This window comes from Pleurodeles waltl, chromosome 2_1 (genome assembly GCF_031143425.1).
Source record: "Pleurodeles waltl isolate 20211129_DDA chromosome 2_1, aPleWal1.hap1.20221129, whole genome shotgun sequence".
Classification (NCBI taxonomy): domain Eukaryota; kingdom Metazoa; phylum Chordata; class Amphibia; order Caudata; family Salamandridae; genus Pleurodeles; species Pleurodeles waltl.
In genome coordinates this window covers 781,434,845-781,579,023 of record NC_090438.1, presented here as the reverse complement: position 1 = coordinate 781,579,023, position 144,179 = coordinate 781,434,845, and the positions used below count along the sequence as shown (strand labels likewise).

At 43.5% G+C, this 144,179-nt stretch overlaps 1 protein-coding gene across 1 annotated transcript; it reads left to right on the top strand.

The window, feature by feature from the left end:
• The first annotated feature begins 60,269 nt into the window (after positions 1-60,269).
• STMND1 (stathmin domain containing 1) lies at positions 60,270-133,957 on the top strand. The gene is made up of 5 exons (XM_069218451.1): positions 60,270-60,451; positions 82,967-83,147; positions 124,057-124,208; positions 131,840-131,974; positions 133,427-133,957. The coding sequence occupies exons 1-5, from the start codon at positions 60,362-60,364 to the stop codon at positions 133,754-133,756; spliced, it is 888 nt and encodes a 295-aa protein (XP_069074552.1). The 5' UTR covers positions 60,270-60,361; the 3' UTR covers positions 133,757-133,957.
• Positions 133,958-144,179: the final 10,222 nt, after the last annotated feature.

Sequence of the window (144,179 nt, the reverse complement as noted above, 5' to 3'; positions counted from 1 at the left end):
ATGTCACTCCATTCTGAATTCCTCTATGTGTGTAGTTTCCAAAAATGTATAGGTTTGCTGCATTTCCCTAGGTGCTGGCAAAGCTAGAAGTCAAAATACCCAGCTAGGCACTTTGCAAAAGTTTCAATGTTTCATTGGGGAAATGTGATGTGTCCATGTTGTGTTTTGGGGCATTTCCTGTTGCGGGCACTAGACCTACCCACACAAGTGAGGTACCATTTTTATTGGGAGACATGGGGAAATGCTGGGTGGAAGAAATTTGTGGCTCCCCTCAGATTCCAGAACTTTGCATTGCTGAAAAGTAACGTAAGTGTGTTTTTTAGACACTTTTTGAGGTTTGCAAAGATGTCTGAATGACAGAACCTGGTGAGAGCCCCACAAGTCAACCCACTCTGGATTTCCCTAGGTGTTTAGTTTTAAGAAATGTATAGATTTGTTAGGTTTCCCTATGTGCCAGCTGAGCTAGAGGTCAAAATACACAGCTAGGCACTGTTTTGATTAGAAAACCGTGATGTGTCCATGTAGTGTTTTGGGGTGTTTCCTGTCGCTAGCAGTAGACCTGCCCACACAAGTGAGGTACCATTTTTATCAGAAGAATTGTGGGAATTCTAGGTGGAAGGAATTTTGTGGCCCCCCTCAGATTCTAGAACTTTGCATCTCTGCAATGTGAGGAAAATGTGTTTTTTAGACAAATGTTGAAGTTTGCAAAAGATTCAGGATGACCAAACCTAGTGAGAGCCCCACAAGTCACCCCATTATGGATTGCCCTAGGTGTCTAGTTTTGAAAAATGTATAGGTTTGGTAGGTTTCCCTTGGTACTGGCTGAGCTAGAGACCAACATCTACAGCTAGGCACTTTGTAGAAAAAATGTCAATTTTCATTGGAAAAATGTGATGTGTCCATTCTGTGTTGTGGGGGGTTTCCTGTCACGGGAACTAGGCTTACCCACACGACTCACGTACCAGTGTTTATCGAGCAACTTAGGAGAATGCTAGGTGGAAGGAAGTTTGTGGCTACCCTCAGATTCCAGAACTTTGCATCACTGAAATGTGAGGAAAATGTGTTTTTCTAGACACATTGGCGGTCATTACAACATTGGCGGTAAAAGCCGCTTACTACCGTGCAGAAGACCGCCAACACACCACCATGGCCGCGGAATTCCGCCACAGCTACTATGACCCACATTTCGGAATCCGCCAAAATTCAGACACCCACACAAGTCCGCCACACCAAAGGTCAGTGATAAACTGGTGAAAACAAAACCTCCACCGTCACGCCAACAGAAATACACCCACACTATCATGACACACGAATCCATGCGGCGGTCTTTCAACCGCGGTATTCCATTGGCGGTACACACCGCCGCACTCAAAATACACACACATCTACAAAACACTAACACATTGGACAATTCAAAATACACACACCTGATACACATACACACACCACTCCCACACACCAAATACAATATAAAACACACACCCACAACACCCACAAACCCCCACGACAAAAAATTCCGAAAGAAGGCCAGAGAGAGAGCACCAGCAAGAACAACAGCATCCACAGGCACACAACACCATCACCCACAGAACTTCCACGCACCTCACAGAACACACCACTACATATCAGCACACATATCACCACACACTCCACCCCACACATCACCTACACCACCCCATGGCACGGCAAAGACACCCCAGGTTCTCGGAGGAGGAGCTCAGGGTCATGGTGGAGGATATTGTCTGGGTAGAGCCACAGCTATTCGGAGCACAGGTGCAGCACACCTCCATTGCAAGGAAGATGGAGCTATGGCGAAGAATAGTGGACAGGGTCAACGCAGTGGGACAGCACCCAAGAAATCGGGATGACATCAGGAAAAGGTGGAACGACCTACGGGGGAAGGTGCGTTCCATGGTCTCAAGACACCACCTGGCGGTTCAGAGGACTGGCGGCGGACCCCCACCTCCTCCCCCACAACTAACAACATGGGAGGAGCAGGTCTTGGAGATTCTGCATCCTGAGGGCCTCGCAGGAGTAGGTGGAGGAATGGACTCTGGTAAGTCAAATCTTAACTATTACACCCCTCACCCTACCTGCATGCTATCACATACCCCCACCCTCACCCTCTTCCCCAGCACCCCAACTCCTCACATATATCCCAACATCACAAACCACCCATCCCAACACCAAGCCCTGCATGCAACAACAAAGCATGGACACCCATCACTAAAGCATGCCCACTGCACATACCCATACAACCCCCTAAACCATCCTCACAGAAGGTCTCACACAGGAATGCAAACACTGGGGTACACGGTCACCCACCCATTGCACACCATGACACACACAGATGTAATAACCATCCTTTTATACCCCTGCAGGACCCCTACCCAACGTCACCGGACAGGAGGGTCCACACATGTCCACACCACCAACAGAAGAGGCCCACAGTGATGACAGCGCCTCTATCCAACTAGATCTAGATGACCAGCCCGGCCCATCGGGGACCTCAGGACAGTCGGTTCCCATCACCCAGTCTCAGGCCACTACAGACCTTCCACCCTCTGGAAACACCAGCACAGCACCCACCCAGCGGGCCCATACCCCCGTCCCCAGGACACGTCAATCAGCAGTGTGTCCACCACTACAGGGAACCCAGGATAACTCACCACTCCAACAACAACAGGGACCTGGGGGCAGTGGTAGTGGGCACACGGTCCAGGGGACGGAGGCCCAGGAACACAGGGGAACTGGGAGGGCTGCTGTGTGACAGGGGGCGGACAGGCCAAGGGAACCCACTCCCCACGAGGCCCTCTCCTCCATCTTGGGAGCCTACCACCACTCCCAGGAGACGATGGCAACGGTACTGGCCAAGTTTCAGGAGACCCAGCGCCTGCAGGAGGAACAGTATATGGGCTTCAGGGAGGAACTCAGAACGATCAGCTCCACCCTGGGCACCATCGTAGGGGTGCTGAAGGAACTTGTGCACACCAGGAGGGACACAGTGGCACTACAAGGGGCCCCTGACACTAGCATGGACGATGAACTGCCCACCACCTCCGCCGGCGCTAGTGGACAGGACACCCTGCCACAGGACCACCACACCAGCACCCCACCCCCTGCAGAGGGAGAACCACCCCGCAAACGGTCCCTGAGATCCAGGACAAAGACAGAGCACAATGCCAAGACCCCCGCCAAGAAATGAGACCACCCTGATTGTCATCCTACTGTCCCACTTTGTCACCCTGACCATCCTGAAACTGCCCCAGCTCCACTTCCTATGCCCATATGGGCAATGCACCTGTGAGACTAATTGACTGGACTCTGCCATGGACATTCCTCCGCCATCACCCCTCACCATTTCACTACCCCCTCCAATATTGAGCACTTAAATAAACACACTTAAAGCACAAAACAATCTGGAGTCTGTCTGTGATCTCGAAATAGTGTATTAACAATTAAAGTGACAAAATGCTCTTTCAAGTTTAATGTCAACATACCTATGTCACACAGCTCTAGTCCATGAGGAATCTAAGCAGATGTCACACAGTGGGACCCACATCTGTGAAATCGTAAGGGAAGGTGACAACTCAGTGACCATACACTGGGTGAAAACGACACACAGTAGAGAGGTTGTAGTGTTAAAGTACATGTAGTAGGCAGGTTTTTATTCTTACCTGTGTCTCACTGGAAATATTGCTGGATCACTGAGTCCCTGTTGTGCAGGTCTTCTTCCCCTGCTTCCTCGTCTTCACTGTCCGCAGGCTCCACAGCTGCAACAACAACGCCATCTGGACCATCATCCTGCAGAAAAGGCACCTGTCGTCGCAAAGCCAAGTTATGAAGCATACAGCAGGCCACGATGATCTGGCACACCTTCTTTGGTGAGTAGAATAGGGATCCACCTGTCATATGGAGGCACCTGAACCTGGCCTTCAGGAGGCCGAAGGTCCGCTCGATCACCCTCCTAGTTCGCCCATGGGCCTCATTGTAGCGTTCCTCTGCCCTTGTCCTGGGATTCCTCACTGGGGTCAGTAGCTATGACAGGTTGGGGTAACCAGAGTCACCTGCAAATGGTGAGGGACAACTGTTAGACACGCACTAACCTGGAGGGATATTCCCAGACCCAGACAACTATTCCCACTGACTTGCTTCCAGGTGCTCACCTAATAGCCACACACAGTGCCTCTGGAGTTGACCCATCACATAAGGGATGCTGCTATTCCGCAGGATGTAGGCGTCATGCACTGAGCCAGAGAACTTGGCATTCACATGGGAGATGTACTGGTCTGCCAAACACACCATCTGTACATTCATCGAATGATAACTCTTCTGGTTTCTGTACACCTGTTCACTCCTGTGGGGGGGTACCAAAGCCACATGTGTCCCATCAATGGCACCTATGATGTTGGGGATGTTTCCCAGGGCATAGAAATCCCCTTTCACTGTAGGCAAATCCTCCACCTGAGGGAAAACGATGTAGCTCCGCATGTGTTTCAGAAGGGCAGACAACACTCTGGACAATGCATTGGAAAACATAGGCTGGGACATCCCTGATGCCATGGCCACTGTTGTTTGAAAGGAACCACTTGCAAGGAAATGGAGCACTGACAGCACCTGCACCCGAGGGGGGATTCCTGTGGGATGGCGGATTGCTGACATCAGGTCTGGCTCCAACTGGGTACACAGTTCCGGGATTGTGGCACGGTCCAGCCTGTATGTGATAATCAAATGTCGCTCCTCCATTGTCGACAGGTCCACCAACGGTCGGTACACCGGAGGATGCCGCCATCTCCTCACATGTTCCAGTGGACGGTGCCTATGAACGACAACAGCGAGCACAGAGTCAAACAACTCAGAGGTACGTACCCACAATTTACACAGAACACCTATCATACACAAAAGGTGGCCTGTATGTGTGTTGAGTCTAGGCCTACGTATGAGTGACGCAGTTGGAAATGAAGCGATGTGGGCCGCTGAAATGGCGGCTGCCTGACCTGTAAAGTGGGACAATGGGATGTGAGGTAACTGCGCTGGCTTTGTACACCGTCGCGGTAGGCTGGTGAAGACGGCAGCACAATGCTGCATTGGTCAACATTGGACCCTATGGGTCCCAGGAGCCAATGGCAATGTACGCCGGCAGTGACGGTACGCACCGCCGCGGATGTGACCGCCATTTTCTATCATTTCAATCACTCGATACCTGATCTTCGACAGGAGAGGACCTACACTGCAAGTGCTGCTGTGACCTTGGTCTGGAAGAGACAATGGCTCGAGTGTCTGGGGAAAGGGCCCCTGCCTTCACATCGGAGGAGTTGGAGAAACTCTTGGATAGGGTCCTCCCCCAGTACACGCTACTCTACGGTCCTCCAGACAAACAGATAGGTACACAGGGAGCATGTTGTGTGGGCTATGCCTGTGTGGAGAGGGAAGGGGGGAGAGTGCTGCGTGCATGAAAGACGGTGAATGCATGTGCCACATGGCAAGGGTAGGGATGGGGCCAATCACTTTGACGGTGCAGTTGGTAATAACTTCTCTTTTTCCCCTGTACATTTCATGTAGGTCAGCGCCCACCAGAAGAAAGATATTTGGCGTGCAATCTCCAAGGACGTCCGGACCCTGGGGGTCTACCACAGACGGAGCACCCACTCCCGGAAAAGCTGGGAGGACATTCGCCGCTGCAGCAAGAAGACGGCGGAGGCTCAACTGGGGATGGCCTCCCAATGTGGGAGGGGTGCCCGTCGCACTATGACCCCCCTGATGTTCAGGATCCTGGCGGTGGCCTACCCGGAGTTGGATGGGCGCTTGAGGGCATAACAGCAGCCACAAGGGGGTGAGTACACTCTCATTCTGCTGACTTTGCCTGCAGTGGAGGTGTCTGGGTGGGGGAGGTGGGCTGTGGGTTTACCTAGGCCAGGGCGAGTTCCGTAGGCAAGGCCCCTCCGTATGTCAGGCCATGTGGCACCCCAGCCCACCTCTGTAGAGTGCCAAGTACAGCTAGTCATGCCCCTGTGTCATCTATGAGTGCAGATGTTGTCCATAGCCTTGGTGGCCATTTCCCAGAAATTGAACAGTGGAGCCCAAGAGCGCGGCGTAGTGCAGGGCGCTTCTGTGTCTGTCGTGTCCGCCAACGGTAGCGGTAATGCATGCACTCAACATGTCTTTCTTCTGTCTTCCCCCCCTTTTTGTGGTCTCCCTGTTCTTGTGTGCATTAGCATCATCATGCGGAGGAGCAGTGGCAACGGAGCACGAGGGAGCTGCATCCTACATGGCCCTGGAGGGCGACACTACGGAGTCTGAATTCACCAGTGGGACGGAGGGCGAGGAGAGCTCCACGGCGGGGACAGGAGCTGACACCAGCGACACGGACTCGTCCTCTGATGGGAGCTCTCTTGTGGTGGCGGCAACATCTGTGCCCCCTGCATCTACAGGTACAGCCGCCCCCCCCTACCAGCACCGCCCTCCCAGCAGCCCCTCAGCCTTTGCCCCGTGCCCGCTCACCCAGGAGGGTGGGCAGCACCTTCGCCCCAGGCACCTCAGGCCCTGCCCCAGTCACCCCTGCTGCCCTCAGTGTGGAGGACATTGACCTCCTCAGGTTCCTCACTGTTGGGCAGTCTTCCATTTTGAATGCCATCCAGAGTGTAGAGAGGCAGTTGCAACAAACCAATGCATTCCTGGAGGGCATTCATTCTGGTCATGCTGCCCTTCACCAAGCTTTACAGACTCTGGCCTCAGCACTGATGGCAGCCATTGTCCCTGTCTCTAGCCTCCCCCCTCCAACTTCCTCAACCCGACCCAATCCCCTGTACCTCAGCCTATCCCAAGCACACCTACAGACCAACATGCACGCACGTCAACACCCAAGGGAAGCTCAGGCAAACATAAGCACCACACATCCCACAGGCACTTACGCAAGCATCACACACATGCAGACACACCAACATCCACTGCCTCCACTGCGTCACCCTCCTCCTCGTCTCCCTCCTCCCTTCCAGTCTCGTCTACACTCACACCTTCATGCACTACCTCTACAGCCACTACGTCCCTCTCCAGCACACCCACCACCACACCCCGCTCACGTGCAGTCACCACCCCCACTACTATTCACATGTCCCCTGTGTCCTCTCCCAGTGTGTCTGTGATGCTCCCTCCCAAGATACACAAACGCAGGCACACACCCACCCAACAGTCATCCACCTCACGACAGCCTCCAGCGCATGCACCTTCACCCAAAGTCACCAAACGTACACCTCCTACAACCACCACCTCTTCCTCCACTCCCAAACCCCCTCCAGCTACCCGTCCCAGTGTGTCCCAAAAACTTTTCCTGTCCAACCTTGACCTCTTTCCCACACCTCCCCCACCCCGTCCGTCTCATAGGTCCCGAACTAGCACCTCAGCCACAACATCTCCGGGACCAGTGGTGCCTGTAGTCACCGGAATGTGGAGTGCACCGGCCACCAGGGCAGCCAGTGTGGCACGGAGCCACAGCACAGACAGTCCCCCACCTGTGAAGCATCAGAAGTTGGCCAGTGCCTGTTGGGAGTGTGGAGTCAGCTGTGACACCTTCCAAGGTGGGGAAGGGCCACAAGAAACCTGGCAAGTCTGGGAAGAGCAGCACGGCGGAGAAGACCGCCATCATCCCCGCTGCCCAGGAGGCCACAGCCAGCAACAGCCCAGCTGCCCAGGAGGCCACCACCAGCACCAGCCCAGCTGCCCTGGAGGCCACTGCCAGCACCAGCCCAGCTGCCCAGGAGGCCACCGTCAGCACCAGCCCAGCTGCCCATGAGGCCACCGCCAGCACCAGCCCAGCTGCTCAGGAGGCCACTGCCAGCACCAGCCCAGCTGCCCACCAGCCCAGCTGCCCAGGAGGCCACTGTCAGCACCAGCCCACCTGCCCAGGATGCCACCGCCAGCACCAGCCCAGCTGCCCAGGAGGCCAGCGCCAGCACAAGCCCAGCAGTCCAGGAGGCCACTGCCAGCACAAGCCCAGCTGGACCATGAAGGACCGCCAGCAAAAGGCCCACTGGGCCATGAAGGACCGCAAGCAAAAGGCCCGTTGGGCCATGAAGGAACGCCAGCGCCAGCCCCGCTGGTCCATGAAGGACTGCCAGCAGCTGAGAACCTGCAATGGAGACTGCCATCTGAAGCACCGCTGAACAGGGCACTGCCATCTCAAGCACCGCTGAACAGGGCACCGCCATCTGAAGCACCGCTGAACAGGGCACCGCCATCTCAAGCACCGCTGAACAGGGCACCGCCATCTCAAGCACCGCTGAACAGGGCAGGGCACCGCCATCTCAAGCACCGCTGAACAGGGCACCGCCATCTCAAGCACCGCTGAACAGGGCACTGCCATCTCAAGCACCGCTAGCCCATGAGCGGCAGGGGCACAGACGCAACTGAATCCATCACGGGGTGAATGATGCTCTCTGGGCACCATGCCCCCTCCAGAACCAGTGGAGACTGTCATCCACTACCTCTGTCCTCAACAGGATGAAGCACTCTGGGCACCATGCCCCCTCCAGAACCAGTGGAGACTGTCATCCACTTGTGAGACTATGGCTTTGCACTCCCCAGGATTGAACAGTGGGCAGACCACCCACTGTAGAGACTTGAGAGACTGTGGCTTTGCACTCCCCAGGATTTAACAGTGGGCTGACCACCCACTGTAGAGACTTGAGAGACTGTGGCTTTGCTCTCCCCAGGTTTGAACAGTGGACAGACCACCCACTGTAGAGACTTGTGAGACTGTGGCTTTGCATTCCCCAGGATGGAACAGTGGGCATGTGGCCCCCTCGTGGATTTGGCGTCGTGCACTCAAGCGCCTGAGGTGCCCCCCCTTTCCCTCCCCCTGAGGTTCCTGTTTTCTTGGTATCTGATGCCCCTGCAGTGTTCTCTCCGTCATGGTCGGGGATCTTGTGTGGGCCTCGCCCATACCGTGTGGTCCCAGTGTTCCACGGACTATCTTAGTGCACTACCTGGACTACTATGCTTGGTATTTATTTTGTATATGGTGTATATATATATTTCTGCCTACTTGTTTTTAATATATTACAATGGTTACACTAATTTTCTATTGTCTTTGCATTCTTCTGGGGGGTTTGGGGGGTGTAGCTGTGATGTATTGATATGCATGTGTGGGTGAGGGTGGGGGTGGGGGTGTTGTGTGTGTGTGTCCCTGTTTTTCCCTTCCCTGTGTCGTAGGTGCAGTACTCACCGTGGGCTTCGCCGCCGGCATTCGTGCTCCTGGTAGAGGAACAGGAAGACTATCGCAGGGAGAATTTGGAGTTCTGGGTCCATGGTGTCCTCGTTCCTCGTGGGGTGTGAAGAGGTGAGCGTTTTCCCTTCGAAATTCCTGTTTCCGCCGTGTTTTTATCTGTGGTAAATCCGCCCCGGAAAAGGTGGCGGATTGGCCTGTCATAATAGTGTGGGCGGTACATTGTATCCCGCCTGTCTGTTGGCGGTGACCGCCGCGCTGTTTGTTTGTACTGCCATGGCGGTCGGAGTGTTAAAGTGGCTGTCTTTGTTGGCGGTTTTCACCACGGTCGTAATTGCTATTTCTTTACCGCCGGCCTGTTGGTGGTTTTACCGCCGCTTTAACACCGTCCGCCAGGGTTGTAATTACCACCATTGTGAGGTTTGCAAAGGATTCTGGGTGACAGAACCTAGTGAGAACCCCTCACGTCTCCCCATCCTGGATCCGCCTGGGTGTCTAGTTTTCAAAAATGTATATGTTTGCTAGGTTTCCTTAGGTGCCGGGTAAGCTAAAGGCCAAAATCCACTGCTAGGCTCTTTGCCAAAATCAAGTTTGTTTTCAGTGGAAAAATGTAATGTGTCCATGTTGTGTTTTGGAGCTTTTCCTGTTGCGGCCTACCCACACAAGTAAGGTACCATTTTTATTGGGCGACTTCAACAGAAGAACAAGTGTAATTGCCAATTGGCTTTCTCTACATTTGTGTCTTCCAAATGTAAGACCATGTGAAATAAAGAAGTCATTTTTAAAAATGCCCTGTGTTGGAATTTTTCTTTTTGCAGGGTCATCCCCAGACATTTTGCCTCCTTCCTCCTATTTTTTCTGACCTGTTTTTCTTGGCTTTAGAACTCTGAGCACTGTACCACTGCTAATCAGTGCTAAAGCACATGTGCTCTCTGTGTAAATTGTAAAGTTGATCGGTTTATCCATGATTGGCATATTTGGTTTACTAGTAAGTCCCTAGTAAAGTGCAATAGAGTTGCCCAGGGCCTGTAAATCAAATGCTACTAGTGGGCCTGCAGCACTGGTTGTGCCACCCACATAAGTAGCTCTGTAATCATGTCTCAGACCTGCCACTTCAGTGTCTGTGTGTGCAGTTTTTAACTGTAAACTCGACTTGGCAAATGTACCCCCTTGCCAGGCCTAAACCTTCCCTTTTCTTTACAATGTAAGACACCCCTAAGGTAGGCCCTAGGTATCCCCAAGGGCAGGGTGCAGTGTCTGGTTAAGGTAGGACATATGGTAATGTGTTCTATATGTCCTAACAGTGAAATACTGCTAAATTTGTTTTTCACTGTTGCAAGGCCTGTCCCTCTCATAGGTTAACATGGGGGCTACCTTTAAATATGATTAAAGTGTAGATTCTCTTTGGGAGCGGATAGACACATGGAGTTTGGGGTCTCTGAGCCCACAATTTAAAAATACATCTTTTAGTAAAGTTGATTTTAAGATTGTGTGTTTGAAAACGCCACTTTTTGAAAGTGGACATTGTCTTGCTTAAACCATTTCTGTGACTATACCTGTTTCTGGATTCCCTGTCTGGGACAGTTGGACAGTTGGGCTGGTTGTACCTCTCACTAGACAGTTACACAAAGGGAGCTGGGGTGTAGTCTGCATTTCCTGATGAGCCATCTGTGCTAGGAGGGAGGGGTAAGTGGTCACTCACACTTGAAAGGGCTGTGCCTTCCCTCACACATCAGTCTCCAACCCCCTGGTGTGGGCCTGGGGCCTGGTCTGGACAAGGCAGGATTTCACAAACAAGAGAGACTTTTCTTTGAAGTAAGCCTACTTCAAAGGGCAAAATGGGTATAAGAAGGGCACCCAAAACCACAGACTTTAGAACACTTATGGAAACCAAGAGGAACCTCTGCCTGGAGAAGAACTGAAGCGCTGAAGAAGAAGAGCTGCCCTGCCAGTGATTGTGCTTTGTGGAGCTATCCTGCAGTTTCTGTTTCTGCCTGTTCTAGAAGACAAAGACTGGAGTTTGTGTGCTTTCTTTCTTGTGAAGATCTCTCCAAGGGCTTGATTTAGAGCTTGCTTCCTGTTGTTTGAAGTCTCAGGGACAGCAAAGACTTCTCTCTGCCAGCACCTCGACCCTCTGCTGAGACTCCTACTCTGCCAAGTGGTGCCCATCCAGTTCCTGGGACCGTGAAAGGAGAAGCTGGCAGCCCAAGAGTGAGAAATCCACTCACCGACTGCCGTGCGGGGAAAAGATCGACGCGACTTCGATTTGCGGCTGAAATATTGAGGCACTGCCGGCTTTGCGGCTGAAAATCGACGCTCGCCTGCAACGCAACCAGAAGATCGATGCCTGTGACTGGAAAAATTGTGCGCAGCATCACTGATGGAGGCTGGTGAGATCGCAACCCGCGCTGCGGGGTTTTCAGTTAATCGTGCAGCAGGATTTCCGACGCAAACATCGCTGGCCGTGCAAAAAACACACAAGGCCTGCCCAGACCCGAGAGCGCGGTTCGAATCGACTCATTGCTCTCCTGCGGAGAGAAGAAACAATGCACGCTGACTCGACTGAAGGAGAAACAACATAAGGTCTCGCTTGTGAGTGATATCGACTCATCGGAAGCCCTTTTTGACGCACAGTCACCTGTGCAGGGTTATTTTTTACGCACCCAGATACATTTTCACGCTAACAGCATTAGCATTGTGTTTAAAATTATATGAAGACTCTTTTTGCTTTTTACTTGATAACTTGACTTGTGTATTGTGGATTTTTGTCGTTTTGGTCTTGTTTTGTTTAGATAAATATTTTCTATTTGTCTAAAGCTGTGTTGTATCATTTTGTAGTGTTTTCATTATGTTATTGGTTGTGTTGGTACAAATACTTTACACCTAGCACTCTGAAGTTAAGCCTACTGCTCGATGCCAAGCTACCAAGGGGGTAAGCAGGGGTTAGCTGAGGGTGGTTCTCTTTTACCCTGATTAGAATGAGGGTCCTTGCTTGGACAGGGGTAACCTGTCTGCCAACCAAAGACCCCATTTCTAACACTCTGTAATTCAAGTGCTAGTATGGGTACCCCCGAATTCAGAGATGTGCAAATAACCACTGCTTCTAAACTACATATCTTGTCCCAATTTCAGAAATATATAGGTTTCTTTGATACTTATTTTTCACTCTTTATATTTTACCAAATGAATTGCTGTATACCCAGTATACAACGAAAACCCACTGCAAGGTACAGCACATTTATTGGCTCTGGGTACCTTGGGTTCTTGATTAATCTACAAGCCATCTATATCCCCGCAACCAGAAGGGTCCAGCAGATGTAACGGTATAGTGCTTTTAAAAATCTGCCACACATGGAAAAAGTTACAGAAGAAAACATTGACGGAAATTGCTATTTTTTTAAACTCAATTTCAATATTTTTTTATTTCAACTGTTACTTTCTATAGGAAAACCATGAAGGATCTACACAAATGACCCCTTGCTGAATTCAGAATTTTGTTTAGCTGTGCTGAATCCACCATTGGTTTCAAACCCGTTTCTGTCACTCATTGGAAGGAGGCTGAAAGCACAAACAATAGTAACATTGGGGTATGTCCCAGTAAAATGCAAAACTGAGTTGAAAAATGTGGTTTTCTGATTCACGTCTGAACGTTCATGAAAGGTGGGAAGATGGTGATTTTAGCAATGCAAACCCTTCATGGATCCCATTTGCAGGGAAAAAATGGATACTTTCTTCTGCAGCATTTGTTCCCATTTCCCCCTCCCCCAAAAATAAATTGTAGCTGTATTTTGGAAATTTTTTTGGTCTCCTCCCCAAGAACCCACAAACTCTGGGTACTTTTAGAATCCCCAGGATTTTGGGAGAAAAGAACGCAAATTTGGTGTGGATAGCGTATGTGGACAAAACGTTATGGGGGCCTAAGCACAAACTACCCCAAATAGTCAAAAAAGGGCTCAGCACTGGGGTTGGGGGAGCAGCAGCTAAGGGATTAAATAACTGCACCAGTCACAATATTTTTTACTGCACATTGTGCCTTTCACGTCATTTTTGTTTACCATAACTGGTGCATAATTACAGAAAGTGATGTAATTTATGATGGCATAATTTAAATTTCATCTAGTTTTATATGGAACCAGATCTTTCTGGATAAGGAAATTTCTCCTGCTTTACTGTGGCATGCTTTATCAAAGGTAAATTTACTCCTTTCTGGAAAGATAATACTGCCAGGAAGGACTCAACCTCCTCATAGAGAGGATTCTTAATACATTAATACTGGAAAGAAGAGTGATCTAGAGCTATAAAATTGCCTCAGGGTAAACCCAAATATTTTTATTTTATTATTGTGGGTACATAATGCAAAAAAAAAAATTAAATAAAAGGAATGCCTGATGAGTACTATGATTCATACATCGTCAATGCTTACATGTTTCAGCCAGTAGTACTGCCCTAATGGTCAGAGTCCTTCATCAGGGCTAAGTTAGATCCCTACATAGCTGCTACATGTACTCCTACACACAGGGCCCAATTCGGGAACACATTTAGTTTTATCATACCTCAGTTGATTGTAAGACAGCAAAGGATGCAACCGAAAGAGGTATATAAATTTAGTGAAATAAAAAGCTGTAAACTATACAAGTGCCACTTGCATGCACAAAATACCATGACTGTGGTGTTTTCAAAGTGATACAAGATGCAAACACTGCAGATCAACACGCTACAGAAGGATAAAGGTGAATACAAGCACTCTGTCATACAACTTACCCTAAACTAATGGATGTCATGTTGTCAGTGTCTTAATTGTGGAGGCACTCTCTGTAGTCAAACCTGTGTATGGCTAAAAATGCTGTTAGTCCTTTCTCAATAATCAGGCTTTACTGAGTGTAATATGATGCCAATAATCCTTCTAGCCATGGTTACTACCATATTCTTAGCTTCACCCATTGCCTCTGATAATTAGGTAATTATCATAATTTGTACCCTTAATCAGAATTGTATTATTTTCAAACAGCATTTTTTCTCCTTCCTTGTGCCATTTATTTAGCATGTAGAAAGCCATGCAACACCTTTCATTGTGTGGCGTGTAACTTTTCTTAATTGCAGTTGCAGTACCGAGACCACTGTGGAATTTGTAACAACATTCAGACCAGTTACTTCATCAAGAGGCTATGCCCATCTTTTTGTGCCTAATGCTTGTCAGCCATCTGCCTTAACGGTGCCTAATAGTCTGATGGACTGGGCATTTCATATGGTTAGCAAACTGGAGTCTCCAGTGAGTTGCACGTGTCACTCTATGTATTGGCTCTAAAGTCATTGTAGTGTAGCTGGCGCAGTGCAAATAGTGAAAACTAGCTCCCCAAGTTTACATCTGTCCAAGTCCTCTCTGTCTGTGGAAATGGACTGAGAGGTTTGAGACAAAAAATAATATATTCTGAAACCAGTAGGCAAAACAAGTGGTATTATGCCTTGCCTACTGGTCTCTGCATGCATATGTTTTTGCATCCAGTCTGTCAGTCTATCTTTCCATGATGGGAGAAGGTTGCCTGAGAAGAAGCATGCAACAATAAAGTGGCTGTGGTTTGCTTATCTAGAAATATCTGATTCTAGTCGGACTCCATGAGTCTGTCACTGATACAGGTTGTTGCACTCATTGAGAGATGCTGCATTAATAGGGAAGTCATGCAACAGTTAGCAGTGAGTGTAACTCATATAACTTTCTGTTGTGTCACTATGCAAATTTAGAGCAACATTACGTGAGATTACTCGGAATTACACTTTTAGCGCAAAGTGAATCCTTGCATCCAAAACTGATCAGAGGATGCATTTCCCCAAAGAAATACCGCTAACTGCAGCAGAACATGAATAGCAGGACTCAAACTCTGTTCCTGTGCTTTTGTGGTGAGTATTTTTGCCCCAAATAACACAAAATAACATGAACAGATATAAGCATGATTATGTCATTTTGCTTCATGAGTAACACAAGATTATGGACATTTTTTTGAATACTCCAGTGTAATTAAAATTTCACCCAGGCATGGCGACAATTTCTTCTTTTCCTCTCACTCTCCTTTGGATGGATCAAGATTTTTACATTCACACTAATATCCTCAGCAATTCTTTGGAAAACACCCTGATTCACTAAAAATGCCTTAAAATTCTATTCGGTTTCGCAACATGTTTAAAAACTTTACTTATTACTAGTGGTGTGCGGGGAGCTCCGCTTCACTTGTGGAGCTAACAGAGTTTTTGGAACTCTGCCCTCTGCTTGGAACACAGAGTTATCCCAAAAACTCAGCTAGCCTCGGCAGCGGAGTGGAGCTCCTCGGTGTGCGCTGCAGACTAGTATGGGCTGCACAGCACAAGCGCACTCTGCGTTTGCACAGAGCAGCCCATAACTGGGCTGAAAGTGAACCAAATCATCAGGTAAGTCCTCGTCACTTTTGTTGTTGTTGTTTGTGCACACTGGTGCAAAAACAAGGACTGAAACTTCATCTTTCACTGTCTATGGCCCTGGCCTCAATTCAGGCCAGTGCCGTGGGCAGCAAAAGAAAGCTGCTGTTTCAGGCGTCTTGTGCACCAGCCTACCCCAAGTGCACTACACACAAGACAGGCTAGTGCACAAGAGGCCTGAAGTGGCAGCTTTCACTGCCTATGGCTCACCTGAATGCACCCACCGCAGAAGCCCTGCTTAGCGCTTCCGAGATGGGCGCATTCAGGAGGACTCCGTGGGGCACAGAACTCCGGCTTTGGGAATTTCCACAGAGTTTTTCAACTCTGTGGAATTCCGCGAAGCCGGACTACATTCACTACGCCCAGGCCTACACACACACATATCCCAGTCATTGCTCTTGGCTACAGCCCTGCCTTCACTTGATCAAGAACGGTATTTTGAATTGAAATAGGTTTCAATCAATTCTATTTTGCTCATTATACAAATTTGTTTCTCTCAGATATAGAAATGCCTTCATTCTACAATGTCACATCAAAGCATATTCACCTCCAGTAATTTGGTCCTGAAAGGAAGACATTTTCCATTTCATTAAACTTTAAGCGAAATTGATCTAGACCGCTCAGGGTCAGGCTAAATTTAGCTTTTAATAAAATCTGTAATGCAGAGGAAAGAATTCATCGAATTACAATGATCCAGTACTCGCTATAAAACCTGTTGTGATGGAAAGGACGGGTTTCAATTATTCAAAAGCGCTTTCGAGGCAGCGTCTGCCTTCCGATATGTCATTGCACTTTTCATGCATGGATTGGTTTAACAGTGGTTCTGTTCATTTCCTTTTTGCATTATTTTTTTAAAAAGCCATTGGCAAGTGTAATCTTCTTACACCGTCAGAAAGAACATGCTAGCTGCCAAAACGAAACGTTGTTCCCAGTGAATCTGTTGATTCGTGCACTACATGACATATTTTAACTAAATAGCTAGTCATTTTTATAAAACCGCAGGGATGTTACTGACTACAATTCCTCAGAGAGAATAATGAAACTGCCTTATGAAATATAAACACAACCAGGACAGCTATGGATTCCCTTTAACGTTATTATTTCGAAGAAAGATGAACAGGGTGCATAAAGTGACATTCTTTGGTGTGTGTAATTCACGCTCACTTTAAAGAAATATGTTCTGTCACAGAAATAAGTATGTGTTTCTCGCTGAGCACATCTCATCATGGACCACTAACACTTTTTCAAAGACATGATTTTGAACCAAACCATAAAATTACACGTATTCTGTACTCCATTATATTATTGTATTGGAGAACGCTGGATGGAAACTTAGGGACCAATTTATGAAGAAGAAATTCAGACCTGAGCCCATAACCTACTTTTGTTCCTAATTTTTGCATTTCACAGAGGCTTACACTATTATTTGAAGTGTCTCGAAAATACATATGCTACGCATTTGTGATCATAAATCTATACAATACAAATTATTTCATTATAAAACCTTCAATATGAAAATGATGCAAATATAAGTAACCAAACATGACTTGTGGGTTGTGTAAAATACATTATTTGGTCAGTGTCTCCATCTGGGGCCTTCTTCAAGCCCAAAACACATGAAAAATTAACTTCCCAAGGATGAATGTTAATCATTTGGAAGGACACAAAGGCATCAACATACACTACAGAAGACATGCTAATCAGTTGTCCCAAAGCACTGCCCACACACGTACCCTCCAGAAAAAAATGAAAAGTCTGACACCAGTGTTGGTTACACTATGTATCTTACGTGTGTGAGTACACACCTGAAATATTCCTACTCTAAGCTTAAGATGCAAACGGTATTATTTTGGAATCGTTTTGGTAAATTTATGTGATTACAAAACTGCATCATTTTGCAGGAGGAAAGGAGAACGCAGTGAATTAGAGCGAGCAGAGAGGATAAAAAGTGATTGGTTAAAATTGCAAAACAGCTTTTCAAACTACTCTAGCGTCGCAATTTTTAAGGCTATCCAATTTAGAATTGTGTTTAAGGGTTGTAATGGCCTCTATGGAAGAGCAATATATAATTATTTAAGTATCAAACAATTCGACAGGTTTAAAAAACTAATTTCAAATAGTTATAAAACTGTACATATCACTATTGTTAGTAACAGTAGGGACCAATTAAGTTGTCATCAAAGGTCCACGAGGTAGACAGGGTTCAGCCACCACCATCCCTTACATGGATACAACCAAATGACCACTCACAACTTCATTTACGGAAAAAAACCTCCGCCCTCAATAAATACCAATCAGAGCAGTTATCAGGTAATAAATGTAGCCTGAACAATTTTTCTGCAAAAAGAAAAATTGTTCAGACTACAATACATTTCAAATACAAATGAATTTCCAATAAAATATTAGTCTAATTGCTACATGGAATACTCTTGCAAGCTGTTCAATACTGGACTGATTTCTGTCTATGTTTCTTCATTAAGCACATATCATATGACTGATCTGCTTGATATTTTATATATATATATATATATAGATATATATTCTATTTGTGTAGCGCTTACTACCCCTGATGAGGCATTGAATCGGTTTACGGTGAGTAGCATGCTACCCAGAGCCTAGTTAGCGGTCAGTCAATTGGTTATTGGGGTTAGTTTGCATGCTGTGTGGGGGCTTGTTTCGTTTGATGTGATTATTAGAGGGGGCTACATGAGGCACAATTACTAGCTGGAATTAATATTGCTATGGTTTAAAAAGAGCTCTAAGGCAGATAGGCATGATATTTTTACAGTAACTTGTATACAGATGATGGAGACAGAAGGTAGAAAAAAGCAGAGGTTGATTAAAAAGAAAAGTGATTGGAAGGTCAGTTTTTCATGCAGGATTTGAAGGGTTACAACAGGTTGAGAATTTTTCTGTGCAATTTGTGGATGTAAACTTGTTGAAAGAAACAGTTACATATAAAGATAGTCCTCACAGTAAAAAAGAAAGTACAGTGTAACAAATAAGAGCATCTTTTTACCCACTACTCTGTATTAAATACTATACTATAAAGTATTGGAGTTTATGCAAATGATATGCACCATAAACAATATATTAAAAAAAATGTTTGTAAACATCCATCAACTTGAAAATATAACCAGGCAATTAATATAGGCATATTTTAGTAACCATTAATATATTCGGTGCTAGGTTTGTCACCCATTCAATGCCTGGTTTGGAAGGCGCCTGAACCTGAAGAGCACCCCAACAGAACAGACACCATGTCCAACTGAGTGGATGTGTCTGTGGTCACTTTCTCCTTCTAGGATACCCCTTTCTCAACCCTGAAATAGGATGTTATTTTAAAATTTAGAATTGGATTCAATCCCTTTTACAACTAGCCTGTGATGTCGCCTAAGCCTGAAATGCTCTAGTGCACAAGTAACATTTGGTTTAGTATTTATGTGGGATCTTAGAAGTATATTCATGAACAGCATGAATAAGATTACAAAAAATAAATGGCAGATGAAAAACTCCTGGCATGCAAATTAAAAAGAATATAAAATTTCACAAAAACAGGTTTTTATGGATTTTGACATTGTTTCTCGTTTTCGTTACAGGAATTTTCTATGAGCTGTTTAATTTGTAGATATTATTTATGTAGTGGAAAGATGTTTCTAACCGTTAAAAAGCTGTGCAGTGTATGGATTTTAACTGATTTTATTGATGTGCTAGCATGTGCAGAATGATTGATGTTTTAGGGGTATATTTATGTATTGTGAAGCGATGGACTATGGTGTTCAATAAACTTATTTTTGACTGACTGAGGGAGCACAACCTCATTTAATCTGCTTTGTCAAGATTAAATGAGGAAGAACAACAGGAGCGTCCTGTTATGGAGAAGGATCTCAAATTTGAACACCAACTCTTCATGGGGAGTACCGGGCGGGATTAAGGTTATGTGATGGGAGGGGACAGTTGGTGTTGTTTCAAACTTGGAACACAAACCCAAGCTCTTTAAGGAAATTCACACATCTTTTACAACACATATCTGGTTACCTAAGTCAGTACTAAGTTAAAAGTGTACATTGAGCAAGTGTGGATTAATTTAATCAGCCCCCATTTTCATACGTTGGATTGCTGAAGACAAGGTGTGATGTGGAAAAATATTTTGAGACCAGAATGTTTACTCCTTTTTTATCTTTTTCAGTATCATGATTATTCATTATTACAACTTGAAATGGGAATAAATTACATTTGTGTAAGTCTCACCATATTCACATTTTTTTTAAAAAAATGGTCCAAGCCTATGAAAAAAGAGTGACTAACCTACTCACATGTGCTTCATTTACCCATTGTTAGGCCCATATGTATGGGGAATTGGCATAGCGCATCACCGCAGGTCTTCTTTTTGCACTGCCCTACGACAATGTGAAAGAGCAGGAATACACCGTATTTATGAAATACTTTGCATTCCTGCCGTCTTCTCCTGCCCTGGCGCACAAATGGCTGCCCAGTGCATGCAGGATTGTTTTTTTGTGCAGGAAGGGGCACCTTCCTGAACAAAAATAATCCCAAGAGGCGTTTACCTCTTTTTATGTGTGCTTCAGAATGCAGCACACATGGAAAATGGAAACAACAAAGAGAAATCAAAGTATTTCTTCTTGTTATGCCTTCTATGGGGAGGCGTAAGGTTTTGGCATTGCCCCAGATTTACTTGATTTTGTAAATCTGGGGCATTGTCAAAATCCCTGGGTATTGCATGGGAAATGCCACTGCAATGCCCATGGAATGGCTCTCCCTGGCACGCAGTAAAGTAATGCAGCAACGTGCGCTGCTTTGTCTTACTCCATATCTATGAGGCCATGCAAAGTGGCTTTACATGGCCTCATAGGTATGGTTGAGACTTGCGCTGACGGAGCTTAAAACAAAATGACACTCCAGAGGCGCAGGCCTCTCATAAATATGTCCCTTCGTTTTTCTACCGTGTGTTATTTGTTGACATCCTCATTCGTTTGTAAGGAGAGTGACTATTCAAATCCCCTTGAAATGCTGTGCAAATCCGTTTAGGTGTCACCTTTTTTTATACCAGTAGCATCTGGTAATATGCCATTCTCATAGAGTCAGGTATGTAATCTATAGCTAAGGCCACTGGAATTAGGTGATTTTGTGGCTGTGGCTTTTTTGCATGATTATGAATTTGCCGCATTTGCCACACAATCCATAATCTGCTGCATAATCTGCAGATTTTACCGAGAAAAAAATTGTTTCCAGCTCAGACAGATCAAAAGTTACTAAAGACGTGGACGTGTGCTGGCACCCAGTTGAAAGGATCTTTACAAGGGTAAACTGGTAATCTTTCATTTGCTTCTTTCGGTATTTTCGTGTTAAACTGGAACGAATGAAGTGAAGTATTTACCAAGACATTAGTACTGTGTGTAAAATGGCAACATAAAGAAGTAATAATATTTAAAAAATGCTGCATTATGCCGAAACAAGTGCCTTTGCTTGCTGCATTACTTTGTCGACGCTGCCGCATAATTTGATGTTTCCCTGCCGCATAATTCTAGTGACCCTGTGTATAGCTAAGACCTTTTTGCCCATCTGAAAGGTTACGAAGCCTCAATCCTCGACATTCAGTATGTCGTTAATTTGTGTCCAAGTATTCAAAATTATGGTTTGGGAATAAGTAATTGCCAATTCAGCAGGTAAGAGAAATTTCAGGAAATACATATAATGCAACAAAAGTTCTGGGTATGAAACAAGCCTAATATGGGTGCTTCTGACTGTGAATAAGTCCAGCAATTGCAGTTTCCCGTATTATTACTGAAACCTGACGTGGTTTTACTTACGTGTCGGCCTCCCATGCATTGCAGGTCTCACAAAGGACCGACTTCCATTTTAACTTGGCATATGAAACTTTCCAGTCAGCGTATTGAATGGGAACCCAAAGATGACTCTGCCTTGCACCTAGCGCCAAGTCTCGACTCTCTTTACTGTCAACGGTCTCAGACACACATACACCACTGTCTCAACATTACATATGTAGTATTCAGTCAGAGCACCTCTCTCTGAAACCGCTCTTCTTCCAGTCACCTGGCCAACGTAGATTGTTTCATATCAAAATGAATACAGCCTTCCACTGCATACCTCAAGCAACCGCATCTTCTCATTGTTTGCATGTAGTATTACCAGAATCTTCTCTAGTTTATTTGCTAAACCATAAACTGCTCAATAAGTTCTTCAGTAGACATTATATACCACGTTCAGAGGTTGAATTGGCGCTTGCAGTGTGACCTCACATCATTTTGAAAGGGGTCCCTTCATCATGATGGAGAATGCGCATACGTTGATGGGTGGAAATAACACCATTAAGAGGAAGACAGAGGGAATCAGATTAGTTGTTGGAAATAGCTCATCCCGGAATCATCAGTGACGTGTCAAGAAAGGAAATACATTTCGCTAAAACACCCTGCTTACTCATAAGTAATGTGGTATTAACACTGAGATCTGTTCCTTCCTCCCCTTTTCGGCCAAACCAGGGCCCCAGCACAAGCCCCTGAATCCACTCCCGCACAAGGAGTCATCACTCCCCGCACCCCCCCTTTCATGTGCCCTCCCCACAACTCTTGTGGCTCCCTAATGTCAGGCCAAGGTCTGAGATAAGGGAGATTCAGGAGCTCCTCATCATATTCTGCAGGGGAGCTCCATCATTTTGGTGCAAAGCTCTCCAAGGGAGGCCAGCTGTCTATGCACATGGACTTCAGCAATGGGCAGTGGGGGTTGGCTGCAGGCTGTCAGTCCCTGCACCCAAACCCCGGTGTCAGGTCAGTCGCAGCTGCTCAATGTTTTTGGTTGTCCACAGAAGAGGACGGCAGTAGAACAAAATCTCACCACGGGCACCAGGAAAGGCCAGCCCCACCTACACATGGCCCTTTGCAATGTACAATGGGGGTTGACAGCAGGGACTGGACTGTGGAGAGGATTTGCTCCCAACCTCCATGTGTGGCCAACTCCAGCATGTGGCCATTGGCCAAGCACAGTGATAGCATACTGAGGGGCTTACTTACAAAGAAGTGACGCAGCCTGGCACTGCAAGCCAGCTTGATGTCATGCTGCACATTTTGCAAGTGCAGGGATGCATCGTATTTACAGAAATACAATGCATCCCTGTTCTTTCCTCTGCGCTGGTGCACAAACCGCTGCCTAGAGACAGCACAGGCACCCTCATGCCATGGTACAGAGCGTCTGCATTGCAGAGATGAGTGTTTATGTGCCAGAAGGGACACCTTCCGGCACATAATCAATCATTAATGGTGTTTTCCTCTTTTTTTTGTGAGCTGCAGAATGCAGCATACATAGAAAGAGGAAAAACAGGAAGAAATAATGTTATTTCTCCCTCTTTCACCACTTCAGTGTCACCTCTGAGGTAGCGTAGGAACCTGACGCATTCCCAGCTTAGTAATGCTTCAGATTCCATGTGTGTTGCGTGGGAACACCCACAGCAACACCCATGGAAAGCCTCTTTCACACAGCGTTATGCATTAAAGGGGGACATATTTTAAAGGCCATGAAAAGCCGCACAAGGTGGCTTTGTGTGGCCTTGTAAATATGTATGGGCACGCTCTGCCACCAAAGAGTAGAAAAATGACACTATGGTGGCACAGTGTGCCGCTAGGGGCTTTTAAATGAGGCCCTGACTGTTTAAAAAAAAATAGGGTTTTGTTTTAGGATTTGTGAATACTTTGCTGAATTCACAAATCCTGAAGTTTCAGTGATTTCATCAGTGATGTCACCAATAATGTCATTTCAGATATCACCAATGATGTCTTTGAACATGTCAAAAGTGATATGAGATGTGAGGCCATAAGTAGTTCATAGCGTGGGAACAAGTCATAACTACTTCACTAAGCTAGAGCAGTCGAATTTCAGTCCTTTTTCAGGTAAAATATTAATCTTTGTCCTTTTTTATATTTAAGTATAATGCTATTTCACTGTTTTTTACAGTGAATATAAATATACATATAAACCTAAAAAAGCAAGGGTTAAAGTGTAATTCTCTCTCTTCAACGCCTAACTATAAGGCCAATTTAACCCCTGTTTTCTCTGTGACTTTTGGAAGTTTTTTTTTACAGTTAAGCTAAGATGTTCTTACCATACCTAAGTTTAACATAATTTTAGTCTTTACTTTTTCAGTGGATTTCTGTGATTTTTTCTCATATTCAAAGTTGGTCATAACCCTAACCCCCTTGGGCAAGCCCCTTGCTGACACTTAACCCCACCACTGCATATGGCCTTAAGACATGTGGAATGTTGGTTTTGCCTGGCACCCAAACCACTCCAGTCAGTTAACACCCACTGCACCCAAACCCCTCAGGCAACTTTCTCCAAACCACCCACTGTAGAGACTTGAGAGACTGTGGCTTTGCACTCCCCAGGATGGAACAGTGGCCATGGAGGCCCCTTGTGGATCTGGCGTCGTGGACTCTTCTGGCTGAGGTGCCCCCCTTTCCCTTCCCCCTGAGGTGACTGTAGTTTTGCTATCTGATGCCCCTGCAGTGTTCTCTCCGTTGGTGTCAGGTATCCTGTGTGGGCTTTGCCCATGTGATTTGGGCCCAGTGGTCCACGGACAATGCCTGCAAAAATTATCGGACTTTTATTATTTATGTATATAATAATTTTAGATGTGTGATATATTTATAAGCCAGTGATACAATATATTCGACTGTTTGTGATCATTTCCTTTTGTCTTTGCATTCTTCCGGGGGGTTTGGGCGGTGTAACTGTGATGTATTGCTATGCATTGATGTGTGTGCTGTAGTGGGTGAGGGTGGGGGTGGGTGTGTCGCGTATGTGTGTCCCCGTAATTTTTTGCCTCCCCCCTCCCCTGTGTCGTAGGTGCAGTACTCACCGTTGTCTTCTGCGCCGGCGTTCGTGCTCCTGGTAGAGGAGCAGGAAGACAATAGCTGGGAGGATGTGGAGTTCGGGTTCCATGCTGTCCAGATTCCTCGTGGGGTGTATGGAGGTGAGCGTTTTCCGTTCGAAATGGCTGTTTCCGCCGTGTTTTTATCGGCGGGGCTACCGCCCCGGAAAAGGTGGCGGATTGGTGGGTTGTGATAGGGTGGGTGGTACATTTTCTCCCGCCTGTCTGTTGACGGTGACCGCCGTGCTGTTTGTTTGTCCCGCCGTGGCGGTCGGAGTGTTGAAGTGGCGGTCTCTGTTGGCGGTTGCCGCCAGGGTCGGAATTCAATTTTTTTAACCGCCAGCCTGTTGGCGGGTTAGCCGCCGCTTTAACACCGACCGCCAGGGTTGGAATGACCCCCTATGTCTTAAACGGCAAGCCTTAAGAGTTGATCCAGATGTAAGTCTGTTAGCTTATTTCTGAGTTTATTCTTCAACAGTCTCTTTGTGGAAAACAAACTTTCACAAACATATGTTGAACCAAACATACAAATTATTTTCTGGGCCACTGTAAAAAGAACAGTAAATTTGTCAGAAGGCACAATGTTCCAGAATTCTCGTGCCTGCCCCCAAAAATATGCTTTGAGAGCTGAATTGTGCTGCATGTTTATCAGCTCCATTTGTGGTTGCCCCCTTTTCATGTCAATAAGTTCAACAACATCAAGATTTCGTGTGCTCACCATCCAGGAGTTTTCAACCAGCCAGTATAGAGGGGTGAGGGCTCTGAATTGAGAAAATTGCCTTTTTATTTCCTCAGAAATTTCTGCAAGATATGCACCAGGGTTTAGTGTTGGCAGCATTTCTTGTGCATTTGGAAACCTGTGAGTCACAGCCAACAGTTGTGGGAAGTGGGTGAAGTCAGCAACATCCAGTTATTCTTTGAAGACCACAAGCTTACTTTCAAGTGAGTAAATACCATTCATCATGGGCCACACAAGCTGTTATGTGCCTTGCAGCATCAAATTGAGAGCATTAAAGTGTGCAAATAGATCTGAGAAAACAGAGCAATAAAAGCCATTTTACATCCGTTAGTTCTGGTAATGATTGACATCTACTGTTTACAATGTGTCGAATTTCAAGAAGCAAAGCAATAAACCACTCCAGAACTTTCCCTTTGCTTAGCCATCGCACTTCAGTGTGCATCAGGAAGTATGTATATTCAGCTTCAGAATCCTGCAGCATAGCTTTGAAAAGTCTGTGGTTAAGGGCTTTGGCACGAATAAAATTAGCAATTTTCTCTGCAAGTTTGAGGATGTTATTCAGGTCTCCATGCTTTAATTTTGCACACAAAACCTCCTGATGAATAATGCACTGGTAGTCTATCACAGTCTGTCCAGTAAGTTTTTTTTTTAAGCAGGGAAACAAAGCCTCTGTCATGGCCTACCATGACAGAATCCCCATCTATTGTGATGCTGACAAGAGTGTCCAGTGGTATGTGATATGTTTCAAAGTAGTTGTAAATGCTGTCCGGTATATCTTTCAAATGAACCTCCCCTTATAGCCATCCTCCACATTCCTCCTCTCTCTGAACAGAACCTACTCTAAGCCACATGCATGTTCACCGTAATCCTAATTGGTGTATCTTTGCAAATTGCCAACACCCTATCTCAAAGATCACAACTTTTTCCTTAAAAGTCACACCCCTACAATCTAGCAGGAGCTAATCTCCTATAGCTCATAGATTAATATAACAAACCATTTGCATGAATTCATATACCCTGCACCTCCAAAGATTGCACCTAAGTCCTATTAATTTAATCTTCATGCATGAAATGATTTCCTTAGGAGCACAACACTAACACTAATCCCAACACGGCTCCCAACGTACACAACAACACTAATCCCAATAACCAACAATAAGCACCAAAAAACAACCCATACGTCTTGGGTTCTTGAGCAGTGTGCTTCCTGGCATAAAGCACTTCAGTGCCCTGTCAGGAGTAGTAAGAAATCTCTAATTGCTATTCCAACACAATACAATATATAATGCTCTTGCCCCACACTAATTATAATACTATAACACTCAGCTGTAAGGCACTTGATTGTGGTTTATAAAGAAAGTAAGTAAATTAAATAGCCAATCATGGATTAACCAATCAATAGTACCATTTACACAGAGAGCATATGCACTTTAGCACTGGTTAGCAGTGGCAAAGTGCCCAGAGGTCAAAAGCCAACAACAACAGGTCAGAAAAAATAGGAGGAAGGAGGCAAAAAGTTTGGGGATGACCCTGTCAAAAAGCCAGGTCCAACATGTGTGAATTGTTGTCTGGGTCTGTGGATATCCCTACAGGTTAGTGTGTGTCTAACAGTTGTCCCTTGCCATTTGCAGGTGACTCTGGTTACCCAAACCTGTCATGGCTACTGACCCCAGTGAGGAATCCCAGGACAAGGGCAGAGGAACCCTACAATGAGGCCCATGGGCGATCTAGAAGGATTATAGAGCGGACCTTCGGCCTCCTGAAGGCCAGGTTCAGGTGCCTTCATATGACAGGTGGTTCTCTATTCTACTCACCAAAGAGGGTGTGCCAAATCATCGTGGCCTGCTGTATGCTTCACAACTTAGCTTTGCGACGACAGGTGCCTTTTCTGCAGGAGGATGGTCCAGATGGATGTGTTGTGGCAGCTGTGGAGTCTGTGGACAGTGAAGACGAGGAATCAGAAGAAGAGGACATCGACAACAGGAACTCGGTTATCCTGCAATACTTCCAGTGAGACACAGGTAAAAAGACAAACCTGCCTACTACATGTAATTTAACACTAATACCTCTCTACTGTCTGTCCTTTTCACCCAGTGTATGGTCACTGAGTTTTCACTTTACCTTACGATTTCACAGATGTGGGTCCCACTGTGTGACATCTGCTTTGTTTCCTCATGGACCAGAGCTGTGTGACATAGGTATGTTGACATTACAATTGTAAGAGCATTTTGTCACTGTAATTGCTAATACACTGATTTGAAATCACAGACAAACTCCAGATTGTTTTGTGCCTTAAGGGTGTTTATTTCAGTGCTCAATATTGGAGGGTGCTGTAAAATGGGGAGGGGTGATGGTGGAGGAATGTCCATGGCAGAGTCCAGTCTATCAGTCTCACATGTGCATTGTCCAAAGGGGCATAGGAAGTTGAGCTGGGGCAATTTGAGGATGGAGAGGGTGACAAGGTGGGACAAAAGGATGACATTCAGGGCAGTCTCATTTCATGGCAGAGGTCTTGGCATCGTTCTCTGTCTTTGTCCTGGATCTCAGGGACCGTTTGCGGGGTGGTTCTCCATCTGCAGGGGGTGGGGTGCTGGTATGGTGGTCCTGCGGCAGTGCCTCCTGTCCACTAGCGCCGGCGGAGGTGGTGGACAGTTCATCGTCCAGGCTAGTGTCAGGGGCCCCTTGTTGTGCCACAGTGTCCCTCCTGGTGTTGAGGACTTTCTTCAGCACCCCTACGATGGTGCCCAGGGTGGAGTTGATGGATCTGAGTTCCTCCCTGAAGCCCAAATACTGTAGCCTGCAGCCGCTGGGTCTCCTGAAACTTGGCCAGTACCGTTGCCATCATCTCCTGAACAGTGTGCCCACTGCCACTGCTCCCATGTCCCTGTTGTTGTTGGGGTGGTGGGTTAGCCTGGGCTCCCTGTAGTGGTGGAAACACTGCTGATTGATGTGTCCTGGGGACAGAGGCGTGGGCCCGCTGGGTGGGTGCTGTGCTAGTGTTTCCAGAGGGGGGAAGCTCTGTGGTGGCCTGTGACTGTGTGAGGGTAACGACTGTCCCAAGATCCCGGATGGGCCGGGCTGGTCGTCTAGATCCAGTTGGACAGAGCTGCTGTCATCACTGTGGGCCTCTTCTGTTGGTGGTGTGGACATGTGTGGACCCTCCTGTGCGGTGATGTATGGTAGGGGTCCTGCAGGGGTGTAAAAGCATGATTATTGCATCTGTGTGTACCATGGTGTGCAATGGGTGGGTGACCGTGTACCCCAGTGCTTGCATTCCTGTGTGGGACCTTGTGCGATAATGGTTTAGGGGGGTGTATGGGTATGTGCAGTGGCCATGCTTTGGTGATGGGTGTCCATGCTTTGGTGTTGCATGCAGGGCTTGGGTTTGGGATGTGTGGTTAGTGATATTGGGACATGTGTGAGGAGTTGGAGTGATGGGGTTGAGGGCGAGGGTGGGGGTATGTGATAGCATGCAGGTAGGGTGGGGGATAAGGTAGTTAAGGTTTGACTTACCATAGTCCATTCCTCCAGCTACTCCTTCAAGGACCTCAGGATGCAGAATCGCCAAGACCTGCTCCTCCCATGTTGTTAGTTGTGGGGGAGGAGGTGGGGGTCCGCCGCCAGCCCTCTGTACCGCAAGGTGGTGTCTGGATACCACGGAACGCACCTTCCCCCATAGGTCGTTCCTCCTCTTCCTGATGTCATCCCTATTTCTTGGGTGCTGTCCCACTGCTTTGACCCTGTCCACTATTCTGCACCATAGCTCCATCTTCCTAGCTGTGGAGGTGTGCTGCACCTGTGATCCGAATAGCTGTGGCTCTACCCGGATGATTTCCTCCACCATGACCCTGAGCTCCTCCTCAGAGAACCTGGGGTGTCTTTGCCGTGCCATGGGGTGGTGTGGGTGATGTATGGAGTGGTGTGTGTTATGATATGTGGGGTGATATTTAGTGGTGTGTTGTGTGGCGTGCGTGGATGTTATGTGGGTGATGGTGTTGTGTGCATTTGTATGCCTGGTTATAGATTGTGGTGTCTCTCTCTGGCCTTCTATCGCAATTGTGGTCGTAAGTTTTGTGGGTGATGTGGATGTGTGTTTTATATTGTATTGGGTGTGTGGGAGTGGTGTGTGTATGTGTATCAGGTGTGTGTATTTCGAATTGTCCAATGTGGCTGTGTTTTGCATATGTGTGTGTATTTTGAGCACAGCGGTGTGTACCGCCAATGGAATACCGCAGTTGAACGACCGCTGCGTGGATTCGTGGGTGGTGATAGTGTGGGCGTATTTCTGTTGGCGTGACGGTGGAGGTTTTGTTTTCACCAGTTTATCACTGACCTTTGGTGTGGCGGACTTGTGTGGGTGTCTGAATTTTGGCGGATTCCGAGCTGTGGGTCATAATAGCTGAAGTGGAATTCCGAGGCCGCGGCGGTGTGTTGGCGGTCTTCTGCACAGCGGTAAGCGGCTTTTACCGCCAATGTTGTAATGAGGGCCCTAATGTCCAATTATTTATTATTTTTCACATGGAAGGTTGCTGCATGATGCCAGCATAGCCCTAGCCCTTCACTCACATCAGATTCCATTGCATGTTACAAATGATGAGGCCTAAAGAGTCCATCCTCTTACATGCCACAGAAAGTACTTTATGGTTTACCTTGTGCCACCCCCTCTTCAAACTCTGGCCTTTTTGGAGTGTGTTAACAGGTGTCAGCACCAACCAAAATGTTCATTTGTTGTTGTGGTCAAGTGGGAATAGTTATGCAGAAACAGCAGATACATCCACACCAATGCAGTTATACTTTCATGTAACTGATAGTAACATGACTTTACTTAATTAATAGCAGTATTTCTATGACAGAATTGGTGATATTCCGCAGCGGTGCATTTACATATCACATATATTAAAAAATGAAATAGTTTTATAGGACTGAGCATATAACGAAAATCAAATCTGTTATATCCCCGGAAACAATGCCAACGAAGACTTCTTCATGGTTTGAATAACAAACCGTAGCATGAGGGACAGTTCTTGGGCTAAGCCCATCCATAACACTATTCCATAATTAACTTTCACTGAATGTCAAAAGTAAATCTTATATACCTAATATACTGTCAGTCATTCTCATTGGCCCAATGTGTAAACTTTTACAGGATCGTTCTGTTTGAGTCCAAAGTCCGCTGCTATGGCTGTATCGCTGCTTGAACGTGGTATCCAATCTCAATTCATGTCTAAACAGTATGATAGGTTTTCTCCTTTCATCCTTTACACAGTATGCCGATCAAGTTTTGGCCAGGTTGCTCCCTACCAGTAGATGATCTCTGGTAGATCGTCTGAGAGAAAGGGTACTCCAGCATTGTTTTTCTCACTTACAATACCTTTGACAATGAACATCTGAAAATATTTGCTATTATTTGTCTGCTGAAAAAAAATTATCTAAATATATAATTATTGTAAACAAATGCATCCTTTTGCACGATCACTGTAAAGGTTTGTTGGTTTTTCAACTCTTAAAGTGTGCTGAGTCATACAAAACAGAACTCAGTGCCTATGCTTTGATCCTCTAAAAGGTATATGTTGTACTGGCTCAGCCACAATTGGCATAAGTTAACTCACTTATAGGCCACTAGTATATGATACCAAGGGTACCCAGGGCCTGTAAGTTAAAGTGCCCCCCATGGACTGCAGCACTTGTTGTGCCACCACAAGTGTGATAAAGCGAAGCATAACTTTCAGCCCACCATTGTCTGCTCGCAGAGCACTTTAAAACTGCTAACTCAACTTTGCATTTAAAGTAATGGCAAAGTCCAAACCTTCCTTTTTAATATTTTTAAGTCACCCGTAAGGCAGGCCTGCTGAACCCTAAAGGTAGGGTACATTATATAAAAAATATGCACCTGTGTTTTAGTCACTTTACATGTTTTAGCAGTAAAACCCCTTCATTGTCATTTTTACTGTGGAAAGGCTACTAGCCCCATTGGCGAGTACAGAGTTACACGCTGAAAACTCAGCAGTACAAACTTGTAAATCGGACTACTAAAAGGAGAACTTCCAGATATTAAATGAATTGCTGCATTAAACCTGACTTGTTGCTCAAGTCGAATATAATGTAACTTTTGCACAAATGGCAACTTTAGAAAACTGTCACTTTGCTGCCCAACGTTTCTTGTGATCTTTTATGGTTGCACAAAAGCTGCTGTCCTTGAAACAGCCTTCTGCCCTACTGGGGAGAGGTGTGAGTAAATCTCAGGAAGAAACACAAAGTACCTGCAGAGAGAATCAGTGTGTTGTGCTTCTGGCAGGATGACCAAACAGGGTGTGAGCCCAAAAGGGGAGCTTCAAAGTGAAAATCAGATTTCAAGGGCATATCGTAGTCATTCACAAGATGGGCTGCTGTCTTGTTTTAGAGGCAGTCTGGCATCTCAGACAGAGAGGGAGAAGCCGTTGCCAAACCATCTTCCTGTGGGCATGAGCCCCCAGGTAGCCACATCTCTGGGTTGGGTTAGGGAGCTCCACACACTAGGAGAAAGTTTCTGCCATGCTGGGAATGGGACACATAGTGTATTCTGGACTAGCTAGATGCTACACTTAACAGAAAGTCATCACTAGGGTGGAGGCCACGCAGTAACCCATCGGTGGGTCATCGCCATAATCCCACTGCCGGCAAGAAACTGGTAAAAAAGTGGCACCTGTGGCACCCAGACCTCAGTTCACACTGGGATTGGAGAAAAGACTGAAGAAGGACTGCCATGCTGCACCAAAGACTGGACTGCACCTGCTGCTTCTTGAGTTAGCAAAGAAAGGATTGTGCCTGTGGTGTACCATTCAAGGAAAACTCATCCCTGAGCCACAAACAGAGAAGGTGACTCCACGAGTCACTTGACAGACTCCATGTTACAGCCACAGGGAGATAAAAGCTAAGAAGCCTGCTTCTTTGAGAGTCCAGCACCACTGGAAACCAAGTTGCAGAACTTAAATACCGAGAACCAACCTTCAAACATTGCACCTGAGTCTTCTGGGCTCGGGAGAGTTGTCAAAGTGCAATTTGGCCACCAATCAGTGAAGTTGCTACAAATTTAAGGGAACCACTGTTTTTGCTGTAACTGGAGACCAATGGACCAGTGGCAACTGTTTAATGCTGGGGTTTACCAGGACTTCAGGGTACATTGACCCCTCAGGCCAAAGTCACCTCTCAGTGTTTGTGGCCCAAGGCATGGTCACAGAAAACCCCCCACACCAGTTCAGCATCCTCATCATCCTAAACCATTTTCAGCACCCTGCATCCCTTGTATCAAGACCACTCTGTTGATTCCTATGGTGGTTCGCCCACACGCCCTGCAACTGGACTTGAGACTGTTTTGCTTGCAATGAAACTGTTCAACTGGGCCTTATTGGTTCCTCTGACTGCCTTCCTGTCAGAGCTGGTCCCCACAACAGTGCCATATAGCTGTTTTAAATGAATTGTTGTGGCTAACCCTAAACCACGAGTCACAGTAGATTACAATGATTTATTGCATTAAGTGAAAAACTGCAATTTATTGTTAATTTAAAAACTCATATAAGCCTTTGAAACATAGAATGCAACACACATGCAAATAGGGAAAAATGGGGAGAAATGAAAACATTTTTTCTAGTTATACCTGCCTCAGGGAGGCACTGGATTTTGGCATTCACCCCTGTGTACAATTCTTTGTATATATGGATTTGCATCGTATGGAAACTCACATGCACAGCCCACGGAACGCCATCTTGATGCAAAGTAACACAAGGCACCATGCTGCACATTTTTGCATTTCTTTTGTTTAAAATCTACTACAAATCTTGAATTGCCTTTGATTGTAAATTCCAACCTAACACTTTGCATCAGGTTTGCTTTAAAACGTAATGCATACCCAGTACAAAGTGTTTGTAAATCTGGGACCTAATCTAGTGCCTCTCAATGTGATGCCAGTCTATTGTTTAACTGAAACACTGCCTGAACCATACTGAGCACCACTTTCTCAATATGTGTAAAGATTAAAGGATTTTTTATAGTGGCTGTAATGGCTCCTTATGTAAGGGCTAACTGCTCTTCATACACTCTCATTTCTACTAGTAGATCACTTAAATCTAGCTTTCACAAAGTGGGGTTCTGCTTGGTAATTTTACAGGGCATATAGGAGTTTGCCATCATCATTTCTATAATCTTCTCCCCCCTTTGTTCTCATATCTCCTTTTCCACTTACAGACAGCTACTGTAGTTTAGCTGTCACCTTGGCTGTTACAAAATCTTCTCGTCTACCTAGACCATATAATTCCTTCTGTAATGTTTTTTTTCTGATGGCATTGCAAAACAAACACTTTTAGCCTGCCTGTTTTATTTAACCTGTGAATACCAGTTTTCATTTCTGTTATGCCCAGACATCAATGCTTACTAGACGACATAGCCCCAGCCCAATAGTCCATGATCAGAAGCATCACTTTTTTCTCTCTAGTTGCGGTCTGCTTGTTCATCGCCATCCTCTGGCATTTTACCAAGTTGACCGAACTCTACCTATTCATTTGTCAACAGCACTGCCTCATACTCTGGTTTTCCTTCCCTAGTCTTCTGCCCTGGCTGCACTCTGTAGTTCAACTTGTGACACATTCAGCTGCAGCTGCCCTTCTCCTGAACTCTGTTCCAAAGACAAATCTATTTTGTGCAAAAGGGGGACCAACATGCTAATTTCTTGTGGCAACACCTCAGCTCCTATAATATTCTTATTGCTTTCAAGTTCACCACCCTCAACGTATCAACTTGCAAGGTGGAGATACCCTTAGGTCAGGTCTTTAAACTATACTGTCAGTACTACTTCACAATAGTATTATCTGACATATTCCTTAATCTAGAGCCTATCCTCCTCCTTCCTGCACCCACTATGGCAGATGAATTGCTGTCCCCAGAGATGCTGACTAATCCTAAGTACTTCTCTCAATTTCTGCAAGTACCACATGTCCTCTGTTACTTCTTTATCTAAAAGGGAATAACTAAACATCAAGGTATTAGTTTTCCCAACAAACAGGATCCTTACTTCGGCAATCCTTTCTCACCTCAATTATTGTCTTGAGTCACTACCATCTACACAAACCTGTACTTTTCCCCATTGACATACCACATCAGTTTAAATACCAACTTCACAGGTAAATAGCACCACTCTAAGAGTAAACAACCTTTACATATCTGCATTTCAATATTTGCCTTGCAAATATTTATCTGCAGTGCTGGAGCAATAACATTTAAGTGGGTTTTCCAGACTGATTCTGTAAATACAAAAAAGTCATGGATGCAATGTATAAATTAGCCTCTGAAAATTACTCAGTGCATCATTTTTGCCCACCATGTCTCCTCACATTAAACCCAACCATATGCAAATAAGTCTTGGTCCTGCTCCAAAAGGAACATTCCTGCAAACTGCCAAGCCAGGTCCTCTCTGAACCAGAACATATGCAATCCAATACAGTTTTTAACTTATTTCGGCCTCTTCAGTCCAGGGCAGTTTGGTACCAGTGGCACAGTGAGCAAAGGGCATACATCTGATCATTCCAGCTGTGATGAGTAATACACAAAAGTGATGGATGTAGTGCTTGAATTATTCTCAGACATTGGTAATTACCTGAGCTGCATCCTAGTCCGTTGCTTTTTTACCACCATGCTACCTCAGATGAGACCCAGACATATGCAAATCAGCCTTGGGCCTGCTGTAATAGGAACAGGAAAGCCTGAACTGCCAAGCCAGGTCCTCTCTGAACCAGAACATCCAACGCAAGACTGGTTTGGCCTATTTGGGTCTCCTCAGTTGGTTGCAGCTAGGTTCTAGTGGCATAGTGAGCACGAGACCCAAGTCTGGGCATGCTTATTGCACATAAGGCATAGCACTCAGGAATACAAAACTGTGATGGGAAGAATGTTTGAAATAATATGAGCCTCTATTAATCACTCAGGGATGCACCCCAGTCCATCTTTGTTTGCCCACCATGTCACCTCAGATTAGAACGAGCCATTATGCAATTAAGCCTTTATTCTGCTTCAGCAGTAAAATTACAGCCTGAAATGCCAAACCAGAAACCAGATACACTTTGGACTGGAACACAATCAACCCAAGACTGGTTTCAGGCTATTTGGGTTTCTTCAGTCAGGTGCAACTGGGTCCAGTAACACAGTGAACATAGGGTCCATATCTGGGCAGATTCGTAACAATAAGGGCATCACACCAAGAAATATAAAAAAGTGATGAAGGGAATGCTTAAATTAATTAGAGTCACCTGTAATGACACGGGCCATTCCAGTCCATTGTCTTATTGCTCACCATGCCACCTCAGATTAGACCCAGAAAATATGCAAAGTCAGCCTTTGTCTTGCTCCAGTAGGAAAGGTACTGAGCTTGGCTTTCTCTGAATCAAAACTGTGCAAGGCTTTCTCTGAATCAGAACCCAAGACTGATGTTGGCCTACTTGGGCCTCTTTACTCAGGTGCAGGTTGGTTCCAGTGCACAGTGAGGACAACACTCATGTCTAGGCATACCTGTTGCACTTAGGGTGTTGCATTGATGAATACAAAAAAGTGATGGATGGAACACTGGAATTTAATGTCAGTCAGTGGTAATTACTCAGGGACGATTCCTAGTTAATAATTTTTGTCCACCATGCCACCTCCTGTTAGACCCAGCCATTGTTAAATCCACCTTGGTCCTGCTCCAATAGGAACAGTCCAGTCCAAACTGCCAAACTAGAACCCTCTCTGAACCAGAACACAAGTAACCCAAAACCAGTTTTGGCTTATTTGGCCTCTTCAGTTCAGTGCAGCTTGGTTCCAGTTGCATAGTGAGCAGGGACCCCACATGTGGGCATATTCATTGCATTGAGAGTGTTGCTCTGAGGAATACAAAGAAGTGGTGGATAGAATGCTTAAATTAATCTGAGCCACTGGTAATTACTCAGGGACGCATCTCAGTCCATCCCTTTTTTCGTCCATCATACCTGATAGAGTGGTGTAAAGATCCACTCTGACACAGAAGTATAAATCAGATGTCTTTTGTTTTCAAGAGAAATCTAATAACAAAGCTCTATCCCAGCCAGCAAATTACATACATCCTTTCCAGGCAATGTCAGCACCCCAACTGACTCACCGTACATTCTAGTGATGATGTGTTGGTATTCTACCAACACATCATCACATAGAGACACTGCTCCCTAGATACAGAATTCTCTAAGCGGTTACAACACCACCTAGTTACCACATCACCTCCCTCACCCAACATAACAACAACATTACATATAAGCTAAGAAATGTTCAAGACAGGCTCTAAGAGAAAAATATACTAGAAAATTATACTACAGTTTGACTTACAATTGTCTGATTACAACAAACTATCACAAACAATTTATACATAGTCTTGTAGACGTACTGGCCTCTTTATCTTTTGCTTTGGTCTCAAGTTGACATTATAGTCAAAATCCATTTCTGAATGTCCCTCACCCCTTGGTTCAACGGGGTTACATTTTGCCTCACTAGTAAGGTTCCAAATCATGTGGTCACTCGTTTTTACTGTGTTTTTAAATAACTTTATGATCTTATAAGGTCCCTTGTACTTTGACAACTTTCCCTCTTTTCTATAGAGATTTGATTTTAATCCAGTCACCCACCTCTACTGAGGTTTCTTTCACTGCCTTACGTACATCATAATTTATCTTCCCTTTCACCTTCTGTTCTTTTTCTCTCTCTCTCCAGCCTACTATGTCATCCACTCGATCATTTATTTATTTTCTTTTCTCTTGTACCCATCTAGTAGCAGCTTCATAATTGAGTAGTCTGCCTCTGAACAACTGAAAGGGCAATATACCAGTAGTAGAATGCAGTGTCAACCGATATTCCCAAGCCTTTTTCTTCATCTTCCCATCCTATACCTTGCACTTGACACAATTGTAGGTATTCCCTGAGTACTTTGATAAAGCACTCAACCACACCATTGGATTCAGAATGATATAATGCTGCCTTTTTGTGCTTGAGGACTCTATCCCTCGAAAAAACAGCTCCACAGACTCCAAGGATAATTGGACTCCATTATCAGTGAGAATAGAAGATTGAAAACTCTCGCTCTCAAACAATTCCTCCAGAAAGCAAATAATATCTTTAGATTCCACAGAATTCACCACTTTGATCTCAGACCACCCCGAATGTATATCAGTGCAGACAATTACATACTGCTCATGCGATTTCAATCTAACTGGACCAAGTATATCCAAGGCTGTGTCTACCCACTGCCCTGAGGTTTCGTCTCTTATGACCATCTGTTGAGTCCTACACTTTAATGCCTTGTCAGAGTGTGCACACTTGTGACAGCTTCTAACCTCCCTCTCTATCATCACATCCATTGTTAGCTCTAACCCTCTCCTTTGTTTTAGAAATACCCATGTGACTAGATTGGGCATGGTAAACTAATGTATTTCTTAAGGCAAATGGAGGGATTAGCTTACTGCCCCTTACCAATACTCCATCTACTACAGCGAATTCATTCATCACTTGCCAGTAAGCTTACAAATTGTCATCACACTCCCATTTTGTACACCACTCACTCTGTATCATTCTCATTACTTTTTGCAAATTTCATTTTTAGCCAGATGCTAATTTTCCATTCCGATTCCTGGGCTGCCGTGCTTGTTACCAAACATACTTTTACTTCTTCATCAAAGTCTTCGCCAGCAAAGTAATCTCCATCTTCTATATCCCTTTCTTTTTGTTCATCACATAATCTCAGGAGATAATAAGCCTGCACATTCAATACACCTGGCATATAGGATACCTCATATTCAAACTCTTGTAGAGCTACTACCCATATCCGGATCCTATTCAACACCATATCAATGTCTTTCTTCATACATACTTCCTTGAGAGGCTTGTGGTCATTTATTATTTTAAACGTGTGCCCCCACAGGTATTTCCTTAATTTTCTTACAGACTAGTAGATACGTAGAGCTTCTCTCTCTCTCTACTAGTGAATAATTGCACTCTGCTCCTCTTAGACCTCTCGAAATACAGAGTATTGTTCTACTCTTCCCATTCGACTTTTGTACTAATGCCACCCCTAGACCTTTTGAGCTTGCATCAGTCATTATCGCAGTCTCATCTTTCGAATTATAACTGCCTAAGTCTGATGCCTTCTCCAGGCTTTCTTTGATGTCTTAAAATTAATTCTCACACTCAACACACCAGTTAAATTCCTTTCCCTTGCTTAATAACTTCCTCGTTTTCTTTCGGCAAACTTGGCACAAACTTATTATAGAAGTCTGCAGTTCCTAAAAATGTTACCAGCTCCTCTTTGTTCTGAGGAACTGGAAGGTTTTTGATAGTACACACTAACCCAGCTCTTAGCTGAATGCCCTTTTCCTGAGATCTCATGGCCCAAGTACTCAATCTTATGTACATCAATCTTACACCTTTCTAATTTTAAAGTAAATCCACTCCTTTGCAATCTCTCCAAAACTTCCATCAATCTTTGATCATGTTCTTTCAAATCAGCCCCAAACACCAGAAGATCATCTTGGTGCACCTTCATCCCTTTTTTTCCTCTCAATACTTTCTCCATTTCTCTCTGAAATACAGAAGCAGCAGATATCAAGCCGAAATGCATCCTGAGGAATTTGAATGTGCTAAAAGGTGTGACAAATATTGTGAGTTCCTGAAATGAGGGTTCAACATAACCTGATGGTGTGCTGACGTCAGGTTGAGTGTCAAGAAATGTTTGGCACCATCAAGGGATCATAACCTTTCAATAATATTTGGAAGGGGATAATGGTCTACAATCACGGATTTATTAAGTTCCCCTAGGTCAACGCACAGTCTGGCCTCTCCATTGGCTTTATGTGCCATTGTTACTGGTGCTGCCCATTCAGGGGCCTCAACTTATTTAATTATGCCATTCCTATCTAGTTTATCAATCTCTTCCTTCATTTTCTCCTTTACTACCATTTGGACCATTATCAGTTTTGCAACTTTGGGTTGGACATTTGGCTTAAGCTTGATCTCATGCATGTAATTTTTTAGACAACCTAAGTCTTTCCTAAACACTTCAGGGGATTTCTTCACCCAGTCACTGTCATTTTCTGTTACTTTCTCAACCTTGGGAATTTCTCTGAGTCTGACTGCTGAACTCTCATTTGGATCAAGAAACACATATAAATCATGTTGGTGAAACCAACTAATCAACAAGTCTCCTTTTACTGAAATGTAAATCTTTGCAGGTATCAGTTGTTCTTTGAATTTAATAGTTCTCCAGAAGTAACTTAGCAATTTGATAGGTTCTCCCCCATAACCCTTGGGCTTCACATCTGGTTTAATTAGTTTAACTTTCCCTTTCAGGTGTTGGTCATAAAATGTTTGGGGTATCAATGCTAGTTTTGCCCCAGAATCAAACAGAATTTTGACCCCTTCACCATTCACTAATATCGTTTCACTCTGACCACCAGTGAAGCCATAATTAGTTTGTAGAATCTTAACTTTGCTCACAGACTCTACATCACATCCTTCTTCTTCACATTCAACTTCCCTCATCTTTTCTGTATCACTTCTTGATCTACAGAAAATGGCAAGATGACCTCTTTTCTCACAGTCATTCCAAACTACCTTCCAACCTGGGCATTTTTTACTGTTGGCCTTATGCCCAGCATTCCCGCACCTAAAACATTTTCCTGTAAACATTTTGCTAGATTGGATACCTATTTTGTTTTTCGTTGTATTGCTTTCCTTAGTACCACTCAATAATCTTTTCACTTCTACATTTTCATCTTTAGTATTCTTCTCAGCAATTGTGCTGTCGCTGTGGAAAACTTTTACACACTTTCTTGACATTTTCACTCATTTTCGCAATTACTAGCATTTCATCTAAGGAAGGATTGTCTTTTTGCCACATATTTTCCATAGCTTTCTCAAGTGAACACCCCAACATGAATTGATCTCGTAAGCATTCCTTGTAAGAATTACCGAACACATAAGTTGAGGCCAGACTTTGCAACTCGGTTATATACTGCTCCACTGATTCACATTGATGTTGCATTATTTTCCCAAATTGATTCCGCTCTAAAACTGTGCTGACTTTAGGCAGATAATGTAAGTCCAATTTTTTTATACAAATCTTTTATTCATTAAGATCTGCTGCATCATTATCAGACAGATCAGGGAGGTTTTCAAACACTTCCTGTCCTTCGGTACCTAGGCAGGGCATAAGTAGAGACATCTTTCTTTCTGCACTGAGCAATGTCTCACATACCTTGTCATAATGGTTGAAACATTTCTTCCATTTCTGTCAATGCACTAGTGGGTCACTGAGTGAAACCAGAATGAAAGGTGCTGCCGGTAAATTCAGCATCACACTAGCAATTCTACACAAACTGATTTAGGTACTCAAGCCTCCAGGAATGTAGCTAAATGAACAACAACCTCACATCCAGTTATGCTTTTGACACATCGTAGTACTATTAATTGCCAGTTTTAGTTTCGTGTTGTTGGTATATGGTGTATGTGTCACCGCGTGACATGCTTCAAAAGAGATAAGTTTAATGAAATTACTTAGTATATGTGGGCAAAAAAGGTAGGCAAAGTTATTTATAATGAGGTACCTTAGGCGCGTATGTCACCATACCATGCTCCAGACTACAACCATGCTGCTGTTCACATCCCAGTGAGCGTGTCCCTACTGATGTGTGTGTGAGACCACACTACACACTGCCTCCTACTGGCAGCTGTGCACATCCGCGATGAACACTTGTACCGGTGTGCCACAACTGGTGTGCGCGTCAACGTACTACACTACGCGCACACTCCTTCAGGCCGCTGTGCGCATCAGCGATGAGCACTTCTGCAGGAGAGTTACCACTGGTGTGTGTGTCACCATATCACACCCTCTTTCCCTTTGGTAACTTTCTGTCTCTGTGCATGTCTCCTTTTGGCACTGTTCAGGACGCTTTCTTCCTTCATCCTCTGAAGCCACTATGACACACATTTTGTGTCTCTTCCTGCATCGTACAAGAGACTTGCAGTTGCTAGGCAAGAAATCGTTGTCGCAAAGCATAGTTACACACACTCAGTCAGAATCCTGGTGACATTGGCCATTAACTTCCTTCACTGAGCAGGAGCACGGTGACGCAGAAGCACAGTGATGTGAGCGTTCCGTGCTGTAGTCAGTGAGCTCTTCGTTGTCAATTGAAGCTTCGATTAGCTCACCACTAGGAACTCAGCAGCCTCTGAGTCCTCACGAGCCAGCTACACTCGAGCTAAGTAAAATCCATTGATGTAATGATGGCATGTCCCAAAGAGGTACAGTTAGCCATTGTTCACAAAAAACTAAATGGTAACCACCTTACTGTCCATGCATCTGATGTTAGGCTGCTGTGCTAGCTTGTGCAGCTGGCGTATTTGAATATGAATGTTTACAATTTCCAGTTTTCACAATGTCCCATTCGAGTAGTTCGTAGCTCATAGCCAAAGTGTAAATATCCACTCTGACGGAGAAGTATAAATCAGGTGTCTTTTATTTTCGAGTAAATCCAGTAACAAAGCTCTACCCAGCCAGCAGATTAAATACATCCTTTCCAGTCGATGGCACCTTTTCAACTGACTCACCGTACATTCTATTGATGATGTGTCGGTGTTCCACCAACACAACATCTCATAGAGACACTGCTCCATAGATACATAATTCTGTAAGTGGTTACCACACCACCTAGTTACCACAAGTGGACTCCGAAGAATTTGCTTTCCAGAAATAGCAGAAGCTAGAAACCATTCATATGTCCTAATGGGTAGTGAGGTAAATTCTGCCATCTTAGAAGCTGAATGTTAACCTTTGAAAATACCAGAATTCTATCACATCATTAGTTGATGAGATCTCTCTAAAGATGAACACTGAAGCTAACGTGGTGTGCCCACCTGCTGGTTCAGAAAAAGGGAGATGAGTGCTCCCCCTAAATTTATCATATTGACCAGTCCAGGGGTGAACCTTTGGCTCCCATTGGCACAGTGAGTGTCCAAGACTCTGCTCCTGTGAACATGCAGCAATGCCAAGAAAGGGATTTTTTTCACTGCAATGAATGTGGCAGTGTTTTCCCTTACCCAATAATGGCAACGGTGCTTCGTTTTCTGTGATAACACCTGTATCAGCTGTTCAGTGTGCACTGGAAAACACATTTTTACAAAGAACTCATTCAACATAGGGTAATAATTAAAGTTGCTGCACTGCCCTTCATTGCTTAAATGGGAGAGAGCAGAATAGCACCATATATACTAAGCGTGGCTGTTTTATGTTCTCTCCTTGCACTGGTGCACTTCAAGCTGCCATTGGCCAGCTCGGACACCCTTGTGCCATAGAGCAAGGGTGCCTGTGTTGTGATAAGCATTGTTTTTTTGAGTAGGAAGGGGACTCTCCCTCTACAACATCTATGTTTTAAGGCATTTCCTTCTTGACATGTGTTCTGTGGAATGCAGCACACATGCAAAGAGGGCAAAATGAGGAGCAATGGAAACATTTCTCCTCATTGTGCCTGCCTTCAGGATGCACGGGATTTTGTCTCAAATCCCGTATTTGATTCTTTGTAGATATGGATTTGCATCAAAAGCCATGCACCACCCATACAATGCCCTTGTTAGAGTGGAGCCTTTAGATAAATCATTTAAAATCTCCTCTTACTATTGGACCCTAGGTAATGAACCTTTGTGTCAAGTAAGTAGGGAGAAGCTGCAAATCAAACATCAAATATCTTCAGTCTATCAATGGCATTTATTTTTATGAGTACATGATGAGAGTTGGAAGAAGGTTTAGTATATTTATCATCGGTTTTTAGTATCTCACTTTTATTAATGGGAAACTAATTTTATAATCAAAGTTTTATAGAACCAATGATAAACAGAACAATACATAAGGCACATTCCATACAATTAGGTTTCCTAGTTTAATCCAAAGGATGGTTTTGTAAAGAGATTAATCAATTAATTAGAAAAACACCTAAAGAGTTCATAAATTAGAAATGTAAAAGAGGTAAGAAACTCAGTAGAAATTCCAGGCAAAAGTCTCATAATGAATCTAGGTGTCAAGTTTAAAGGAGCTCAAACTGAGTCTGAGAAATATCTCATAGAGTGTCCGCGATAGGTCTAGACAGAGGTCTGAAGTCAGAAATCCTAAATCCTATTCTAGGAACACACACTTTATAACAATCCAGTATCGCAACTTGTGACTTCCTTGTATCCACCACTGGGTCAGCCAATCAAACATCTATGTCTTCATGGGAACAGGGCAGCTTAAGTGGACTAATCTATCCTAACAAACAGCTATGAAACATTTCATTCATCACTTCTATCCAGTTTACTTACAAAGAAACAGATTTTGTAATTTGAAAATAAAATGTTATTCATTCAATGGACTTAGCAACCTGTGAAGGTTAAAAGAATATACTTTTCTACGTGGACTTTTGTTAAATGTTTCAAGCAAATTTAATGGTTATTCATAAAACATTGCTGACCTAGGTCACTTTTGACAACTGTGTAAAATATGTGCTCAATAATGCATTTCTCACTTAAAGCCTACAGATATTGTTGGCTTGTGCATTTTCGACTGCTACGAAAGCACAGAAATAAAAAAGAAATGTATTTTTTTCACATTTTCAGGCCTACAGGTTATTTCAACACATTTAATTTTGCACCCAAACTTTTATTATCTAAAAATGCCTTCCCATCCCCTTGATGTAAAGTAACACAAGGCAGTGCACTGTGCAGCTTTTCACATTATTTGGTTACAATCCAACACAAATCATGATTTGCATTGTACTGTAATTTCTGACACACTTTGTGTCAGGTTTGCATTATAAATGAGTGAATTATTAATCAGAATTACCATGAAAGTATTATTCTTAATAAGAAGAGAAATCATAGAAATAGAGCATATTATTACGTTAATTAATTGTAGTTCTTTTGAATTAAATGGATTTTATTAAAGTGAATTACGTGTGTGCAGAAAAATAAATGCACATTTAAACTGTTTTAACATGTCATATGAATGCTTGCAATAAAATAATTTGCTTTGCATATATGATTGATTGTAAGGTGTGCAATAGGTTTTATAAATGTATAATTTTATTAACCTGTAATTAGGCTTTCTTAGCGTAACTAGACCGGAAAGATTAATTTTGGAGCAGTAGAGGAAAATTACTTGTTTATTCTGTTCCCTCTGGGCTGAATTCTTTTTCCTACGCTGCTAATCTTATGATGAATGTTTGATTGTTTGGTAGGTGAGGAAACATGTTTCAGAAATAATTATGTTGCAGTATTTGTTCTAGCTATAGAACAAGACAGGAAACTTGTAGTTCTCATGTGAAAGAATATTAGTATAGTGTATTGTGTGTTGTGAGAGAGGATTTTAATGTTGCAGACTATTAGAAAATGTAATATTTTGGTGGAACTGTGTGAAATCATCGAGATGACAACATACTTTGGCTGAGAAAATCTGCAAAAGTTGCAAACTTGGTGGAAACACCAACAGCCCTTGGACACTGAAATTGATGCACGATAGTGTCCCAACCTGAAGAACCAATCACAAGTATTGTGCATATTTTAATTAGTGAAGAACTGGGAAACCGTGAGTCAGTTAGTCTCTTTCCCTCTTGCCTCAAAGCTGTTCAGAGCTCTGTTATTAAGTCTGCTGTCGCACTCTCTTCTCTAAGTTCCCTAATGAGTCTTCTCATCATAGTCTTAATTGCCCCATTTGTTATGCTGTTCAGTACTAATATGCCCAACTAATTCTGAATTGCTGAATTGTCCTGTGTGCAGCTCATGTTCTGCACCACCCTGATGCTGCTATCAACTGATGGTAGACGAGGCAACCATGCCTGCTGAATTAATTATCCTGTATGCTGCCCTATAAGGAGTGGTATAACTAAACGTGGTTCTCCGTTTCCTCTAGCTTAATCACTTACACCAGAACATTTGTAAGTGAGTTATCCTAGTTTGGATGATTTTTCCAAATTACTTTTGTCTGTCTTTTGCTTTGCCCGAATGTGTTGGTCTGTTCCCATGCATGCAAGTCCCAATGAGTGTTAGAGATAAGGATGGCCAAGCCCTGAAAAATTATTGTTAAAATTGTATTTTGATGATTTGTTGAGGTCACCATCTGAAATTAACATACATATTGTGGTTTTGCTGATGTATGTCATTCTTTTGGAGTTTTTAACCGAATTGATGTTTAGCAGACTGAATCTCTTCAGACACTTTATGTATGTTTGTAGCTGAGTTTTGCGTACCATTTACGTGACATTGATGTTGGGATTGTAATAAAGCTTTGAAACTTCTTCAGATTGGAGTTTTCATTGGAGTCTTAATTGTTCATGGAGTTTAAAATTATTGTTTATGGTTAATGTCAATAATTTGTGATTGTATGAATCTGACTCCTACATCTTTCACCAAGTCCAAAGATTTAATCAACCTCTGAGGGTAAGAATAGTGATGTTGTCTCACCCGAGTGCTTGTGGTTTCTGAACCTGAGGGGGGAAGAAGACCTCCACAAGCACGTTAGCACAGGGTAAATTGCTATTTGTGAAACAGTTGGATAATATCATCACCAAGGCACTTGAGGCTGGAATAAAAGAGCTACAACTTCCTTTCTGTGGGAATTTAAGCCTTAGAGTGTCCATAGGCAAATATTTCAGCCTAGAAATATTTCTGCTAGGAAGGAGGTGGGGAAGAAAGGACTAGCAAAGAAGAGATCCTGACAATTACGGTTCTCTCATCCAGACAATAGTGGAGTGTTGACTCCATCAGTTTCTCGAGGTCTGCGAGACCTTCAGTGTTGCACATGATGAAGAGGTTTATGCAATAGACTTTCTACAGATGGCTACCAAAGTGACTCATCTTCCTGTTTCACAGAGGCTCTATTGAAGGGAGTAGACACATTGCTCAGAAAAGCAGGCAATTGTAAAGGTTACCAAGGAAGAAAGGAGAAATGGTTCCTACTCAATTTGTGTTTGGTACAAAAGCCATCAGGGGATTTCAGACTGCTTCTTGGCCTGAATTTGTTCAACTCCTGGATCAAAAAATTCCACTTTTGGATGGTAACAATGCAAGCTATTCTTCTTCTCATAAACCCAGGAAATTGGTTAACATCAAATGATTTAGAGAATGTGTATCTTCATGTACCCATAAGGAGATCATCCCAGAAATGTCACAATTTGCTCTGCCATCTCGTCTCAAGTCCTCTGCAAGAGTCTTCACTAAGGTTCTGGCACCTCTGGCACCCTCCTTCATTCAGAGGGAATCTTCGTCTATACATACATCAAAAATTGACTGCTTCAGGCTGCTTCAAAAGATTGTCTGGTGTCATAAACACAAATGGAGTGCTGGAGATTTTGCTGAAGCACGAGTTTCTTATACACTGGCAAAAACCCATTCTAAAACCTGTTCAAGATTTGACATTCATAGGAGCTCAATTCTTGACTCTTAATGGAGTGGCTTGATGGCCTCCTCAGATGATTGTTGAAATTCAGAAACATATTTTGGAAGAGTGCAAACACAGACACATGGAGGTGGTGTTGTGGCTCAGGGAGATCTAGCTTCTACCATCTTTCTGGTTCAGTGGGCACGGTTCCATCTCCACAAATTGGTGTCATGGGTATTGGTTAATTTGGTCCAAGGTTTCCAAAATCTAAAGCACAAGATTCCAATGACTCAGTGGGTAAAAAACAATCTGACTTGGTGGCTGGGCGAGGACAATTTGTACAAAGGGATGTAACTTTGCCAACCAGAACTTCCTGTTGTGACAACAAATGCCAGTCTGTCCAGTAGGGAGGAATGGGGAGAGCTGATGCAGGTTCAAGAGCTCTGGTCTCACTCAGAGGCAATGGTATCCATGAACTGGAGGGAATTCGAGGAAGTGAGGCAGGCTCTGATTGCTTTTGAGAGTCAGGTGACGGGGCAGACAATATTGATGTGGACCAACAGTGTTACCACCAAAACTTACATAAACAAACAGGAGGAGTACAAGATCTAAGACCCTGAAGAAAATTGTGAAAAGTCTCTTCTCATGAGCTCAATCTACTCTTTTTTCTCTAAAAGTGATTCACATTCAGGGGTGTCTAATGTGCTGGCAGATGTTCTCAGCAGGGACATTCCATCTTCCATGGACTTTTCTCTAGCCCCAGCAGTGTTCTCTCATGTGGGTCATTGTGAGGGTGCCAGTAGTAGATCTTTTTGCATCCAAGAGCAATGCCAAAGTTCAAACATTCTGTGCGAGAGTAAGAGAAGAGAAGGCATGGGCAGTGGATGCCCTAGCTGGCAGGTGGCCTAAGGGTCTGCTATATGCATTTCCCCCATTTCTCATGATCAGATGGTTTCTGGTGAGAGTGAGGCACAAACAGGCCAGTGTCATTCTGATTGCTCCCAGGTGGTCTCGGGCCAAAAGACTTTCTCCGATAACGCTTATGATGGTGGCCCGAGGCTGGTTAATTCCTTTGAACTCATATCCTCTCAACCTCCTGATTCTAAAAAGAGAGATGTTGAGGAAGCTCCATCTGACTTTGGAGGTTGAGAGGAGAGGTTTGAATGGTCAGATTTTCCCAGACGACTTAGTAGTTATGTTGCAGGAATCCAGAAGATCTTCAACCCAGAGTTCGTATAACAGGCAGTGGGGGATGTTTTCTCGTTGTTGTGATGCCAGAGGTTCCAACCCTCAGTTTCAACCTAGTGATTATGGAATTTTTGAAGGAAGGTGCAAGATTATGTTTGTCCATAGCTCCCCTCAGGGCATTTTGACCTCCCTGGAAAAATGTAAGCAACAATAAAGGTTTAATGACTAGACTGTTAAAGGGTTTGTCCAGTACTTGTCTTGTTCTAGGACATTACTTTCCTTTCCCACTTGGGATTTGACACTGGTTTTGACACCTTTAACTAAGTCTCCATTCAAACTTTTACAGGTGGTGGATTTGCACTATCTAATCCTCAAGACATTCATTCTTGTGGCTATCACCTCCACTAGGAGGATGACTGAATTGGGAGCCTGGTCTTGCAGGTTTCCTTTTTGTAAAGTGTTTCAGGACAGGGTGGTATTAGTTCTGCTGCCTTCCAAAAGTAAATTAGGTGTCAGGAAGTGATTTTATTAGACTTTGATCTATCCCCTACTTCGGAGGAAGAGTTGAGGCTACATTTGCTAGATGTAAGCAGGGCACTGCTGGTATATCATAAAATGATTCCGGCCTTTATGAAAGACGAGTCCTTACTTGTAAATTTTGGGCCAGGTAGGCAAGGTGAAAAGCCGGCTAGAGTAGAGTGATCAAAACCTTAGCCTGGACCAAAAGTTTTCCCTTTACAGATACAAGGCAGATCAACCCGTAGCTTGGCTTCTATGGTTGCAGAGTTGCAAGGTGTTTCCTTCAGGAAATTTGTAGAGCAGTTACATGGTCTGACTTCTCTACCTTTGCAAAACACTATAGGTTGGGGAAGAATTACAATATTGATGGTGTTTTTGGTAATGTGGTCTTCTGTTTCAAATAAAGATTGTTTGTGTGGTATCAATGAAAGATGGTCTTTCTCTTTTGTGAGCTTGGAGCATTTCATGTGTGAAGAAGGAAAGCAAGGGAGGGACGATAGGAGAAAGCCTAAATCACTTACCAGTAATGGCATTACTTTCAGTCTGACTCCCTTGCTTTCATTCTTAATCTCTCCTGTCCCCCCGCCCCCAGTGTGCACAACTGACATATTGGTTGGTTATGATGCTTGATTACTGACAGTAGGGATGGAGAGAGAAGGGAGGTTTTATTTGCAAAGTGTGATTGATCTAACGAGGCAGTGATCCTCATGTGATGAACAAGAGCAAAGGAGTAGGACTCAAAATAATGCCATTACTGGTAAGTAATTTAAGCATTATGCTGTAACCAGCCTGGATACAAGCTAAGGAGGTAAAGAGAGGATATCCAATTGAAACAAAAGAGAAGGAAAGCCTTTGGTGATATCCCCTCTCATGGCCCACGATAAGAGTGAGCAAGACGAACACTAATGTTCAGTCTGTACAATCCATATGGTTTAGGGCCCCCCAAACTATAGCCAAAAAAACTATACAAATGTATATTCAATGACAAAAGAAAAAAGGTCATGATAATACAACTCTACAGAGTGATGAGGATTCTCATCCTTAAACCATTTTATGTTGCATATGGTTCGCGACCCTATATGTTTGCTGCCATTTAAGCATCACACTACACAGTTGATGGTACCTGGAAAGGAAGGGGACAATATCTCAAGGTTTGTGTATGTATTACAGGCACCATTGAGGAATACCAATGGGATGCAAGCCAAAAAGCACACAGGACTTACAATAGACTATAATGGAGTCTCGCTGTAGGTAAACAACTGGGTGCTGGACAACCGCACACAAAATGGTGAAGTGAAGAAAGCAATAAAAGCTTTTACAGAAAGCAAAGTGCTCCCCAGGTAGAGTCATCTCTCAACTGTGCTTGCAGCAGTTATTCTCTCAGGAAAACTACTTCTTGGGAAGGCTCTGGTAACACTCTGTGATTTTTGTAATCATCTGTAGTTTGTTGAGGTTGCTTTGTCAGTAGCCTCTCTCTGGTTTCGCGGTGAGATGTTGTAAGACTTAAAGGTACTAGGCACCACTAACTGGTCTACTTGGGCTGGTTGTCATCTACCACACCCAATAAGAGAATCAGCACTATGACAGTCCCACAGAGCCAGGTTCACTGGAGGGACAAATTATGCAGCAGGTTTAAATAAATTATGTAGCAAGAAAAGGAAAATTATGCGGAATAATGAAACACATTTCGTAACAATATTATTTCATTAGTTCGTCATTTATAAGCTTGGTAACATGGTCTTTTCACCGGTTGCACCTCATTAGTACCAAATTGACGCCCAAATAGAGCAATAAGCAACGGAAAGGTGACCAGTCCATCTTTAGAAAGGGACTTCCACTGCACAGTAACATGTGTTGCAGCCTTTTTTAGTAAATTTGAAACTTTTTGAGCTACAAACATTTTTTGTTAAAATCTGAAGATTATATAGCAGATGATGGATTATGCGGCAAATGAGGCAAATCCGTAAATATGGGGAAATCTCTGTGGCCACACAATCTCATAATACCTGTGGCCCTGCATAGAGCTTCAGCCGAACATTCACTCTTTGTCTAATCAAGATGAAGTGAGGAGCACATGGCTCCACACACTCTGAAAAGCACCTTCAGCAACCGGGTCCTTGCAGGCCTGAATTTAGATGATGTTCAGTGAGCTGCACTGTGGCTGAAACTCACATTCATAAAGCCCGGCTGGGCATAGAAAAAAGAGCACAGAACCAGAAGTAGGGGGAAACTGAAATGGATGGAATTGTCCTGTGTAGGCAGCGCTCCTCCCTAGCCTTTCACTCTCAATTCTTATAGAAACATTTGTGAGTTGCTAACCCTAAAAACAGGTACACTGGTAGTGTTGGGCGGCATAGCATATCCAAGAACAACCGACGACTTGCTAGTGTGGAAATTCTGATTTATTGAAACGAGTGCACAAAGTACATCATCAAACCTTGGCCTCTACACCTTACATACTAATCAAGAACTCGACCTTACTATACATCTTAATAACTTTGCAAAAGCCCCCGCTCCCCCCAAATAGCCACATTACAAACCAAGTGCCCAGTCACAAATCTCAGCATCCAAACATCATGCATATACCACGTTTGCCATTGTCTTCCAATGCAGAAAGTTACCCCAAATCCTTGACTGGGTCTTAAACATGACCAAAATTTCTTGCCGTAACTTTCAACTTGTGTAAATCATCGCTAACACGCCTGCTCATCTACAGCGACAATCGTTATCCAAAACTCTATTCTTTGCATACTGGTTCCACAAAAATGTGCTATAACCACCATCCAACTCTTAACCATTATCCCCCAAAGTCTGAACTTCCCAATCAACTAGGAATAACCCATGAATGCCCCTTACTGCACACCCAGGAGGGCGAGTGGGGAAAAACCTCTATAAACTGTCGCTGCCAGCCAGTGCTTAGTACAAAATGGCACCTTGGCCAGATGTAGTTGTGACCTTAAACATATAAATCCCGCCCCCGCCCTCTACAACCAATCCTGTTGTCACCATTCCCCAGACCTTACCACACACCCAAAGATCTCAGGGTGGTATGGCATTGTTCCCACCCCTCCAAAATCCCCATCTGGTGGGAGGGCATATCCAAGAATTACTGACCACTTGTTAGTGTGAAAAAGGTCACTTTAATGAAACAGGTGCACAAAGTATAACTTCAAACCTAGTCTTCTATGCCTTACATATTAATCAGCACCCAAGCCTCACTATACATTTTAATAATTATCCACAAATCCTCACTCAAGTAACCCCATTAAAAACCAAGTAGCCATTCACAAATCTCTGCACGGAAACTCACCGCATTTAAACATCATGCATGCACTACTGTTGAGATCGTCTTCCAATACATATTGCTACTTCCAAATCCTTTCCTGGGTCTCATACATTATCAACATTTCTTTCTGTAACTTTCAACTTGAGTAAATCACTGCCACCAGAAAAACCACCAGTTTTTCTGTTCCCCCTCTGTCCCGACCCCTTTCCTTAAACACTGTCTACATACCCACAGGATAATTCAACATTTCAGCCAAAGCATTTCTCATCTGCATCAAGAATAATTTAATACCATAGACTGATAAATGCACTCCTTCATCAGAAAAAATCCCTGTTTCACATCTAGTATAACTGTGCTCAAGAATAACTAGCCCTTCTGCCTTATATAACTTTCAAAGTTCCCTATTCCCTTTCCTAATTTCTCTGTCTATTGTTCCAGGTTTCTGTGCTCCCTCCAGGCTCTCCTTTGCATGAACTCTGTTCAAACTACACTGGCACCCAACCAAGGGTGTTTTATTTCCAACAAATCCTCGTTAATGCATTTTACCAGTGCCAGTTCTTTCATTTACACCAAATCATTTTCTCCTAACTGCAAGAGTAACACATCAGGACATGCAAATCCTTGTCACATCATATCACATTTTTGTAGCAACTCATGCCACCGCATGCCTCCTTTCCCAAACCATTTCAGCTGTATTATAGTGCCCTAGAATCCCAGCTGTGTTCCTTCATGCCTTGTTTGGCATGACGAGCTGTCTACTTCACAAAAGAATGCTCACATTTACAAACTTCAGTTTGACCTCTCCCGGGGCCCGCAACACTACCTAGAATGAAATAACAGAATTAATTCAAGCTGTGGGAAATCCAACCAGATCATAAATAGCACTGATATCAGTCAGATCAACATCTCCCCACACTCCTGATTTCCGCCACTTATCACCTCTGTGCTCTGCTTCAGTGGCCATACCAATCCGCCAAGAATGTGTACAAAGATTTCCTCAGCACTCCCAGTACCTGCAGTGCAGTGATCCTTCCCCCATCCGCATACAGGAAAACCTCCCAAACTCCTATCCATGATGACTCAAAGCCAGCTAACATACATACGGGCAAACAAGCGTATTCGGATAAGCCCTCTTCAATGCAAGTACCTCTGTCTGATTGATCTGTCTTAGATCTCGGCAGCCATACTTATACCTCCTTAGGTAACAGCTAAACCTCATGCCAATGAACCCCTGACCTCAGTTTGGAACCCACTACATCCGTCACCCTGAAAGTCCCAAAATCAACCACACCATGATCACAGAAACAAAATGATCTCAAATTCACCCCTACAAATTGCCGGTAAATCATCTATAACCTGCTTCAATGTGTCCAAATTGATAGGGTGTCTCACTGCCACAGCTCAACCCCTCTTTGGAGCCCAACCTTTCAGGATTGCCTCCCAATTTCCCCACCGAAGGCTCGTAGCCCCACAACATCCTTCCGTACAATGCCACACCAGCCAACATACCCTCGATAGTGACTGCCGACAAACCATTCCCAAGCAAGGGCAATATAAATCATACCATATCCTCCCTTTGGGCCTGTGCCCAACAAGTGCCTCACCTTTTCAACACTCCTGACTGAAGAAAGTTCTCCCATGCAAGCTCATACACCCTGCGAGTGGAGACTGACGAGGAGACAAGGATGAACTGCATCATGCGCTCTCGCCCACGAGCCGCAAATTTACCAGCATCACCTTCTTTTCTTCGTCTGCCCATGGTGCAAGGCCACAGAACCTCCTCCACTGAAAACGAGAAAGAGCATCTGCAATTCCATTGTCTACTTCAGCGATGTACCGCACCTTATAAGTCATGTTAGAGCGCAGGGCACGCCAAGACAAAAACATGCAACAACCTCCACACCTTTGGGTCGCAGTCCGATTGCCAATTGACCCTACTCACTAGAGCCATGTTAACCAAATCAAACATGACCGTCTTGTTCACGAAATGACACCCCACAAACCAACTGCAACAACTGATGGGAAAAACTCAAAAAGTGCGATACTCCGTCCGCATTGATTCTACTCCTCTGGTTGTTCCTCCGCATACCAATGTCCCTTCCAGAATTCACAGAAACTTTGGCCATCAGCTCTGTCAGAAAAATGCTTGTTGGACCACTTAACCTGCTCACTCATGGCAACCATGGGAGTGCATTTGCATTCATTCAGGAAAACTCCTCAAACTCTCAAATCCTCCTTTGCCCCAACCTTGAGATGAACCCTGTGGATGTGGGAGCGATGACCCTGCGAAAGCCCAACCTAAACATCTGCAAAAAGTCCTACCAGCCCTAACTGCCCTAAATGCAAAACTCAAATGCCCCAAGAGCACATGAATGTCTTTCACCTGCCCCTTACTTGGCTCCAACATCTTATCCAACAACTCAATACACTTCTGTCTCTTGTCTTCCAAAACCAGAAACTCCATAAGAGAAGAATCCAACTTAATCCCAAAAAAGTGATCACCTGAGTCAGCCTCACTGTTATTTTTGGTGCCAGGAGAAGTTGCATGCCCTTCATCAACTTCTGAAACAGCAACAGATAAGCCTGACACTCCAACGACTACCATGGAGAAATCATCCAAATAATGTGTCATCTCGTCTTTCCCTGCCACTTGCGTAAACATCTTCTGAAAAAATTAGCAGAAAGCCTCAAATAAAGAATAGGAAATTGAACACCCTATAGGTAACACTATATCTACAATAAACTTCCCACCAAAATGCATCCCCAACAACTCATAGTCCTCTGGGAAACAAACAAAAGGCTGACTTGACATCACACTTTTCCATCAAAGCACCTGGGCCACACTTATTCACCAATTGTATAGCCATATCCACTAAGGCACAATGCACTCTATTGAACACTTCTGGAATTAAATTGTTGACTGGCTGACGCTCGGGCCATGACAAATCGATCAATCGAAACTCACCAGGCTCCTTCTTTGGGACCACCCCAATCGGTGATACCCTCAGAGTCTCCAATGGGCAGTCATCAAACGACCTCTCCACCCTCCCTTCTCACACCTCTTTCAACAATTTACTCCACACCAATTCCCTATGCCTTTTCACAGACTGAAAGTTGTCCACCCATCATCTCACTCTGGGGTCCTCATAACATAAGGGAAACGTGTTTCAAAACCTTGTAACAACAAATTCCTATCGCTGACTGTCCCCAACAGTTGTAGCCAGTATCTCAATCGACCCACAAAGTGTGCGCCTTTACCCAGAGGTTTCTGTCCCTCTCTACCGGTTACCCACTGACTATTTGCACCCACCCTGTATCTCCCCTCTGCCCCCCTGAGGTCTGCACTGAGTAAGCATGTGTTTCCCTTCACATTTGGAGCATTCATGTTTGTAATTGCAAGAGAGATTAGCCACTAATATAGGGTCATCAAGCATCACTGCTTCCCCCTTGTCCCCTCCCTGTGGCTCCCACCCATGCTTGGATGGACCGCCCCCAAAACAACTTGTATGTCACTGGCCTCCCACTCGTTGTGAGTGTTGTGGGGGGCAGCCTCTCTGGGGTCATTGTCTGCAAGAAGAGTTCATTATCAAATTGACCCCAAATGCCATCCACATCCTCCGCTAGTCACAGAATTCCTTTTCATATTGTTCCCACTGCCAGTACCTAAATGGTACCTGAGCCTTCCTCACTACATCCAGGTATTTGAACCGTGCCACACACCATTCTGAATACTTCTCGCAATAGACATTGGAGTAGATAAGGAAGGCAACTGTCCAATTTTCAATGTTTGCAGGAAACTTATGCCTACGGAACAGCTCATATTGTTCCTCTTTTGATCCATCCTTCGCTCTAATCTCCTGATGCAAGAGCTTATACATTTCAAAATAGTCCCCTTTCCAAATGAGCTCCATAGTTGCCAATGTCAAATGAGCCCCCAATGGCTTGGTAATCCCCATGTACGGTAGCTTCTTGTGCCTCAGCTCCTTACTCTCTTTCTTCTCCCCCTCCTTGTACCCTTCCATCTGAATCTCAGAATCCATCCCCTTCTTGTGCCTCCCATCTTTGCCTTTCCTACACTCCTCTGCTGGCTCTTTTGTTGCCACTTCCATACATGTACCTTGCTCCTGCACATACTTACCATTTACTAGATGAAAGTCAAACTCTCCTATATCAGTCTCCCCACCACCTGCACCTTGAACCCCGACCTCAACTCCCCCAGCAGCACCCACTGTGCAAGGCCTCTTACCCGGCCTCAAGGTCAGGACATGCACCAAAGCCGTCCATCCCGACACCGGCTTCGCCTCTGTTTGAGTGGACACTGCTCTGGCTGTCGCCAAAATTGGTGCTTGACGCTGCAAAACACCAATAATCTTCCTCCTGTTAAACGTTGAACACCTGTGACGTAAATCATGAGCCACCTCCCAATAAGCATTCTTATTCACCCCCTTGATCATAATCCAATTCCACCTCAAGCTCCACTTCACCACCTTGATGCCCATTTTCCCCAGCCACCTCACCATCACCAATCTGTGCATCGTAGAGGTCCTGATGATTGATCCTGTTTTTGCAAGGTGAGCATAGATAGCATTCTTTGCTGCTCCTTACAACAGTCCAGCATCGTCCCACAGCTGGCTGTACAGACGTGAGTTCTGCCTTTGGACTGGCTTCCTACCCTGCCCATACTCAAATGAAGTCAGGGCCATCCTCCACAGATGGGACAAGCCCAAAGACAGACCCTGGGCATTTCCTGCAGGCAGTGTGTCTCCTGTGCGGCAAGGGGGTGTCATCGTGCTCCCTGCTACACTGTCCTCATGGCCCATGATGCCACCTACCTGATCCAGCGTATCCACTGCTCTCGGCCACATGGGAGCCACTTTTCCCTTTCCCTACCTACTTAAGGCTGGACAAGGGCCCCATCTATTGAAGCCAGTGACGGCTGCCGCGAATCAAAGGTGACAGCGCAAGGGGAAAGGGAGGTGGACTTTTGTGGGGGTGGGAGGGTTAAAAATATATATATATATTTTATATATATATATATATATATATATATATATATATATATATATATATATATATATATATATATATATATATATATATTTATATATATATATATTAAAAGGTACCTGCCTGCCTCTCCCACTACTGGCTGCCTCTGTGACACTCCTCTCTTCCCAGCACTGGGGCCCAAAGCACAAGCTCCCAATCCACACACAGCTCTCATGCTATACCAAGCATGTTAGCAGCTCTGGGATTGGCCTGAGCAGGCTGGTTTGATGCTCGCTCAGGCACAGGGAGCCTGAGCCATTTCTTCAACCCCGCCGTGTAACACAGCTGAGTTGGAGAAAGGTAAGTGCACGTCAGTTTGGCCATCCCAAGACAGCCGGCCAAACTGACATGCGCACTTACAAGTGCCCACCACTCCTCTACCTGCCATTGTCCCGCCCTAGGCTTCCATGGCTCAGTCAGACAGTGACAAATAATTATTTGTCACCGCCTGACTGAGCAGGGGGTGACACTCCTCCGCCGTTACGGAGGAGCCGCCCCTGATTGGAGACCCCGTTGTGGCCCACCCCAAATCTAAGTCAGCCTCTCAGCCATATCAGCCACGTTGGCACCCCGCAAAACGCTGGCTGTGCAGGGGCTAACCACACTGGCCTGTTTCTTGCCTCCTCCTGACACAGCGCAGCAAGGCATTTTGGCCTGAGGTGGCCGCCCCATCTTGCTTCCTATCGCCCTCCCCAAACCACTTGTTAGGCGGTGCACCTTACCGGTGGGGGGTAAATAGGCCAGTATTGCAGCCGCTGCCCTCCTCCTGGGTCCCCCTTATTGGGCATCCCTGCGTGATGCAGGGCCTGCTGCCAATAAACCGGCCTTGCCCCCTTCCCGAAGTGCGAGCACAGCCTACCGTACATTCTCGGGCAATTCCGCCATCACCAATACAACACAAAACAAGCATTTGCAATGCACTAGGGTCTCGCATTTCTCCGAGTTACAGCTATTAGCAGTTGTAATCTCCCACCTACCTGATCCAACGTATCCACTGCTCTCGGCCACATGGGAGCCACTTTTCCCTTTCCCTACCTACTTAAGACTGGAGAAGGGCCCCATCTATTGAAGCCAGTGACCGCTGCCGCGAATCAAAGTTGACAGGGCGAGGAGAAAGGGAGGTGGACTTTTGTGGGGGTGGGAGGGTTAAAAATATATATTTTTTAAAAAGTACCTGCCTGCCTCTCCCACTACTGGCTGCCTCTGTGACACTCCTCTCTTCCCAGCACTGGGGCCCAAAGCACAAGCTCCCAATCCACACACAGCTCTCATGCTATACCAAGCATGTTAGCAGCTCTGGGATTGGCCTGAGCAGGCTGGTTTGATGCTCGCTCAGGCACAGGGAGCCTGAGCCATTTCTTCAACCCTGCCGTGTAACACAGCTGAGTTGGAGAAAGGTAAGTGCACATGTCAGTTTGGCCATCCCAAGACAGCCGGCCAAACTGACATGCGCACTTACAAGTGCCCACCACTCCTCTACCTGCCATAGCCACGCCCTAGGCTCCCATGGCTCAGTCAGACAGTGACAAATAATTATTTGTCACCGCCTGACTGAGCAGGGGGTGAAACTCCTCCGCTGTTACGGAGGAGCCGCCCCTGATTGGAGACCCCGTTGTGGCCCACCCCAAATCTAAGTCAGCCTCTCAGCCATATCAGCCACGTTGGCACCCAGCGAAGCGCCGGCTGTGCAGGGGCTGACCACACTGGCCTGTTTCTTGCCTCCTCCTGACACAGCACAGCAAGGCATTTCGGCCTGAGGTGGCCGGCCCATCTTGCTTCCTATCGCCCTCCCCAAACCACTTGTTAGGCGGTGCACCTTACCGGTGGGGGGTAAATAGGTCAGTATTGCAGCCGCTGCCCTCCTCCTGGGTCCCCCTTATTGGGCATCCCTGCGTGATGCAGGGCCTGCTGCCAATAAACCGGCCCTGCCCCCTTCCTGAAGTGCGAGCACAGCCTACTGTACATTCTCGGGCAATTCCGCAATCACCAATACAACACAAAACAAGCATTTGCAATGCACTAGGGTCTCGCATTTCTCCGAGTTACAGCTATTAGCAGTTGTAAACTCCCAACCGGAATTTTCTTTCCACATTGAAAGAAAAAAAACAGCGTGATCGTGCTGCTACAGTTCACTCGTAATGAAACCTATTGACAAAAGTGCAATTAACTTTAACTTTAAAGGCACTTTTGCTGATAGGTTTCATTACGAGTGAACTGTAACAGGGTTGATGTTATGCAAAGCGCTCGACTTCTGCCAAGCGAGATCGCGCTGTAAAACAAAAGATAAAAAGTAGTCCACAAACCTGACGGGAAACAGCGAGCATCGCATGTTTCCAGTACATGGTCACTGCGCTCGAGGATGGCTAACCACCGGAAAAGGCATGACATATGTGTGCCTTCCACTAATGAAAGCAAGCAGATATTAACAGGCAAGCCCACGAACCAATGAAAGACAACTGACATGACGTCAACGGGGCTCCGAGCCCTTTTCTAATTCCTAAAGCGTCTCGCAAGCGAAACGCATGCGAAAGCGCATGCGACGCAGGCTCGACCCTAAAAACCTCTAAACTGATCCGACTAGCCAGTCCTTAATACAAAATGACAATTGGCCACATGTAATCTCAAACTTAAACCTATAAACCATGACCCTACGCTCTACAGCCAATCCTGTTGTTGCCTGTCGCCGGACCCTACCTCCTCCCTGAAGATCCCGGGTCGGTAAGAGCATTGTGCCCACCCTTCCTTAACCTCCATTAGTAAATGATTTCTGTACACAGAGGGCACAGGCCTGTCCCATTCCTCTGGTACTCATCAATATACAACTCCTATGAGAAGCATAAGACCTGCAGGTTCTGGGCTCCTTAGAACTTAGAAGCACCACAAACCCCTGCCAAAAAGAAAAAAAAACAGGAAAAAATAAGTGAGCAAAGGAAAAAAAATAAGAGCTATGACAAAGCTACTTTGCTCGCCCTGGACATTCCTTCCTGCAGAGAGAAATAGGTTATGAGGCAGAGATTGGAGGACGATTGAGCGATAAAACTATTCCAAATTTGCTGCATCACCCAGAGCTGTAAAGGTTCGGCCGAAGTGCAGCAGATGTCATTTTAAAGCATGCTTGCAATTTTGGAATTCATAACAACATACAGTGTACCCTCGAAAATATTTTTTTCACCGTGAGAACTTAGCGCCATAACTTCTAGCTCTCCAGACATCACTATGTACTACTCTCTGATTGCCCACCCTCCAGCCACGGCCCCCTACCCCATGGAAAGGGGCAGCCTAGGTTCTCGGTAGATTGTTCACATAACTCTCGCAAACTTAGCACTTTGGGACTGTTTGTTAGTGACCAGAGCCTTCCTGGTGCTTGCTGTGTTGTTACATCCCATTCACTTCCGGTGACCATCACGCCGTGTGGGGTAAGTCTTTTATTGTAGCAACGGCCCCTGGCAACGTCGAGTCCCTGGAGACGCCTCGTCCCTCCCTCCCGGTATAAGAGTGTGCATGGGTGGGGGTCGGCCAGTCCAAGCCGGGGGAGTAGCAGCACAGGCTGCCCGCACACTCCCACGTGCAGACCCGCACAATCACAAGCCATGGGCTGTTCCGGTTCCAAAGTGCAGGTGGTGGAGCAGCCCAAAGACACCCATCAGAGCGGCTGGGAAGAGGAAGGCGCGGAGCGGAAGGTAACGGGAGTGAGGCTGCCCCACGCGGGGGCTCACGGGAGGCTGGGCAAGCTATGGGACTGATTGTGACCTGGTGGCAGGGGCCGGGACGGGCTGATCATTAACTTCTGTGACTGGAGGGGCGCTGGCAGCGAGTTATGGCACGAGACGGCATGGCCTGTGACTGGGAATCTGACAGGCATGGATGAGGTGGAGTGTGGTTTAGGCGTGTGATCCTGTGAAGGCATTTCAAAGTAAAGACGTTTTGATTGTCAGGCACTGACAGCATATTAAAAGTATGAAACACATATATGAATATACACACACGCTGTGCACAAGACAACACGTCTAAACCGAAACACGCTCCTCCCCAGATATGAAGTAATGCGTGCACTATGCGCACGTACACGCGAAAGTGAACTGAAAATAAACAGTTGAATCCAGTTACTGGTATCTGTTTGACAATGGGCACCCCTGCGAACATGAGCAGGAGCTTAGCAAGTGTCTCTTGGGCCCCAGTGCAAAGAAGGAAATGGCCACCTGGCTGATGTTTGAACTGTGAAATATAGCAATAATCAGGTCTCATATGATAGCTCAGGCCTCTGGCCCACGGTGCCACTGCGCCTGCTGCACCAATGGAAGCCACACCCCTGAACGTGAGCTGCAAGGGTTGTGACTGGTTATGCGCTGGGGGTGGGCATGCATTCGACTGGGTATGACTGGTAGCTGTACACGGATAATTATGAGCATGACATGTAACTGGCGTTGGACAGCAATATTGCTCGCTTTGCATGGATGGAATTGGGCGCGAGCTGTGGTGGGCACTGGCTATGAGCTGGCACTGATCCCAATCACGTACGCACATGGGGCCTTTAATGCGTACGCATTTACAGTGTGAAATGTACATGTTGTGATGTGACCACGATGCACGCTCTCAGGGAGTCCGGAACAGATTCATTCGATATGGGGTCTCACTCTCCACATAGATCTGTGACTGATCCCCTGGTAATGAGCCTAGTACCCAGTGCAATTCGAGGAGTTATGCCGAGTTCACTACAAGGTTAATGATTTACCAGTGGCGATCATCGCTGTCGGCTGTCCCTTTCGGCTCAAAGTGTTTATGTTTTTCAAAACGTTTATGTCTGTTGCCGGATTAAAATCGTATCTATATGGGGAAGACGGACCCGGGGCTGGTTTGCCCAATTTGCCATTTGGATTCTAATCCTGACTTTAACCCTTAACAGAAAACCCGTGATTCCTTGCAAATGGCTTTTCTCTTGAAAGTGTAAGTTGTGAATCTGTTTATTGTGAAACAAAACCTGAACATTGGTATGTTTAAGTAGTGCCGTCCTGTTATGACTCTGAAAGGGAAGCTATTACAATAATCATTCATATTCTACTCGCACTTTCTTTCACACCATTTCCTGAGGCGCTCACTCCAGGCACAACTCCTGCTATTGGCCAGTCCAGGCGTGGGGACTTTGAGAAAAGAAAATATAGGATGACAGGGCAACTACGTTCTTACTAAATTCTTTTCGTTTGCGATGTGGTTACATTGCTGCCAGGTAATTGGTTTTCGGTGACCTGTAGTGTATCACTCAGTGTGAATTCTGGTGCAAAATGTACACAATGTGGCCTCTCTGCTCTACCCACTGATTCCACACTGAGACGGTGTGACCCTGGGCTAATCACCATCTCGGTGGTCTTTATAGTCCAAAACTGGGGCTACTTGTTTCCGGTGCTTCACTCGAATGCCCCTAATCTCAGCTTCTAGATTTAGACTGTGTGACCCTGGCCAAATCAGCATTCCTCTATACTTTATACTAAAAACTGGCACTACGTAGACCCTTAATTTTAGTCTCCTTGTCCAGTGGTAGGGGGTTAAACAACTGACCGTTTGTATATACTGCAAGAATTGACAGGCAAGTATTACTTTCTGCATGGGCGAGAGAGGTACTCGACTCTTATTTCTTCCCCAGAAAGCAGCGTCGGCTCCATAACCTTATGATGCTCCTTAATTGGATTTACATTGTATTTAGTTTTTAATCATTGATTAAAGTGACCAAGTTCTCTTCGAGTCGCAGACCCGGTAGTAAATAACATCGGACAGTGAAACGGATTTCTACCTATCCCTGTATGTACAGGCTATACCACTGTTCGAGGTCTGAACTATGAATGTTAAAACGTTAAGGTACTTCATGTCAGCGATTTAGCTCCTGTTTATACTCCACGTGTTTTACTTAATCTTGCATTCTCTAAGAGTTTTTGCTATTTCCAGGATGTTGCGTTCTTTATTTTTTTCGTATAATACTCTTGTATAGTGTATACTTTGAACTGAGTCTCCTCCAGGTGTTCATAGGGGGCTCTGGAGTTGAGGCTGAATAAAGTGCAAGTTTCTCACAGTGACTGTCAGCGGGTCAGAAAGGTGTTTAGAACACATGGCCATACATTCCTTGGCCTCTCTGCAGAGCACACACACCATTCGTCACATATTCCAGTTGTAGTTGTGGCTCACTGCAAACGTATGTGAAGGAGGTGCACAGTGCAGTTGTCACAATATTGACAAGGTGAAAGTGAAAGAAAACGCTGTGCTTACAGGGAAGCTCGTCTACTGTGTTTGGAGGGTTTTGAAGTTCAGAAGATGCGAGGAAGCTCATTCAGGAAACAGTGAAAAGAGGAAGCTGAAGAGATAAAAAGATAAGGTGCAAGATATGTAGAGGAGATGTGAAGTGAAAAAGGGCGTACATGGATAACACAGTGTAAATCTCCATACATGACTAACAAGGACGGAGTGTACATCTGCATACATAACTAACACGGCGTGTGCATCTGCATACGTGAATAACATGGAATGTACATAACAGGAGTGATTGAGACACTCAGAAGGCCACAGCCCCTTCCACACGCCTCATTTTCAATAATAATTATTTACAACAAAACCATTGCTGTTACTCATTTAGCTTAAGGAGCTAACAACCATTGGCAAAGCCAATAACTGTGCCTGGTTTAGGTTCCCTGGTTTTAGGTGTATGTCTGTTGTGTTATATATCTGGATGGAGCGAACAGAACATTCAGAGAGGCCTTCAAATACCAGTCAGGTGGCACAGTACGGACATCACCGAATTTGTGTTTACATGTTTAAGCCGCGGTCTTAGTTACATAGGCCACGTCTCTTTCAGACACCCTCTCCACACGCCCAAGTTTTTTATACCACTTAAAGACCTGTTTATTAAAAACAATATATGATTCATAAACTTAAATAGGATGGTCAACGACATACGTGTGAGAAGAACCATACAAAACAAGCTATCATTAAAAGAATTGGTTTAGATATTCCATAACACCGCAGTTGCTTCCGATTCTAAGCACTGTAAATAGGCGTTCGTTTTGCCCAGTTGAAAATAATTCAGTTGTGTCGACCACGTAAGGTTGAAAAGCGCAGGTGTCCTTTTCATGGTTTCAGCACGTGACCTCAGAATCTCATCAATCGAAAATAACACAATATAAGACAGATGCAGAAGGTGAGCCACTGGTCAGTATCCGCACCAATAAAATCATATGACAGACGAACGGAGATAGGCTTGTGTGACGTAAGCAGTGTTGGGCCGTCTTACGTCACGCCTATGTGTAGCACATCGGGTTTCATCACTTCTGTTTTACTTCTGCTGATTGGCGTCTTCCATTATGGGTTTTGCACCTGGGCACAAACAGAGAAAATAGAGTGTGTGCTTTATTTTCTGCTCCGTGAGTATCGAGCACTCACAAAGGAAGCTGAATTTAGCTCCTTTGTAGATGTCCAAGGCATTTGAAAACTGGTGCCAAATATGTTTGCTATGATCCCTGTAAAACCAGTAGGAATTATCACTTATCTCTATTCTTTGCTCTGGTGTAAAATCGACTGCAACGGTTCCCAGCGTTTTAACCCATGTTGCTCTATTCCTTAGTATTCAGGTTGCACAAATGGTGCACATTAAGCTCGCAGCAGCGCCAAACCGACAATCGTTAGAAAGTATTGAATTTGAGGGTACACCAGGGTTGGCCCAGGCTACTGTACCCATGTTCACAGGAGCGGGCACTAGGTGTGCTTAAATTGCTTGAGAGCGGAATTCTAGTTCCCAGTCTGTCTGTAGTTCAGAATTTCGGTTTTACGGCCCACCTCCTCCCTCCTTCCCTACCTCGCCCATCCCCACACACATCCACCGCGAAAATGGTTCCTGCTCCAATGCCCGTCATTATGCAATACACAAGTGCGCCATGTCCCTCACTGTGTCGCGGTCACCCCTCCACCACCACACCCCTGCCCCTGTCGACGGGAGATGAAGCCAGGATGAGGAGGAGGGCAAAGCCGTGGGAGGTGAGGAGAAGCGCGGCGGGGATCACGGCTGGGAAGCTCGAGCAGCGGGCCTCTTCCCTGTGATATGTTTATCTTCACACCTCTCCAGGTAGGCGGAATGAGGACTAGCACTATTTGTGGGTGTGGATTGGTCAGAGGGATCTACCATGTGCGTGGCAGGGGGTGAGCTAAGCCTCAGACCTCCCACCGCCACCCCGAGCCGGTTCAAGGATAGCATGTAGCACTGTAGGTGCAGAAAGGCGGACTCTGTATCTTCTAACCTCCGTTTCTGGAAGGTTTATCCATGCTTGTAACCTATCCCTTCATTGTGTTCTTTTAAAGGCCGTGACACGGGTCATAGCTGGTCTAAAAGGGCGCTGTTAATAATGTAGGCCAAGTCCCTGACTCGGGCCATCACATAATTATGGGATTTAGTTACATATCCGTTTCACAACTATTAAAACGAGGGCATCTAATGCTAAAGCTGTCGAAGCAGTCAGACAGGATTCTTTCAGAGAGGTGTAAAATAGCCATCCAAACTGTATCCCAAGTTTACCATCAACTGGTGATATAGTTCTGTGGGTTAGGCACCTGCTTCCGGTTTCTGTGTTGAATCTGCTCTAACCCTCTTGTTCTAAACCCGGACTGAAAGCCTGCTGCTGAGATCAGTCAGTCTACGCATCACGTGCATCACGTGTTTCAGTACTTGTGTGTTGTAGTGCATACTGCATAGATCTCTGTCTGTGCTGCTGGACGTTACAGGTCACTCAGTAAGGCAGGTCAGTGGGTCTAGTGCCTGCTGCGGAAACCACCGAGACGCCAACATTGCTCTACTTGTAGGATAGCTCAGTGTGTTAATAAGACTCCATCAGGGAATTTATGTGCAGTCTGAAAAAAAACTAGATTCAGTCCTGACAGGACCTCTTAGCCTTTCATGCTTCTGGTGACGACAAAATAAATCAACTTTGGGTTGGCTCAAGGAACTAGAGCACACAAGGTGTGATATGTGTGTTGGGGGTGGATGTGGAACTCCATCTTGTTTCTAGTGCTCGGAAGTGTCAACGTCAATACCTTTCTTTCTGGTTCCCGCCTCTTGCACATGTGACGCGTTCTCTTTTTCGATTCCGAGTTCGCAAATTAAGAACCTTTCTGAAGTGTTTGTTTTGGAATGATCCCAAGATATACATACATATTATTATCAATTTAAGCATGCCTAAATCCATCAGTGCGTCGAAGCCCTTTGTGAACAGAAGCTGCCTTTACCAAACAGTGAAGATTTTATCAGCGTGGAAGGATGGCCGTTAGAGTCAGCTCTGCCAAGAATAAAACTTGTGATCTATAAACTAAATGCTGGTTACCTTGCATTGTGCAACCGAGCTACCGTACTAAATTCAAAGTAATGGCACAGAAGACGTCAACGAATAAGTGCAGTGTTTTATGACACCAGCTATTGTGAGCTTAATAAGCTTCTAAATATTTAGAGACAAACTAACATTTCATACCACGAGTTGCCACTCCAGAGCTTTCCACTCTCACAAACCACCGGAGGTGACAACTGTTGATATTAGCTAAAAAGCTTAAACTTAGTTTTCGAGGTTTTGTTAATTCCTTCTTGTTAAGATTTAACCTCTTCCCTACACTCACATACACATTCCAGTTTCTTAAATGTTTGAACCAATGTAATATTTTTTCAATTAAACGTGTCGGGCGTGCATTCCTTGTACAGCTCCGTGTTTTGCTCATCACGCCCTACTCCCCTGAGATCACAGTCCACGTGCTTAAGGCGCATTCATGTGTAGATGCTTAAAGTTTCTGCTTGGGCACCAATCATTTCAGGAAGAACTGCGAGGTACTGCTGTGCAAAATAGGGAGGGACATAACGAAATTCATGTGATTTTTAATATTGCAATGTCTATTTTTTCTTAATTATTTGAGGACCAAGATCCGCCCGACACGGACCACATAACCTTGTAAAATGTTGAACGTTGGTAGGCAACTGCAGGTTGATGTTGTTAATAAGCTTTACTACACATTTTTAGTCGCGAAGTTACCTGAAATTTCGCAAACTGAACTTGCCAGTATCATGGAAAACAAGGTCATGCCGACAGGAAATACTGGCAGAATTCTAGTTCTAAGAGAAAATATCTCTCAGTTGCGATTTTACAGTTCCTGCGATGTATTGCCTACTCAAATATGTCTGCAGCAAGTGACAATGACATGAAATTTCATACCATGGCACAGGGTAGAGGGCAATAGCGTCATTTTTCATGACGCTATTGATGGACTCTGCAGGAGTTATGCCAAAATATTGGTGCTACTCCTGAGTCCATAGGGGCCCATTTTAGATAATGGAAGCCCCCTTTTAACGCCTGCTCTGAGTAGGCGTTAAAAGTGCCGTAAAAAATGACGCAAGAAAATCTTATGGATTTCCTTGCGACCCTTTTTTCGGCCCCCCCAACGGGAGACCACCCCCCTTTGCATACATTATGGCTGGCGCAGGCATAATGTAGCGCAAAGGGTTATAGAGTGGCGCAATGCATGAATTGCGCCACTCTGTAAATACAGCACAGGGATTTCGGGCTCGTTGGGCCACATTAACGTCAATTATATATTGGCGCTAATGTGGCACAAGGTGGCAATAGGGGATTATAAATATGCCCCTAAGTGTGACACAAACTTTACAACATTTGTCCTGGGTAAAAAAAAAACACTTTGTCGTGGCCTAACTAAAAGACACCCTAACATATTTTCCGCCTTACTTGATGTAGACGTTTTAGTTTAGTTTATGTACATTTTTACCAGCACCTCAAACCCAAAATAAATGTTGTCTCTTAAATGATGGTGGTGTCTTAAGTTATAAGTATGAGCTCTAGATCAGTCACATTCATGTCCTGTTTAGTACTGCAGGAGTTTAACTGATGGCATGTGCAATATGCTGCTCACTTAGGGGCATATTTAAACTTTTTGCTGCAAAACTGCGCTAATGCAGTTTTGCGGCAAAAAATATTAGCGCCGGCTTGCACCTTCCACAGCGCCAGTCAGGTGCTATATTTAAGGAATGGCGCGAGCTGGCACTAAGATTGGGCTAGCGTCATAAAAAATGACGCTAGTCAGGTGGGGGTGGCGGTATGGGGTGAGGTGGTTGTGTGGTACAAAATGACGTTAGGCTAGTTAGTGGCAAAAAAATGCCGCTAACCAGCCTTGCGTCATATCCAGGCACACAACCATCCTAAAACATGACTCCTGTCTTAGAAAAGGCTGGAGTTATACCCACCACCCCAATGACCGGCACAGGGGACCAGTGTCCCCTGGGCATGGCCATTGCCCCCAGTGCCATGCAGGGGGGCCCTTGTTAGGGATTCCAATGTCACTAAAAAAAAATCCCCTAATTCTTACCTTTACTTACCTGGCATACTTACCTGGCATGGGGTCCCTCATCCTGTGGTGTCCCTCTGGTGTGGGTGTTTCTGGGGCTTGGGGTGGGCACCTGTGGACCCATTCCATGGTGTTTGACCATGGAAATGGGTCCACGGGTCCCCTAACGTCTGGTCTGACCCGGCCTTAAGTAATAGCGCTAAGCAAGCTTAGCTCCATTAGTTGGGACCGCATCCCACCCGTGCGTGATTTATGCACGGGGGTATAAATATGGCATTATGGGGATAGCCTACCTTGCACCTCATGACGCATGGTAGGTTCATGAATCCATAAAATGGTGCAAACTCCTATATTTTGACGCTATGTGTGCCTAGCATCAAAATATAGATATGGAGCTGTTTGCACCCAATTTGCTTAAAAAATGACGCAAATTTGGCACAAACAGAGTATAAATATGCCCCTTAAAGCCATCAGGGGTCATTGTCTCCAAGTTGGTTATGTTTTTACATTCATACATAATAAACTACTTTTCTCGAAATAGGCTTCGCGTAACTTCTGCAGTGTACATAGGAGATAGAGAGTCAGTTCCCCCTTAGTATGTACCTTAGTGTTCAGCCTTTCAGCAATAGTGGATGTGGGCTTTGATAACTTTATTTATTCTCTCATTTTTTTAGATCAGACATTAACACCAAATAGTGCTGACACTCTGTGCACTGTAGCAAAAATAAAACCTTCATGATCAAAAAGTAAACTACAGATACAAGAAAAAAACAATACAATAAAATCAAGTAGAAGACAAAATAAAAATTAAATAAATCGAAAATAACAAGACTTTTCATCAAAGCAGCAACAGCCTAAAGTGACATTAAAGTTCTGTTTCAGCTCACACACAACATCACCACCCATCTGAATGTTAGCTGTGTCAGTATTTGTAAGATTGAAGGAGTCCCTAACATCTTACAAGGGTTAGAATTGACAAGGAAAGAAATATCATGTTCTGACCATTTTTATTGTAAAAATAATCCAGTGGTGAAGCAACGGTTTCTCAGGTCCTCAGGATCCATAGGTGGAGTTTTCTTTTGTATAGATGGGTGAAAAATACCTAACAATAAAAACAGTCCATCAATAACAAACTAGTTCTGAAAAAATGGTCTTTAACAAAGAAGCAGGGAACACGTCTTTTACAAATGCTGTTGGTTTCATACAAGGGCTTAGAAGGTTTTTTTGTACCAGCTATTTTAAAGTTAATAAGAACCTATTCCTTAGACATGGTTAAAGCCACTTACCCATCAGGTATGCTCCAGTCCTAGCGATGAGAAAGGCTGGAAATTCATAAGAAGAGTAGTGCCCGAGGTAAACTAGTGCTTAAACTTGAATCTAAAAGAATCAAAGCATGAGCCGACCCAATAAAAGGTCATGTAGACGACACAGCAAACGTCCTGTAAACCATGATGAAACTAATTCACATTAGGATATTTCTGGAATTCTTTTGTTCCACTCTAGTACATTAGATTATGTCACAATAATGTCATCTTTTAAAAGGGAAATTATTTAAATGTATTATTTACTCACCTCGAATGTCCTGACAAGACTGTTACGGGTGAACCATCAGTTGCCTGTTTGTCATGGACACTGTGTACACGGCCAATATAATTGCAGTTTGTGGAACAATGTTTTATCCTGCAGACATTCTTAGCTGAATTTCTTCACGGCGGTATCAGAAATTTGATGCTCAATTAGAATGAGGCAGAGTTAAATAAATTGACTTGCAGAGGATCACACAATTTGGTCAACAGGGGTGTTAAGACACATCTATTTGGAAGAATTTGTGAAAAACACATAAAACCAAACTAATTTGCCATATCCTGACTGCTAAGGAACCGAAACTCTGTGTACACAGTTAATAACTCTCTATGAGACCATTGGCTGAATGAAGAGAAACTTGATTACTCGAATGCATGAAAGCATAACTGATGATCAAATAAGAAATTATATAGTCTTTAGAGATGCCACTTCCCCAAATCTGATAAATAGAGTATGAGTGGGAACCATGCCTGGAGAGTGTTTGGATTGTTTTTATATTTTTATGTTAAACAATTTCTCTATGGATCTGGTATGTAATGATCTTTTGCATTTTTCAAATTCTCTAATGCTGAATAAATTATTGTTTAACTTTGATATTCAATTGTAAAATAAATATTTAATAGTTATTAGTGAATCTCTTGCCCTAATCCAATTAAAACAAATATAAAAAGAAAATGATTTAAAAATGAGATCAGTTTTGATGTAGAGAAGTCTGCACAGCGCGCAAGGTTCTACAACAGGATTGAGAACAGTCCTGAGATTGTGCTGGGCCTCTTGGATGAAGGGTTTGTACCTTCTAGGGTGAGAATATCCTGTTTATTTAGATTGGGACCCATTTTTTGGGGGCATATCAAATTAGCATTTTCTGGTGAATGTCTAAATCGTAAACTTCCTTGTGATGTAGAGTAACGGTGCTCACTTTTAGAAGTAGCTTGTTTTTTTTCGGAGCACATTGATTTGGAAAGACATCCTCCTGATCAAGCTTTCTACCAGTGGCCCAACAAAGTCTGCGTTTGTTACTAAATTGACTGGTGTCAGGACCTCACCAATAAACTAACCATACTAAATGTTTCTTTTTTATTTACTCTGTTTTTGATCCATTTGGGAAGAAGAAACTCCCCGTCATTCATCAGAAGATGTGAATGAGGTTTTCTGACATATTTACATAGTTGCCCTGACATCCACGGATGGTCCTCAGCTGGAGGATGATCTTCATGTCATCTGTGTACATTCCGAACAGAAGATGATGAAGGCCAATTAGTTAGGACAGGGGTTGTACATAGGTGTTGAAAAGTCTACTGCAATGGCATTCCGTAGGCTACCTTCCTGGTTGTTGAGATGGGAAAGTTGGTAAATATCTTTTGGGTGTGGTTAAAGATAAATGAGTGAATCCATTCCAAGACTATACCTGACATCCCAGCGCACATCCACACACAGCTCAGTAGCATTGCAAAATCAACCTTCTCTTATGCTGCTGAGAGCCCACAAAGATCAAGCCTTCTGATGATCCCTAATTAAGTGTTGACAGAAAGCCCTCTTCGGTACTCACTAGTGGCACCTCACGCTTAATCCAAAAGTGACAGCCAGGTAAAAGACTCAGTTTCTCTGTTTTTGTAACTGTTCTGCGGATTCCCCATCGGATTTTTCTAAGGTTTTAGATTGGTCTTTAATCTCAAATTTAAATTGACTGGAGTTGTTTTGCGGAAGGGGGTGTAATTAACATGTGTTTGAGAGGATAGGGTATGGAATCATGTCTGAGGAACATCTTTCGAAGCTCAGCCCAGACAAGGACTATGACTTTCTCTAAGTTGCTGTGAGGGATTATGATGGGATGGTAAATGCCTTGGGTTTACCTGCTATCCTCAAGATTTAGCCTATGTCCAGAAGCTAGTAAGTATGATAATGGTTTTATGCTGTTGGTAATCGGTGCTGTGAATCTGGTATATTGTATATGAGGAAGTTTTCACATGGCTGCTGAACAGCATCTCTGGATTTGGGTTGATGATCTTGCATTAGATCTTGCAATGCTTACTTGTTTGTTTAGGCATTTCACTGATGCAGGAGGAGGGTCTTGCGCCTTGTAATCACCCATGATTTCTTCTTGTGAAAACCATCCATTGAATCCTGTCTCGCTCATTCTGACTGACTCTTACCAAACCAGCAATCTTGCTTTCAGATCATTACCTTTTTGCTAGCTAGAACTCCCTGAAGCTGTTTGTTGGTGGCTGTGATCTTTGATTTTAGTTTCTTTATCTGGATTGTCAGCATTCGTCTGAGTGCAAATTGATATCCCTAATATTTCTGAACCATGCCTGAGTTTCCTCTGACAGCATTGACAACCTGCTTCATGTTCTTGTAGAACCTCTCATGACTCTATAATATGTTTATCTCCTGCAAAAAAACTGGTAGAACCCGATTAATTGGAAGGGAAACAAAGTGAATAGAGGTAGGATAAGGTTAATTTCCAAAAACAAAGACCGGGTTTCTTCACTCAACTTTCAGCCTACAGTAGTTCTGTCACTCCCCTGTGAAATGTAAACCGTGCCACCATAATGAATCCCTATACCTTTATGGGACACACTATGCAGCAAGACCTCTTATAAAGTAGCATGCACATGTATAGAAAATATTGCACACGGGCAGTAAGAAAGCTGATTGAGTTGCGCGCCCACAGCACTGCAGAGTTCCTAGTGACAATAGCAGTCCATATATTTGAATGTATTGATATGTGGACAGGAGTTTAAAGCCAATATTCATACTGTTATTGTAAACATACAATATAAATGTATAGCAAAGAAAAATTTAATCTAGAACACAATATACCATCTTTTCAATCATTTGGCAATTACTTTATTATTCATTAAGATTCTTAGTAACTTGTTTTCATGTAAGGTGAGATTTGGATCCATCCTGGGTATTCTCTGCTCACTTCATTTATTTATTTAGACGGTCTATAAAACACCACATGTGCCTTATAGCCACTAACACGAGAGAGGAGATGCTCACAACCATTTATGAATGCAAAGTTCCTTGATGCTGTTTTAGCTTTGCGAAGCTTGAACTTGCATCCTCATGCACCCTCTGGTGCTGAACAAGATTTGGTGCTTCGTACAATGTACATAAACACAAAAAACTACACCAAACTACAGTGTGAACCAAGCTAACATCACCATATAATATTCATCACCAGATGAGAGAACGGTTTCTATGCTTGAACATAACCAAATCTCCAATCCTAATGCTAGGGTGAGAGTCAGCCTCTACCATTCCTTCGTTCTGTTAGCCCCCAGCCTAGGTCCTGCACCGAGCATTTCTCATAAAGTCAATAATCTAGACTTAATTTTTTACACTGGCCCTTTATTCTTCCATGATACCAATGTTGTGCAAAGGGTGTCAACCTGCATCTCTCTATGTTCTGAAAATAAATCCCACTCCTACAAAGTGCTTAATGGATTGAGGTGTTGAGATGCCTGTTTATGGCACCTAAATTACTAAAATGGACCCACATGAGCCTATGAAAGAAAGTGTGTGTTTTCATATTTTTTTAATTTTAGTGTTTTGCTGGACTTCGCCAAACATATAATCTTTGCATAACTTGAGACAAGATGTCATCGATGGTGGCAAGGTACCAAATCATCAGTCATCGCTTGTCCACAACTACATTGACTTAATTATCTCATATCTGTCCAGCCATTACTTTATGGTTCTAGACCTCAAGCTGATCTGCTGTTCTTTCAGAAGTAGTGGCCTAGCAGCAGCTTTTCAGGGGCTAGACCATTCACCTGATTCTAGTGTTTATCAAAGTACCTTATATACAGCAGTATCATACATGAAAATAATGTTGTCCTTTCTAGTTTTGCATCCTAATATTCCATTCAATCTAAAAAAAGCCTTCTCTTTAATTCCATGAAAATTGACTTTGATATAAAACTTTAGATTGTTTCCTCTCTTTTTTCTTTCAAATGAACCTCCCCTTATAGCCATCCTCCACATTCCTCCTCTCTCTGAACAGAGCCTAATCTAAGCCACATGCATGTTCACCGTAATCCTAATTGGTGTATCTTTGCAAATTGCCAACACCCTATCTCAAAGATCACAACTTTTTCCTTAAAAGTCACACCCCTACAATCTAGCAGGAGCTAATCTCCTATAGCTCATAGATTAATATAACAAACCATTTGCATGAATTCACTTACCCTGCACCTCCAAAGATTGCACCTAAGTCCTATTAATTTAATCTTCATGCATGAAATGATTTCCTTAGGAGCACAACACTAATTCCAATAACCAACAATAAGCACCAAAAAACAACCCATACGTCTTGGGTTCTTGAGCAGTGTGCTTCCTGGCATAAAGCACTTCAGTGCCCTGTCAGGAGTAGTAAGAAATCTCTAATTGCTGTTACAACACAATACAATATATAATGCTCTTGCCCCACACTAATTATAATACTATAACACTCAGCTGTAAGGCACTTGATTGTGGTGTATAAAGACTGCAAAATAAGTCCCCTATGCTTGCTTGACACTCTCACATAAGACAAAACTGGGACTGTGCCAGTCCCCATCAACAAACAACCCATGAAAACTGATGAAGCATGGAATAACTATAGAGATCTGCCACATTCCGCTGGCCAATGGAGGATTTTAATTTAGTCCACCACTGCAGCTCCCACCAAGGTACATGCTATGACTACTTCCTGACATCCCACAATCACAGTCAGAATTGGGATGTTATCATCAAAGTTCACCCCAGCAGATATCTCTACTATGACTTCTTCCAACCTATTCCTGCTCAGGACCATAAACTTTAAATATAATATCTCAGAATGTACATCCCATTACAGTACCAACCTAACTGGACTACACACTTAAGGACTACTATTAAGGGACCTGCAGAACTGATCAAAACTGCCAGATTACTTAATGTCATAAACTGCATGATTCTCTTACACTTCTTCATCCATAACACTGCTAAGTGATGTGTCCCATAATTAAATTGCAACTATGTGATCATCACTGTAGCAAGGTGGCAGTATTATGCGTTATGCCTGGGGACTATTACTATGTAATACTAGAATGTTACCAAGAAGTGGACCTCGGGTTCACACCAGTAAACCTTAGCTCAGTCCTGGTAGGGTGAAAAAGAGCAGTCAGGCTACTTAGAGAAACATGTGTAAAGCATTTCACAACACGCACATGGACGGTAAGTAAATGACACAACTCGAAAGAAATCCGACATCAATTAAAAAAAAGAAAGCAGTTTTTAATCTTAATTTGGACACCAAAATTAACTTTTTATCCTACATACAACCAGAGTTGTGTTTTTTTAGAAGCGTTGAAAAATAGATGCACTTTTAGTTGTCACACAGTTCCATTGAAGTCAAAGGGGGGAAATCACATAGTGCAATCGCACACTTGTGGGGTTAATTCAGTGGAACCCACCTGGGGTTAAGGCTTGGCAGGTCCCTAGACCAAGACTGAACAGGCAGTACTTTGTTACCTTGCCCAGGTAGTCCAGGTGCACAGGTGCTGTGGCTGTTGTTTGTACTGATGGGATCCACGGGCACTGTCAAAATTGCAGCACTTGACACACACTTGGGGGTCGAACTACTCTCTAACCTTGGAGACTAGAGGCCTTTTGGGTTCAAGGACCTAGATTCCACAGCAGGATCTTTACTACCAGGGCTTCGGGTGCAGTGGTAGCCTTTCGGCTGTCAATCACGAGAGGGTCACGCCAAAGATGCTTTGACACTTCTCTCAAAGTCGCCTTTTTCAGGATACAGGGTCTCAGGAGTGGGGTTGTTGCTGATGTTGGTCACTTTACTGGGAGCTACTCTGGACTTGGTGATGTCCGAGATGGGGTTGGTTACTGGGCTGGTGACTGATGAGTCTTGGCAGCGGCAAAAGTAGTCTGTCATCACTTTGTTGGCTGGAGGTTGTCCAGGATGGAGTAGCAGCTCAAAACTTGGTGAGAACCCCACTATCTCTCCCGGGGTGCAGGACACTTACTCTATTTGGGCTCGTGCACAAGGGGCCCGATGGGTTGCAATTCTTGTGACCCAGCACAACAATTGTTCTGCAGGTTACAGGTAACTGGTACCAAGAGTCAGGGGAGTCTGCTTTACTTTCTGGCTTCCACTGGGCTCCCTCATGCTGGAAGCAATGAGTTTACACCACAGGCACATGTCAATCATGCAGTTCCAGTATATGGTCTACTCAGGGCATTTAAGTGTCCTCTCTTTGTACTGTGAGGGAGTTCCCAGTCCTGTTGTCAGTGATAGTGTCTTCTCTGTGCCACTTCTTGAATTCAAAGTCAGAACTGAGGTTCTGGTGCCAGGGGAGCCCCTTAAATCCTAGTTCAGGGGGTGTTAAGGGTGTGAGGGATGCAGCCAATAGGCTATTGGTCTCTACGGCTAGTCTGCCCCTTAAGTGACATCTTCCCGTGGGGATATGTCACTTTTCTACCCAGAGCCCACTATTTCTAAGGTTTGCCAACACAGCAGAACCTTTCCTCAGCTGTACAGACCTCCTAGCCCACCCTGTAGGGGTGGCTAACTTTTGGAGGTGTACACCTCCTACATAACTAATTTCCCTGCCTGCCAATCTGGACAGGACAGGAAGGGCTTTGTCCTTGAGAGAGATACAAAGATTAGCTATCAAGGGTGGTGAGAGGCTTTGAGGCCACTAGCCATCCGGGAGGGCGGAGGTGTGTCCTCCTTCCTACCCAGGTCCTTTGTCTCCATCTTGGGGGAAGTGTTAGCAGGACCAGTAGGAAGGCAGACTCGGGTCTTGGTGGCAAGTGGCTCAGAAGAGCCTGCTAAGTTAGGGAAAAGCTGGTATCTTGGTAGGCATCCTCTAAGGAGGCCACCAGGGTACACGCTTGTTAATCCTGGGCATAAGAATCCTGCTCAGGGTTAGAAAACACTGTGTTTGACACCAAACACTGGGGAACTTGGTTGGGGCATCAGGCTCCTGGGCTATAAGAGGCCTGCCTTACTGGAGACTGACCGGTGCTATGGCAGTGAATGGACTCTGCCTGCACTTGGTGTGGACAGAGTTGAACTCGAGCAGGCAGTCTGCTTGAGCAGGCTGACATGGCAGCTCTGCAGGTTTACCTTTACTCTGGTCAAACAGGGTGGCACAATCAGTACTGCAACCCTGCTGACCCCTTTACCAACTCTGCCCTGGTACCACTAGTACCATTTACTTGGGCCTTACAGGGGTGGTAAAGTCCTTGCCAATTGTGTTTGTGAAATCTCAGTACAATTCAAGGGAAAACGCACTGGGGTCTGGTTAGCAGGCCTCATTACACTTTCAGGTCAATAGCAACAGCATCCAGCAGCAAAAAGCGGGGGTGACCATCCAAAAAGGGGACTTCACAACACCCACGCAATCATGGAAACACTTGCTTATATAATGAAAACAAAGACAACACATTTTCAAACACACGCCCTACATGATGTAGCATACTACCCATGTAGGCAAGCACTACAGCACACCTAGATGTGGTAAGTACTATGTAAATGTTGCTATACAGTACAATACGTCAGTATCACTGTGCCTGAATGTGTGCTGGCTTTTTTCCACTACTACCTCTGTACCAAAGACACTGCACCTACACAAACTTCAAAATCAGGCTGCCAGGTTGTGTTTGAACCAAAAGAACCATAACCATGTGAAACCAATTCTGAAAGTACTTCATTGTTCCCACTAGAGTCCAAGATAAATTTCAACGTGCTTTGTATTGTTCATAAAGCTGACTGGAACAAAGACTCAGGATAGTTGCAAAGTTTGATTTGCATTACAGCCCCACCAAGAGCCTTCATGCAACTTCTTCTCAAAAATACAATGATCAAGGAATGGGAGTGTAGGGTCCCAGACCCTGGTACGTCCTGAACCTTAGCCTAAGAGAAATATCAAAATGATCTCCATTTCAGAAAGCCGTTCAGAACTGAACTGTTCAGATGCTCATGGAGCTGACAGTTTCCCTTTGGGTCGTCTATTAAAGAAGGCAGATAGGGGACTGACTCTCATCTGACTGAACTCATATTGCTTGTTTCTGTAACACTTCTGTTTTGTGGATCTGCTCCAAAGTGACTACAGGGTGATACACAGGGCTGTACAAATCAACTACATAAATTAATTAAAAACACCCTATAGTACGGTATTATAGCACCAAGAGAAACTTCAGCTTTTTATATCTACTATGTACAAACTTACTATTATTATCAACCAGTTTAGACATTTCATTAAATTGTGGCCCCTTTAATTATATGACATGTAATATGATGTATTTCAGTTGTGAATGTTAGTTTACTACGAGAAAGTATAGATTTACTATAACTAACTCCACATCTAGGTACTATGCAAATATGTACATATCTAGATATATACTTGCTGAGTTCAGAACAATAGGTCAGTACTTTCCCATATCTATTTATCTTCATGCTGTTTCGGTAGTAGATATTCTGGCTAAAATTATTTTATAGTACAATATTTTTGTGCTCAATAGTCGGTTATACAGATGTTATTTTGAAATGTGTTGCTAGCCCTGACCATGAGCCATGATCTGTAAGAGGATGACAGATCCCCTTGCAGGAGGGTGCAGTGAGTGACTGCACCAGCCTGCAAAGGGATGTCTGGGGGCATCCATGGGATTGCCTTTCCCACCTGTAGAGGGCTGCCATCAGGGTGCACACTGACAGTGTGCCACCTTTTAGATGGCACACTATGAGTGTGCTTCCTGACAGCTTCTTTTCCTTTGAGCCCACATCTAAAATATATGGTGCGGGTGCAGGGGCAAATGAGGGAACACCCTCTGGTGATACCGTTGGCCCTATACGTGTGCCAGCGCTATCAGTATTACAAAAGGGGCCGCACAAGTGTCTGCGGACCCTACTGTAATACCAAAAGGCCCCCGAGATGTGCAAATTGGGTGCACATGCCCGTTGCCCCCAAGGGGGCACTTCTGTGATATGGCCATTTCTGTGTAGGCCTGCCAATACTGGAAGCCTAAGCCCCTCCCACTTCTTCTGAAGTCAATTCAAGATTACTTCTTGTTTTATAAAGGGTAAGAAACGTCTTTTTACTTTAGTGTAATGATGAACTCTACTACAGCCTTTGCTATTCTTGCAGTTCAGTCTTTCAGCCCGAAGGAACCGTTGTAATGACAATTCATATGCTTTACAAAAGAGCAACTAATATATCATAACAAACTAGGGCTCTAAGAAATTGAAATTCAGTCAATAGAGTTCTGTATTTCCCAGGAGGCTAAATGTCCTGCAAAAAAATGTTCTAGCAGCAGAATTTTTCCTCTAAAATATTTTTCTTTTCCAAAACAGAATTTTTAAGCTTTTTTTCTGCATTTTTAAAAACCCTCAGGAACACTGTGAAGCTCACAAAATTATCAAAAACATTTGCAACATAGGTGTCTGAAATATTTAAATTAAATTGTAAATGTTTAAATATAAATATTTAAATCACATTCCAACATCCCAAAAGCTAGTCTCTAATATCCCGAGATCAACAAGATAAAGCAGCCTTTATCTTTGCCAGATACTAGTCAATCATATTTTATTTCAAGTTCCCCGTCCACCAATGAAGAGCAAGAAATACTAAGGACGGAAAGTGTGGTTTATGATAGACCTTCATATTCCACCTTAGCTTAGCAGCTCTGAAAGAAAGATGCTGTGTTTAATTTCATGCATCGAATTATAACATATAGGCCCATTTTTATACTTTTTTAGTGCCACATTTGCGCCACTTTTTAACGCAAAAGCGGCGCAAACTTACAAAACACAAACACAAACACAAAACACAATTGTATTTTGCAAGTTTGCGCCGCTTTTGCGTTAAAAAGCGGCGCAAATGCGGCGCTAAAAAAGTATAAATATGGGCCATAGTTTCTTCACCTCTTCACGATTTACCCCATGTTGTTGGTTTTCAGCTCCCGATCCCCTCCATCAGCTATGGATTTATATTTTTTAATATTTAATTGTTTCTTTTCATGATTGTGCTTATACTCACTATGCTGCAGAGATAGTTTCAGAATAAGTACATATAAGAAAAAGGTTCAAAATGCATGTAAATTTTCAGAATAGGCATAAAAAAGCATAGATGTCAAATACAGATCTTCGTCTTTGCAGCACACACGTTTTTAGGGCCGAGCCTGCGTTGCATGCGCTCGCGCATGCGTATTGCAGCGAGACGCTTTAGTGTTTAGAAAAGGGCTTGGAGCCCTGTCAACGTCACGTCAGTGTTTTTTATTGGTTCGTGGGCTTGCCTAATAAAATCTGCTTGCTTTCATTAGTCGAAGGCACGCATACGTCATGCCTTTTCCGGCGGCTAGCCCTCCTCGAGCGCAGTGACCAAGTACAGAAAACATGCGGGGCTCGCTGTTTTTCATCGGGCTCGTGGACTTCTTTTTCTCTAATTTACGAGCGCGATCTGGCTTGGCAGAAGTCGAGCGCTTTACATAGTTAATTTAACTTTTTCGGGTTATGTACATAAATGCACTTTTGCCCGATAGGTGAAAAGTCGGGTTAGGAGTTTACAACGCGATCAGCTCTAACATGAGCAAATGCAAGACCCCTTGCATTGCAAATGCTTTTTTGACACTGCCTTCGTGAGGATTTTTGAAGCCATGGGCAAGACATATTTAGAAGCCCACCCTATCCAGTTTTACTGCCGATTCTCGGATAATTGAAGCCCGCCTGATGCCAAACTAACTCTCAGAAACGGGAATCACACAAACACCTCTGAAATATGTTTTTCCAGGGCCCCATTTAAATTACATTTTCTCTAGTATTTATATGAAGTAAGTAGAATGACAATTGAAAAGTGCCATTTAACGAGGTATTGATAGAGCTCAAGAGAAGGGTTTGGTTTGACATAAGAACTCCCTTAATTCCCTACATAGGCAGTTTGAAATATGCAATACTGGTAGGGAGAACATTTATAATGTGGTATTGAAGGTTTGTAGTACCAATAATGTGTCATGAGCAGGGTCAAAGGACATTCTTGCATCAATTGAGAACTCGTAGAGCAACCAACTAGTTCAATTAATTGGTGATAATTACACTCAGCGCCTGCATCACACATCCATGCAGCATCCCATGCTGACTGTCCGGAATAATGGCTCCATCTCATGGAAACTACAATTATGAATGTTGGTGCTTCAACTTAGCATCTTAGTCAATGCCCCATGCTGGTGCACAGGGTAAGCACCCCCTTCTTACTTGGACCATCATTGCCGGTATCGCCCAATGACTGTCAGTAAGCATTCCCACTCACTCCTGTTTGATGGTGCCTCCCACTTGAATAATGCTTAGTATTTGTAAGGAATTTCAGTTTAAGCTACAGTAACAAACAAGATAATCATTTAATTCATATTGCACACAGGCCTCGAGAAATCTACTCACAACTCCCTATGGCGAGTTACATTTTACCAGGGTGAGTTATTTTTAGGGCCTGCTGGCCTGTTCTGGTGAAACAATTAAGAACAGGTGTTCTGTTCACTCCAAACGTGAATGAGCATTAACAATACCTTAAAATCTTGTTTTTATCTTGTCACAGTTGCTGTGGTTCAAAGGCAAAGGTTAAATGTCAGCTTACATCTTGTACAGTTTGCTGCTTATTTTATCCTGGAAGTTGGTGTTTACTTTTCTTTCTCTCACTTCAGAGTTAGAGAATTTTCTAAAGTGAACAGGCTGACAATTGTGCTGTACAAAAAAAGTGTGAAATGGGAGGATGTAGGATGCCTGGGTTTATTTTCTAGCACTCGACACTTACTTAGTTTCTAAATGAACTATATAATATTTCCACAGTTGTGAAAGCACGTTTCTAATAGGATCAAAACACATCTGAACACTTTACTTAGTGATGTGCAAATGATGAATTTGTTTGCTAAAACACAATTTCGACACATTATTGTTTTTACACTGTAGGTTTTATCTGTATAACTGCACATTAATGTGAAAGTCTGCAGCTATTTCAATGGAGAAAGTGATGCCTGTAAATGACTGTGTGCTGCCACATCATGTTTTAGTTATATAATTATTAAAATTGAGATTTTTTAAACTTGAACTGAAAAACATTCCTGCCCCCAACCTAATGACAATGCAAGTAGTGAAGTAAGAGACAAGTCAGGAAGCCTGTGTACCCTACGTGTAGGCTAGATTATGATTAGATAGTCTATTTAAGTCTATTATCTTGAGCAAAATATTTCTTCTGTACAGCAGAAATGCAGAACTCACATATTTGAAGGTGCCCTCATATGTGATGATGAAGGAAAAGGATCACACAATTTGAGACAAGTTTACTGTTCAAGCGAAATATAGTTAGGTCAATTCGATTAATCGAGTCGCTAGACCTGCAGGTCTCGTAACATTTTAATGATTTTTCAAGGACGGTTATGTGTAACATTTGACATGTATTTCGCTTTCAATAATGCAGTTAGTAGTGGGGAACTAAATACCTATCCCTTCTGCTGCAATGCAGGAACTGCTTCTCTCTTGACTTTCCTGACTCCCTTATAGTCAAGTCCAAGAGAAAGTCTAAAACGGATAGCTGATTTAGTTGCCAAAATATTCACATCTTTGCTGTGCTGTGAAGCTTCAACTGGCTTCAGGTAGAGGCCCACAGGATCCATTTGTTATACTTTTTCTATTGCTTGTCACAGTTTCCGTTGCATTACCCTTTCTTTACTAATTATCACCCCAGACACCACATTACTAATTATCACCCCAGACACTCTGTGAGACCTGCTGCTCATACCAGTGTACCCAAGATAACTTCTGTGCATCAGGTCCAAAAAGGCAGCACATAGTTTTCCTAACTACCAGGTTCACTCGGATACTACCAGATGCAACCAGAGCAATTCCCGGCTAATAACCTTCCGCCTTCCTCTTGTTACATCTTGAAGAAAGGATCCTGATGCTTTGCTCTTGGAATGAGTGAGCAATGCAAACATTACTTATTCAAATCCATAGTTCTGGCATTGTACCAAATTTGCAAATCTTCTCTTGGAAATTTAAGAAGCAGGTAAAAAGCGGTAATTGGGACAACAACAATAATTACAACAAAGATGACATTCATGAAAGTGAAGTATTGTATTTAGACTCCTGGAGAGGCAATAAAATGGCATAGTCCCCACCCTTGGCTATGAAGGAGAAAGATCTCTATCAGTCGTTACTACTTTGTGTTGTTTATAAAACATTTGTATCCATTTTTTCTTATTTTCAGGGTAAAAATGTCAACTCTGAGAAAAATGTTGTTCGCACCCCAAGAGATGGATCAGCCTTATCCAAAGGCACCCTGGACAGTGGAGTTGGGTTTGAGGATGAGCCAATACCGGGAAGTGTGCCAGAAACAGTAGTAGAGAGATTACCATCTCCTCGAGACAGACAAAATGGACTCCTCACAGGTAAAATGAAAAGAATGTTGAATTCCTCTGTTGCAAAATATGAAATTATCAATCGTGGTGGTTCTACGCAATCATTTTCCTGCTGGAGGTGATGTTCCACTTCATTACACTCCAGCGTTCACTTAATTCCACAAGAGTGATCATGCCTTCTCCACGTCTGCAAAGGTGTACACCCCTCGCAGCAGGTATTTCAAATTGTTAAGTAATGTTATCATCCACACCTACATTATGATGCATATTTTCAGTACATCCTCCTAACATCCTGAGGACAGTTCATGGTGTCACCAAAAAAACTAGTACCCACCCTCCAAACAGTGTTTTACTACACTACGCACGATTCTTTCTGTCAACAGACAGCATGGGTGATCTGTCCTACACAACGTTAATCCTTCAGAGTACTCTTGCACTACTCAGAAAAGGACTCCACCAAGTGGGGGAGACACACAGATTGAAGAAACTCACTTCAACTCACCTTCCTGTAACATTCAGAATAAAAGACAAAACCTCATGTTTCTCAAGCTTGTTACCACCAGTAACTGTAACCGAAATTCACTGCTAAAAATATTGAGAATCCTCAAAATTAAACATCATACTTTACAGGCAAAACTACCAAAATGTGGTGCACATGCAGATTGCTTTTTAGTCCTAGTTCTGATTGATCAGGGATACATTGAACACTCTAAACTGTGCTAGCCTGACTCCTCCACCACATACTGCACTACCCCCTTATATTTTACCACCTTCACATGATCTAAGGACATCGATTTTCCTGCCTAAAATCCTTCTGTGAAGGGCATGCCATTCAACTGAAGCTCATCAAGGACATCCTCATCCATCTCTCGTCCATGATCTTGCTAAAATTAACCCTTTTTCCAAACGAACTGTCCCAGACTGACCCAAGAACGCATGGAATTGTCTGCTCATTAAATCCCCTCATTTATTTCTATTGGCATAGTCAACTCCACGTCATTGTACAATATAACCTTCCTCTCTAAAAACCTGTTGAATATACGTGCTACCCAACGGAAACCCCATTTGAATTCACACTACCTTTTCTACCCATCCCTGTCCCGATCCCAAACAAAATCAGAAAGACTGACTGCAAACAAGTTACATGCATCAGTACTTTCTCTATAATCCTTCACTTCAAAAAAGTACCTGCTCTCGACACCCGAGGGCCACCTGTGTTTCCAGACATCCATGCTTCTAATACCAGAGGCTTGGATGCTATTGTGTTCCAAGGCTTTCTCCACAAGTTATCCTCACGAAGCACCCACGTAAACAGCTGTTCCTAGTGGTCTTTTCTATCACTTGCCCTCTCCAGTGAAGGTCTTAGCCTCAGCCCACTGCCCAAGACCCCCATTAAAAGTTGGGTGAAGGGCAATTCCTCTGAGAAATTCTACTTCACACAATAATTTGGCCGATTTTCTACACCTATATTTCCCACTCATGGGAACACAGGACCAATATTTATGACCGGAAAATCTGGATGGAACAACTGTATTGAGAAAGGACTGAAATGCAACACCATCCCAGTCCCAATCCCTCTTGATCCTCTGACAAATCCACCTTGCAGGGCAACATTCTCCCCTTCCCCGTTACTCCCCACCCCCCCAGAAGCCCACCCCATACTTCCCTTCTAGCACATATTTACTATCTGCTCATCATAGAAAGTACTAAATGTGTATGAGAAAACTCAAAGAATCTGTGAATTGCATGCAAAATATCCCCTATTTCATGGGGTTTCACTCCGAATAGGAGGAATCCGATGCATAAGTACCAGATGGTAATGGAAGTTTCACCACCTGGAATTTCTGCACATATTTTCTCCTCACTTATATTCAGGGACGGAGTAGTATTTATGTCCAACTCCCCGTGTGCGTAAATAACAGCTACAAACTTGAGTAATTAGCATCATGACTTTCTTGAGACACATTTCTCAATTGATAGAACATTCTTTTAAAGTTTGATAGCTGCAGGACGTGCGCCAAGAATTAGCAGATATCCTATCTACCCTAGCTAGACATATGTTTGCTAGGGAGGATATCCCACCCTCCCTATTTAGAATGCACACCAATCTGCCACTTTTTGGCACGTTCCCGTGTCACGCATCTGCCAAACTTCAAGTACCCACCAGAGTGTGGAATCAGCACCTCTAGATAAATAAGTTACCCATGCACTTTCTAGACAAAGCAGACTTGGCATACATATTCCGGGCCTGTTCTCTAAGAGTATAGGGTGCTGCTGCTGCAGCATCCTGACAAGTTTACCCAAGTCACTGATCTGCTAAGTTCAAGTCCTGCACAACATGACTGACAGTTTAGCTGTAAGATTCTGGAAATGACAACACATAACCACCATCCGGAATAGCACATCATTCAAGACACTTACGGGCCAATTCACAAAGGTAAACTTAGATTTCAGTTTAAGTTTACTACTTTTGGGTGCTCACAAAGGTAAAGTTACGAGTAGTAACTTTACAAGAGCAGAGTTTCCACACCCAGGTTGGGGTAACCCACTTGGGGAAGAGCCTCCTCCCTGGGTGCGGATACATGGAAATAACGCATCTGCCACTCAAGAAAATGGCATGCCAACCAATAAACAGATTCCAGGATTTACCCTTTGAACCCAGGATCTAACCCCTGACTTTGTCCCCAGCAAACTATCACCTGAGCACCTATAGAACCTTAACGCCCTGGTTTGCTTCACTTTATATGTTAACTATACACTTACAGAACACAGAAAGTGCAAATCTGCTGATCAATCCAGCTTTCAATCAAGGAATAACCCTTCTGGGACCCCATTAATCTCAAGGCCTTTTGAAATCTGAAGGATATCAAAGTCTAAGGGCCACCTCACAATATTCTGCAGTAGGGGAGGGCATCATCTTGTCTTACGCCACTAATCAGTGGCATTACGTAAATAGATGTCCCTTGTGTAGAACGTGAAGAGGGGCATCCGATAGTCCCATATCTCATTAATATTAATAGGATTTAGACTAAATGTGGGTTCCCTGAAGGGTGGGGGCCACCTGCGCTGCAGGGCTTCAGCGGCCTGCGTTACACCCCTAAAACTGAAGTAATGTGTGCGCTGTAGCAGCAAGTTGTTCACTTATTTATTATGATGGACAAGTTACTTTTCCAAGTGACATTTAATGTAATGACTGCATAACATAATTCAGTACACATCAATGTGCCACTGAGATGCCATGAAAAGTGAATGAGCTGATCTTTGGATAAGAACAAAAACATGCTCACAAATCACTTACTATATAGTTCGTACCTATTGAAGATTTTTGTAATTAGTAATAATTCACCACACTGAAACAGAAGCAGGCTGAATTAAACAGACATGACTTTTAATCATCAATGATGAATATAGTTTGCGAGAACACAAGTTAATATCTTTTTAATTTTTCAACTCCAAATTTGATAGCTCAGTGATTCGAAGCAAAATGTCCAGGAAGATACATGGAAAATTTATTTCAGAAGAAAAACGACAAACACATGTCCTGACTAGGCCTGGGTGGAGTTCCGCTACACAGAGCTCTGCGAAGTGCCCCAAAAACTCTGCCGCGCTGCGTGGAGTTCCGCAAGCGGTGGGGTGCGTTAGGTCATGCTATTTGCGCTGATTTTTAGCTCCAGGTGTTTGTCCCGTGCTGAAAAATCAGTGTGAACAGCTCCCTGGGCAGCACAAGAGGAAGCTGCTTCTTTTCTGCTGCTCGAGATTATTTTCTTCTCGAGCGGCGCTACCTCAATGTGAACGGAAGGTTTTTCAATGCGCGTGGTTGCAACCATGCTGCAACCACTCGCGTTGAGAAATCTCGCCAGGAGGTGGTCCTGAGTAAGATTTTCCTTGCTCGCGCTCGCCAACTCACCTTTGATGAGCACAAGCGAGGAAAAAACTCTGCTCCGCTCCACAACGCGGAGTTTTTGGGAACTCCACGCTCTACGCAGAGTGCGGAGTGGGAAAACCTTCACAAACTCAGTGAGCGGAGCGGAGTTCACCACCTATCCCTAGTCCTGACCGTACTAGATGTACTCATGAAGGCCTATTAACCAGTCTGACCTTAGCTGCCTTTTGCCATTCCTAGCCGTGGCAGTTTCTGCAGTGTATAGTTTTGCTGTGGTCGACTTCATACGTGTATAGCACTTTGATCATTCACCAACAGAGTTTTCAAATATGGTACGTCGTATTAAATTAGAGTGAGTTGGCATTTGTTATTTATCTGTCAATTTAACAGCTATTTTGGAGGTAGGGCAAAAGTGCTTCTTCAAGACGCCTTTATCACAGCCCAAAAGCACACAAGCAGTAGGTCACACCTTTGGGTGTGTATGCACAATGCCAAGATTTCAGAAGTAAACCGGTCGTACACTGGTCCATATGCGATGGCAGAAGGCTGGTTTCACTGTAGCAGTGCATGGCTACAGCTGCCTCTATCACCAGCCAGAATCCCTACTGCCATCTCCTCTCGCCAACCCCATCCTAGGCAGGACCACACATCTTCCAGCACAAGAGCTTCCCATAGACTCAGGCCACACGGTACTAACACTTACCACTGATTACTGTCGACCAAGTAGAGAGTTTAGGGTACATATTGAGACATCGCGCAATTAAGCACCCAATTAAAATGATTGCCATAAAAACGGAGCACTACGGGCAGATTTTAGTGCTCACTTCACAAAATCGACATGACCTGGTAGTTGCCAGGGTAAAATTGCAGGGGGTGCTTAGCAGACGAATCATAAACATATTTGCGATATATACTGTAAACAGGAGTTAGCGCACATAGTTTAGTTAATCTAATGGCCCGTAATTGGGGCTGCGCTGTTGATTACACAGAGCACATTGCCGCACAAAAGAGAAAAACCTAGCAAAAGGGAAAACCACACATCTAAATGTCGGCATCCTCCAGGTTTCAGTCTGCATCATCGCCGTCAGAGACTGAGGCCTCCTTACCTCTGCTGTCACTGTAAAACCAAGGATCTGGAATGTTGACATATATAGTAATACTCGAATCTGCCCGATTGAAAAGAGTCTGCCTCATAGGAACCCGCAACTCAATCTGAGAACGATCATGGTGATGATTGATGAAGAAGTTAATAAAATCAATAGTACAATACACTGTAATTAAATTAAATACTGATATATTTTAACTATTTTACGTAAGCACCCTGACACCCCTCGGATCTTGTTCACACTATATAAAACTCAAGTGAAATATGTGACTTAAAAAAAAAATTGGTGTGATAACTAGGCGTGAATACCACCCTTTACACCAGAGTTTATAAAGCTAGGCCTGTGCGGTAGCCATTTAAATACATCCCGCAGCAGTGGGAGTTCAAGGAACTGATGATGAACTTTCAAACGATCGCACTGCATGGGTAAAATCAACGCATGAGTCACCGACTACTTCAAAAACATCCTTGTTGTTTTCATTTAAAATAGCAAACCTTGCAAGATAATGCGCCGGCACCGGTTGCAAGCTGTGTTTAATCACCACACCACATTTCATTTTAGGCATTAACTGTGTCTGTTTAATATTTAAACCGACCCCTTGCACCAGCTGACCACCAAGTACATAAAGGAACATGGTCTGTGGTGTGTGACCGAGAACGACAACTCCTCGTTCCCTTTGTATTCTATTGCAGCCAGCATATAGCGCTTATTACCACCATGTGGGGCTCTGAAACCTGCACATGAGGTAACAGTGTGCTTAGATAATGTCCACTCGCTTTGTGCATGGAACAATGGAATGCTATGCCTGGTGCGCATGGAGAAAAAGTACAGATAGGAAAGAACAAGATCATATACCAAAGAAGCAGAAACCGCACAGATCTGTTCCTGGCTGCCTCTGGAGAGAGCTGGCGTGGGAAGAATGTGGGCCCACTCATGCAAGTTCTAGGACCATGTATGCTCGATCCCTGATCCGGATATCTGCCAGTGGTGGGGTAGCACTGTCGCCGACAGTCTGATAAAGACAATGGTGAATGAAAAATCCACCACAAAGTGGATTGCTGATTAGCACTTACAACGTTGCAGCATAGCTTTTAAGTCAGGCTCTGCTCATAAAATGACAATAACACACATACAAGCCAAATGGGCCTCGGTAGAATTTTAACTATGCCGGTGAAATTTCCGAAATTCCTGAATTATGAAGTAACTTTTGAAACATGCCGTTTTCTATACATTTTTAAGTGAGATGAGAAAGCACTTTGTATTGAAAGGTTTCGCGAGATACCAAAGGAGAGTGGTTCGCACATAATTTGTCTAATCGACAGACCTTTTCTGCTCAAACTGGACTGCTCTTGTTAGCCCTTGAGACTTTTTTTTATGTGAGGTGCACTTAAAACAACGCCATGCCAGTTGCCAGCAAACCGCATTTCACTTTGGAAACATGTTTCTCTTAATTTCAGGAAATCTTCATATAATTTCACAACATTTTATTGAAAGGAATTTTGCAGTTTCCCACATACCTAGCAAAGAAACACAGGAAAGCAGCATATTACCCGGTTCCCCACTATTGGTTATCCAAATAAAACATTTAAAAAAAGGAAAGTCTGCCGTGGCATCCTCAACATGAGGGTGTGATGGCACCCGAAATCTGACAGCACTGCACAGCCCCACTAATGGCAGTGAATGATATAAACATCAATAACAGGACTTGACATGAAGAGTACTCCAGGTGGATTGAGGTTAACTCCACCAATGTATCTGTTGTTATGTGGTAGAGTTCACTCCTTGAAGACTGGTCATGGAAATGTTGACAGAGATTTATATAACATTAAGTATACAGGGCAGCTCACAGCATTTTAGGGTGTGCGGGTATGTCACACTGTTAATGGAACAAATATTTGGTGGTGGAAGCTTTACTAGGAGATGTCATCATTGTTGGATTTTCGACTATATGTATTCTCCCTAAAACATGCCGTTCCATGACAAAATCATTTTTTTTTCGGTGTGGAAGCATTTGCCACTTTTGCAAAACACTCAGCCATGGCAGAGGCAAGATTTCTGACTTATTGGCATGTGGAAAATCCACAAATAGATACTAATACGTACAATTGCATAAAAATACATAGAAATACCTAAATATTTTAAATTAGGCCACAAAATAGCTAACACGTCGGCTTTGCCACTTTTCAAACCGTCTGAGGCCTATAAGAGTAGACAGCGGGGCTAGGAAATGTACAGGGAGTGCAGAATTATTAGGCAAATGAGTATTTTGACCACATCATCCTCTTTATGCATGTTGTCTTACTCCAAGCTGTATAGGCTCAAAAGCCTACTACCAATTAAGCATATTAGGTGATGTGCATCTCTGTAATGAGAAGGGGTGTGGTCTAATGACATCAACACCCTATATTAGGTGTGCATAATTATTAGGCAACTTCCTTTCCTTTGGCAAAATGGGTCAAAAGAAGGACTTGACAGGCTCAGAAAAGTCAAAAATAGTGAGATATCTTGCAGAGGGATGCAGCACTCTTAAAATTGCAAAGCTTCTGAAGCGTGATCATCGAACAATCAAGCGTTTCATTCAAAATAGTCAACAGGGTCGCAAGAAGCGTGTGGAAAAACCAAGGCGCAAAATAACTGCCCATGAACTGAGAAAAGTCAAGCGTGCAGCTGCCACGATGCCACTTGCCACCAGTTTGGCCATATTTCAGAGCTGCAACATCACTGGAGTGCCCAAAAGCACAAGGTGTGCAATACTCAGAGACATGGCCAAGGTAAGAAAGGCTGAAAGACGACCACCACTGAACAAGACACACAAGCTGAAATGTCAAGACTGGGCCAAGAAATATCTCAAGACTTTTTCTAAGGTTTTATGGACTGATGAAATGAGAGTGAGTCTTGATGGGCCAGATGGATGGGCCCGTGGCTGGATTGGTAAAGGGCAGAGAGCTCCAGTCCGACTCAGACGCCAGCAAGGTGGAGGTGGAGTACTGGTTTGGGCTGGTATCATCAAAGATGAGCTTGTGGGGCCTTTTCGGGTTGAGGATGGAGTCAAGCTCAACTCCCAGTCCTACTGCCAGTTCCTGGAAGACACCTTCTTCAAGCAGTGGTACAGGAAGAAGTCTGCATCCTTCAAGAAAAACATGATTCTCATGCAGGACAATGCTCCATCACACGCGTCCAAGTACTCCACAGCGTGGCTGGCAAGAAAGGGTATAAAAGAAGGAAATCTAATGACATGGCCTCCTTGTTCACCTGATCTGAACCCCATTGAGAACCTGTGGTCCATCATCAAATGTGAGATTTACAAGGAGGGAAAACAGTACACCTCTCTGAACAGTGTCTGGGAGGCTGTGGTTGCTGCTGCACGCAATGTTGATGGTGAACAGATCAAAACACTGACAGAATCCATGGATGGCAGGCTTTTGAGTGTCCTTGCAAAGAAAGGTGGCTATATTGGTCACTGATTTGTTTTTGTTTTGTTTTTGAATGTCAGAAATGTATATTTGTGAATGTTGAGATGTTATATTGGTTTCACTGGTAATAATAAATAATTGAAATGGGTATATATTTTTTTTTGTTAAGTTGCCTAATAATTATGCACAGTAATAGTCACCTGCACACACAGATATCCCCCTAACATAGCTAAAACTAAAAACAAACTAAAAACTACTTCCAAAAATATTCAGCTTTGATATTAATGAGTTTTTTGGGTTCATTGAGAACATGGTTGTTGTTCAATAATAAAATTAATCCTCAAAAATACAACTTGCCTAATAATTCTGCACTCCCTGTATTATGAGATGGAAACACTGAATAATGTTAAGGAGTAATATGAGACTCTAGACAGAACAAATGGTCTGCAGATATCAGGACATGCTGAAGTCTGAAAGGTCCGAGCAGTTCCTTACAAGGAGTTTCAAAGCTTGAGGCAAAAATATATTTTATTGTTGGAGCGCTCTATTTCCTTTAGCATCAATGCCATTTTAGCCCATTTGTTGTAATTCGTAAACCTGTAGCCATTTTGCGGTCACTTTGAGATTGCTACCTACAGTTGCCTTAACGTAGCACCTCTCATTGAGAAAATGTGTACGTGTAACATGCTGGCGAATCTGTGCTGTAAATGGTGAAAATAAGGGAGGTGCTCCCCTAAATGAGCCATGCAGTTTGGGTGGGGCTAAATGGAAACATTTAATGGGCTCAAGCATTGCGCCACTTTGTAAAAATGGTGCAGGGAAACGGCCTCCTTAACGCCACAATAGTGTAAAACAAATGCCGCTGGTGTGGCGCAAGGGCCTTGTAAATCCGGCCCTTGGTGTGATTAACTGTGCAAGGCATAATTACACCCAGCAGTGATAATCACAGAGTGATGCGGGCCCTCTCCAACCTCGGACATTCTGGGAAATTTCAGGCTGCTGGAGTCTTTACCAGCAATGCCACATATGGCTAGAAAGAGGCTTGGTGTGCTGACCACCTCATCAGCAGCACCACTCCTGCGCTGATAGACTACCCACCCTGAGCCTGCCATGCCGTCCATCAGAGTCCCGGTACTCTCCCTGGCTAAAGAGAAGCTCTGGTACTGATGAGTGGAAAATTCGGAAGTGCCCGCACTAGGGCCAGTTCGTACCGGCCCACTTAAGGCACTTTCATACTGGCCCACTTAAGGCACTTTCATACCTACCGGCCCACTTAAGGCACTTTCATACCGGCCCACTTAAGGCACTTCTCGGTGACCACGAACATCTTATGTAGCTCAGCCCCAAGTACTAGTTGCATCCTCACTCGAGCCTAAGTAATTAACAGAAATTTGCATTTATTGCCTGAAGTCATAATAGAATATTTCTAGTTCTCTTTAGTATTCACTGAAGCATTCCAGAAGCATCACAGACGCTCACTAGTCCTACCTTTTTCGCTCTTGTCATAAAAGGTCAAAGGAGGAAAGCAAATGGCCTAGCAATAAAGTGGGCCGTGTTCAGACTTCTTGTTTCGCATTGGGGTCACAGTCTGGTGGTTAATGCAGCTGTTTATATGCAGACTCCATACTCCGGACACCTCAGGTGGCCGAGAAAGCATCGTTTCCCCAATGAAAGGGCACTGGGGCGTCGTGCTACGCACACATAGTTGCATATTTTTACACGTGTTTATGCAGCTTCATCTTTTTTGCTGAGGAATTGTCTGTCAAAAACGAATACACTGTTTATGTGAAGTTCGCACCAGGTTAAAAAAAGGTGCATATAGCTTTGCGCCGTTTGAATGTTTTCAAATGCATAAAAGCAAATAGGTTTTGCGGGTATGCAGTGTGACATAAAAATGTCGCACCAGGCCTAAATTGGACGACAATAATTTAGCTTTTTGCTTGGTGCCCACAAAAGGATCAACAGAAACCGCTTATATCTCACTCTTAGTCCCGTTATTCACATTTGAATACTGGAGGAAAATGAAGTGTAAACTCAGGTACCACTAATTCTTTCTGTGGTGCAAAACGTTGATTATGGTGTCCGAGATAAGCACAGCTTAGAACCTGGTCACATCATCAGCGTTTCCGCATTTCAAGAAAATGTTACAGAATGGATTTTATGTCACGCTGGAATGATATTGTATGATATAAACCTGTAATCTGCATTATTAAAATTACCGTCTGAATTAAAGTGTTATGGCAGAGGTTTAATTGTTCCTACGTTTTTGGCCGCGTTCTTAAGAACAAGAATGTGCGGTGTGTCCCTGTTTGAACCAGCAGTACGGCAGCTCCGTGCTAAGCAACGTTTTTAACCTAGTGGAGAAATGCACAATTTACGTCGAAAGAAATGCCAGCTCAGTATTGATTACCCGCGGAGTCACCTCACTCTGCAAAGAAGTGACGACTCAACTGGCACTTCTCCCAGCGTGCTGTGTGTCTGGCTGTCAGTTGGCAGAGAGGGGCGGAGCCTCGCTCACTTGACCGCTGACTTTTTGGCGGCAAGGTAGTGAGTGGCAGGTGACGGGGCTTACAGCGGCCAGGGGCGTGCAGAGGAAGTTGCACCGTGGTGCTGGGAACCGCCTTGTGACATTAGTGAGAACATCAAATTGATCAAAGCCTGCTGGCACCTCACCCATCACTGTGGGTGTGCGACACCCACGTTTGAAGGAAGACTAGCTCGAGAAGGCCACATTCATAAAACTAATTTACACTTGCAAAACGGGCACAGCTAATTTCGCGTCAAAGCAACAACTTCACAATGTACACGTGTGTTGCACTTTGCCTTTCCAAATCGCAAGGTGAAGATTTTGAGTTCAGAAATAATGAGGTGGTTGGAAGGTGTTTTCCCTCTCTTGCAACTTCCAATTGAAAGATATAATGCACAACTTTGCATTAATTCCTAGCACATTGTGAGCAGCAGCAACAAAGCATAAAACGGATGCTCTCAGCATGCTTTAGATGAAGCTGCAGGTTCCAAGATCTCTCCTTCATAAGAAAAGGCCCAGGGGCCATTAATTGGCCCTGACATCACCAGTGTCTTGCGGTCACCAACCGTGGAATGGTTACAGAAGGCCGAGGGAAACCGGTAATTTTTTTCAGAGTGTAAGAAGTGAATTTCTGAAAACGCACACTCTGTATGTACAAGTTAGGGGCGTCAAGTGGTGTAACAAAGGCCCCCGTGGTCCCCGCAGAGCACGATGGCCCGAGCTCCAAGGGGCTCCCTCAGTGCAGTACACTGTGCATGGACGGCAGGCTTCTGACTGGGTCTGAGGGGAGCCCCCCTCAAGGGACTTTGCAGGGGGACCCCTCAAGTTTAGTTACTCCACTGGGGACATTGAAGTAGCAGACAGTGGCCTACTGGACTGCTGCATGCTCTCTGTGATGCCTATTTTCCTATGTTACATTTTATGTGGTATTTTGGTCCCAGAGACAGAGGTCGAAATGCCAACATTTTGCAAATAATGCTGGGATGGAGGTGTGCTGTCTTATGTAAGTCCTGTTGAGTTGAGTATTTGCAGTGTTGCACAATGATGTGGAAAGCCATTGTCTGCCTTTTTCATACTAATGAGACAGGAGTTTGCACCTTACTACGCGCCGCCCCCTTTTACACCAATGGATTCATGAATCTTAGGATGTGCAATGCTGATGTTGCTCACAGAAAAATGCAAAGGATTGCTGTGAAAGTACCATAGATCACTTTGAAATCTAATAGTACAACAATTTGCATCAGAGATGACCTTTAATGAAGACCATCCCGCAGATCTCTCTTTCTCACTAGTCCGCTACACGATTTGCCTTTAACGGTGGCACCATACTCAGTAAGTGGATTGATGGTTCGACAGTTACGCAAAATAACCTATTAGAGTCCGGGCAGAGTAACTCACAGCAGTTAATGCAAACTGCCCACTTGCTATTTCTCACTCTTTTCCCATCACCACATCTTTCAAGCTGCAACCTGAGAATGGATCATTGTGGCATGCTGGTTACTCTTTCACAACACCTACCCTTTCACAACTTCCGGCCTATCTCCCTGCACCCCTTCCCAGAAAAAGCCATTGAGAAGGCCATCAACAGACAACTAACCCGCTTCCTAGAGGAGAACCGCACCCTGGACCCTTCCCAATCCGGAATCCACAGCAACCACAGCACCAAAACCACCCTCATTGCCACCAATGACATCAGAACCATACTGGACAGCGGCGAAACCGCCGCCCTCATCCTGGACCTCTCGGCCGCGTTCGATACCGTCTGCCACCACACCCTACGCTCACGCCTCAGCAATGCTGGAATACGCGACAGAGCCCTGGACTGGGTCGCCTCCTTTCTCACCGGCAGAACCCAGAGAGTCCGCCTCCCCCCATTCCACTCAGAGGCCACCAAAATCATCCCAGGGTACGTCCCTCAGCCCGACCATCTTCAACATCTACATGGCCCCACTCGCTAATATCGCCCGATCCCACAACCTCAACATCATCTCACACACCGACTACACCCAGCTGATCCTCTCCCTCACCAAGGACTCCGCCAAGACCTTCCGCCACGAAGGAATGAAGGCCATCACCGAATGGATGAAGAGCAGCTGCCTCAAACTCAATTTGGACATGACGGAAGCCTTATCCTCAACACTACCCCCTCCGCATAGGATGACTCCTGGTGGCCTGCCACTCTCGAAACCGCTCAGACTCCCACCGACCTCACACACAACCTAGGATTCATCTTGGACCGCTCACTATCCATGACCCAGCAAGTCAACGCCATCTCCTCCTCCTTCTTCAACACCCTCCGCATTCTCCGAAAGATCTACAAATGGATACCCACTGAAACCAGAAGAACAGTCATCCGAGCCCTCGTAAGCAGCAAACTGGACTAGGGCAATGCTCTCTACTCAGGAACCACGGCCAAAGTCCAGAAGAGGCTGCAACACATCCAGAACGTCTCCGCACGCCTTTTCCTGGAAATCCCCCGCCACTACCACATCACAGACCACCTGAAAAACCTGCATTGGCTCCCAGTCAACAAGAGAATCACCTTCAAACTCCTCACCCGCGCTCACAAAGCACTGCACAACACTGGACCAGAATACCTCAACAAACGACTCTCCTTCTACACCCCGACCTGGCATTTCCGCTCCGCTGACCTCACCCTTGCAACCGTCCCACGCGTCCACAGAACTACAACCGACGGTAGAACATTTTCACTCCTTGCCGCCAAAGCGTGGAACACTCTTCCCACCCACCTGCGCCAGACCAAAGACCTCCTTACCTTCAGGTAACTTCTCAAGACCTGGCTGTTCGAGCAGTAGCAGCACCTCTGCCCCCTGCCTTCTCCCCATCCCCTCCTCAGCGCCCTGAGACCCTCACGGGTGAGTAGTGCGTTGTACAAATCCTGATGGATTGATTGATTGATTGAACACCAAAATGCTTCCCACACTAGACACACTGCTTCCAACCAAACAAACCCTCACATTTTAGCATGCCAACCTTCAGATAGTAATTTTCAGCACCTCATCAAGGGTAGGAACCACTGTACAAATACAATTAAAGGGACAGTTACCTCACAGGAAAACACATCTCTTTGGAGGAACTCAAAGCAGTAATCTTCCCTTAACCATTTTTGTGCCATTGTCTCACGGAGCAACACATCTTTTACAAGCTACAGTGCCACCTGTCTGTCATCGTGATAAGGGGCTCACTATAACACTACACAACATATTTTCTATGAGGAGGTGATCACATTCCACCTTGCTTCTTGCATTGGTCCTCACTATGACTTGGGGCGGGGCACCTCATAATGCACAAAGCTGGAGCAGATACATAGGTCCAGGCTCTTTGTATTCTGGCACACTTTGTCATGTGTGAGCGAAATGTCTTTAATGGTTTTCACCAAGTTCTTCTCATTTCCCACTTGTTAGTATTGGCACAGTCTTAGTATCATCATATAGGTCTGAATATATTCTGGTATCTGTGAACCTTATGTTTCTTTGTACTTTTATCAGAATTTATGAATAAACGTTGTTTGTAATGAATTTTTTATTGCACTCCCACCTTAATTTTATGTCTAGTTTTTCACACCTTACACCCCTTCCAGCCTGGCTCCAGCTTGTTTCCTCCTTTCATGACAAGTAATTGGTCTTGAGGTTCAGTAAGCTTTGAATGGACCAAATTTATATTGTTTGCTTGGAGGATCATTTTTTTCGGGGGGGGGGCATTTATCAAGAAGTGTGTATTAAACAAGGTTTCTTTTGGGATACAGGATAACCCCATATTTGCTATGTGTATTATTTAGCAGTGAAATCACTTTTTATGTTCAAAATGCCACCGATGTGTAGGATGGCAGCCACAAAACTTCCTTGCAGCGCCACTGGTCCAGAAAGCAATAGATTTTAGAGGACAAATGTTTTACAGGCTTACATGGTTACAATCACAGTTCAAGGAGCTTGTCAATGTCCTGTCCAGTTTAAAGTCCATCTAAAGCATTTTGCAATGGGAATACATGGGGATTGTGGCTGCTGATTTCCCCCTTCCCCCAGTGTGTGAGTTGTTTGAGCATTGATGTAGTCAGCAACAGCCACCATGTAAACGGTCAGGAGTACTCTGGAGGGGGGATGGGTGGAGTTTTCATAACGGGGCCCCCTTTGTCTTTTTCTGCCGAGTTCCACCCTCCTCCTTTTCTCTTGGCGATTGTGAGACCTTTTTAACATTGGAGAGTGTACCTTTTGTTCTTCCCTTCTATCTGTTTTGAGGGATTTTGTGTAGCAAAGGGTCTGCCTAATGGGCTACATGATTTTATGTTTATGTTAAAATCTTTGCTGCTGATCTGATTAGTTATGCATATTTCTCACACAGGTTGGGGTAGGTGAAGTTGTTACTGGGTTTGTTGGGGTTGCTATTGTAGACTCTTTGAGAATGATTGTTGAGTAGGAGGAGTAGAGATAGATTTATCTTGATCACTGAGAGGACAAGACAGCTCTGTGGTTTTGTGGCATGCTGAGCCAGTAAGCATGGAAGTCTCCTAGGTCCAAAGAGTTGCGTAGAGACAAGTATTTCAAAGATGACACGGGAAGGTATGTTTTCTCAGGGAAGTATGCAAGGACCAGTAGGTCTAAGAGTTTTAAAATCAAAATGGTTGCTCCTGAAGAGGGTGAGGAAAAGATGGGAAGTACAGGAAGAAGGAATGAACCCATGGGCACCAGCTTGAGAGACCAGGGCCAACAAGGGGTTAAGGACTAATGGGCTGGGTTTGCTCAATTTCAGTGAAGGCAAGACTTTCAGATCTTCAGTGGGAAGTGGAGTGTTTGTTCTAAACATAGTTATTTTGAAGGGTTTGGGATAATATTAGTGAGTTGTTTAGGGTATTGTTGTAAGGTTATCAAGTCAAGTGAAGCTGTTATTTTTTGCAACTGCAGACCTATCAACTGAGGGTGACCTGTTCACAATACATACTGTCAATGATTTAGAGGTCCTGCCCAAAATGACTATGGTGCTCATTACGACTTTGGCAGTCTTTTAGAAAGATCGCCGAAGCCGTGGGCGCCAAAAGACCGTCAGTGCTGGAGGTCTGAAGACTGCCCTATTACGACATTGTTCCAATTTCTGCCCGATTTTGGGTGGAAACCCGACACAGTCAGCCTGACTGACGTCATAATAGAGGTGCGTTCTACCATTGGCACCACCATGCCAACAGGATGCTGCCCCCCATATTATGATCCAGAATACGGCATGACGGTTTCCTGCACGGCGGTGCGGTGCCAGCGGTGGAAAGGGCCAGGAGCCGTCCCGGATGGCCACCTCGCCGTAGCAGGTAAGTTGATCGTCCAAGGGGGGGGTTCGTGTGAATGTGTGTGGTGCCTGTGCGTTTGTGAGTGCATGTATGCTGAGGGAGGGGACGGGGGAGTTGTATGTGTGTGTGTGTGTGAGTGCGTGTATGTTTGTGTGAATGCAGACGGGGAAAGCGGTGTCAGTTTGAGTGCGTGCATGCAAGTGTATGTGTCTGAGTGCATGCATGTGAGTGTATGTATCTGAGTGCGTGTGTGCACATGAATGGGTGTATCTGAGTGCGTGTTTGTGTGCGAGTGTGTGGGGGTGTATGTAATCAAATGCATGGGTGAGTGGGGGTGCATGAATGTAGGTGTGTGGTCGTGTGGGGGTGTGTCAGCTGGTGACAGGAATGGAGATTCCTGTTGCCGGATGCATGACCTCCAGCATGCACCGCCACAAAAATGTTGGCAGCCTGCTGAGTCATAATACCGATGAGGGTATTAAGGCTACTGCCGAGCCGGAGTTGCTCACCTCTGGCCCGGCGGTCTGACTGCCCTGGAGGTACAGGCGGCACTTTGGTGGTTTGGCTTCAGCCAAAGTCAGTCTTTACCACTGGTCTGGTGGCGGTAAGACAGGCCACCGCGAGTCTGGCGGTCCAAGGATCGCCAGACTCATAACGAGGGCCTAAGTCGGCAAGTGCAGAATCAAATTATTCTTCTAGGTCTGGCCGAGGGTCAGTGTTAGCTGTCTCAATATATATTTGGGGTTAGGCCTCTTCATCCATTGGTCTGTGATTCAGATTTTACTTCTGCCCACCAGATTATAAAGTATGGGGCAGTGGGTCAGCCCATTTCAACTATCGGCCCTAATGCCCAGTGAATGACATGTTTTTGCTTAATCACACATGCAAATCTATAAAAAAAAAGCGTCTTTCAGTGCCAGGCCTGGTGGGCAAATACTTTACTTAACCAGTGTTTTTTATTTGTTATCTTTTTTATTTTTAGTCATCTTTAAATATTTAAATGTTGTCTACAGTTGATAGCAATTCGAAACCCTAGAAAGAGTGCATTTTTACTCCAGTAATTATCATATTTTTCTGCTCTGTTCATTAAAACTAAAAAGGTTCTCTATGCGTTGTTTAAGTACATCTGTCTGCTAGAAAGCACACATATGTTTCAAGTAACCAATGCACAAGCTTGCCAAACCCAGACATAATAGCCTTACAATACATAATCACATTTATTGTTCAGTTAATTAAACCATTACAAAAATATTAAATACAATGTTTGATAAAACACAGTTCGAGAGATAGAAGCAAATTTTGTGCAAAAGTGCTTATATGAACAATCGTTGGCTAACGAAGGCAGGTCTCAAATACAGTTCTACACTTTAGAAGATCTCAGCTCTATGGATTACCAAAAAATGGTCATGAGAAATCAATGACCATTTGAACCAGCCCTCAATACAAAAGTATGCTTAAAAAAATCTCTAATTAAGGGTCTGTCCCCTCACATGTATCATATTTATTATTGACTAATTGAACCTTTACAAACACCGTTGTCATCCAATGGTCAGTTATCCTTCCTTTATGTAGAATCATGGTTTGTTCAGTCATATCTCTAAGCAACGATTTAGTGTGGGCGGTCAAGTTGTTGAATTGATGACTGTTGCTTCAATGTCAGAAATATAAAGACTAAAATGGAGATGTACAAGGACACAAAAATGTATGATCCCTTTGTTTATAGTAACTTTTTTCAGCAAGAGAGGTGTTGTCCCCTAGATTGACTTCGATCCAGTTGTTTCAATATAGGTTCCTGATGGCATTAAGTGGTTTATCCTGTATTCCTCATTTGTTACGTTTGGCGCAAAGTAGATCTCTATTGATGGGGTTCAATGCCTTTTGAAGCCTACAAAACAAACATGTAGTTGACTGTGAGTTTTAGCTGCTTTGCTTACTAACATACTAATTGCTTTGATATTGTCTAGTGTTCTACATTTTGTTCGAAAACACGTTTGAAACCATGGAAGTATGTTATTTTCTTCTGCTCAGATTTTCAGGTCACGTAGCAATAGGGATGCATACAACTGTGCATCCTACAATGCAGTTAGTCTATAATTGGCTGAATATTTTTATTATTTTTATCATTTTTGGAAGGTGCTTATAAAAGTGAGCCTTGCGAAGACTGTAGAACAATCACTGTACTATAGCATCTCTCAAACTGATTTTTCAGGGTTTCAGGCCAGTACTCAGATGTTTACTCTTGTTTATTATTTTAGATATCAGATCTCTAGTCACCCATTCAATTAAAAAAAAAACCACAAGATTTCTTGACTGAATAAATCAGTATGAGGTAAATTAAGTTCTACTTCATGGGTAATATGATTGAACTTAAGGCCTGATTCACAAACGTAACTTAAACTTTTGAGTATGTTTACACTCTTTTTTGCATTTACTACTTTTCAGAATTCACAAACTGTACTTTTATAGCAACTTACACTTTTAAATTTAAGTTATTGCAAAAGCGCACTTTGTGAATTGAACTATGTAGTAAGATTTGTAGTACTACTGTAGTACTACAAAGCTTACTACAAAGTGCAGTTTGTGAATCAAGCCCTTATTAAGTTTTGGTAGTATAATGCTTGTTCTTCGTTTTGATTGCCTTGAACATATAGATAACTGACAAACCAGATCCATAGAGTGACCATGATACTATTGCTCTTAGGAGTTATACTTATATCTGATGTTTTGTTGACATGGATCCAAAAGTCCCTGGGGTGCCTGGATTTGCATGCCTTGAATAGATCTAGCCATTGCTGATCCTTTTGCGAATGCTTCACATCCAAATACGTTTTTTATACTGTTGCCAGAGGAGTCTTAATTCCAGAACTAAATTAACACAGCTATACTTGTTTAACCTTTCTCGCTTTGCCAATACCTCTCCGCCATCTGTACAGACGACTATCTGTTTTTTGCAATATTTGGAAGACAGAGTCATAACTAAGGGACCACTGCAAAGCTTTAGTTGAAAAAACATATAAAATCTCACTAATCCTGGACTTGAGAGAGTCGCAGTTTGGGAAACGTTTGTCTTCAAATCTTGCATGTGCTTACATAAACGTGGTCACACAGCCTAGTACAAACAGAGGAAAGTAAGCAAATATAATGTATGTTACATTTGAAAATATGACTAGTAGTTCCCATGTGTTTAACAAGTATGGATAATGTAACATAAAGCATCAAACCTTGGCTGGAGTCCAGTATGAAAGAACAAATGTCTGTGTTAGAGTAGACTTTATTAGTAGAAGCTCAAGTAACCTTAGATTAGTCCTTCATTGAAGAATCAACGTTGAAGTGAGGAAATTAGAACACAGCTATTCCTCCTGCCGAACCTTGAATTGTGCACATATGTGCATTTATGAGGCATTATTTTTATATCACTGAAGTCATCAGGATTGTGAAAGATCCAAGCATTATACAAAAAGTGTTGCAAATGTGCCATGCCCATTCAGCAGAGAGTGGTAAGGGTGTGGTATATTTCTGGTGGTGTATTTTAGAGCAATGGTGAGATTGCGCACTGTCATTTACAGACAGCACATTTTCAGTTGAAATGTCCACTGAATTTGCATACACATGCAAATGTACCGGTAAACATATATAGTGCAAAAACGAATGTGTGTGTAAATCGTCTTTCAGTGAATATTTATCACTTGCACATCACCAAGAAAAGTATCTTGATTTATTTTGATCCTATTAAAATCTTTGTTTCCATCACAGTTCAGAATTACAAGACAATGCTTGATTTGTCTTTTCCTTATTGCCGATACAATTTGAAATATGTGTATAGTAAATTTCCAGATATTTAAATGTTGTGTGTTGGGAAACAAACTGACATGCTACAGTCTTTGCTTTCTTTTCCTGTCCCTCAGCAGGATTGTCTCCTAGATCACTTTTACAAAATCCTCTCACTTTGCAGTCAGAGAAATAAAAGTATACTTCAGGTTCCTAATACATAGCAATTTGTCAGAAGATAAAGCCTGTTATTAGACATTTGTCTTTCAACATGTAAGACAAGTGTGATTTAGTGGGTAAATTGTTAGCTGTAACCCAGACAACTCCTTATTAATTGTGCTGTCCATATGTAAGTCACTTAAGTCATCCTAGGCAAATCATACCTCAGTTCTGGACCTTCCCTGGCTACTTTGACATTGTTTCAAAATAGGACAAAGACCCATTTTGCTAGGTAGACAAAAAATGAACATTTTCAAAGTTTATTAAGGGTCTTTACAAATCCTGCGGTCTTGTGGAGCAGTAGTACAGCACTTTGTAAATACTGATTCCACCAGGAGCAATATTTTCCAGAAACCGCACTACTCTTTCATTGGGAATCCTGCAACGCTTAATGGGGGATGACAGCGATTCTCCTATATCAAGGCCTGAAAATATAATATTTTACAGTATTTACCAGGTTTTCCTTGGTGACAATTGTGCAGTGAGATTGCTATGGGTGAGGGGATGTCTGTACTTCTTAAGTCCCGATTTAGATATAAACTGCTATCTGTGTGTGAATCGGGATTCCAGCAGGTTTGCCATGAGATTTTGAATTGTTACAATACTTTGCATGTCGTTGCTTATTATGACTCATTTTATATGCTAGTTCCCAGAAGCTGTTGAATGGGCTCAACATATTTGCACTCAAAAGGTGGCAATATGTGGAGAAAGGAGTATTTGTTTATGTGTCGCTATGCAAGAGGGTGAGGTGCTGTCCCTTCCACCCCTGGTGACAATCCCTCTTCTCCTAGCAACACTGTTTAGCGTTACTGTTGATCTGTCTGGGCAACATTAGTGAATAAACTTGCCACCAATTATTGATCCATGTTCCTTTAATAGCTACATTGCTTTGCAGAATTATTACTCAAATTAATGATCCCAGCTACGTATAAAGATAGTGGTTTATTTAACACATTCCTTACAAAAGTCTTGTGGGGTGCTCAGAGCCACCACCAAGCTATGTTCCCCAAAGTTTTTTTCGAGCCCATGCCATCCACATCCTCAGTTCTATATGACATCATAGATTACTGCTTATTAACAAGCTGCAGCCTCAAAATTTCAATTAAGATTGTTTAAAGTAAGTATAATGACCTGTCAGAGTCAAAGTTCGTATCATGCCACTATGTAATTTTAGCAAGCTTAAATGGCGCATGACAGATGTTTACATACCCCTATGATTTTAGTGTAGTATCACAACTTCTTTATCTACATATTGAAATTACCCCGACATGAATGGCGAACGTAAGAAGGGGAGGTAATTATTTGTTGGCTTGCCAAATCAAATAAATGAAGCACTCAATTGGGTACCAAATTCCGTACTTTTTTGCATTCATTCAATTCCGACAGTCATTTTGTATGTGTTAGAAACTGGGTCTCTGGTTTGCAGTAAGTTTGCACTCTGTCCAAGCAGGGACCCTCACTCTAATCAGGGTAAAGGAGATAGAGACTTGGATAACCCCTGCTCACCCCCTTAGTAGCTTGGCACAAGCTGTCAGGCTTATCCCAAAGGCAACGTGTAAAGTATTTGTACCAAGACACACAGTATTACAGTGAAAACACTACAAAATGGACATAACACCAATTTAGAAAAATAAGCAATGTTTATCTAAATCAAGCAAGACAAAAAATGACAAAAATCTAGCATACACGAGTAAAGTTATGAATTTTTAAATTAAAAAGAGTCTTACTCCATAGAAAACAAAGGATATGTTGATGTTATACAAAGTTCCTGGTTTGCATCAAAAATAAAGCCACACGGACGAGTGTGTTCCGGAAAAGTCAGCAGTGCATCGATTCCTTACTCGCAAGTAAGGCCCTGTGTCGTTTCATCTCTGGTAGGGTAGGCGATGCGTCATTTTTCTCTCCCCCAAGAGAGTGATGCACCGATTTCTGGATGGGCACCTCGGATCCGGGCAGGTTCACTGTAATTTTGATGCCCACCGATGATGCATGGTAAATCTGGCCACACTGTGATGGAGAACCAGGCTGTGTGGTGGTTGTGTCATTTTCAACAGCCGCAAGCTGGTGTTGCGTCGATTTTTCAGCCGCGATGCAGCAGGGATGCAGGTGGTGCATCGTTTTTGCAGCGGCATTACAGGTTGTGCGTCAAAAATTTGCTGTGCGCGGATTTCCACCTTGGTTCCACCAGCTTCACCTTTCAATGGCCCAGGGACTGGATAGGGCACCACTTAGCAGGGTAGGAGTCTCAGCAGAGAGTCCAGGTTCTGGCAGAGGAAGTCCCTGATGGCCCTAGACTTCAAAACAGGAGGCAAGCTCAGTCTAAACCATTGGAGACACTTCACAAGTAGGAATATACCACAAATTCCAGTCTTTGTCCTCCTTCAGGCAGAAGCAGCAACTGCAGGCCAACCCAGCAAAGCACAGTCACAGGCAAAGGGCCAGTACTCCTCCTCCAGCTCTTCAGCTCTTGTCCTTGGCAGAGATTCCTCTTGAATCCAGAAGTAATTTAAAAAAACTAGGGTTTTGGGTCACTACTTATACCCCTTTCTGCCTTCGAAGTTGGCAAACTTCAAAGGAAAGTCTCTGTTGTTGACAAGATCTTGCCTTGTCCACGCCTGGCTCCAGACTCACACAATGGGGTTGGAGACTGCATTGTGTGAGGGCTGGCACAGCCCTTTTAGGTCTAAGTGACCACTCCTCCCTCTACTCCAGCCCAGATGGCCTGTAAGGCTATGCAGGCTACACCCCATCTCCCCTTGTGCCACTGTATATTGGAGATTCACAAACAGCCTGTCTGACCCAGACAGAGAATACACAAGCAGGCAGTGTCACTGAATGTTTTAAGCATGAAAATGCCCACTTTCTAAAAGTGGCATTTTCAAACTGTCAATTTAAAAACAACTTTACCAAAAGATGTATTTTTAAATTGTGAGTTCAGAGACCCCAAACACCACATGTCTATCTGCTCCCAAAGAAAACTACACTCAAAGGTTATCTAAAGGCAGTTAACTTATGAAAGAGATAGGCCTTGCAATAGTGAAAACCGAATTTGGCAGGATTTCACTTTTAGGGCATGCAAAAACATACCAGTACATGTCATACCTTTAACATACACTGCACCTTGCCCATGGGGCAACCTAGGGCCTACCTCAGGGGTGCTTTACATGTATAAAAAGGGAAGGTTTGGGACTGGAAAGTGGGTACCCTTGCCAGGTCTAATTGGCAGTTTAAAAACTGCACACTCAGACACTGCAGTGGCAGGTCTGAGCCACATTTACAGGGCTACTCATGTGGGTGGCACAATCAGTGCTGCAGGCCCACTAGTAGCATTTGATTTACAGGCCCTGGGCACCTCTAGTGTACTTTACTAGGGGCTTACTAGTAAATCAAATATGGCAATCAGGGTAAAGCCAATTACACATACCATTTACACAGGGAACACTTGCACCTTAGCACTGGTCAGCAGTGGTAAACTGCCCAGAGTAACAACACCAGAAAAAGCAGAGTCCAGCACACAGTCAAAACATGGGAAGCAGAGGCAAAAAAAGAGAGGGGAGACCATGCCAGGGATGCCAGGACTAACAGCATGGGTTCTTTCAACCTGTTTCAACATTTCTTAATTGTTTAAATTAATTTCCCAAATGTCCTCTATGACTTTTGGGATCCAATCCCTTCACGAGGACACAATTTAAATTATTGTTCCAGAGAGGTCAGAGCTTGATGACTTTTCTCCAACACATTTTTGTTAAATTCCTGTAAATTTCCTGCTGCCTTTGAAATGTACTTAAGAAAGGAGGTATGGAGTAGATGTGAAAGTGTCTGTAATCTGCATTTGTAATGTTACCATTTTAAAATGTTTTACATGTATTGTGATTGCTTATGTATTGTTATGAATTTAAATATTAAACCTTTTACTTATGTTTCAATAAGTTTATTATAGATTACTTGATACATAAAACTTGCATCGTTAGTCCGTCAAAGTATAAAAACAATAATAAACTATGTAAAAGTATGCAACCTTTTTATTTACAAGATATCAAAGTAAAAAATCTATGTGAATGTATAACACCTAAGTAATTACCAATTGTTGTACTTGATTCAATCTCTACAATCTAAAAAATTAAATGTAATTAGAATTCTATAAGCACTAAATAAAATAAACCAATGAAGCAAAAACTGGAATATATGAATAGTCAGAAAGCCAGCTTAAATTCAAAAAAATAGTTAGAAGCAACTGATTTTATGGAATTGCAATGAATGATCCAAGCAGACTATAGAAAAAAATGGGAGGTGGCAACTATACATAAAGCAGACATATTTCACTTACTGATTCATGGAGCAAACTGGGAATCTCTAAAATACCCATGTTTTGCAATGGTAAAAAAAAACATTGCTCATATTTACTCCTCATCCCACACCAACAGAGAACATTGTGCACACATCCTCACCCTACACCAAAAAAACACATTGTTCGATCACCCTGGAACCATTGGGCACATATAGTTGATTAAGTGTGCGATGTCAACATCACACCCATACCCTTTCACAGACTGTACATATCAGACCATTCAGAACAAGATAAATACAATAGGCTACGCCTGGAAAAACACACAGCACTGCACTAGAGACGTATAATGCAGTAAAGAAGAGTCTCATAAGACCAAGCTACAAATTGGCCCATGGATGACCATGCATCACAGCAGAATGAAATAAATTAAAGAGGCATAACCCCAGTGGAACAAAATAAGTGGTGAAGTACTAACACACACCATTCTAGAAATATATCTGATAGGATCTCACACTTCTTATTAGGTCATTTCTCAATGTGAACCATAACTAAACAATATATTGGGCAAGCAGATCTTCTGTAGCCAAACACAATGACAGCGAACAGCCTTTTCCATCACAATATCTGAGAACTGTAAAGGCTGCCTAGGCTGTGAAAGCTCTACAGGATCACACAAATAGTAGAGCTGTGCCATACAGATTCCTGTAGTGTTATGTAACATTTTCCATTCTCAGAGAACTATTTAGACTTTCTCATTGATCTGCCAAAGGTAGATGGTCAATATCAAACTAATGCATCAGCAACTGTACAGAAATAGGGGTCTGAGAATGGCGTTATTTTTTCTAGCGAAATTCCATAAAGTTTCTCAAAAATCCACTTTTGATGCCAGTATCCTGCATGCCGTTTTGTACCTGAGGGTGTGCCTCACGCAGGAGAGTTTCATATGAGATGCCAGCAAAAACTGGTTCGAGTAGAAAATGTCTCTCAACAAGCTGGTGTCTTTGGAGAGGTTTTTACTCGAGATGCACACTTATGTAAAAAAATATCAGCAAAATCATATAAATTGTACTTTTGAGAAATGTAATAACTTTAGCGTAACCCAAAATTCAGTAATTTTGTTAATTTCACTAGTGCAATTAAAATCTCTACTAGTCCAACACAAAATAGAGCCCATCTGTCACCCAAAGTGAGTAATGTGCAGTTTCATCGAGAGCAAAGTTTTATGATACAGAGTAAAACCTGTCATCCTTGGCCAAAGGGCATGCTAAACAAGTGGCTATTTGTTCTTGTTGAATACATTTTTTTAATTATACATGTCCTATAGCTATCAACTGATTCCATGTAAGAGGATGACTCAGCTGTTTTTCAGCTAATGCACTTAGCATGCTGGGACTTGCAGGCCTATAGTTATAATAAGAAAATTAGAACTACATGTCCCAAGATGTTTTATATTGTTTGCTAAGAAAGAACACGATTTACTCAAGGATTCTCTCATGACCTGGAACAGTGGATAACCATACCCTAGTCCCTGTTGTGTGTTCTTGATCACGGTTAGAGTATTTTTTAAGTCTTTATAGGAGAGTTGGGATAGCCAGCAAATAAATAGGGAGAACCGACCTAGAATGCACCAATGGTCTGGCTTGGCTTTAAGAGCCTGTACCTGAAGCGAGTCATGAAAATGTTTGGCATGTAAATCATGCAACAGCCATCATGTAAACATACAATATGAATCACGGGAGAGTGTGTCTTTAGTACATTAGATTACATCAGATAATTAACAGGTAATTATTAGAAGTGAATTTCTAAAGGTGAACTTCTACTTTGACAATGACCTTGAGAGGCAAGTCTGGTGTCATGTGCACTTTATATGTAATGTATAATAAATTGTACAACATTTTAGTCCATCCCATGTCCTGAACTGATGTATTTCAAGTAAATTGCTAGGCTCACACAATTTGATCAAGCGTAGAAGCTGGGGTTGCTCTCACTTTCCCTTGTCCGATCTGTGCAATTCAACCAACAGATGGGTATCCATTTCCCATTTTTCTTCAAAGGTTAGTGCTTCCTGTTTAATTGTTTGAAGAGCTAAACCAGAACACCCTTAAAAATTTACCATATTTCATGTTAAATCAAACTTGAAAAAGTAGCTTTTAAAATGGCAAAGTTAAAGGAAGGCCAGTTACTCCTAACAAACTTACGAGCTTCTCCTAACATAGCAAGGTGTTGTTGACGTTAGGAGCTGTTCAACACTTCAACAAAAGCAATTAGACTTTTAGCAAAACAGAGAGTGTTGGAGGTCCAACACCATGACATCTCTTCATATGATTAAAAGGGAAGTGTGGTGGCAGACCTCCTGCTGTGAAACCTTTTTTAGGGTTGAGCCTGCAAGTGCATGCACTAGCGCATTTGTCTCGCTTTGCAAGACTCTGTTGTGCACAGTAAAGGGCTTGAAGCCTGCCTGCTGCTTATCATTTGTTGGATTATGTGGTGCTCTTCTTTACCGCCTCAGAGTTCACTGCAGGCCTGGCATCATTTCCTTTCCACTCTGTGGCACAGGGACCAAGCACTGATTGACTGAATTTAATCAGTGCCCGTCCGCTTCTCCCGAAGTGATTGAGCTACTGTTTTGTTCCATTTAAGTTCTAGTGCCCTGCAAACACAAGGCTTGTGACTGTTTACAATACACTCAGCAGGACAAACAAAATTGCAAAGTTTTATTTTTCATAGCTTACTTTATTTTATTTTGCCAAGTTGTCTTTTCTCACTTTGCACTCATGTTTTCTTTTGCTTTTGCTTGTGAGCGCTGTTCTCAAAAGATGAGGATTATCTTGTTCTACATATTGCAAAGTGACATTGTTTCTAATATGTAATTTCTGATATGATACTTTAACACATAATCATGCAGTATACCCCAATCCACCCCAATCTAATGTGCCCCACTCCAGTTCGCTCCCCCTCCAATCCAAAACAACCTGCACCACTCCAAAACAATCTGCCCCACTCCAATCCAAAACAATCTGCCCCACTCCAGTCTGCTCAGTCCAAAACAATCCGCCCCACTGCAAAATGCTGCACTCCAATTCAAAACAATCTGCCCCACTGAAATCCTAAACAATTTGTCCCACACCAATTGAAAACAATCTGCCCCACTCCAATCCGTCTCACTCTAATCTGCCCCACTTTAATCCAAAACAATCTGCACTACTTCAGTCTTCCCCACTCCAATACAAAACAGTCTGTCCCACTCAAATCCGCCCCACTCAAATCTGCCCCACTCCCATGTAAAGCAATCCTCTAATCTGCCCCACTCCAATCCAATCCACTTCACTATAATCCAATCCACCTCACCCCAATCCAATCCAATCCACCTCACTCCAATCCACCCACTCCCATCCAATCCACCCCACCCCACTCCCATCCAATCCATCCCACACCAACCCAATCCACCCTAATACAATCTGCCCCACTCCAATAAACCTCACTCCAATCTGCCCCTCTCCAATCCATTTCAATTTGCCCCAATCCAATGTGCCCCCACTTTAACCCAAAACAATTTGCCCCACTCCAACCTGCCACTCCACCCTGCCCCACTCCAATTCCAAACAACCTTCTCCATTTCAAAACAATCTACTTCCCTCCAATTCACCCCACTTCAATCCAATCCACCCCACTCCATCCTAGTTCACCCCACTTCAACCCAACACAATCCACCCCACTACAATCAATCCACCCCATACCAATACAATCCACCCCAATCCAGCCTAGTCTAATCTACCCCAGTCCAATACACCTCACCTCATCCCAATCCAATCCACCCCACCCTAAGCAACTCCAGTCCAATCCACCCCACCTCACTCCAATCCATTCCAACCCACCCCACTCCAAACCATCTCGCCCCACTCCAGTGCAACCCACCCTACTCCAGTACAACCCACACCACTCCAATCCAATGAATCCACCCACTCCAGCCTACCCCGCTCCAATGAAGTCCACTGCTACCCAGTCCACCTAACTCCAGTCAAATCCACCCAAACCTCCCCACTCCAATACAATCCACTTTGATCCACCCCATTCCAGTACAATCCAGACCACAAATATCCACCCTACTCAAGTACAATCCACCCCACTCAAAACCACCTTAATCTACCACCAACACCAGTCCAGTCCACCCCTTTCCAAATAGTCCACCCCACTTCAATCCAATCCACCTCACTCCAATCCAATCTAGCACACTCTAATCCAATACACCTCAATCCAATCCAGCCCACTCCAAGCCAATCCACCCCATCCACTCCAATTCACCCCACCCCAATCCACCCCACCCACTCCAATGCAGCACACATCAATGCAACCCACCCCACTCCAATTCACCTCAATCCACCCCACTCCAATCCACCTCAATCCACCCCATTCCAATTGAACACACACCACTCCAATCCAATCCACCCCATCTCACTGCAATCCAATACATCCCACTGAAGCCTACCATACACCAATCCAATCCACCCCATCTAAATTCAGTCCACCCCACTTCAATCCACCCTGTTCACTCAGATCCACCCTACTCTAGTCCAATCAACCCCATTCTATCCCAATCCAGTCCACCACATCACAGTTCAGTCCACCCCACTGCAATTCAATCCACCCAGCCCATCCCACCCCACTCTACCCCACTCCAATCCAATCCACCCCAGTCCAATACAGTGAATCCAATCCACCCCACTCAAGTCCAATCTAATCAACCCCACCCCAGTCTAATCAAACCCACCCCACTCCACTCCAATCCACCTGACCCCACCCCTATCACTCCAATCTAAACCACCCAGCCCAATCCAATCTAATCCATTACCACTCTAATCCACCCAATATGATCCACCTCACCCCATTTCAGTCCACGCCACTGCAATCCAATCCACCACACCAAACCACCCAGTCCACTTAATCCACCCTACTCTACCCCAATCCATTACACCTGACCCTACTCTACTCCAATCCACTCCATCCCATTACCTCAACTCACTCCAACCCACTCCACCCTATTCTACCCCACACCACTCTACGACACTCTCTGCCACTGAAACACTGACCTCTACTCCCCTCTACTCAACTCTGTGACACTTTACTCCTCCCACTCCTCTCTGACACTCAACACCACTAACTTCCAGCCTTGCTGGACAGCAGCCATACTGGTGTATAACATGGCAAAACACATTGAGACCTTTTGGCTTTGCCAATGCTTGTTGCATTTGTATTTGTCCCCTGCTGGAGGAGACTGCATGCCGATGAGCTTTATTGCTCTTCACTTTCTCCACTCTGTGTAAAGGCCAGTCTGGGCAGCACTTCTTCTGCAGCGGGGATAGGGAATGATTGTCTGAAAAGCAAAGGATTGCACAATAAGAGAAGGGTGGCAAGGGAGGCAGAACCTACATGAGCTCGAGGGTCCAGGGGGATCTGAAGCGGAGCCAGAGCCTGGTCTCTGGCCCCATCCTTCAGTGGCTCGCCCGGCTCTACTTTATAGCACATGCAGTGCCTTCAGAGCTAGAAAACAGAGTGGCTCTCACATATAGGAAGCGATTTAACAAGCCATTGGCTTCATCAGTTTCACTTGCCTCGCAGATCGATATTTCTAAACTAATACTGTCACACTGGTTTAAAAAGAAATTGCAGATGTGAGCAGCTGTGACACTGGCAATGTGCATCAAAGCAAAATGTGCACTAACTAGAAACTGCTGCAAAAGTTTATTTTACTTTTTTCAAAATTGTCATTGACAGGCGTGACTCCTTGAGCGCATTCATGAGCATTTCAGCTACTGTAGAAAGTGGAATAAAAGTTAGTGCCAGATGCATAGCGAGTCCACTTCCATACAGCCACATGGGATTAATTAAGGCGTACTCTGCAGAACGGTATTTATAACCTCACTGTCGCTTATCCAAATATAGCGTAACTAGTTGCGTGTTTTCAAGCATTTGTTTTTAGAATATGTTAACACATATTGTTGTGCACATGTTTACTCAGGGAAAGGTTTTTGCAGAAAGCACAATAACCGGAAAATAATATTGCCTTGTGTTTTCTTTTTTATTTTGCACAATAATTCTGGCAGCTAACAAAATAGCAAACTTGCTAGGGGAGTGGTGCGCTTCTTAAAAGATGCATTTCCTAACAAAATTCAGAATGTAAAAAGAGGGGGCCACGCCATGGTGGACCTTAGGTACCGATGCAGGCTTTCCCCGGGAGACGGTGGGAAGTTCAACGACCACTACTGTCGCATTTTTCAAATTTCACGCGTGGCTAATGGCGCCAGGTGGTGGCTGGATAACCCGGCAGCAGGGTCACACTGGATATGCTTAACCTTAGGGTGGCCTTACTGGCTCTTCTCGATGCACCTGCCGACCTCCGATGCTCCCCCTGCTTCCTGGCACCTGGACCTGCTGGTGAGTTCCACCTGCCTTCAGCAGTCTGTCCGTTGCATAACGGTCCTCCTCCCCTTGCACTGGTCTTCTTGGCAGTGGCGGAGGGGCATCATTTAGGAGCACAGTCTCCTGTTCCTTAAATCTGCGTGGCACCGATCATTTGGTGTCAGCCTTAGGGCATTTTAAGGACAGTGTACCTTATCTATAACTGAGGGCGCACAGTGTTTCTGGCTGTATTCATAAGAGAACCTGCTCGCGCTCACAATTTTTAATCAAGCAAGAGCTTCTGAAGGGCATATCCTGATTTAAGGGGTGTTGTGGGGAAGTAAAAAGATTGTAACCTAGGGCCATATGTATCATCAAGGAATTTTGCGATTCGGAAATAGCGATTTTTAAGAAATCGCTATTTCCGACTCGCAAAGTGCCATGTATCACATTTGCAAATCGGTAATAGCGATTTCTTAAAAATCGCAAATGCTATTACCGAATCGCAAATTGCGATACCGGCCCCATTCGCACCCATATCTGCAAATTTTTTGCATTTCCAAAATTGCGATTTCTGAACCAGAAATCGCAATTTTGGAAATGCAAAACCCCAGGGTGCTGGGGGCCTAAGGCCCACTCTGCTGCACCCCAAAATTGTTTTATGGGACATGTAAGGTGCACGCATGCCAAAAGGGCATGTGTGCTTTACATGTACAATTTAAAAATGCTTTTTAAATGCATTGTTAAATTTTGCACATGGTTACCACCAAGTTCAACTTGGTGGTAATTAGCGATTCCTAAATGCCCAAATCGCATTTAGGAATTGCTTCATACATGTGCTAAAGAATCGCAAACAAGGAATCCTTATTTGCGATTTCTAATTTAGAGAGTCGCAATTTGCGACTCTCTAAACAGGGTCGCAATTTTAAGGAATCGCTATTTTAGCGATTCCTTAAAATTGCGTTCAGAATGTATTTAATACATTCTGAAATGGCATTTTGCATTCGCAAACGGGCATTCGCACCGTTTGCGAATGCAAAATGCTTTCATACATCTGGCCCTTAGTGGTTAATGCCTTAGATTTTCACTGTGAAGGCAGTGGTGTAGCAAAGGCCCCCCCAGCCTCCACAGTGCGGGGTGGGGCCCCTTAGCACAGAACCTGGGCCTGAGGGCTCCTGAATAAGAACAGTGGAGGGGCCCTCCATGTACTTTGCAGGGGGCCCCCTCAAGTTTTGTTACGCCACTGTGTGAAAGTTATGGGTTTGAATTCAATATTCTCAATAACAAACAGTTTCAGTGAATGACAATTCGTAAAGTTTCCAATGTAATACTGTGGTTTGTTGTACAACATTTGTAAAGGGTGAAATTTGATCCATAGCTATTTTTGCTCAGTGCCCATAGCTCTTTACCTGTCACTGAAAGGGAGGTTAACTTGAGAGTTATGGATTCAGGATGTTGAAAAAACAGGTAAAGAGAAAGACTGGAGTCGGGATGCTTATATAGCTGTGGTTATAGGTCAACTTGATTCCATTGAGGAAGTATACTCTTTATTGTGACCTATTTATGTGCATCCTGCTCAGTCAGGGGTGTAATATCCTCTTAAAAGTGTTGATGCTCAAGGTAATCTTTTGGTTTAATAATTGTGTACAATATTTCAAATATTGTGATTCTGTTCAAGTATCACTTTTGAATAACATTTTTGTGAGTGCATTGGCAAAACGCTATTGGTTTCCAAAAACAATTGTGAAGTGGCAGACAAAACCCCAGTCATCTGTATTTGATTCTGTGCTGCCTTATCATGTATTGGCCAGTGTACTCGCATTCAGTTTTCCCATGTGTTGGAAAACAGGTCCTGATTTTACCAGGCAGTAACTGCATCTGTTAAATTGCATGAGGCTTTGGCTGAAGAAGCAGCCAAGCCCCATCGCCCATTTTTAGGTGGAGCATAAGCATTAAACCTCATGTATACTTTTATTATCCTCCTTATGGCTTAAAGTGATTTAATTTGTTGGTTGCAGTGTCCTTTAAAAAATCTTGCTCGCTAGTGGTCAGTTCTGCCTTTTTCTCGCTCCTTTTTCTGTTTCAGAGCAGTGACCAACTACTGTATTATTTCACTTTGGTTTCTTTATCTGTTGCTGTGACAGACTGCTTTTGTTCTTTCTATGTTGCTGCCTTTTCACTGTGGGTGTTTTAGGCTGGTAGATGCCTGTTCTATTGCAAAATTCCGTTCCTCCCATCTCCGCCCATGTCGCTGACATTTGTTTTGGCTTTATTCCAGTGCTGTCCTTGTTTACCTCTGGCTCCTAAAATAAGCTTATTTTACAAAAGCAACACATGTTTGTTTAGCTCACTGCTCACGAAAGCCACACTATGCCCTTTCTGGTAGAATGTGACTAAACCTAGAAGCAATGCTGTGAATGAGTCTGTCCCTCCAGGGCACCTTCCTGCCAGCACTCACAACATAGCACACAGGGCATTGCTTATCTCCTTTATTGGGGCCATAAATCTTCTTGAGCTGCTCCGCTATTGTTAACTTCATTAGAGCTTTGTTGAAATGCGAGGCAAGAACTCTTGCAAGACTTTTCATTCTGTTAAAATAAAAAGAGATAAATAGAAATATATAAAATATAAAGAAATAAAAAGAAACACTTTTCCGACCTTATTTTCCAATTTCTGTTTAGACATTTCTGATGTCAGTAGCAGCTAGTGACTATCAAACATGGCAGGAAACGATGAAATTATGAGGCAGGGTTGCCCAAATTATGTGACAAGAAAAGTCCAGTTCTGAATTTACAATGCCAATAGCTATAACTCAAGAAAATGCGAGACCTATTGCATTGCAAATGCTTGTTTTTTTGCTGTAGAGAGGGGTGCTTTCAATGCTCCCCTGCCAGACCTTATCTACCCATTCCCTCCCCTACTTTCCACACCTCTATCCCTTCCCCATCTCCACACAGAAACTCCTCATACATTTACCACCTGCTTTTCTTCAAATACAGAAAAAGACCAGAAAGCACTTTCAGCACATTTATTCTGATTTTTTTTGCATCTCCTGACATTCTCTGAGTGCTAGCGTGTCACTTATTCTCTGGCCTGTAGACAATAGCAGATCTGTCTACTTAAAAAAATATTTTTACATTGGAGGAGCGGGACAAGCAATCGCGGCTCGCTTCGCTTTGAAGGGGTGGGACGGCGTGCGGGGGTTGGGGATGAGGGAACAAAGACAAATTCGGAATTTTTTTATAAAAAAATTAAAACTTACTTCCGGGCCGCTGCTCCTCCATCTCCTCAGCAGGCACATGCTCCCAGCCTGCCCTGCAGCCAATCCTGATGTTGCTCAGAGCAGTGTTAGGATTGACTGGGAGCACCCAGCCAGGGTGCTCCCAGGCAGACTGGCAGCCTGTGCCTGCTCTCTCCAGGCCGGCAACCCAGTGCCAGGTTGGAAAGAGCACAGTACACTCCTCTCTTCTCCTCTTCTCTGTCATCTCACATGGCCACAACAAAAGGATAATAAACATAGTTTATTATCCTTTCCTGTAAAAGGTTTGCAACTTCTGCTGCTCGTTGGGGGGGGGGGGGGGGGGGGAGTGACGCTCCTCCACCATAGCGGAGGAGCTGCTGCTGAAGTTGAGGCCTTGGAGGGGTGAGCCTCCTGCAGAGAACTACCAAAAGGGCACGTCTGCCTCTCCCCACACCTACCTCCCTCCATACCAGTGCTGGAACTAAAGGGGGAACCAAACAGATTCTTAAGCCAGCAGCTATTTTTCAGTTGGCCCTAGTGAAAATGCTGAATTGGTCTCGGTTGTAATTTGCCAGCACAGGGACAAAATCAGCAGCGCTGGCAAGTAGTCTGTTAGGAGCAGCAACATGCAGGCAGTTTATTTCTCCACCTGATGTGCCCAAAATAATGGGCGAATTTAAAGGGCCATCAGCCCTCCTTTTGTCCATCATAGCTGGGAGCAATTTGCAGCTGTTTTCCAGCGTTTTCATGAGTTAATAAATATCGATCACTCTGTGAAAACAAAGGATTTAAATGAAACCATAAACTACTTCAGAGGAGTTTAACTAAGTCGTGAAAAAAAACCGAGCATGGCAAATATTCCTTATCTGAAAGTATTATTTTTTATTAACAAATCCATTGAAGTACATTTCTTATGTTGTTTCCAGTTGCATCATGTCGAAAGCTTTCCACACACAAGCTTTTTTTTGCACAACGGCACAGAAAGAAAAAAAAATACCCTTCAACCATTAGCATGCACTCGCAAGCAAAATGCTTTATAAGCAGAGCCAGAAGCGTTTTTTCCACTGTCTGTTGTTTGTTGCAACGAGCCGAAGTTACAACAGAATGATCGCAATGTCTTTTGTGTACAATTGCTAGGGCAGCTTTTACATAAGGATCCTTTGAGAGACAGTGCCTTTGAAATGACTGCACGTGCAGGGTGTTTGCACCTTCTGTTGTGACAACAGATGAACCCCTGGCTGTAAAAGGATAGTCACTGTCCCAATTGTGAGGTGAAGTTATAATTAGCAAGAAATTCCTTTGTCAGACGACAAGAGAACTGCACTTTGCAAATAAACGCAAAGCTGCTATGTTGCCCCTCTACAGTATCTACTCATCGATCAGCACTACAGCCTGTCATTACAGTGTCTGTAAATGGCCGCACCCCGCTTTCAATGGCTGGACATGTGAACTCAAATGTTTATGAAATCATTAGAGTCTAAAGGCAGGTTTGAGTAGACCAACAAGCTTGGCCGGGGATAGAAGCCTTTCCCCGCTGTATTGCAGACCTGCCAACTCATACAGGGCCACCGTACTTCACGTGACATCAGCTCCCTTCACCCGTTACCCAATCAGGAGCCGATATCGGAGCCGATATCGCACAGTGGCAGAGACGGCAGCTGGAAAGCAGTGCACAGACCCGTTTCCAGCTCGTCTTTGGAGGCTCCGAGCAGGAGATGTATATTAAGGTGTGTGAGAACACCCCAGGACATCAGCAACTGCCTCAGCACGCTTGTTTGTTTGGGGGTCATGGATAGTGCTGGAATTGGAAGAGCTTTAATCTGGGAACCCATACATTTCTTGGTCAAGGAGGGCAACAAAAAGAGGGTCATAAAAAGCAGTCAGTCAACTTATACATTTAGGGCCACATGAACAAAGCATTTTTCTAGTCTCAAACTGTTGCGACTAGAAAAATGTTTTTGGGGATGTACAAAGCCCAGATTCTGATTCAGTAACTTGTTACAGAATCACAATTTGAGTTTTGCAATTCGATATTAGGAAGGGGTATCATCAGGGCATCCCTTCCAAATACTGAACCTGAATGGTATGTATGATTGTTTTGTGACCCTGAATGCAGTCGCAAAACAATTGCAGTTAACACGATTTTCAAATTGGTGTTAACCCATTCGCAAATGAGAATGGGCTCCCAAGGAAAAAATATTCCTTCAGAGCAGGCAGTGGCCCCCGGACCACTGCCTATTCTGAAAAATTGAAAAGAATACTTTTTATTTTTATTTTTGAAATGCATCCATTTTTCCTTTCAGGAAAATGTGCAGCATTTTTTTTTAAACTGCTTTATTTAAAAAGCACTCACAGACATGGTGGTCTTCTGTCCCCAGCAGGTCACCATCCCTGTGAGTGTGGCCATTCCTAATGGGGTCACAAATTGCAACCTACCTCATGAATATTGATGATGCAGGTCATTTGTGACTCCATTGAGAATCGCATACCGTGTACTTAACACAGTTGTACATTTTGTTTTTCGACTCACAATTTGTGATTCCCAAACGTATCGCAAATTGCAAGTCACAAAACAAAAGGATGTACATCTTACCCTTACCTTTTGAAATAAAGATAGTCACAAAGAAATTGGCACCTAGGAGAAATTACATAATAAATCTGTACTATCTTAATCGGTTGCAAAGGCTGTATTTTAAAATATCTTAGCAGGTAAAGGCACCTGTGCAGAAAGCATTGTGTGCCCATAAATCTCAGGAAATATTCATAATAGTAGCCTAACTGTTGTGGTTACTGCACTTGGTTTAGAGATCTGTCGTTTGTTTAGTCACATTTTTGACTCATAAAGTACCATAGAGGGTTTATGTGCCTGCTGCAAAGCTCATGGTGTAACATGCAGATAGCAGATTGTGGGCCAGATGTAGGAAACGATTTGCAACTCGCAAACGTCAAAATTTGCCGTTTGCGAGTCGCAAATGTGAGTTTCCTATGCAGAAATGCATTTTGCGAGTCGGGACCGACTCGCAAAATGCATTTCCGACTCGCAAATAGGAAGGGGTGTTCCCTTCCTATTTGCGAGTCTGAGTGGTATGCAATACCATTTGCGACCGCGTACGCGGTCGCAAATGGCATCGCAGTTACCATCCACTTCAAGTGGATGGTAACCCACTCGCAAATTGGAAGGGGTCCCTATGGGACCCCTTCCACTTTGTGACTGGACCCAAAATTATTTTTTCAGGGCAGGGAGTGGTCCAAGGGACCACTCCCTGCCCTGAAAAAATACCGAAACTAAAGGTTTCGTTTTTTTTTTTAAGTGCAGCTCGTTTTCCCTTAAGGAAAACGGGCTACACTTTAAAAAAAAAAACTGCTTTATTTAAAAGCAGTCACGAACATGGAGGTCTGCTGACGACAGCAGGCCTCCATGTTTGCGAGTGCCTCTACTCGCTATGGGGCCGCAATTTGCGACCCACCTCATGAATATTGATGAGGTGGGTCATTGCGAGTCGCAGTCGGTGTCTGAGACACCGTACTGCATTGCAAATTGCGACTTGCAATTTGCGAGTCGGATGGACTCGCAAATTGCAAGTCGCAATTTGCAATCTTGCTACATCTGGCCCTATGTTATGTAGATAGGTAAGTGGGTCACTGGCTTTGACCCAGAGATCCTTTTATTACTTAAAGTTCATAAATTGCAATTCTTCTAATATAACACAGTGAGCTATGTACCGGGATCAAGGACCTCCATGTAAATTGCAAGGCATGTGTTACAAACCTTATTGATTTTTCTCAATGTGTTGTTATAAGGCTGCTAAAAAGGTTTTTTTTGGGTAATAATATAGGACAACACCAAGCGCTGTGTTTTGTTTTAAATCGCCGCCATACAATCTTAGCCCATTATCCCTTAAACTGAAGACGATGTATGACTCTTACACTTAGAAACCCTCTTTGTGTTATGTAACATCCTATACTCTAATTTACACTACACCATTATATGATTTATTGTCAATCTATAATGTGTGCGTGTGATGTAAAGTGGTCTGACACCATATAGTGGGACGAGTAGCAGTGTAAAAACAATTAGCAAGTGCTATTTAAATTGTTATTCATCTATATACGCATCCATATGGAAACACCTGACATTCTTACAGTGCATGCATATCTCTTATATATAATGCTTGCACAAAGCCAAAAACCTACCTCTAAACGCAGTTTCTCTTAAGTAGTTGTAAATTGCTAACAAGCTATGGGCCAGATGTACAAGCATACAATTTTGCATTTCTTAAATAGCAACTTCATAGAAATTGCTATTAAAAAAATGCAAAATACAATGTACAAAGATACTGATTTCCTAATAGCGATTCTTCTAAAGCAGAAATCACTGTTAGGCAATTTCTATTAAGAAATCCCATTGCATTTGAGTAGGTGGGCCCGTTTTGCATTTCCCAAACAGCGATTTCTTATTAGGAAATTGCTATTTAGGAAATGCAAAACCATGGATGGAAAGGGCAAAAGGTGCCCGCTGGTGAACCCCAAAAATAGGGGTGCACCTGTAGAGCATATGTATGCGCAAAGTGCATGTGTGTGCCCTATTGCAATTAAAAAAGGCATTTTGGGGTGCTTTGTTGAAATTGCACCTGGGTACCATCGACTTCAAGTCGATGATATTTGCATCTTCTAAATACCCAAGTCGCATTTAGGAAATGCATGGCACATCAGAATAAGAATTGAAAATAGGAAATCCCTCTTGGGATTTCCTGTCTGGGAATCACAAATTGTGATTTCTACAGGGTAGAAATTGCAATTTGCGATTCCTCAACGACCCGAAACTAGTGGCAGGCTGGCCAGTCAGGTCAGTATTTCGAGTTACAATGAACATGTATAAGAAATATTGACATATGTAGTGGCATATGTACGAACAAATGGCACAGTGCAGTGCACCGACTGCGCCACTGGGAAAGGGCTGCACAAAACAACCCTGAGGGACTTTTTCCTTTTTCTATATGTGCTGCAGAATACAGCACACATAGAAAGAGGAAAAATTGAGGAGAACTAAAGATATTTCTCCTTGTTATGCCTCTTCTGGAAAGGCATATCTTTTGGCGCATTGCCAGATTTACCAGTTCTGGTAAATTTGGAAATGCATCATAAACCATAGGAGTTGCTTGGGAACACCCTTGGGAAACTCATTACTCGAGATATATTTAGCCACGCAAGCGCAAACGCAATGCAAACTGAGTCATAAATATGGCCCTTAGTGACCTTTTATTGGTGACTGCATATGTGCTCATCATTCAGAAAACCCATCTTTATTTCACTACATTGTGAGTTGATTAAAACAAACTATTTCAGTCCAGTATACCGAACTGGCCACAATGTGCTCTACAATTGACAACTGGTGGCAAGGAAAAGGTTGCAGAGTTCAGACAAATTGTCATCGTGCAAAAGCTGCTAGAAAATGAAAAGATAAGCGTGATCCGATTGACCTCACCATACACTGTTCTGACACTGACTGAGGTCTTTAAATGACAAAGCAAGTCAAATGCATCAGTGAGAGGCCCAAAACAGGGTGCGATGATTCTGTGATTGTTGAACAGGTCTGAGAAAGGTCTGTCGCTGACATAGTCATTATCTTTAAAGGGGCACTGCTTTTAGAATTTGCAATATTAATTATCAACATTAAAAACCTTCATACCTACTTCTTCTGCTGGTATCTCGGTTTTGGGACGAAAACTTAAAAAAAATTCGGGGTAAGGGTGACTACATTATGATTTGCAAATTATCATGTGAGATAGTAGATCATTATGCGTGATATATCTTTTCGACACCTAGAAAGAAAACTCTGCTGGGACCGAGAGCTAATTGAACAGAGCAAATGGTTCTACAGCCCTCTGAACCAGAGTTCAAGAGCTAACCGGCAATGCCTGCCTTAACCCAGAGTTTATCTGTTGTGTCTAGGTAAGGCCCTGGTCGCCATAGTGCTACAAAGAGTTTACTCCCTTAGTTAGTCGTCTCAGTTGAGGTAAATATCACCTCTGGCAGTGGAGTACATAGGTGTGGGTCTGTATAATGAGCTGTGCAAATACTGTAGGATATTTACTACACCTGGTAAATACCATCACCTGATTACCTGTTGGTAAGATGTTTACCCGATGTTGGTAAATACCTCCTATTCTGAGTTTCCAAATTGAAAATGAGGCATAACATGCAGAATTTAGATTTAAAATACCAAATTCTGGGTTTTGGGGGTTTTTTTTTCTGTGGATTTTCCACTGATATATTTCATCATGTTTGACCTGCCATGAATCCATTAGAGAAAATTGCACTGCTCATACATTCGATCTGTGTACCAGGATTGGAATTTAGGCCTTACCTTGTAATCAGGGCCATAGTCAACGAAGAAACCACACTGGTAAATAATGCGGATTCAGCTCTCTTGCGTTGTAACCATCTATTCTATAAAGAGAAGTCGAGTTAGCATCGTTGTTTCCTCCTCTCAACACCAGCAGTAGCCTCCTGTCCATTCTTCAGAAGCCCCACAATCTTTTGAAGTTTAATGACTGAGTTTAAATGGCTCTGAATCATAAACAAAACTGTTTCAGTTAACAAGAGCAACTGTGTACTTATTCTGCATTCATGTTTTTCCCTCGTTTAAAAATTCACCTTTATTCTTGTGTCTGGGATTTAGTTATATTAGAGTAGTCCATAACTAGCCAAGTTTTAAAGTGATATGCCCAACCCTGGCCAATACTCATTAAACAACCAAACCCATGATGTCCACATTAAGCAGTTGTCTCTCTTTCATTTTTAGAGCGCTCATTATTTGGCGGCGGATTTACCAGTCACCAAGGACCTCCCCAGGAAAGAGCGAAATCATCAGACATCCTAGAGGAGCTCATGATGCAAGGAATAATACAAACCCAACCTAAGTTTGTAAGAAATGGAGAAGCTTTTGATGTCATGGTAAGTAGAGTAGCGCACTTAAGCACCTTGACGCTTGACAGTGAGTGAAGAAAAAACTTGATTTTTACAGTAGAAATAAAGAACAACAAGCTCAATGGAGGCTGTCTTTTTTGTGTCGTGCTAAAGTAAGCACTCATATTTTGGTCACAGTCATAGTGTATGAAGTTTCAGGAGGCAAAATAAATTGCTGAGGCTATTCCTAGTGTCAACACATTCCCACTTAAATTAGCTTTTTCAGTTTGCAACATGTGTCTGTATTGGTACCACTATGTAGTATTGGTTCTATATAATAAACTTCAGAGGTTCCTTCACTTAAGGCACTCCCTAATGTGCTTTCCAATATGAAAATACATGCATGTACGACAAAAGACATAAACTTTAATGAGAAATTGGCAAAAAAAACAGGCTCTATCTATTTTTGATCGTCTTCAAAATATTTGACATTAACAAGTTATAAAAACTCTGCTTTTGGAATCTCACAAGACACGATTGAAAATTGCAATGATTTCATTCACTCCCAAGAAATTATTGAGGTAATCTTACTCAGATCCCTTTCTCTACCACTACAGTTCCTTACACTGCTGTGAGGTGCAACAATTCCTTAACCATTTCATACTAGACAAGGTCTTCAGCCCATTGATATTCTGACTCTTTTTTGCACAGAGCAGGGGTTGATTAGTTGCATAGAAAAGCAGTGTCTTATATTTTTGGACGAGGCACTAATATTGAGCTCTTGCTTTGAAATTCAAGTGAACAGAGTAACTCATATATACTAACGATGCTAATTCTCAGTACTCTATTTCCATGGCCCTCTATAGACCTATAGGGGTGTCTTGCTTGTCAAACATTGCCCAGCTTTCATTTCAACCCCATTCATTTCTCTATCCCTAGGGCATAGAAAGTGAAAAAATGTGTTTCGCTCAGGCAACATCTGGGAAATTTGCAGTGCTTTCACAGCGCCCTTGCTAAAAACCCTCCTAATTTCAACCTGCACCCTCATTTGCAACTGAAGACCTGCCATATTGCAGAGAGACTTCATTTTGCTTTTTATTATCTGACATTATTTATTTTATAACTTTCAATATAGTGCGTTCTTATGATTTCCACATCTCACATCCTTTGTAAGAATTATCCTCACAGCTGTTGCCTCCTCAATTCCATTGGTCAATATGTTGTATCTGAAGGGAAATTTATTTTTCCTTATAAGACTGGGCAGGGTTTGTGACTCCTATAAAAGCCAATCCTTAATCATTCAGTTGAGATAAATGATCACACCAATCTGTCTTTCCAAAATATGTGTCCTAAGAAGTAACTCAGCAATGCCAATATCACTTCACTTTTCACCAGCTTCTAACCGTGGCACAGAGGCAGCTTTGATTCAGATGGAGGATGATGTCACGAAGGTGCTTGATTAGCTTTGATTCATTTGGTGGGTAGTAATTGGTGTGTGTTTATGTAGCATGTGCCTTTGTGGTCAGCATACAGGGCATACTTGCACGTGAAGTGTGCAGTACACCACGACAAGCAAAGTGTTCAGTGGAACCCACAAACTAGGTAATATCGACAAGGAGAGACTGGGAAGAGATGTTACAAGCAACAGACATCTCTATCCACTACAACATCAATAACAATCTGCTTTATCTGAAGGTGCTTTCCCTGGCTGAGGCTCACTGCCCATGGGACTGCCTCTGTGCCACCAACGAGGAAAAGTCCCACCAATCTCTAAAACGAAATACCACTAAACCTAAATTCAGCATGGATGTTCTTTGCGTTTGACGTATGTCACAATTCTTGGATTTTACATTTTACTTAATTTCCGTACCACATCTCTAAAATAAACCTCTTTCTGACTAAGTGACCCATTCATTCGATAATCAGCCCTTCATCTTTTGGTTACCTTTCTGCCATGTGTGTCTTTTTGATTTAATATTTTAGCAGATGAAAGAGACTATGTAGAGATTTTTCTGCCTTCGCTCTTACTTAAGTAAATCGGTCTTTCACTTAACAGCACAATTGGTAGAGGATGCTTTAAAATGGATTATTCTACAGTATCTTCTGCCCTTGAACAATTCAGTTCAAACTATGTGGAATGTCCTTTAAGGCTCTTGTCCATTCTCTTTCACTTTATTGGTGGACACAGTTTAGACTGCCCGGGGTTCGTGTTTCATGTTGAGATAGCTTTCATGCTGATTGTAAATGGACAAATTAAAATAGCTAAATTATGTAACCACACCTCCTCTGCTTCGGATCCCTCCTTGGGGATTTCTCTAACAGTGCAACTATGATTTCTTCCCAGTCTTCAGCCCTAGGAAATACATTTCACTTTTTGAGGCCGATAGCCAGGTGCCAAAAAACTGTGCTACAATTCTTGGATCATTCCAAAAATTGTTTATAATTTTACTTCTTTCATCTTTTGTAAATACAGTACCCCATAGTGAATGTTTGGAATAAAAAAACAAAAAATGTGTAAACCCTTCAGATGCATCACCCGTTACCAATGTAGCTAGGTATCTGCAAGAAAGTGACTCTGAAACCGCCTGTTTCGGGACAGTACGTTTGTCATTCAAATTGATTGCTTTTTCCCTTTTTGGTATATGTCTACAGACTGATTCCAGTTCTATGTGAATAAACTGTTGAAAACATGGCAGCCGGAGATCTGGTCATTATAGATATGATAGTGGTTCTATACTTTACATGCAATAGAAGATAAGACAGTTAGCGATAAAACAGCCAGCATTAAAATGCCAAGATCATTCCCAAACATTTTCAGTTGCTGAAAATATCACTATTTCTCTCCATTAGTGACACCCAGCGCCGTCTTTCACACTTTTTTGTTTTTTATTATTGTGTGATTTCCCACTTCCTGTGACCTCCCTTCCGCTTGCAGAGCTTTATTCTGCTCAGTGAAAGCTGTCATTAACTATTTTTGTACCTGTACCTCCTCTTCACTACGCACTTTCATTGAGGCAGGCCCTCATTGCTTCCAGGGCCGGCTTTATGGTGGTGTGAGCGGTGCGGCTGCACCGGGTGCTGACCTGGATTGGGGGCGCTGACCTCAGGGGGTGCTGTGTTGAGCAGTAACTTATGAAACTTATGATTTAAAAACCCCCTTGCTGAAAAGTTCCTTGTGAGTCCAGCCTTCGGGAAGCAATTAAAATGTCAACATACCTCCTGTGATTAATGTTCCTGCTAGGAAGAGAGATGGGAGTTTTGTTTAGGGGCAGCTTTGACTCCCCATAAAGTAGCGTAGAAGGTTAATATGCCAGCTGCAAAGAACAGAACTATATTTTATGTGGATAGCTGAGTGGATTAGTAAAGCCAGCCTTTACACAAGTGCTTTAAAACAAATAAATGTGTATGAGAGAGGGACTATGTAGAGATGAGGGGCACATGGTAGTGGGTTAATCCGAGGAGGTGGTCATGGGATCAGGGGGCACCAAAAAAGACTATCGAGCAGGGCAGCACCAGTGCTAAACCTGGCCCTGATTGCTTCCACCTCCCCTTTAAGACCTCGTACCACTTGTGGTTTATTTTCTGGTATTACACATCCTTATAGATGGCATCCTGGAAACAAAGATTTCAAAGATCCCCCCGCAGAATGTGAGGAGGGGCACTGGGTTTTCCCATATTTCACAGACGTACATTGGCCTTCGGTTGAATGGGGGCCCACTGAAGAGTTGGGGGCCCCTTGGAAGGTTGGGGCCCCCTTGCAACCCAGGGACTGCAGGGGTTTTCGTTTTCCCCCTGTCTGCACTGTGCCATTGTACCAACACATTTTAAATAGAATATACCATAAATTGTATAATTTCCTTTTGTCTTATATATATTTGTTTTTGCCGAAAGACATATTTCTGCAATTTTTTCACATGCTACTGGGATTTCTCCTCCCCTTGTACACACCATGTGTTTTTATAATAATCTGCATTCTGCCAAAACTTCCTGTTTGCAGCTGCAATAATTTCCCCCTAATTATTTGTTTTAATAATAAAAAAAAAACATTCTCTTATGTGCTTCTCCTCCACCTGTTTCTTGGACTCCCTGCATCACACATCACGTGACTCCTTGTCATGAACTGACCTGCTCACTTCACTTCACCTGTACACCCACTTCCCAGACACTTCACCATGTGAACCATTATTCAAATCATCTGAATGACATATGTGGTGCATCCCCTGAGCAACAGAGCAGTGGAATATTGAGTTGGCCTGAGAATGAGACCCCTGATGAACACTATGTCCCACCACAACAGTAAACGAATCAGTGGGACTTTGGACTCCTGAACATGAGTAAGAAAGAAGGCACCTGAAATTCGCCTCCTGCCACCCCCACAAAAGAGACAGACGCACTTTGGCCCCTGAAGTGGTAGTGGGGAAGCAGCCTCATAGTGGCATCTTCTATTCCTGAGCAAGTGCAATGAAAAATCAAGAGAATAAACTCTTACATCAACCCTACTCATGGACACATGGGTTGGTGTAAGATAGTGGGAGAACAAAGTCAAAGTTCCTCCCCTGAAAGTGGCGCCTGAAAACGTTAGGTCGAGAGAAAGAGAGAGAGCACGTAGGTAAAAGAGATATGCCAGAGACAAAAGTGACAACATGGATCTCCAAGCAGAGAGGGAGCTGATGCATGAGTCCTCCACCTTCCACCACACCCACTAAAGCAAAAGTTTCTCCACTCAAATAGGAGTACAGCTGTGGGCCACCAGTTTCCCTCCATCTTTGTACATCAGCTGGTACAGTGGGGCTTCTTCCTGAAGGAGTGGGTAACCGCCTCACATTAACTGAAACAGCAGTCCCCTTCCTCTTCCTTGCAGTGTAGAGATAGTCCATACAACACTCACCGCTTCTGCAATGCTAATCAAATTGTTGCACATTTCCATTAATTCTTTCCATCTCACAGAAGCAAGTTTGCTTCCCAGCGGATATGCTATATTGTACCAAAAATCAGTTTCCTCCCCCATATTAGCAGAAGATCCAAGCAGTTTAATCATGTGCGGCCTTGAGGCCTGCCTCTTCCCTCCGTCAACATTATGTTCACCAGGGACTGCAAGAACATTCATACAAACCCAGCTTCGAGAGATTATATATGCTTCCAAAATGAAAATCCTGCTACTTGAAAATGGCACTGAAAAAAGACCCCCCCCCCCAAGCAGTTTGTGCACATCAGTAACCCATGGACAATCAATGCAATGGAAACAGGATGATAGCCACTGTCTGTAGTCACTCCAGGGGGAGCAAAATGTATGACACAAGCAAACCATAGGTACACTATACGAAATAGGTAAACAATGCCCATCATTTGAACAAAGGGTACCTGTGCCCCGTCTAATACGCTACCCAAGAAGATGGGTTCTTGGTTAAAAGTACAAAACTAGGGTTGTGCGCAATTTCTAAGCACCCCTAAAACAAAAATTTACTCCTTTGCCACCACAAATACTACTGGAACATTTGAAATCAGTCAAAGTAGTAGCTGACCAAATGCTAAAGTGGTATTCCTCATGCATTTCCACAGCACCCAAAGGGTCTCCACTTTGTAGTATCCCATGTTTCTTTATGCCACAGCACCCAAAGGGTCTCCACTTTGTAGTACCCCATGTTTCTTTATGCCCCTGATTGTTGTCTTCAGCTGCACTGCCTCCTCTTTAGGACAAACACTGACTTAGACACAGGCATATATAGCCTTATAGTCTTGCACTGTCAAATACTGTACATTCGGAAACTAAGAGGACAATTTTATGGTGCTGGAAAAGTGTCCACAAGACATCCATCATGGATGAGAGATAAATTCCTAACATTAAATGGCTCACAAAATTGCTGTATTTAAGGGTCGAAATCTCAACAGGACAATTGCAATGTTCTCTTCAATCCCATCAGTCACTGGCAATGTCATTCTCCAAAGACAATAAACAAAAAATCCAGGGGTAATGTTTGATGACCCTTTTAGCCTCGCAGAACTAATTGAAAGGTTTGCGTCGAGAAATTATGTAATTTCTAAATGGTAACTCTGTAAAGGGTCTTACCAGTCACCCGAGTCAAAGATAAAAGAGTATTAATTTAACCTGTTGCACAGCTGTGTACATTCATGAAACATTCTATGCCTTAATCTCTTCCCGGGCGATTGACTCACCTGAAGCACGTTCAAAGCTCTCAGCTTATTTAATCAGCTTTAATAATTCTTGATATTATGCCAAGACTCCAGCAAAGGTGGCAAAGTGTTATATAAGTTGTGAAATACCAATGCATAATAGCATACTCTGGTCAAGCAATAAAAACTCATATTAGGAAAGCAGACAAATATAATTGTATTATTGTATAATATGAAGGCTACAAAAAACTATTGAAAAGCCCAGGTTAATTTCCTTCTTAGTATAAAAAGGATCCTCTAACACAAGCAAAAATTCAGTAACTCTAGTGCCTTAAGCCGTATAGGTATATGGCCTTGTTTGTCTGCCTCTTGATTAATAAACATGTAGGCTTGTCTTAATAGAAGTACATTATTATTTTAAGTGGGTGCTCGGTACCTTAACAAAGTGTGAGGCCTGGAGCCTCATGCCCCCTCTTTCCTCCCTTTGTGATATCCCTGGATAGAAGTAGTAACTGTTGAATGTGAAAATAATGTATGATGTAAAATGCATGTACCACTGCTCTCATAATTTAAATGGGGGAGTAGAAAGGTGGAGAAAGAAAAAGGCATAGTCAGATTGTGATAAAACACAAGAATAATAGAGCCAGTCTGTGAAGCATCGTGTTTACTTAGGTCTGATATTAAAAAAAATCATCTATTGGGAGACTGCAAGTCTAATTTTGCAGGGTGGGGCTTTTCAACTCCTGGGAGCCATTGCCAAAGACATATCTCTTATGTGTGGACGTCTTCCTGAAGCAAGAAGGTTTTAAGGCTTTGCTGAGATAGGAGAAGATTTTTTATTTTACAGTTTACCCCGCAGGAATCCAGTGAGTCTGGACTTCAAACACCTCTTCCTCTCTAGTGTTCACCCAACAGTACGGAGATGGTCTAACTCTCTGCAGTCCATGAAAAATCTGCCCTCAACGGCTTAACCCAACCCAATGCTGGACAGTTCAGCCCTTATGTCTCTAGTGTCTCTGTCCATTTGCCAGGGAAGGTTATTACATTCTGAGGTCTTCTGCAGGAATCCCTTGCTTGCAATCAGTAAGAGAGACATGACCAAGGACCAGCCCGCTCAACCGTCTGCTCTGCAGCTTGCCTAAGTTTACAAGTAAATTGGCTTCCTGGAAAATCTGTGTTCATCCCCACGCAGTCACATCCTGCACTCACATACCTGGGGGCATTGCTGAAATTGTTGTCAGTTACACCAGACACACCCCAGGTTCATTGTTTGTTGCGCCCCCTGGATAGAGTGTAGGGACATTATGATCTGACAATTGTGTTCCTTATAAGATCACGCTGTCTGATACTATCACACACACTCTCACCTGTAGGGTAGTGGTATCCACACTGATTGGAAACACTTTAATGCAATATTACTTGCATGTTTCCCAGGATTTTACCTGTGAAGACGTCATAAATTAGTCATGTGATACTTTAATTATTCTGAATATTTTACGCATCTGCTCTTATAAGCAAATAACACATTTGCATACTTTCTTGCATAGGTGGAGGGGAACCGAAAACCATTGAAGAGGCCACCTATAAAATTAGAAAAAATGAAGATCAAAAAAAAGAAGAAGAAGGAGATAACAAAAGAAGACATTGACAATAAAATAAGAGCCGCAGAGGAGAGGCGAAAGGTAACACACATTCGCATCAAAACATGTAAGCTATTTGCTGAAAACAAACTTGTCCTCTAGTATTGCCTACATACTTCATGCTCCCCGCTGACTTTGTCAGGAGTGTTGCAAGTAAGTAGTTTTAAAACAAGGATGTGTGAGCAAGGGTATGTCGCTATGTAGCAATTTTTTCAAATTTTACAGTCGCTGCAGAAGGTGGTGCCATAGGGTCAGTCTGGTCCTCCATCTGGTCCTCCATCCTCCAACTTCAATGGAGCAGTCTGTGGCTGACTCCATTGATACATCCAAGCCTACAGTGGTTTATATCAATTTTGTGACATAGGTATTGATCTGAGCGCATGCCGAACTAGAACGCACCTATTCCTATCTCTGAGCAGCCTCTCCCTGGGTAGAAGCATTCTGGGAAGGTGAGGAGCTTTTTCAATTGAAAATATATTGGCATTCACCCTCCACCCTGATCATTCCGCTGGTCAAATATTGTCCGATACATAGACCTTGACTTCAGTAGAAGGTCTGCAGTATGGCAAGTAACACGCAAACTCAGCTACCATCAGGCATGTCTACTGAGCACTGCAGCAACATAGCCGTCATGTAGTCTACTGTCAGACAGTTTTTGGAACCAAACCTTTTTCCTTTTATTTTTCCTGGTCGTTTTGCATAATATTTTAGCGCTTGATGCAATTAATTTGTTTTGAAACTAAACCGAGGCACACCACATTTATCACCTAACAAAAATAAATTCATTTAAGAATATCACATATTGATTTCGAAAATGCGTTAATGTTCAAGGGTTTAGTCCTTACGAATGAGTACACTTTCGTCCCTGGTTCTCCCTTCCCAGGTATATGGGCTCAAATTTCACTTAGACTGGCCACCGTACATACCTACGAAGATCTTGGGCGGTGCAGGCTCCTTCTGAAGTGTCCCCTCCCCCCATCACCATGGCTACCGTGGCACATGTTATGCCCCAGGGTCTAAGCCTGTTTTCAATGCTACAGATACAGTTCACGGACTGAGTGGACTCTATATTATAAAAGTGGCTAAATAGCAGAATAGTTTAGACTAAATGAATCGCTAATAGACATTTTTGTATGAGCCGAATTTTCATTGTCATATCGATGGAAATTTTAAAGTTTAGATTGTAGACCTTAAGGGTTGTGCAGATATGAATTTAGATTTTTTAATAATATAAGAGTATGAATTGTAAAGATTTAGATATTAGTAAACAATACAAAATAAAAAATGAAAACACAAAGTCCACCACTGCCTTTGCTTTTTATGGGACTCCAATCATCTAAGGAAAAGATGTTGCGTTGGCCAATAGGGGTTTCTTTGTTTGAGGCTAGGTCTCATTGAGCTACTGCATGAGTACAAATGCACAAGTTATCTCCTCTGGTGACAACCACAGTAAGGTCTACTTTACATTTTTGATTGTTGTACCTTGTTTTGCAGACCAAGGAGGAAGAGCTAAAGAAAAGGTTACGGACAGAAAGGCCTTTCACAGCTCTTGCCCTTCGGCCAATTCCAGAAAACAGGGGAGAGGGCGATTCAATGGCAGAGGAAGAGCAGGGGCCCTCAGCACGAAGCCAGCCCACAGTCTTGAATACGGATGAAGAGCGGGAGGCCCAGAAACATATATCTTTTTTAGAGACCGCCCTGGAACAAGAAGAAAGGAGGAGTCAGTTTGAGGACGTTAACGACCTAGGTGTGCTGGAGGCTGATGAAACCTTTAATCATCAAAATGTCAGTGCAGCTGACTCAGCCAGTGACATATTCGAATAAGCATAATATATTTTTATATGTACTTGCACTTTAACACTTTCCTCTGAGCCACACTTTGCCAAGCCTCTCCGCATTCCACGTGCCTTACAAGGGCTGCAGTCCCAATGACATTTTTAGCAAAGTATTTAGCTTTATCTATCGTCACTGGGCATTGTACAGTGGCACAGCGACAGCGATGAAATAAATTAGACGAGCAGTTCAGTCCTTTGTTCCTTCTTCAGGTGATCTTCACCCAAAAATCTTATTTACTTTTTTGATTTGTTTTAGCAGAATACAGAATTGCCTAAAAGTGTTTTGTGACGCCACTAGCTACTTATAAGCACACCCCTGTGAATCATTCAACACCTAATGGTTTTATGGTTGGTGAGGTTGATGATATCCTTGATGTTATTGGATAGAAAATGGAGGAGTTGCACTGAAAATAGATCTTGTCGACTTGCTGTTGGTGACGCTGTCTTAAAAGATAAGTGAGCCGGTGTAAAGCTGTGATTCAATTGGCTCAACAACTTTGCTGTGATTGGTTGGAATTCTGAAATACTTGGAATGTTAGCAGAAGGTAATTAGCGGAGTTGGAGTAGGTCAGTTCGTAGGAGAATGACCCTATCATAAACATGATGAAATATTAAAATTATAATCCCACCATTTTATTTATTTAACAATTTATATAGTGTGTTTGGGCCCTTAAGTAATAGTGCTCTTTACATAGAACAACACTATAACAGAAAGCAGGTTACATTTTATAAACAGTTGAAAAAGTAGCGGTATAATGGTACTGGAGCTGAGAAAGAGTCAGTAGCTACCAAGGTCCTCTATGGCGTGATGGTTAGTCCAGAAATATTTGAAAGGGATGGTTCTTGGCTTGTTTCCTAAACATGTTGAGTAGCATTGATATTCTGTGTGCAGGAGCAGAGAGTTCCAGACTGAGGAGGCGGGTTCAGAGAAGAGTTCATACAGTGTGGTGGAAATGTTAGGGATTTAACCGAGGGAGTGAGAAGGGGCTATTCTTTCTGTTTCCAAGGAAACCAGGATGGAGGTATAACGTTTGCTCTGGGAATTAGAAAGTAGAGTAGAAATTCTGTTTATTGAGGGTTCAGGAGATGAAAGCTGTCTTTTATGCATGCATGTATGCATGTCTGCATAGGGTATTTCTATAGTGAGAACCTAGCCAAAGGCAATGGAACCATGTACAGGGTTATATATAAGTTTGCAGATGGGAGAGTCAGTGTCTCAGGGTGTTAATGTTGATGGTTTGGGTTTTAAGATAAAGTTGGGTGAGGTGAGCAGACTAGTGCATGACCCACCCGAGTTTCTTCATATAGCTGCATACATGCTTCATTATCTTGCAGTTACTGCAAGTGTTCTCTCTCTGCTCATTTAGCTAAAAAATGAGTCCACTACTATTCATGCTTGCATCTCTTTATGTTTTTTGCAGCATTCTCAAATGGCCTACCAAATAAATCATACTTTTATGTATTTGAGAGGAGAAGAACCTTAATATTGCACAGATCTGGACTATAAACTACGGAAAGTGTACCTCAATGTTTTTCAAATCACTTAAAATGCCTAATGATGAGCCAGGAAATAAGTCACTTTTGAGCAAGATATTACAATTTTCAAAATGTTTCCTGTGAATGAAGCAATATTTTATTTTTAAAAAATGGGGCATGCCATAGAAGATCTTTTTGACATTTATGGTGAACCAATATTTCTGTAAGCAGAACACTTTGCTATTGTAGAAGGGGCCACAGACTCTTGCGTGGCATCTTCTGTTATACAGTTCTTCCAGGTGCTTCATGTACTCTGGTGCTATCTCAAGGGGTCTTCACTCACTAGTAAGGGAGCATGGCCCCATGCAAATAAGGAATCACATTGTCTCTGTACCTGCGCTGTATTACAAAAAGGCAAGAAGTAGTCAAGGGGCACAGAGACTGTGATGCACAGTCAGTGTGCTCCCCTAGGGCTGACCTTGGAAAAGAGAGAAAACGTGTGGAATGGATGCCCTAGACATCTTCCTGCAGGCAGGTGCAGTCACTTATTTAAACTGCTTGCAGAGGGATCTCTGTCCCCCTTTCAGGAGCAGGCATGGTTGCTGCCTGCACAGGAAAATGCAGATTGGCTGCTTCAAACATTCAAACAGTCTGCCTGGCTTTCACTAATTAACTGCTCTCAGGACAGCAGGAGTTTGCAGCTGAACTCAGGGCTTGCATTAATTGTAATAGAGTGCACTGACTGAGTCAATACCCAGAACATCCGTTTAAAGGTGCACTGTGGCACAAACAAGGACCTTACACCCTATATGTAATGTAGGTCCAGATGTTCCAGGATCTCTGAGACAACCTGCTCTTTCTAACTACGCACCCAAGATCTGGAACAACTTCCCCATACCCATTAGGACCACACCAACGCCCCTACAATTTAGGAAAGAGGTGAAGACTCACCTCTCAGAAAGAACACTATAACACAATCCATCAACCTTCCATAACTCAGCTTCTTTGCCTATTACGCACCAACTTTGATGATGTACAGCCCTCCACTGTCTCTTGACTAGATTTGCCCATTAGAAATACCATGTACATACATACATTTCTACAAAGGTTGGTACTATTTCTAGGGTAGCTGGGACTGTGAACAGTGTGGGAAATAGTTTTTGTATTAACATTTTTGCCATCTTCGAGAAGTGGATATATGAGGAAGCAGTAGATTTATTTAGGTTCAATTCATTTAGTGGCAAATGGTTTATCGAATGTATAACTTTGGAAAAAAACAGTAACATTTCAACAAAAAAGACCTTTGATAGCAAATTGTGATGCATACAGTTATAATAATCTTGGGTGGATATGTTTAATGATTTGGTCAAAGTTATAGTGGTAGATTAGTAAGACAAAGCAAGCCACTTTTAATGTATTACTTGATGTCAGTAATTTTTACTTGCACATCATTTAATGCCTTTTCCTTCACAAATACTGTCATATTGGTACACAAATTGTTTGTCTAGGTATATTGCTTTTTCATTTCAAACTAAAATCTTTTAGTAAATATATTCCACTGTCCATTCGGAAAATGTTGATGTCGGACTGGTCCTTTCAGGCTCTGGATGCCAGTTAAAAACAGCACTGGCCTAGTGTTAATGTTAACTGTACTTATATAGCGCACAATCACTCGGGGTGTTCTTGACACTGAAATACACCTAAAAGGTATCTTGTAAAGGAGAATGGCACTTAGGAATGATAGTCAAAAGTCTTATTCCATAGCTAAGTCTTTAAGGCTTTCCTGAAGTAACTAAATCAGTAAGTAACCCTATGGAAGGAGATTTCATTTAATGGGTGGCAGCACTTATTACAGTAACACACTGCTACGCACTGCATCACATAATACGAACACCGCACCCTGTTGGTCATCATGCACAACATGGAAACACTTATCAATTAGGATCAAAACAAAAACAACATCCTCCCAACCACACAGCCTACATAGTGTAGTGTGCTACACATGTAGGCAAGTGCTTCAGCACTCCTCATAGAGGTGGTAAGCCCTATATAAATTCTTCATTACAGTACATTACAACTACATATAGAGTTCTCACTAGGTGCATGGACAAGGCTGACATGGAGTGAGATATGGAATTCCGCTCTCTGTCACTAGGCCCAAGCCGCTCATCTGGCAACATCATACTCCACAGACCACCATTCAGTTGAGTAAAAGAGAGGCTAAAGAGTTGCAGCGTATATCAGGACCTCTACAGCTAAGATAACCCCAGGAAAGAAAACATTTTGTATGTTGGGCATCAGGTCAGAGAAAATAACCAAAATGGTGGTGTGCTGATGCTGACCACTGGGGCTAAGGCAACCATAAGGGCCTAGCAGCGGTCAGGAGCTGGGTCCATGAAGAAAAGACCCCTATCATTTGAGGTGGAGAATCAATGAAGCAGGTCTGAGGATAAGCTGTTCAATTTAAGTGGACAATGGGACCAGCTCTGTGCTACGGTAATGCAGTCTGGTGGACCTGCTACACTGAACTTGGTACAGAAAAAAAGGTGGGATAAAACAGACACGACCTATGGTGGTACAACAGTAGTCACTAAGGTAGGGTTGTTAGATGCCTGACAGAAGATAAGTTAGACACCAAAACATTATTCACACTACTCTGCATCATGTCATATGCCAGATATGACTTTCCTAGAGCAGTCACTATGCTAAATGCTTGAGGGTGTAAAACAGAGGGTTATGTACTTGTCAGATCAGGCCTCAGTTATAATGATGGGAAGACCCTACCTTGCATTTGCAGAAGGCAAATAAAGGACTCTGTTCTCTGTGACTACATGGCTAAGGAGGCAGTGATTGAGCACATAGAGCACTATCTAAGGTCTAATGATCACAAAACGTGTGGGAGCCATCCAGGAGAGTCACCTGGGACATCTGCAATCCAGTTATCAGAAAACATTTAAATATCCAAAAGGGCCAGATTAAAGGAAATTATGGAAGATAGGAGAACGATATTTCAAGCATTGTCAAAAGAGGCAGAATACCTGACATAAACCAACCCAATCACAGAAAGTCTGGAGAAGGGTCATGAGTATATGAGGAGAGCTCAGGCTACTTGTTGCCTCTTGGCATCAAAAGTGAAAGTGGATAGACTCCGGAGGTGTGTCTAAGCTATTGGGTATGATAATAGTTATATGCATATATGGGCACCAAAATTGGGAAATGCTATCATGGCTAGGATGCATAACGTCAGCTAAAATGATGGCTAATCTCAAGGGTCCTGTTTCCCTTTTAGGCCCTACTGATACATATGCCAGACACCACTTTGAAACAACTACAAAGAACATGCTTCAACTATATATGGAGCGAAGAGGATGAAGTGTAAACAAAGCTTACTTCACTACAAAGGAGGAAGACGAGATATCGTAGATCTGAAGTTTTACTATAGGGCAGTCTTCCTGTAGGGCAGTGGTTCCCAACCTTTTGACTTTGGTGGACCCCCACTTTATCATTACTAGAACCCAGGGACCCCTATGGAATCATTATTGGAATCTGAGGACCCCCCCTCTATTGAGTCATTACATAAAGCTGGGGACCTAATCTGTTAAAATTATTAAATTTTCTAAAAAGTCGCGGACCCCCTGAGAAGGCTTTGCATCCCCAAGGGTCCCCAAACCACAGGTTGGGAACTACTGGTGTAGAGCATCCCAATTATGAAAACTATGGGGAGAATGAAAAGAAGGTGTCTTTTCTTGACCCTGTGGTGGCAGGACACACTCTATGGGAGCTAACATGACTTAAGAGATGGGATAGGAGCAAAACACTGGGAGTTCAGTGCTCATAATCACAACCCTGAAAGTTTCGGTTGTAACTAGAATCGTGAAAGGGCCAACATGTTTTGTCTCCCCATTTTCACCCACGTTCAGTAACTTGGGCATCTTCCCAGTATTTCATCTGACTCATTTAAGCACTGGAGAGAGGTGGGTGTCGGAAGTTGGAAAGCCTTTTTGTTAAGGCTGGAATCAAACTCTTTGTACAGACTGAAAAAGACTTTGCATTAGGAGAGGAAACATTTTTACACTACTTCCAGTTGTGACATTGGGCACATGGTTAAGGCAGGGGCAACGAGAAACCTGAACCCCTTAAAAACTCATTCAAATGGCAGACTGATGAACATTTGATGTCCAAACTATATAGTTTATTACATCAGGAAGAAACTCGAGCAATGTGGAGGTTTCAGAAAGTTGGGAAGAGGACATACACACTCTCAGGAAAGGAATTGGCCACCGTACAACAGTATATATGTAGGGGGGTCTTAAGTGTCGAGAGATTTGAGTTCAATCTCAAAATCTCTATATGCTTCCTACACACAAACTAGACTACACATATTGAATAGGTCAGACACATCCTGGAGAAGGTGTGGGGAGAAGGGTACCCTGTCACGCTTGTCATGGAACATCCCTCAACTGGAAGGGGCCTCCCTTCACAGAACATGGAGGGGGGCCCCTCTGTACTCATTCATGCCAGGTGATGTGCTGAGGGCACCCCCCGGAGCTTGGGGGCTGCAGGGGCCTTTGTTACACCCCTGCGCTAAGTTCCATTTTCCGAAATAATAGGGAAAGTGATCTAAGTGCAAATAAGATATTGGGATGGATGCTACAGATTGAATGGAGGGGAGCAAATGGACTAAAAGACTGCTACTACTGCTGCTTCTGGCCTCCAAACAAAGGAACCCTCATCCTGGCTAGAGTTTTATCAAAAACTGTCATGTCTGATGGCAATACATTTTGTAGTACAAGAAAATAATTTGCAACAGATTGTGCCCTACTTTTGTAATTCTTTGCAGACTATGCTATTTCGCTGACTTGCCCAAGATCACTGAAAGCACTTCAGATCCCACCATGGGCACCTGCAGAGGAGGCCCATGGCTTAGCCCTTCAACCCGCCTTGCAAGTGTGATACGTCTTGGAAGGAGATGTGGTGGAAGTGGAAATGTTGGATCTTTTACCGTTATGTTTATTTCACCCATATAAAATGTACTACAAATTCTTGTGGAAATTACCATTTATGGGTCAGGGGTGCAGAAGGTCCTGAAACCAAGTAAGCTGTGGGCTGCCTGCAATAATTATAGTCGTGTAGATGAAAAAGAGTATTTCTTGTAGACCTAAATGGAGGCTGGAGCCTGAGAACAGTGCTACCAAAATCGGTAAAACGTTTTTTGATTTAGGAAAATGTCAATCCTGGAGCACCAGGTAACCTAACAAATCTACTGGAAAAACACCATGTAGGCAGCTTAATCTAAGCCAGGGGCCTCCAGCCTTTTCTGTAATAAGAGCTACTAATGCTCTATGAAAATCATCCCAAGCTATTAATATTATTAGTGTTGTAATAATGACCACATGGGACCAGAATATTTTGGTGGCCACTCTATGCAAATAGTCACCTCAGTGCAGGTTTGTCACAAATGATCACTTCAGTGCTTCAGGCAGGGTTGTCACACGCAATGTAAAAAAGGCTTTGCCATTTGGATATCTTTCACATAGGTAATACATAGCAACCATAGCTACAACTCTTGGCATCAAGGTAATAATAATAGTGATTTGTTTCCTTCAGTGCCGTATGATTTATCACTGAAATATCAACTTTAAATATGTTTTGGAAATTCAAAAAAAAATTTCCAAGCAAGCTTATGAGGTCTGAAAATAAGCACACTTTTGTCTTAGATGCATACTTTTCAATTTTGGTGTACAAATATTAATTCAGTCTATCAAAAGCCTCAAATGAAGTACCCTGGACTGCACACAGAATTACATGAGAGGTGCTTACAGGTAGCTGGAGAGCAACCAGTAGCTCACAAGATACTCATTGGAGAAGCCTGATCTAAGCACTTTTGATTTCAATGGAGCTTTTTTAATGACAAGACAGTGACAGCAATAGGCCTACTTTAACCAATGCACATGACCCACTGAACCCTGTTTGGTCCCGGCATCTGTGTTTACCATGATGAAGGTGTTCAAAAACTTTCTAATCTTGAAGGTAAAAATGTACAGTGGAAAAAATGGCCACTTTTAATTTTCTAACTTTTATACAGCCTTGGTCATTGACGAGTGTCAATTGCCTGAGCGTCAAAAGCTTGGAAGTTTCTTTCTTTTAAATGTTTTAATTTCTAGTAGAATAACATTGACCACGTTTTCCCCAATCCATCTAGAGGTTTTTAACTCAGATTCTCTTGATTTTTTTGTATTTGATATTAAATCACCATTTTAACTAATAAGTTTTGGACCTCTTAAGTTCATTATTTCTTCACTTTATTGTTATTTGGCTAAATGGTGCACTTATACCAAACGTACTTTCAATATACATGTGCTAAATTACAAACGGTGACTTAAGTATTATACTCTGGATAATGTTTTGGAGGCTGTCATTATCATGAGGACATCCAAATTTCACATGGAATTCTAAAATATTTTCTATATTTCACTGTTACATATTATGTGTGTGTGTTTGGGGTCTTAAACCACAGTATTTTGTGCAATAAAAGCACCCAAACATGTAAAATATCCTGCAAATGAATATAGCACTGTGAATGACAGGAAATAACTCGCAGATGAAACTACCTCTTGCATGTGAAATACGAGCTTTAAAACCATTTATAAACATTGAATAAGGAGGCTTAACCATGTAATATATATATATATATATATATATATATATATATATATATATATATATATATATATGTATGTACAAATTAAATGCCACTGTGTAGTTCTAGTTAGGTTAGAGTTTTCATAATAAGATCACATTTATTGTGCTAATAACATTGGCATCATTTGATGAATATGCACACAACTTTCCAAAACAAAGGTGCTTATTTACAAGCCCCTTGTGCTGCTGCAGCGTAAGGTTTTTTAATGCTACGGTGGTGCAAAACAGTCCACCACTCCGTGCTGTATTTACAAATCGGCATTCTCACCTTGCACCAGTTTGTAAACCCTTGCGCCATGTTATACCTGTTCTAGGTATAATGTATTCAAGGGAGGCATTCTCCCACAGGGAGGCGCAAAAAATGGCATAGTGAAATCTACAAGTTTTCACGGCGCCATTCTAGCATTATTTTTTAATGCCTGCCCGGGGCAGACATTAAAGTGATGCTAGGCTCTTTTTAATGGGCCTCCCCTAGCATTGTTGGACTAGTGTCAAAATGTTAACACTAGTCCAGCAAAGCTCCACAACTGCATCAACAAGTTTGATGCAGTTGTGCTAACGAACGCCATGGTTCTCTCTATTATACATACAGCGCTACTGTGGTGTTGTTAGGGGTGGCGCAGGGTGACACAAGGAAACTGGCGCATCAGAGCCAATGCACCAGTTCCAGTTCCTTGTAAATGAGACCCAAAGTTCATCAACTCTCAGTTCCTTTCTAAAACGTTTTGTGTTTTCCTTCGAATTGAGCTAAAAAATAGAGTCCCTAAACATTAAGTTTCCATGTTACTTCCCACAGGAAACATCTGCTGTAGCTCCAGCTAAACTGAAATATGCCAATGGGTCAAAAAGTTTGAATGTTACTCGGAAAACGCACCTTTTATTATTTAGTGTAAATCTATTCAGTCCATCTGGAGAAATTTTGCATTTAAGGAGTTGCTTGGGATGGTCATAAAGGGGTTAAAAAAATAGGGCCCTCTGATTGGCAGAGGAAATGTTTCATCCCATCAACCTTTTCGGTACCGCAAGGTAAGGGTAATGAGCAGATTAGCACAGACTTTATGGTGGGAAACTATGCTTTCTTCTCAGTCAGCATGGTTTTCAATTCAGGGTTGGGCAGCTGCAAAGTATTCCATATAGAGACATATTTACTTTCCCCTCTTATCTAGTAACGAAGACGTTGGAGGTGAACGCACTTGGAATCCCTTAGAAACACACTTTAGAAACTGTTCAAAAAGTAACAAGCACTCAGGCCTTCTGAAGGTGGAGGATTCACATTTGACAGCCAGTAATTAACATTTGAATAGGTGTAAATGAGTGTGAAATGCCTTTCAGTAGATCCAATAGGCTGACCTAAATGGGCAGAGATGACCGCTCTGAACCTGACAGAATATGCAGGGTGGGGCTGTGAATTTCTTTTTTGACATTACAGTATCAAATACTGCTTGAATAACAAATCCTGCTTAACAGATCAGGTAGATTTTACATATAACTGTAAGGGCACACTTCAATGGATGAGAAAAGGATGCAAAACAATTCTTTGTGTATTTACTGTTCTGCTGCTGCACATCTACTTTACATATGGCCCTAAGTTAAGCCTGTCTGCTCTGTGCCATAGCTACTAGGGGTCTGAGCTCAGGTTAATTTAGTGACTTTGAGGGTTCACCTAACTAAAGTTGGGTTGGCACTCAGCCCAAATAATGATCCAGTGTCTTACAATATTCCTACAGGGAGTCTCTTTCCCTCCTTTGGAGTGTAAGGGTTGCTGCCTGAACAGAGAAAGATGGAAGACTGCTTCAAACAACTGGTCTGCCTTTCTCTAACATTGTGCACCCAGGACAGGGCAACTTGGTGGCTGTCCTGTGGCCATCAATTTATTTGTAATAGAGCACACTATCCCTGTTTGTGCCAGCACACCTGTTTAAAGGTGTGCTGTGGCACATACAGGAACAATGCTTCCATTCCATACTAAGGGCCCAGGAGGCCTATATTCAGAATTAGGGCATTCTGCCCTCATGGGACAGATTGTTCTAATAACCATATAGCCTGCCATAGTGGAGTAAACCAACCATTAGAAAGCATATTAATTGCCCTTATTATAGGCCTACAACACCAGAGCACGTATTTACTGTTTGGTAGAGATCTCTTGATCACAGTACACAGCTTTAGCTTTATTAATGTTAGAGGTGGCATGTTCTGGTTGTCTGAGGTGAGGCCCCAGCTAGACAGAACCTACC

What these genes read in the sequence shown, in the direction of transcription:
- STMND1 (XM_069218451.1), top strand. Translation starts at nt 60,362, where the DNA reads ATGGGCTGTTCCGGTTCCAAAGTGCAGGTGGTGGAGCAGCCCAAAGAC. An exon ending in GAGAAGCTTTTGATGTCATG is followed by an intron (nt 124,209 to 131,839) that starts GTAAGTAGAGTA and finishes TTTCTTGCATAG; the next exon opens with GTGGAGGGGAACCGAAAACC. An exon ending in CCGCAGAGGAGAGGCGAAAG is followed by an intron (nt 131,975 to 133,426) that starts GTAACACACATT and finishes CTTGTTTTGCAG; the next exon opens with ACCAAGGAGGAAGAGCTAAA.